Here is a 126,380-nt window from a genome sequence, read left to right as displayed (position 1 = left end):
TACCACGTTGAAAGGGAAGGACTAAAGATTATCTTTACTGGGCACATTGTACTAAAAACATCCTACGACGTGTAGCGTGAAAGGCGTACATTATAGAAACAAACAACAACCGAATAAATAGAAATGCCAAAGAATTATGTCTGCAGAGCATTGTTACAAAAACATCAACCAAGCGTAATCTAATGCAATATAATTTATTTTCACCTTTGTAAGTTTATGACACAGCAAAAAAAATATGGGGTAATAATGGACGAAATAAAAACCCAGTGGACGAATCGTCCGGAACTGATTTTTTGTAGTGGACGAATCATCTCGAGTTCCTCAGTGGACGAATTTTCAGTGGACGAATCGTCCGTGGATGAAGTGTCCAGTGGACGAATCGACTGCATCCCTTTATTTCATTGATAGATGGTTATATGTAAGTAGAGGCAGATGTTAAAATACTACCGATACAGGTGGTTCACATGAACAAATTTGTCACTGATTATAATTAAAGGGACTGTCCTGAGTTTGTTGGCTTTGTTAAAATGTTGTTGACTAATAGATATTTTGTGACTAGAATTACATATTAAATACATTTTTCCTGCATAAAATATCGGTGGCTGTATATTAAATATGTTTCTGACTGTTCTATAGTTTGTACTAGGTCAGAGTTCCTTTTATTTCCTAATATATTTAGTTTTTCGTATGTACAGAATTATTGAGAGACGAAATCCAGTTTGGGCTACATACAAACAATATGAAGGCTGGAAACACTTTGAATATACAGACACTGATATTTTAGACAAAAAACTATATTTAGTATGTAAGTAGTCCCTGTAAAGGGACAGACCCGAGTTTTTACACACTAAGACATATTTTTTACCCAGACCCTAGTTTCAACCCGTAAAAATGGACACTGAGTTTGGTCAATTTACAAACCTGTAACAAATTTGGATACAAGAAGGTGAAACGAGTGTGTGACATTGAAATACCCTTAAAAAATATACTAAAATGTGACGCCATAACCGTTATTTCTCAGATGTACGTGCGTTTTTAAAAATATGATTTCAGTGATCATAAACAGTTCTATTACTGAAAAATATGCCTTAGTGTTTAAAAACTAGGGTCTGTCCCTTTAATACATGTGCACATGTTGACTCATATCATATTGCTCATCACATTATACATGTGTAATGTTTGTAACATAACTAACTAATTTGTCCTCGGAGAGAACACATTTAGGTCCTAATATAAATAGAATTATTTGAATTAATTTACTGTAAATCATAAAATATTTGCATTCTTAAAATGTAGCGAAATCCAAACAAGTTACATATTAGCAACAAGATCGTCATAACAAACACTAAAAAAAAAAAATTTTAAGTTGTAGGATCAGCTAAAATTAGATTTTTTATGTTATGCAGCTTACAGACAACTTACATTAAGTAGAAAAATCGCAGTAATGTAAATGCCAGCTATTGTTGTTTGCTATTGCAGTATTTTGGTTTAATCAATAGCATGTACCACCATTGTGTGTTCAGTTACTCACCAACAAGTCTGCTGTATGTATCTTTTAAATTTATCGTCTTGTATGGCCTCGCTAAATTCGCTAACATCTTATGCTCACCAACAAAAGTCTGCTGTATTTATCTTTTAAATTTATCTTGTATGGCCTCGCTAACATTTTATGCTCCCCAACAAAAGTCTGCAGTATGTATCTTTTAAATTTATCGTCTTGTATGGCCTCGCTAAATTCGCTAACATTTTATGCTCACCAACATTTCCTGATTTACAGTATTTCAGAATTTTCTGCTGTTCCTTTTAAATATTAATAAACTGTAAATGCATAATTATTGAAATATGAATATTCTACACATTTATGTACAACTTTTAAACTGAGGAAACTGTTAGCTTGTACTTCCTATATGAATGATTCAGCATAATTATTAACATTCCATGTATAACAGCTTAAAACTAGTAATGTCTGTTTAGTAGGTGCATAATTTTATAAGTTAAAATATATCATTGTTGTAATAATTTATTTTTTATATATCATTTAGAAAATAAGTTTCAGATGCCTGAAAGTAAATGTATATTATTTTTATTGTTATGTAATGAGCAGAACTAGTAAATGTTTTTATCCCATCGTTTGTATTCCCTCCATAGTTGTACATGTATATGTGTTGTTCTGTTATTCAAAAAGATGTACAATAGATTTCAAATTAGCATATACATGTTGTTGTTTTTTGTAACAATATGCATAGATACCAGAATCTGATGTTAAAATGATGGAATATATTATTATATAAAATGGTGCATATGCAATTGTTAAATATATTCTAGATGTATCTTTATTTGCATGTACACATGCTGCTTTTTTATTAGTAATTCTTTAAACTCTTTTTCTGCATACATGTACATCTACTGGTATGCAGGGGTCAGAATTGACCTTGCAGACTATAATAGTAGCTGGACTTATTTTTTTTAATTATATATTTTGGCAGCCATAAAGATTTGGTAAATACACAATGTAATTCAGATGTCTTTGTTAAAATTGCAGAATGCAATGGCTTAAAAATATATAAAATGATTAGCCACAGTTCTAGCACTGTTATTTTACATTGGTTCAGATATGGGTTGTGGTTTTTTGTCATAACAAAAAGGAAATAAATTCATATACATGCGATTGAAATGTTTGGTGTGTGTATGGTGGTGGTGGAAGTGTGTTGGGTTCGTGGGTGGGTTGTTACTGGTCCCTGGAACACAGAATTTGTAGTTTTTATATATATATATATATTTTTTAATCTTAAAACCCCCAGGTATGATACCTACAGGACTGTGCGTGCAATAAATACATTTAAACTAGTCCTAATCAAAGTTCTGTGCCAGACTTAAGTATAAAAAATATCTGTATACACAGAGAACTTAATTTATGCTATCAGAAATGTGAGTATTTAAAAAAAAAAAATAATAATAATAATAGTGGCAGAGTTCAATATTTTAGTTGTTTTCATTGTACTGCAATTTGAGGCGGAATGGGAGCCACAATAACTATGGATCTGAAACGTTCTGTAAGACAATATTCACTGTAATCTCGTCAAGTCATTATCAGTCCAAACAGTATCTTCTCATCTTTTCGTCCCCCAGCGAATTGTCCGATTTGATCAAGGACTGTTGCCACTTCTGATGCAATGCAACCTCTAAGGCTGCCAGAACACTCTAGACGGAAGGCTTTTCTGGGGATAAATGATATCCTGTAAAAGCTGCATTCATATCAAAGGGTAAATCAGTGTACTATTTACTTTCTTTGTGTAGTCTGATCAGCAAAAAAACCCAACCCAAACCCTGATCAGATTTCAATCTATTATATGAGGGGTTGATCCTAAATTTATTTAAAATATTTAGCTTATAACAAATTAAAGCCACTTTTCTTCATCTTTTTCATCCTTTTTCATCCTTTTTCATGAAGCTTGTACCCATAGCACTGTAGTTTTCAAGTTAATTTTTTTCATCTTTCACACATCTTTACCAATACCTCACATGAACTACAATGTATCTAGTCTTTCAATACATTAATGTCCTGCTGGAAGTACACATCCATGCACAGCCTCAATATAAATACATATACCTGTATCCGAGACCCATGTATAACATTAATGTATTGATGAGCTTCGTTACACATCCTTAGCCTCACACCTACCCAGTTATGCTCTCAACTCGTTCATGGAATGACTTGCAATATTTGGAAGTCCCTCCCTACCACAAAAAAACCCCCAAAAAAACAAGACGCCCCAAAAAACCCAAGAACAAAACAAAAACAAAAATACAAAAAAAAACTCACATAGGAATATTTTAATTGTTTCCCCAAATTTTGGAACTCTATTAATATGTTTGCAAGGAATCACAAAGTGTGCCCAAACATAATGGACTATATTTAGCACACACAGGGAAGAGTCTCCAGTTCAATGTGTTTTGAACTGTCAATAGCTGGGTATTTCATTGAATGTATTTTCAAATTAACTTAAAATTCTTCCCCATCCTCCCAATTTTATTATTTCTGACTTTTCTTAAAACAAGTAGTAAGTGCAGATTTTTTTTTTGTGGACTTTGTGACGTATTAATCTTTTTTTAATGTACTGTTCATAATATTGTTTTTAATTTGTTAAAACTTAAAAATAAAACCATATTTTTTCCATTTGTCTTTGGCAATTTGTAGTGCTACCGGTACTTTGATAAAATTAGTAATATATTATTCATTAAATGGGCTATACCCAATAAATTTTCTCTATTTCTGATTAATGTGGTTGTTTTCTGTGAAAATCTTATTATTTGTTTGATAAAAGGCATGTTTGTTATTCAGCATCAAGAACATTGGCCCAGAACGATTTTATGGTGAGTACCAGTCCACAAACTCATCTTTTCGTCCCCAAGTAAGTTGTCCGATTTGACCAAGGACTGCTGTCACTTCTGAATACTCTTTATGGAAGGCCTTTCTAGGGATAAATCAAATATTGTATTGTATTCATATCGAAGAGTAAATCGTTGTACTGATAATTAATTTCTTTGTGTATAAGTTTGATCAGAAAAAAAAATCCTAATCGGATTTCAATCCATTATATGAGGGGTTAATCCTAATTTATTTAAAATATTTAGCTTATATCAAATTGAAGCCACTTTCCTTCATCTTTTTAGTCTTTTTCATGAAGCTTGTACCCATGATACTGTAATGCCAGTCCACAAATACTTGTAAATTTAATCAAGTATTCAGTTAACAATGTTGTGTGATGTACACAGCGGTACTAAATGCAGCCCTAGTGGTTTATAAAAGGTATCTTCTGTTTTGATTAGATCATTTGCAAAACCTGTAGGTCAGTGGGACCCACAGAGTGGGTACAACTTTTTTAAGACCAAGAAATGATATTATTTCAGTGTGGATTCTTTCCCCCTCTTTCTTTTATTAGATAAGCAAACTGGGTTTTCTCTGTTCCAACCAGTGCCCCATGATTTGTATATTAAAGGCCATGGTATGTACCATCTTGTCTGTAGGAAGTGCATATAAATTAAAAAGATCCCATGCTGCTAATGAAAAAAAATATAGCAGGATTTTCTCTAAGACTATTTGACATCCAATAGCCAATGATTAATAAATCAATGTGTTCTAGTGGTCATTGAACAAAAACTCTGTGTAACTGGAGATGTTTTATTTAACGACACTCGACACATTTTATTTATGTTATATGGTGTCAGACATATGGTTAAGGACCACACACATATTGAGAGAGGAAACCTGCTGTCGCCACTTCATGGGCTATGCTTTTGATTAGCAGCAAGGCTCTTTTATATGCACCATCCCACAGACAGGGTAGTACATAAACTGCCTTTGATATGCCAGTCGTGGTGCACTGGCTGGAACAAGAAATAGGCCAATGGGCCCACCGATGGGGATCGATCCCAGACCGACCATGCATCAAGCAACTGGGCACAATACAACACAATCTCAGTGAAGCTTGTCTTCTTGTATTTATTTATCTATAGTTGATAATATTTTTATATATACATCATGTAAACTGTAAGACACATACCACAACACATATGAAATACCATAGCCATCTATTGAAGGAGTCAACAGTTAGAAACATTAAAGGAACTAAACCAGATTTAAATTAGATTTCATAAGAAAATGACAACTTTAAGCATGAGGTACAAGAAATTAGTAAAACAGCTGAACACCTGGACAGAAAACATTCTATTTCTCACATGCAAACAAAAAACAATAAGAATGACTTGGTAACAAAGGATTTATTACTGGGCTGTCCAATGACCTGTACCTTCTTTTTTTTTTTTATTAAAGTTTTATACCAATAATATGTAACATAACCTCTTTGCCTATTTAATATTAAATCCAAATTTTTTTTAAATAGTAAGACCAAATATTTATATTAAAATAGTCTTTAAAATTTCATTTCAATTCATATTCAAATATATTACAAAAAGATGAATTGGCCCCTGACCCTGATCTATAAAGTTATGCATCTAGCCAACTGAACCTTAATCAAAATACTGTTTGATATAAACCACAAAAAATTCTGTCTTTGAAATATAATTGTTTAAAAAATATAATATACTGACTGATCCACGACTACAATGGTCAGCATGATTAAAACTGGCATGTCAACCCATCTTGGCATCATTTACCAATGCAAAATACAAAATAATTTAATAAAACTTGTGTTTTCACTACTAACAGATATGGTAAAACCATCTAGCCCGAGTACTCTGACGTTAAGAGAGCTAGATGGACATTTGGGGCCTAATTCACTAAACTCTCACAACTGCGATCTCATAGTGCAATGCTAAAAGACTTACAAAGAGGATGCTTTGTTGTCTAGCAGAGCTTAAGAGACCTTTGTGAATTAGGCCCTTGGACAGTTGATAATACTCTCTTACGAGAATTAACAACTGTCCAAAATGTCTGTCTAGCTCTCTTACCGTCAGAGTACTCGGGTTAGTAAACAATCTTGATACAAGTCTATCACAATTTTGTTTTACCGGTATACACTGTACCACTTAACACTGGAAAAGTGTCCTGCATTAAAAATGCAATTCAAACATCTTTATAGACCTACACTAACAACTGTAGATAATGAATATGGTAACAAACAAAAAAAGGCAATCGTGATAAAATTACTGGGAACAATCTATTCCACAGACTTGATAAATAATAAAAAATAATCATGATTTACTAAATCTGCAAAGTCTGAACCACATTATTAAAAACTATTAGGGTTTTTTCACTATTTGTGATTGGACAAAATGTGTGAAAAATATAATGGTAATTAAATGTAGGAGAGTAATTTATCATAGTTGTTAACAATGTGGTTCAGACTTTTAGTCATTAAGAGGTTTGCCTTCACATAGTGTAAACATAATAAAGTCTTCACAATAAATCCAAGGTATGCTGAACAATTTGAGATACCTGAAAACTAAATCCAAGAATGTCTCCATCTCAAAATTTTACTTTTTTAACACATTTATAAATTACACATTTATAGCCACGTTATAAAATAAAAATTAAAAATTAAAACAAAAACAAAAACATGCATACAGTGTAACCAATACAGTTACAAAACAAGTCACTCAATGTTTGGTTCTGAGATTTTTGGTTGTCACTCAATGTTTGGTTCGGAGATTTTTGGTTGTCACTCAATGTTTGGTTCGGAGATTTTTGGTTGTCACTCAATGTTTGGTTCTGAGATTTTTGGTTGTCACTCAATGTTTGGTTCGGAGATTTTTGGTTGTCACTCAATGTTTGGTTCGGAGATTTTTGGTTTTCAAAGACTAGAACTACATTTGTAGTTTGTTTTGGTTAATAAAGTATGATATAAAAAATGTAAACGATGATAACAATGAAGTGAGACTTCGAGGAATTAAACAAATGATGATTGACAATAGCTGCATGTGCTATTCCTTGTACTGTGGCACACTTTATTACCCATTTCGTTTAAAATATCTTGGTACATTATCAAACGTCCCACTGGAACGCCAGGTGCGATGTAATACTTTGATGTCACACGATGACATCATCGATTGGCGCACTACAAGTCTACAACCTGACAGGAACATCAGCGAAACGAGATGAGTGATATCAATTAAGATCGATTATGGGTAATAAATCAGATACTAAATTTGCTACCATTTTCTATCATTTTTTTGTCCCTTGTGAAATAACTTTCATTGTCACTAACTAAAGCTTGTGACAATTGAAAATTATTTCACTTGGCACATAAACATGATAAGAAATGGAAGCTTGTTTAATATTCTATATATTTGTCACTAGTCACCATTTCAACTGGCACACCATGTAGATGTATTATGAAAGATTATTGGCTGTTGGAATGTTTGGACCAATCCACAGCACTGAGGTTAGAGGTCAGGTTAATAAATTAAAAGAAGTTCATTTATATTTTCACCGGGATCTTACCCTGAGTTTGCTACTATTATGCTGATATTGTTTCAATTGTACTGAAACAGGCATTTCAAAGCATACAATATATATATATATATATATATATATATATATATATATATATATATATATTTCTAGCCTATAAATTTTAATCCATAATGACCTTGCATGCAAGGCTACAACAAATGATCATGGTTAATGTTTATTTATGTCATTTTACTTGAGCCAGATCGATTCTAGTTTTTGTCCAATGGTGGGTTTTTTTTGCAGAGCTAACATTTAACCCATAGAATAGCTTCAGTTTGGCTGTGTCATGTCTCACACACGGTATTTGTAGATGAAAGTTAACATTTCTTTTGTTTCATTTCATTTCAACTTATTTTCGTACTTGTATCCAATTAAGGTTTTGGTAATTCTGACATGTAATCATCAGTGGAAACCAGCTACATTTTTTCTAATGCAGCAAGGGATCTTTTATATGCACTTTCCCACAGACAGGAAAGCATATAGCACACGGCCTTTGACTAGTTGTGCAGTGGTATGTGCTTTCCTGTCTGTGGGAAAATGCATATGAAAGATCCATTTTGAAAAAATGTAGCAGGTTTCCTCTGATGACGAGTCAGAATTACCAAATGTTTGACATCTTATAGGCGATGATTAATTAATCGATGTGCTCAGAAAAATGCCCAATCAGCTGAATGGATCCACCGAGGTGGTTTGATTCTGCGATGAAAGCACCTCAAACGAGCACTCAACCGACTCAACTGAATCCCACCCTTTGTTGAATTCACGTGTATAAACCTGTACTGTCATCAGTGATAACTTAACATTCTTTGATGGCTTAAGATGGCAGTTCATAATGGTAGGGGAATAGTTCACCTCAGTGATGGGGATCATCTTTAAGGCTGTGGTCACATTTATCGGTTTCTTTTTATCCACACCCACTTCTACATTTGCAGTAGTGGGCGCAGATACCAAAACAAAAACAAAAACCCAGATAAATCTGATTATGGCTTAATGCTAGATCACACCCATTGGAAAATTACTAACAATATGGGGAGTAAAGTAAAGTAAAGTAAAGATCATTAAAAATGTGTTCAAATATTGTTGATACATGATCATGATTCCTGAGATTAAAATAAATCTTTATGTCAAGGTCTGGTCTTGAAAAAAAAAATAAAGAAGAAAAGCTTAGTGTGCCAAATTCGCCAAATGAGAATTTTAAAAACAATTGGCAAATTTTATTTTCATTTGGCAAAAGAGTTGCATGTGATAATTGATATTTTGTTAGAAAATGACTGGCTTGTTGCATGTTTTTAAGTGTAATAAACCATTTGGCGCAATATTCTATTCACCCAGAACTAGCCCTGTGTTCTATCTTACAACTTCTCCAATGCTAGAAAATATGACATATATTTGAGGCCATTCAATAATTACATAATGTTGTAAGAGAAGAAGGAAATGTTTTATTTAACAATGCACTCAACACTTTATTTACGGTTATATGGCGTCAGACATATGGTTAAGGACCACACAGATATCGAGAGAGGAAACCCACTGTCGCCACTTCATGGGCTACTCTTTTTGATTAGCAGCAAGGGATCTTTCATATGCACCATCCCATAGACAGGATAACACATACCACAGCCTTTGAAATGCTGTAAGAGGTGAAGGAGGTGTCATGGTATGCCTTAAAAAATGTAATGGGGGAGGGGTGAAGAGGAAGTTTGTCAAAGAGTGACATTTTTAAAATGAAGTCTCCTAATCATAACATAAATGTAGCCAGTCATGACCAATTTGTTCCATTACACATTACTTCATTGTTTAAATTTAGTATTTATTATTAAAGAAATAAAATACAAAATACAAACAAAAAAACAAATAATGCTGGTCAAATTAGATAATTATTATAGTAACTGTGAAAAAGGGACAGGTCGACAAAAGGAGGAAGTCTGGCATTACGAAATATATGGTCAAAAAAATGCCAGATTTTGCATTCAATAATTGTTTATGGTATTACCTTTGATTTTGTTATTATTTTTCACCCTAAAAGAACAAATCCAGTTAAAATGTTCTTAATGGATAAAATCTTATACAAAAATGTGATAAAAGTACATATCTAAATACATAGCTAAAAACAAGTAATCTTGAAAATAAAACCGGTCATATCTTTTTTTTAACCATCAAGTACAAAGCACTGGCAAGATTGTGAAAAATCCAACAGAGATCAATATTCTGAAACAATAATAAATATCTAGCAAAACAAGTCTTCAATATCAGACTTTTTCGTCAATAGTTTGGTCAAAAAGATATCTCAGAAAGTAACAATGTCAATGACCACAGGGCTAGCTCTGGCACTTGCCAATTGCGAATTTTCAAAACAATTGAAGAATTTTTTTTTAATTTGGCGAAAGAATATCAAGTATTAATTGGTATTTTGTTACAAAATAACTAGGTTTCTATAAAATTTTAAAGTTTAATAGATAATTTGGCGAAATTTTCTGCTTATCCAGAGGTAGCCCTGGACTAGCTGGTAATCACAGCTGTGAACCACGATATTAATAATATATATATATATATCGTATATCATATATATACTACTGTGCATGGTAAAAAGTTGAATAAAATCATAATTGCAAGTTGTAAAATAATAACATTTTCAGGAGACATGTGCCCAACCATTATGTTCAAAACTTTTTCCTCGATATTGCAATCGCACGTGTTGTTCATGTGCCGCATGTGTACGACTCGTAACCTGATTTGCTGATCACTGGTACAGGTGCACATGTCCTTGTTTATTTTGCAACGGAAAACAGTAGAGGACAAAACCACTGGCTAGAAAAACAACTCTGATTAATTCTAAACGGCGTTGACGTCATGCCACGCCTATCTGAATTTGAATGTCACTGCGCGGTCGGTATGCTCGAAACTGGAATGGCACATAACGAGGTCTCAAGACGTTTTGGCGTGCATCGAAACATGATACAGAATTTGTTGCAACGTTACCAACAGCAGGGCAACACCAGAGACAGACCACGTTCAGGTCACCCGCATGTGACGTCACAAGCACAGGACAACCATATTCGGGTAACACATCTTCTGAATCGATTTCGGGCGGCAACTTTGACAGCCACAACCATCCCTGGGTTGAGAGTAATCAGTGCCAGGACAGTTCGCAACCGTTTATTGGAGCACAACATCAGGCCGCGACGCCCAGCAATACGTCCTATTCTGCTACGACGTCACCGAAATGCGCGTCTAGCAATGAGTAGACAGCACTTACGATTCACCCGTCGCGACTGGTCAGGTGTTCTATTCACTGACGAGTCCAGATTCCATTTGGACGGTAGTGATGGTCGAAATCCGAGTCTACAGATGTGTTAACGAACGCTACACTGACGCTTGCGTTGTGCAGCGTGCAGGTTTCGGCGGTGGGAGCGTCATGGTGTGGGGAGGCATCACATCACACGGGAGGACGCAGTTGGTGATTGTGGCTGGAAATCTGACTGCCGTACACTACAGGGATGAGATCATAACACCGCATGTGCTCCCATTCCTTCAAGGTCAACGTGGTGCCTTCATGTTGCAGCAAGACAACGCTCACCCTCACGTCGCACATGTAGTGACCGACTTCCTGGGACAGCAGAACATCAACACACTGCCTTGGCCCACTGTTTCGCCTGACCTGTCACCCAATGAGAACCTATGGGACGAAATGGAGAGACGCCTACGTCTCCTGCCAAACCAGCCGTTGACCTTGAACCAACTGGATCGTGACCTTGTTCAGGTCTGGAACAACATCCCACGTCGTTGTCATGCCTGTGTGCATGCACACGGTGGCCATACACGGTATTGAAATTGTGAACTCACTTTCGACGCCACCCCTCTTCATGACCCCAGAGATCGGTAACGACAATGCCAGACTTTTTTTTTTCTGGATTTGGTATTGATCGTAAATAGCAAATAAATAATGTGTCAAATAATTGTGTTGATTTACTTACAAATAAGAAAATCACACCACTTTTAGTAATGCACAGGAACTTTTTTCCACTAGTATACATACATGTACAGCTATCTCATTTAAAGTACTACATGTATAATATAAAATGGGCCCATATAATATATTATTTGATACCTAAACAAACAGATGTAGACACCATTTAGCACCTAAAAAAAAAAACGATTAACAGAGGGCTGCAGTTAATTTAAAACAAAAAATCATGCACATCCAAGAAACAAATTAACTGCTTTAGCAGCAATTAGCTATGCACATTATGCTGAAAATTAGCCACATGTTTATTATATTACAATAAAAGCTAAATTTACAGACTGAACAGAAAACTGCAGAACACTATCATAATATCATAATGGTCAGTGGTGTATTAAAGGGGTCGGGCAATAATTTGGCACTCCTATCAATGACTACATGTAGTTTAATAAAACACTTTCTAACTACCAACTGTACACTGCAACTCGACCCACTGTGAGTAACTGTTACTGTGCTCCTAAAACTTGAAAGTCTAGACTCAAGCTGTTAAACATTCATTCACTCACTCATTCATTAATAAAATCTCATCCATATAAACAGCATGTAGGTAATGTTTCGAGACTGTCAAAGAGTTGAATCTGGATGTTAATATTTTATTATAAGCATGGACCAGGTCTCTGCAAAATAACTGTTTGTCAAACAAGTTATTGTTTCTATGCTACTAAAACTTGGAAACTGGCTCCTGGGTAAAATCCTTGAGGCTGTGCTTATGAATCTAGCCTCGAATCTCTAATAAAAGTAAAGTTTGTTTTATTTAACGACGCCGCTAGAGCACATTGATTTTTTATCTTATCATCGGCTATTGGACATCAAACATATGGTCATTCTGACACTGTTTTTAGAGGAAACCTGCTGTTGCCACATAGGCTACTCTTTTACGACAAGCAGCAAGGGATCTTTTATTTGCGCTTCCCACAGGCAGGATAGCACAAACCATGGCCTTTGTTGAACCAGTTATGGATCACTGGTCGGTGCAAGTGGTTTACACCTACCCATTAAGCCTTGCAAAGCACTCACTCAGGGTTTGGAGTCGGTATCTGGATTAAAAATCCCATGCCTCGACTGGGATCCGAAACCAGTACCTACCAGCTTGTAGACCGATGGCCTGCCACGACGCCACCAAGGCCGGTCGAATCTCTAATAATGTCACACACATGTAATTTGTATAACACTACCATGATATTAAAAGTTTTGGATTCTAAAAGTTTTATAAGCAATTGGCATGGTCCCATCCACTCAACACACCAGGGAACATTTTGTTCAATATCATGCGCCTCGATTCACAATGCAAGTTTTAGAGATCGCTACACAATTTTAAAACATTAAACAGTAGTTGCTAATCAATTTTCAATTGACTAGAAATATCGCTAAACAAGATTTTGAAAACAAACTGTTCCCTGTACTTCATATTGGCCTCTTCCACCCCATCAATATAGCTATACATCCCCTCCCTCAATACACCACTGTATACTGTGAGATGTCAGTCGTCGTCTCCCTGCATGATCATCTCCATCTCAGACTTAGTCGCGTTGAAACTCCACTCCTGTTTGAGCGACAGTGTGAACATGGAGTATGTCAGATCATCCGTGACCTCGCGGTTCACTGTCACAAAGTCGGGCAGACTGACATGCTCCTGGGCCGTGTACGTCTCCAACAACATCAACCCTTTGCACCTGCACAACGGAAGTAGAAGATTTTTTATAAGCATTGTTTGTCGTTTTTGTGTGAATTTATCGAAGAACAACAGTCACAAATTGTATAAAATTAGTGTTTGACTGTTTTACATCAATAAATTCACCAAAAAAATGACAAACAATTTTTATACTTTTTATATATTTTTACACATGACTTATTTAGGGAAAAATACATATAAATCAGTTTCCAATGACCTTTCCATGACTTGTTTTACATAATGATGTCACTTTCTGAGGTTTATCGAAGGATAACATTGTTTTTTAGTGACATCGTCCAATCAGAATAGAATAAATAGTATAATGGCAGGAAGTTTGTAATTATAAAACATTAAATGTGACTCGCTCTGGCGAAATCAGTCGCATGTCGCAGTTGTCGATTTTGCGTAATGAGGCAATTAGTGAAAAAATACACTACCTGGTGAAAATTGTGATTTTGACAGAAAACAGTACCTACATGTTTAAGTTATCATTTCAAACTACCGTCGTTTAATTTAATAATGTCTAAATACTTTTTATTACGATTTGTAGTTGGAGTTATTATTCAGAGAATCGAAACAATGGTCCGAGTTAGGCTTTTCTTTGTTCATTTTCATCACTTTGAATTGCGGTAGCCGTTTGGTGAATAGCTTCATATTTAGTATCAAATTGCGCCAAAATAATTCCTCTACACCATCCTTTCAGTGACGTGTGGGTATGACTTAGCTGTAAGCCAATAGGAATCGAAAACTGACCATACACAAACTAGTTTGTTACTAGGCAGACATTTTAGCTAAGTGATCTACGCCTTTTGATTGGTCACTGACAAGGTCACTGCGGCTTTCTGGGTAATCGAAGTAAGCTTACAGTGGTTCGTCGAAGGAAAACACAAAGGAAGAAAAAAAAAGATGGCTGCGCCTACGGTTTTTGTTCGAAGAGCAATTTTTAAATGTGAATTTATGTACCATTCCAATCAGTTATTTTACTTTGTGATGATCTTAAAGTGAGTAAAAAAAAGACGCTCTTCTTGCTAGAGCTTTCAGTGAGCTGAACAATCTATATTTAAGTGGAGCCAATTTGGTTAATGAGTGGACAAATGTAATTTTCCGATTATTCCTGGGATGTGGACGGTCACGATGATGGGGACGGAATTCGAAACCAAAATTTGTTCCTGGGTGACCCAGGATGTGACTTTAGGAAAAAAAACAAGACCAAAAAAATTAAGGAAAAAAAAAGAGAGGAAAAAAATAACCGACGAAAAAACACACAACCTTCCATGAATTTTCTCTGGAATCGGAATGTTAAAACCATTTAAACGTTATAATAATAATAGTTTCACTCTGTATATTGTGTTTGACTTATTATTTTAGAAATTTACTATCTACTGGATTTTACTGCTTAATTTATAATTTGGAGCTTATATAGCTCATAAATTTGCAAAATGATTTTCACCAAATAAAAATTTTAAAAAATTACTATGTATTAAATTATTTAATTTTATCGTATTTAACCACCCTAAACCAACACAACCATTTTATTCATATAGTTTATGATTTAATTATTTAATTATTTTAAGTATATTGTTGCTATGGTGTTTTGATACCAGTGACCAAAATCCAGGACCTTATCTTCGGCGGCCATTATCTCAAAATAATGATCTCACATATCACCGAACATTTTTTGCTCAAACTCTGTCAAAAATCAATATATTTTAATAATTTTTGCACCACATTGAAGCTCAGACTCTACCGGTTAAGAATATGCATAAAAGTCAAATTCGCCAGGGTGGGTCACAAATGCAGTTTTGCAAGTCTATTGGATGCTGCAGTGATATAAAACAAAGAGAAACTAATATGTATCGATGAAAGAGATGAATGTTGAAGCCACAGCATTTCCCTTGTTTTACCCATATATCATTTAATATTCTAATTGTCAAATATAGTACATGAACTTTAATTCCATTCCTTTATTTTCATCTTCAGATCAAGTGTTTGGTACTTAAAGTTTCTAAAATTTACTACCGATATATATTAGTGTTTCTAAATCACATGGGGCCTAATTCACAAAGGTCTCTTAGGCTCTGCTAGACAACAAAGCATCCTCTTTGCAAGTCTTTTAGCATTGCATTGCGAGATCGCAAAGTTGCAAGAGTTTAGTGAATTAGGCCCCTGATCACATTAAGTACCATTTATCTTACGAGTTGTTTCAAGATGTATTTAACAAGTGAAAGTGAGTTGGATACATTTTAAAACAATGAGTTGTAAGATAAATGGTATCCAACAGATATGAAATGTAGTGTTCTATTTCTTACATATCCTCAAAAACCAGCTTTAAAATTAATTTAAACTTTTTTGTTCAACCAAAACCTATTTATGACCTTTGTGCTTTCAGTTAAGTGTGTCACAAAGTAATCAGTTTCAGGTTAACTTATATTCCAATCAATTTTCATTGGGCTTTTTTCATTGGATGATATGGTTGCAGGCCTTGACCGTAACATTTTTCAGGGCTACCAGGTTATAAAATCCAGTAGCCCTCAGTAAAAATTGGTAGCCCCATAATTTTTATAAATAAAAAAAAAAAGATAAAAAAGCTAAATCATTTACTTTTATTTAAACATGTTGTTTTAGCTGTGTTTTTAGGTGTTTAAACATCATGATGATTGCTGAGTAACTGGATGTGCAAACAAAATCTAGTAGCCTGGCAGACTACAGGGTTTAGACATCTGGTAGCCAGAGCAACAAATGGGTAGCCAAAACACTCCGGGCGTGATGAATAGGTCAACACAAAGGAGTAGCTAATCATACAACTTTAAATGAATATCACACGTGTGTTATTAGTTTGTTATCAAAATTAACGAATGATGTTTTAATCAATGGGTGTGTAAGAAGATGAATTAAAATACAGCTATTATTATGTTGGAAATTATTTACAATATTAGACATGTAATTTAGGTGGTTATTAAGGAGATTGAACTGTATTTACTATAAACTAACTTTGGTGGGTAGGGTTCTTCATAAATATCAAGCTGGAAGTATTGGTTTTTCCACAGAAAACACCGCCGTGTTTTGTAAACTGTAGCGTGTCTGTCATCTCGCTGGGCAAGTAAAATCTGTAAGAAAAGCAAAAGGTTAAAATGTTTTGTACGATATATCACTGACATGGGATTACGAAAAATTATTAGTTAAAATTATAATGTGCATGGTATAAATTGAAGATTTTTGAAAGTTCATTTTATTTAAAAGTAGTTAATCATCATTAAAATAATTCTATGACATACACTGAAGAATTAATTGTGCGTCAATTCAATGGCAAGAATCTGAAGCTGACACAAGTGCAAGTGGCACATCTGTTAACAACAATAATTATATAGTTTGTTAATACTGTACATTTTATTTTTACCATAACTATATTATTGTTAGTTATTTTGCTGCTTTGGTAAGCCAGCCCTGGTGTCGTATACTAGTGCTATGAATTCCCAAACCTCATAATCTTTCGCTGTAATTGGCATCCTCACTTCCACAGCCTGCTTGTTAATCTCTGGCCGGCGGATTGTGTGAGTGTACGTCCATCGATCTGAAACAAAGGCACTCTCTGTCAGCATTTTAAATACAACTTAGTGTTTTCCCTAGCTTGTTTTAGCATGGCGTAGCACCATGCCTCAGTAGTCTAGTACCATCTTGCCGTAATTAGCACCACGCTGCACTGAGATTAAACAAGCCTTTTTCAATAATTAATTCAAATTTTTTATTTATAAAGCACTCAGAAAATGTATTATTAATTAATAAAATATGCCCGATGTACATTTTTGTATATACTGTTATTCATTTATTAATGCAAACACATTAATTGCATTTATTTTTAATTGAATTAAAATTTGTTTGTCTTTAATGAAAACAAAAGTGCACTGAAAATGGTGAAAATGCCCCAAAAGTGTACCATGCCGTGCCAAATTTCTAGGGAAAACATTGCAAATGACTTGTCTACAGTCATTTAAAATAGCATGGTTTTAATATAATACTGGATGTGCCTAGACATTTGGGTCTACTTGCTGCCTAAAGGCCAAAGTCTTCCAACTTCGTGGAAGAACACGATATAAACAGCTAATTCAGTGATCACAAGGAGCTGACTTTATGACAGTTAGTACTACCCTGTCTATGAGATGCTGCATGTAAAAGATCCCTTGCTGCTAATCTAAAATAGTAGTCCATGAAGTGGCGACAGCGGGTTTCTCTCTCAATATCTGTGTGGTCCATAACCATATGTCTGACGCCATATAACCGTAAATAAAATGGGTTGAGTGCGTCGTTAAATAAAACATTTCCTTCCTTATGACAGTTAGTTTGTTTTGTTTAACAACACCACTAGAGCACATTGATTTATTAATCATCGGCTATTGGATGTCAAACATTAGATAATTTTGATATATAGTCTGAGAGGAACCCCACTAGATTTTTCCATTAGTAGCAAGGGATCTTTTATATGCACCATCCCAGGCAGGATAGCACATACCACAGCCTTTGATATACCAGTTGTGGAACCAGAAATAGCCCAATGGGCCCACAGACAGGAATCGATCCCAAACCAACCACACATTAAGCAAGCACTTTACCACTGGGCTACGTCCCACCCGTCTTTTATGGGTTGAACTAGTTCTGTAAAATTGTGATGTAAACATGGTTACATACCGTTCTGACCCCGACGCCTTAGCCTGGCCTGCATCTTGCGACTGGGAGTGACGAGGTAGTCATGAACCACTTCAAACGCTTGATGTCGGGGAAAGTCCTGAATAAAACACACAAAAAACCAACTTGTAACACACTTATTATAGTCAGAATGTGAATGCTTTAATAATCTTTATACAATGAATGTATACAACTCATGAACTGTTAGTTTCATATCAGGGGTGCAGAAAGTACTCACCTGCTTGCCAAATGCGAGTAAACATTCTGATGGACCAGTTAAACAATACAACTACCAGTCTGACAGGCGATCTGGTTTTGTTAATCAAGGTTTCGGGGGTGGTGGTCTGGTGGGGGCACGCTTTTTTCGCGTTTCGTTTGACATGTGATGTTGATCACATGGTCCAGCCAAGTGTTATTAATAATGTTTTTGTCAAATTTATATTTATCATTTGAAGTGTATATTATAATATTGTTAAACAATAATATTTTGATCTATGGGCTGGCAGAGTAGTAAAAATAATGGCGGACTAGAACACTTTAGTTGGTTCTGGCCCGGAGTACTAGTGAAATATTTTCAATTTCTGCACCCCTACATATTCAGTGAAAATCCTCTAAACCGGACACCCAAGGTCCGGTTTTAAGTCCAGTTTTAAGAGGTACCCAGTTTAGAGGTTCTCTTCTGCACAAATATTTAAAAAGGGACCATGAAAAATGTCTGGTTTTGAGGGATCTCCGGTTTACAGAGTCCGTTTTGAGAGGTTTTACTGTATACCATTATATAAAACACCAGAGACACTACAATCATCAAACAACACATAAAAATAAAAGCATTAAGTTTGACATGGCAGTCATTAGATACATATAAAAAGAAATTAATAATGCCAGAGCTTGAACGTAAGAATTTGTTACTTACAGCAATTTTGAAATGTTTTTGCCACAGGTACAGTGCTTACATGAGAATTTAGAGGCTGCCTATGGTAATTACAAGACAGTAATATTTGCAACAAATATCAAAACCAAAAATAAAATCCCTTCAACTAAATGGCAATAATTTTTACCCGGTGGCAAAACCTGCCATCGATAAAACCCCTGACCTAGCGCCATTAATCACAACAATAGCATTTTCCATCAGTGTATTCATTAAGTTCAAGCCCTGAATGCCAGCCAACCTATATACAGCCCAAAGCTCGAAAGTAACCCGAAGACAAAAACAGAACCAGTATGTTCATGCTGATATGTACATTGTTCATACTTGGCACAGAGATACACCACAGTATGATGTATTTAAATATATAAAAAAACAAATAAATGTAATAAATTTTATTTTAAGAAAAATTTAATTTTTCATCTTCAGGCCATACATTACGAAATTGGTATTCACCGTCCGAATAAGGAAAAGTAAATTAAGTGACTGAATATGTCATACAATCATGGGATTTGGCATCATCAATTGAGGTATTCAACACTGATATTGGTACAGTTTCAAATAAAGTTACAACAATTACTATATATAAATTATCTATGATTTGTTGGGTCATGAAATATAATAGCATCTGTTCATGAATAATAATATAACTTGTATTGTTTTTACCTTTTCACATATGCCCGTGACGAGGAATTTCCTCTTTTTGCTGTTCGCTGCAAGTCGATCTCCTGGATCAATACCCAGTCTGTTACAAACAGCCTGAAAACATGTCACAAACAGCCTGAAAACAAACACTCCGATAGAAGTAACATCTGCAGGAAATAGGATAGGAAATGTTTTATTTAATGACACACTCAACACATTTTATTTATGGTTATATGGCATCAGACATATGGTTAAGGACCACACAGATATTGAGGGAGGAAACTCGCTTTCGCCACTTTATGGGCAACAAGGGATCTTTTAAATACACCATCCCACAGACAGGATAACACATACCATGGCCTTTAATATACCAGTCATGGTGCACTGGCTAGAGCAACAAATAGCCCAATGGGTCCACCGATGGGGATCAATCCCAGACTGACCGCGCATCAAGCAAACACTTTACCACTGAGCTACATGTACGTCCCACCCCTAACATCTGCAGGAAGCAACAATCATCTAACAATATTTATTTCTGTTCATATTTGAATTGCCAAAATATAGTACTGTATTATAGAGAAGGCCTAGTAAGTTGTGTCACTTGTGCCTAATCCATTTGTTCTTCAAAAAGCAATAAAATATGTTTCAATCAATCATCTAACAAAGTAACCATTAACATTTCTCGTCATAAACGGCCTGCGTTAACAGCTGCAACTGTGTTCAGTGTTTCTGCCGGAAAGAAACTTTTGGGTATGGCACTATGGAATTGAAAGCAACCACAGTCAACAGGGGGCATGACAGGCCTCCCCCAGAAAGAAAATGGGTTAAGTTTAGAGTTAAGGTTAAAGGGACATTCCCGAGTTTGCTACATAGTAAGATGTTTCCGACTAATAAAATATTCTACGATTACACTTACATATTAAATTTATTTTCTTGTTTAGAATATCAGTGTCTGTATAGTCAATGTGTTTCTGGTCGTCTTAATATTTGTAAGAAGCCCAAACTGGATTTTGTCTTCAAATAATTTTGTATGAACGAAAAAATCTTTTGTAGGAAATAAAATGAAATTTAACCTAGTACAAATATTAGAACGATCAGAAACACTTTTAATATACAGCCACTAATATTTTATGCAGAAAAATATATTTGATATGTAACTGCAGTCGTCAAAAAGTCTCTGTTAGTCGATAACATCTTAAAAATTGCAGCAAACTCAGGAATGTCCCTTTAAGAAAATTATACAATAATAATAAGAATAACTAATTTTTTCAAAAGGTTAACTTAAAAAAACCAAAAAAACATTTAGGTATGGCACCATACCCATTTTACCCTCTGGCAGAAACCCTGTTGTTGCAATATCAGGGTTCACCCTGTCCATTTCAAATTGACCAATATTGTCTCGTGCTGTTATTTTTACCCTTGGTCGGTCAAGAGATTGAGTATACCTACTACTCCCACCAACAAAGAAGCAAGCGATGTTTTATATGAATTCTGCCACAGACAGGACAGTACATACCCTGCCTTTAGGCTACTCCTACCAAAACAGCAGCAATGAATCTTTTACAGTGAAACCGGAACAAGCTGGGGACCTAATATAAATCCGATTTAGACAGGATCCAGTGTTGACAGTCACATTTGAGAATTAAAAAAATTTGGAACCATAAAACTTGGCTGGTTTGACAGGATTCTGGTTTGTTCAAGGTCCGGTTCAGACAGTTTTTACTTTGTATACACACTTCGCCATAACACGACCATGACCTTTGATGTACCAGTCTTGGATCACTGGTTGGAACAGGGGGAAAAAAACACTGATGGGGAGGGGGGTCAGTCCTGTGACTCATCGCACCTTATGGGAGCACTCTACCACTGACCTACAGCATGCCCCAAGATTGGATGATCAGCATCAATACAATAATTCTAAAATGTTCAATTAATCAGTTTAAAACACTGTGAAGAGTCACACATCCTTGAAAAACCCGATAACATATTAACATAAAATATATATATATTTTATATAGTTAATACTTACTGAAATCATTCTCGTTAGCTTTGTTTCAAAGTCCACAGAATTGTCAATGACGTCGAAGTATGGATGACCTACCCAGGACTGAAAATAACCAAATATGTAGCATTCTTCATTGTATTGTAACAAACAGCTAAGTTTAACATTAAAGATGGGACACAGTGTCATAACAAGACAAAAACTACAATCACATTGCAAATAAGTTTATGTTCAAAGCTCAAATTAGCCAGTAGCTAATTTTTATACAAAATGGCTACACAATTTGGACTTTAGCTAATAAAATATTCCTCAAATTAAACACATTTTAATGATTTTCAAGGGAATACCGGTACTCTACATTTCTGAAAATTGGCTAAACCAAAATGTGTTCCAGTGTGAGCCCTACGTGTTGTTTAGAAAATAGCATTCTCTTCGGTGCCTTGTCATATTAATGTATAATGAACATTATCTTCTGTACTGTAATTATTGTTTTTGTTTTGATATTAAACAGTCAAAGTAGTTATAATAATACATATTTTTAAAATGTAAAAGGCCACATTTTAGACTTTAGGTATGGTGTTATAGTCACAATGAAATGGAGAGAATGGGAAGCTAACTTTCAGCATGTTTTCAGAAGGATACTTAAAACATTGAGACAAAAAACACATTATTCTCAATCAAGGTCAATATTGAAAATAAAACCATTCACTTTAATTCGGTAGATCTGTTACAATTAACGTAACTCACTATTGTGCCAACTTATTTTGTCCTTTCCCCCCCAAAAAAAATAATTCATAAATGATAAGCATATAATACTAAAATGGAGGGTTGGATAAAATTAAACCAAATTCTGTTGCATAATTGAGAATAAAAATCAACCAATTTCATCTAAACAAAAACGACACTTTCTTCTGTTGTGTTCTTAAATTCACCGACTGCACTAATCCACAAATTACACAAAAATTAAATCATTATTAAAAAAAGTGATTTAAACAATATTTTTTAAGGGGTGCCTGTCAAAATGGTGTGTGCGATTTTGAGGACAGTCCGGGAGTCCAAGGCTCACAAAAGTCATATAGGACACTCTAGCTTGGTACAAATTACACTGATTCTTCGAAATGACAGTGTCAACAAATATTTTAAAATCCTGGGAAACCAGTCTTGAACCGTGATCTTCTCCATGGTTTCATGCAAAACATTTAGTGTGTCTTCTGTTTACTGGAGACGCACGGCAAGGCATGCTCGGCTGGTGGCGGTCTCTAAAGATTTGCAAACAGGGAGTCCTTATGACACTTAAATTTTTAAAACCAAAATCGCACAATGAAATGACCTGTCTATCAATTTGAGCCTGTCAAAAATTAAACTGATTTCACTATATCATACACACTAGTAATAAAGACACAAAGTGTATACTGAAGGGACTGAACCTATTATATATACTGCTAATAAAAAAGTTTGTTTTGTTTCATGACACGATTAGGAAACAGTGATTTAAACATTTCGTAATTTGACAGTTTTAGAAATGAAGGAAGGAAATGTTTTATTTATGGTTATATGGCGTCGGACATATGGTTAAGGACCACACAGATATTGAGGAGGAAACCCGATGTCACCACTTCATGGGCTACTCTTTTCGATTAGCAGCAAGGGATCTTTTATATGCACCATCCCACAGACCGGATAGCACATACCCTTTGATATACCAGTCGTGGTGCACTAGCTGGAATGAGAAATAGTGGCTCCATACTACAGTGAAACCTCTCAAAACCGGACCCTCTGTAAACCGGAATTCCCTCAAAACCGGATGTTTTTCATGGTCCCTTTTTAAATATCTGTTCAGAAAAGAACCTCTTAAAACAGGACTTTTTTTAACTTGGTCCCTAGGGTGTCCGGTTTAGAGGGGTTTCACTGTAGTAATAAAGACAGTAACAATGTGTTGAACCTATCATATATACTATAACAAAGTGTCTACTGAAGGGAGTTGAACTCGCATACATTGGCCGTTATGGTGTCGAGTTCGCGTGCCACGTCCAGCCCCTCGTGTCTCGTCTTGTGTCCGGCCACAGAGTAGAACGCCTCAGCACCCTTGGCCGCCGACACCATGTGGATGATCTGGTTGTAGCGGTTGTCGCGCATGTCCACTTCGTGCCAGTTGTTCTTCTTCTTCATCTCCTCCCAGTCCTCCGGGGACAGATCTAGTAAAGATGTTTGTTTTGTTTAATGATACCACTAGAGCACAATGAGTTATTAATCATCGGCTACTTGATGTCCTCCGGGGGCAGATCTGGTAAAGATGTTTGTTTTGTTTAATGATACCACTAGAGCACATTTAGTTAATAATCATCGGCTATTGGATGTTCTCCGGGGACAGATGTGGTAAAGATGTTTGTTTTGTTTAATGACACCACTAGAGCACATTGAGTTATTAATTATCGGCTATTGGATGTCCTCCGGGGACAGATCTGGTAAAGATGTTTGTTTTTGTTTAATGACACCACTAGAGCACATTGAGTTATTAATCATCGGCTATTGGATGTCAAACATTTGGCAATTTTGACATATTGTCTTAGAAAGAAAACCTGCTATATTCTTTTCATTAGTAGCAAGGGATCGTTTATATGTACCATCCCACAGACAGGATAGCACATACCATGGCCTTTGATATACTAGTCATGGTGCACTGGCTGGAGTGAGAAATAATCCAATGGGCCTACCGACAGGGATCGATCCTGTACAGGTGAGCACTGTACCACCGAGCTATGTCCTGTCCCAAATCTGGTAAAGACAGTTAGTTGTTAATAATCAGTACCATACAAACAATTCGGCAGAATTATAAGTCTCGCCTACCCTAAACCTTTTCGGTGCACTGTGATGAACATCCATAGGAGCAACTATAAATCAAGTTTCACTGACCTATAGGACTTATAGTTTTTGAGAAACTGATCTAGACGCAAAACTTTAACATTAAACTTTCCCAAAATATGTCATAGCACAGAGAAAGTATATTTTTGCAACATCTCTTATGACAGTTAACAGGCACTTTTTTATTACATGCATTCCAATTTTGTTTTACTGTAATTGCATTTGTTAACATTTACGGTTTCGGTTTTAAGCCGAAAAATCATCAATTATATTGATCTGATTATTTGCTGCTTCTTATTTTTAGTATTCTAAAATATATTTCACCTGCTATATCTTTTATCGTCGTTTGGTTTAGGTCTTCAAAACATGAACTTTAGTCATAAGTTCATTGAAATCTATATAAACATGTAACCCACATAATTAATTCACAAGATGTATATGATCACATATAATTAAAGAGTCAACTCTCAAAATTAGTATACAATACATATAAGTAACACAATTAATTCAAAATCTATATAAATATATTTAATTTATATATTCAATTTAAAACATGTCTTTATGTTAACTGCATATTGTGTAAATTAACATAATGAATTCAAAATCTTTGTAAACGCATGTAATTATTGTTTACTTCTACTCATACTAATGATTATTTGTGAATTTATCTTACATGCTGCACCATCCATCAATCCCCGGTCACAGATCATCAAAACATTCTGTTTACAGGTGAATGATTTGGCAAGGTCAAAATAGGAGTTTTCAATCTGCATCATCGTCTTTATGATATTTTCCTGAAATAAAAAAACTACAAAAAGTGGAACAAGTTAGAAGTTTCATCTCAAAATACACTGTCAAGATACTTTTTCAACTATTCAAAGCCTATTGTTCAACTATTAAACATTTATCTTTCAACTATTAAGTCTAGTTTTTAACTATTCATTTAAGGATTGTCTGTTATTTCTTCTACATTCATCAGAGTATGAAAAACAAAAAAAATCAGCCACAAAAGCATTCACATATAAGTTTGCAATTGATTTTGTTTGTTCATACTCCTCAGATGAACATATAAGAAATAACAGACAATCCTTATAATTAAATTTAAAACATATTTACTAATAATAATGCTAAAAGTTTGTATTTTATTTTGAATAATTTTTTGGTTCTAAAACAATAATGCTCAATAAGACCAAATGCCAATAAAAAGTGATGTCATCAGATACGACGCTCCCTGACAACATAATTTTTACATTCATCAAGTTATGAATAAACTAGTGGTGTTACTGTTGGACTAATGAGATGATGCTATTTAAGAATTGATCACAATGATTTTTGATTGCACACTGTATGAAACTGTGTAGAAGGTGATACAAAAGTGTGCACATCGTTTTTTCGGTTCATACTTCCATGAACCAAAAAATAATTCCAGTCAAATCTTATAATTAAATTTGTATGCATAATTTAATACTAAATTTCTCAATTTGTTTTGTTTAGTTTTAAATATGCCTGTAGTATTGTTTGTGTAAACTTCATTAATACTTATGTTACGTAAGAATGCAAACGTTCATTCACTATCATTTAAATCAGGTGATTTAAGCGATGCCATTACCAATAGTTTTGGCTGTGTTAATTCTGACAACTTGTTAAGTTATGTTCGAAGGAGTTGTTAAGTTATGTTCGAAGGAGTTGTTAAGTTATGTTTGAAGGATTTATGCGATTTGTATTTAGTTTATATTTCATGAATGTGAATGAAGGGAATGTGTCAAACATTTACAAGTAAGCTTCAGGCGTGAACGTTCCTACATTTCTTTGGCCACCGACAAAGACTCATTACATTAGCGATGACTTTTTTTTATCAATGCACGTCTACTCTGCTATAGCATTTTCCAGTAATTTATTGTATAAAATAGGGCACTATTACTTGGTATTTGTGTCACAATTCTATTGCGTTTTTTATCTTTCACATGTTTTCTTCAAAATATCTAAATGTGGTTGTCAGAATAATCCGGCTAGTTACAGAAAAGTAGTGCGATCGGGGGAGGTGGGTAGGCATGGCTTAAATTTTTTCCATTCATCAAGATTTCAACATAGAATATTTTATGAATTCCTTAAAATTAACATGGATTAGAAGAGCAATAAATGGACATGATTCGTTATGGTATCATCTCCTTAGATGTCACCTCCCAAACAAAAATATTTTATTTACTAATATAGGAGATAATTACCATAAACTGTGTGAGAAAAAAAGTACAAATATGTTCTGGAAACAGGTATTCAATATACTAGCATTATTCAAAAAGAAAGAAAGAAAGAAATGTTTTATTTAACGATGCACACAACACATTTTATTTACGGTTATATGACGTCAGACATATGGTTAATGACCACACAGATATTGAGAGAGGAAACCCGCTGTCGCCACTTCATGGGCTACTCTTTTCGATTAGCAGCAAGGGATCTTTTATATGCACCATCCCACAGACAGGGTGGTACATACCACGGCCTTTGACATACCAGTCGTGGTGCACTGGCTGGAATGAGAAATAGCACAATGGGCCCACCGACGGGGATCGATCCCAGACCGACCGCGCGCTTTACCACTGGGCTACGTCCCGCCCTATTCAAAAAGAAAGTGGAACTTAACGAAAATGATGTAAGTTCCGAACCACTGTTGTTCAACTCCCTAATTAAAATTGGTAACAAAACTGTTTATTACCAGAATTGGAATATAATAGGTATAACAAACGTACATGATATGATATATATGATGGATTTCGTGAATTTTATAGCTTTCATCCACCATTTACTTCATTTGAAGGGCTAAAGGCTGCAATGTTACATACATGGCCATTTTTATCCACCAAACCACTTTCAGCTGACTTTCTATTTTGGGCAAAGTATATAAATACCATAATACAAAACAAATAGGGGTCAAAACATGTATATATAACACCTATATAAAGTCTTTTTATCCACCAAAAAATATATCTAAATGGGAAAGAGAATTAAATTTTGAACAAGAATACAATTGGTGGAAAAGTATCAACAGCAATGTGTTCAGTATATCTAAGGATACCAAATTAAGATGGTTCCAATATAGAATAATCCAAAGAATTCTCCCTACAAACAAGTTTCTCTATAATATTAAAGTGATAAGCAGCCCAAATTGTAGCTTCTGTAATGCGTCTATTGAAAGGTATACGCATTTATTTTTTGATTGTGTACACGTCCAAAATTTAATTAAACAAGTCGAGCAATGGATAAAAGAATCGGCAGACATTATAGTTAGCTTCTCTCGTACCAGTTTTCTTCTTGGCCACTCAAAGAAAAATATCATAATTGACATTATTGCTCTTTTGACAAAGCAATTTATATATAGTTCAAAATTTCTGAAGAAATCACTAGATATTAAAATATAAAAAATTCATATACATTCTTATTATATATTAGAAAAAAAAATGTATTCCAATAAAATCAAATATAATGAATTTATTAAAAGATGGAGTGTATACCATAAGTTGTTTGAATAAATATCTCGACGTCATCCACCACTGACAGTATCTAAGTATTTATTACCAATAATACGTGTATAAGAAATTTTGAGTGTTTAGTACTGAGTGAGATTCAATGATGTGTTGGCAAGAGGTTTGTTGTTTTATTTTATATTAACTAATTTTGATCTGTATGTATGTATGTATAAAAAAATATATATACTGTGTGAAAATGTGACCAAAAATTAAAATAAAAAACTTCAAAGAAAAAAAGATTTCAACATAAAAAGTTAGCACCTCTCAACCAATCAGACTGCTGTAAAGTGTTTAGATGCAAAGAAAATTTAATTATATTGTAATGAATGTAATAAAAATTTAATTATTCCATTTTTAACTACGTATTTAATCCATTTTTCAACTATTCAATGTTTATTTTTCAACTATTCAAAGGTGTTTTTGTTCAACTATTCAATTCATTCTTCAAATACGGTATTTAAAATCTAATGGTCTTCACAAAAAGAGTACCGAGGTGTAGTAAAATGTCTCACATATTACTATACCAGTAACAAAATACCAGACTACTCATTTCCGGGCCCAGACTTAAGCATTTGTTACCTCCTAAGCGGATTTTTTGGCCATATGCAAACTGCACACCTACAGCACATTTAAGCCAGCCTACGGCAATTTAAAACCAAAAATGATCCCTTCAACCGATGGTAATAATTATTAGTGTAAAAAAACTGCCATTGGAAAAGTTCCTGAACTATGGTATTTTTTTTTGGAGAAAATTAATTGTTAATGGTACAAATTCTAATGTTCACATAATTCTGTTATAAAGATCCCTGATAAATAAACTAAATTCAGTTAATGTAAAATTGTATATTTAGACAAACTAGAAATACAAAATAACAAATAACTGCAAAACTTATCACAAACCTTCATTTTTTTCCAGTTCTGCAAATGTAACTCCACCACTGAAATTAATAATTGTAAGAATTCAATGGGATTATATGTATATGTATTTCACCTGCAACAATCAAACTATTCAAAGGCATCATTTTCACAATGAAAATGCACAAAACATTCAATCCATAAATTATAAATCTGTAATCCGTTTAACTTGATGAATGATAATTTTTTTTAACCCTTTAACCATAAAAAGCTTATAACCTAAAATAATTTTACATTTGTTACTTTATGACAAATTACTAACTAATGTATAATTATCAATTTATCAGATGAACTTACCTTAAATAAATCATGGCAGCCTCAGGGCATCTAAAGACCTGAAAAGTTCAAAGTTTAAGTTACAAAATTTAAAAATATATTTACATGCACTTAAAATAAAAATGAATTATCACTAATATGTTTGGGTTTTTTAAAGCCAAGGCCTTACCTCCACATATTATAATGTTCATCATTTAAAACATGGCTACAGTTTTAATTAAAATATGTGTTTTAGCTAATACATGCAATGTACATGTACATGTATATGATCAACTGCCTTTATACTTTAATGATAGAACATGTTTGTCAGCATTTTTAAAAGTACATCGTTATGTACACCGAACAATGCATTCTGAGCATCAATAGAGAAGTAATACATTTTCAATTACCTATATTAGTCATTGCATAAAGAATTTATCAAAGAATGGTTTGTCACGAGGAAGAGTTATTAACTATAGCTACATGTATCTGTTAGCTTATCATGTTACTGAGACACTTGATCTAAATAATTATTTGAAACTATTCTTCTGTATGTAAGGATGATATTATGGGCATTGTCAATATAAGTTATATAAATGTATAAGAATCTGGAATCAATTTCACAAAACGATGTAAGCGTGTACATGTTGTTTTGTATATAAAATTAAATCATTGACTGGAAAACAATTTCTGTAAATACAAACAATAGAAATAATAAATTTTAACATACAGTGAAACCCATTTAAACTGGACATCCATTTTACCAAAAATAAAATGTCCAGATTGATTGTCTGCCCCTTTCTACTAAGTGTTCTTTTAATACTCTGCCTTATATGTCTTCTTTCTTGAATGTCTCCATCAGTTGATTTTTTAATATTAATTAATATACCTTTACTTAAGGTCTCACAACACAGTTGACTTTCGGGTGAGAGTTCATTCATCATGGTCCACTATAGTTACTAATTATGATACATGTTATGGTTCAAATATTCACTTCTACAAAATAGTGAAGAATTAAAACAATATGTATGTTTAATGGTAAGCCTTCTGGCTGTATTTCGCCCATGTTATTTTGTAATATTGTGCACTTACCTTTTGGGACATAGGTATATAGCTCAAGAGACGATCGGAGTGAATCGGTTAATGAACCACCTGTTCGGTCCGGACCGGTACTACAGCCAGATGCAGTCATATAGCAAAAAACTGAGACGGAAATGTTCTCAATTTTGGAGGAAAAATAAATGCTTATATAATGTATGTTCGCAATGGTGTATGTTGTTAGTGCCAACAAGAACCTGTTCTATTGGCAATCTTCATTTGAAGTTGAGCAATTTAAGATGGGTTTCAATGGCAGATGACATCTGTGTAGCGAGACCTAAGAGTATAACTTTTGCTTGACTATATTTCTAAAACTTTTAATTTCATCACCGAGTGACAGTTCCAACACTGCAATGTTTAGCTGGATGCTAACAACTGCTCTCCTTGAACTAGTCTCAGGGGAGTGATTGAGGACCGAGAGCATTAGCTCCTCTTAAAATGGTGAGGCTTGGTGTTAAATGGCTGACTGTATACATGTAAACTCTAAGGATGTTTTGTAAAATTGACTGCTGACTTTGAACTGATAAAAACCAATATAAAATAACTGTTTATGTAAATTTATTTAAATTAATGACAAATAAGCAGTAAGCAAAATCTCTTTACCTTCCATCCTAAGTTCTCAAAAAAAGTACTCAGTCTGGCCTGACCAGTTGTCTTTCCTCCACAAGGACCTGAAATTACAAATTAATGTTAAAACCAAACAGGCGCAAATACTTCAGGACATAGTAAAATACTAGTGAAACTTTAATGCTCTGAAGAAAGTAAAATTTACTTCAGCAAATAATCTGTAACCCCATAAATGGTAATTATGGACATTTTAAGTTATTTCGAATTACATCTAGATTGTGTTACTTCACACCTGAGGCCACTTCATTTCTGTAATTTTACAATTTACATAAAATTGTTGTTTTACTGTACACTGCAAACTGCTCACTTCAGGCACGGGTGTAGGAATTTTAGCAGGGAGGGGTTTAGATTGTGGCGACCTAAGTTTATAGCGGAGTCAAGTCGTGCTCCCTCGAAAAAGAAAATTTGCTTGAACAGGGAGGTGTGTTGACCCCGAAACCCTGCCCCTGCAATCGAGCCTGCACTATGTGAGCTAGTAAATTAATTAATTTCAAGTTTAGCCTAATACTAGTAGTATACCACTATTAAACAACCAACAGGTTTTATTACTGCAAATAACTCTATTGGCTAAGTGGATTATCCAACCTAAAATCACAAAAATGTCCTATCACATAGTTCCATATAAAAGGAAATTATCATGATGACCTTATTTGACATATACCAAAAGCTCAATCAGGGCTCAGAATAGTGGTTTGCAAAAAGCAGTCCATTTTTAGACGAAGCAGGTGAAATAAAAATTCACCTGCTCAAGTTATAAAAAACAACAATGGAGGTCATTTTTCATCTTCTAAGGGGGCGAGACATAGCCCAGTGGTAAAGCACTCACTTGATGCACAGTCGATTTGAGATTCCCATCAGTGGGCCCATTGGGCTATTTCTTGCTCCAACCAGTGCACCATGACTTGTACAACAAAGGCAGTGGTATGAGCTATCCTGTCTATGGGATGGTGCATATAAAAGATCCCTTGCTGCTAATCGAAAAGAGTAGCCCATGAAGTGGTGACAGCAGGTTTCCTCTCTCAATATCTGTGTGGTCATTAACTCTATGTCCGATGCCATATAACCATATATATGTCCGATGCCACATAACCATAAATAAAATGTATTGAGTGCGTCATTAAATAAACCATTTTCTTCCTTCCTCATCTTGTTTAATTGAGAGTGAGCTCGTGGTTCTGTTATATTTTACTTTTATAATTCTCTAAAACACACCTCAGGTCCTAATTTTTGACACTGATTAGCAGCTACTGTCTAGTATTTTAAAATTTTGTGGCGATCTCTGAATCATGTGTCGCGACACAAGACTGAACAAAATGTTCTCGGTCTTAAATTACCTTGATATGTACTCTGTCCACACAGGAGTACCTGTAATGCAATACCAATTGTGATGTCACAACCTAGCAAGCTTACTCACCAGGGCCCCGTTCCACAAAGTGATCTTAGCCCTAAGATCACCTTAAGTGCATAGCTACCGTATACACTAAGGTGATCTTAGTGCTAAGATCGCTTCATGGAACGGGGCCCAGGAAGACACAAGATGGCTGCTCCAACAACGGTTCCTCCCTTCATATTTCATATGGATTTTCTGTGTTAAACTTTCCTCCACAAGTATACTTTGGTGGTGCTATTGGAGAAAATGACTAGAGAAGACCAGATATGGAACCATGGGACTAAAGGTTTCTGCTGTTCCGCAAGATGTTTGGTTCATTTCGTCAGAGTAGGTCATCAACTGCATAGTCGAGTGGTTGATGAATTTGACTATAGTACCATTGAAGGCATGGACTTGGAATCCTTGAGCTAAGTTACACTTAGATTCAATACCCCAACAGTAGTGAATGACCAGACGACTTTTTAAAACACTATTTCCAGTTAGCATATCTTAATGCATGTAACCATGGAGGGTGGGGGGGGGGGTGGGGGGGGGGGGGGTAATTAATTTTAAAATTACTTGTTTTCTATTTCCTAAACTCTTGGTATCAACCCCTGCAATTGCCCACTGCAATCAGCAATGCTGTGGAGTTTTTAATTCTCCACGGCACATTTTTGCCTTGGACTTTTTGTTTAATTGCAGGGGTTGGGTATGTGTTGGTGGTCTGCGTATGCATCTTTCCAACATTTAACTGGCCTCTGAAAACTGACTCAGTGTGAGTACAACTATTTAGTTCATGCATCACTCACATAAATCTAGTCTTGTGTTACCCATTTTTCTTACACACCCGTTGGTGAGAACACCATGCGTTATTTTTGGATACACATGGTTCTTAACAATTTTGAGACATACAACTGGCTGCTCCTAGGTGATGACCAGGTCACCAGTGTCATACAACCAATAAAAAACTACACAATGGAAATCGATTCTTAACAATTTTGAGACATACAACTGGCTGCTCCTAGGTGATGACCAGGTCACCAGTGCCATACAACCAATGAAAAAATACATGATGGAAATTCATTAGACTGTGAAGTATAGTTAACCTGACATTCATATGTCTGCGATGCATAAGTCAGCTACAAGTGCAATAGGTCGGGTTTTTTTATTGACATCCAATAGCCGATGATTAATAAATCAATGTGGTCTAGTGGTGTCTTTAAACAAAACAAACTTTAGTAAATAACTTTTAATTGAAAAAGATGTTAAAATTTGCTTAAAACCTGGTGTTTGATGATATGTAAGAAATAGAATAATACATTCATGTCTGTTCAATACCATTTATCTCACAACTCGTTGCTTAAAAAAACATATTAAACTCGCTTTCACTCATTAGATACATTTTAAAACAACTTGTTGTGAGATAAATGGTATCCACCGGCCACTCGTGTATTATTCTCTATTTCATTATTTGCACATTAAATTTAGGACATAGTTTACAATACATGGTGATGAAGTTAATGCAAAAACGATACTTTTTTTTTGCATAACCTATAATGGGTTATGCCAATACACCTGTTACAGCTTGTAATCATTATCATCACAATGATCAATTCATATAACAGTACCTGTTACTACAGCCTGCACAGGACAACTGGTAGTGCCACATATTTCATGATGCTTTGTATTAAAAAAAAAAATTATACAACATTCGATAGTTTGAGTTCGACTGATTTGCATTTATTCAACATGGCGGTTCGCCAAGACCAAACAAAGGTTGCTTGTAACATTGATAATCAAACATGCATCAAGACCACTTCTATCAAATACAAATACTGTTACGTCCTTTCTTCTTAAACATTAGTTTGCTGACATTCAAACTTGGTATGCAGTGGTATGTCTTCAACTAGAGTATATATACTCTTCAAAAGAAGAAACGCAAAACCACATTGTCGTAACATTTGGAGAATTGATTTAATTATTGAATGGTGAGTCCGATAATTACCAAATGTTGCAGGATTGTTCACAATTCACTCTAGTCCATTGTGAGTAAGTGATAGGACACACCACCAAGGTCAAGGTCATCAGGAGTCAATACCGGGTGTGGCCTCCGCGTGTGTTGACAACTGCCTGGCACCGCCTGCCCATTGAAGCAACCAGAGTACGGATGACGTCCCGGGGGATGGTGGCCCACTCGGCCTGCAAGGCTGCTGCCAGCTCGGGCAGGGTCTGGGACTGTGGTTGTCGCTGTCGGTCCAACTCATCCCATAGATGCTCAATTGGGTTCAAATCCGGTGATATCGATGGCCAAGGAAGGACATTAATGTTGTTGTTCTGTAGGAAAGCCGTTGTGAGACATGCTGTGTGAGGTCTGGCGTTGTCATGTTGGAACACTGCATTGGCGTTGGCCATAACTGGAACGATGTGTGGCCGGAGGATCTGGTCAATGTAGCCCTGTGCATTCAGGTTGCCCTGCACGTGGACCAGGTCAGTTCTGCCAGTGTGTGAGATGGCTGCCCACACCATGACACTACCCCCGCCGAATCTGTCCACTTCCTGCACGCAGTTTGCCGCATAACGTTCACCACGACGCCTATACACGCGACATCTTCCATCATGACGTCGGAGCAGAAATCGGGACTCGTCACTGAACCACACCTGTCTCCATCGCAGTTGAGGCCATTGTCGATGAATCTGGCACCACTGCAGTCGGAGTCGACGGTGTTGTGGTGTTAAGATGACACCTCAAACTGGACGTCTGGCATGAATTCCTACCTCACGTAGGCGGTTCCGTACGGTCTGGTCGGATATCCTGCGCAAACCTGGTATTGCTGCGGCTGTGGAGGTGGCAGCAGTCAATCGTTCCCGAAGGTGGCGTACCCGGATGTAGCGGTCCTGCCCGGGGGTAGTGACCCGTGGTCGACCGGATCTAGGGAGGTCACGTGTTGATCCATGTTGCTGGTAACGGTCCCACAGTCTGGAGATGGTGCTTGGGGACACATGGAATGCCCTGGCAACGGCCGTTGTGGATTCGCCTGCGTCTAGTCGGCCGATGGCATTGTTTCTCTGCGGTTCACTGAGACGTGGCATGTCCTGGATTGTCAATTGTCGGCCAGATACAGAGGCCAGGCAAGCGAACACCCTGCACTTTTATACTGTCGGTGTTCATGTTGCACGTGCAGACAACGCACGTGCAGTGGTGACATGGTTTGCACGTGGCTGCGTTTTTGCGAATATTCACATTTTGGAACTTTATTGTACAGTAGCTGCGTTTTATCGAATGTAACCGTGGGAATGTGTTTGGGACATGCAATGACCTTATATTCACAAAGCATGAACCGGTAGGAAACATAAAATCGGAGTTATAACCCATTTGTACCCTTTTGCGTTTCTTTTTTTGAAGAGTATAGTTTATATGGTTCAGCTGTTTTTCTTAAGTGTTTTCTCTTCGATGAATCTTCCTACCATTTTCTTTTGTGATCTTATAAGACTTAGTATTTGGAGAACTAGTTACTATGCCTTTTTCCACCAAGTTTCCCTTTTGGTGTTTGGTTGTAAGCATACTCTATCACCTTGTTTAAGTTCTGACAACCTTTTAGTATTCATGTTATTCTTGCTTCTGGCTCATGCACATTTTCTGGTATCTCTGGTTTCAGTTGACTTTCTTTCACTGGTATAAGTGTTCGGGTTTGTCGGTTCATAATTTGTTCTACTGGACTATAGTTGGTTGACTGTTGAGGAGTGTTTCTCAAATTCAACAGTGCCACCATTGGATCAGGTCTAGAATATTTTGCTTTCTTCATTAGCCTTTTGCAGTTTTCACAGCATTCTCAGCTTTTCCATTAGACTGAGCATATCCCGGACTTGATGTTGTGTGTTCAAACTCCCATGATTTTGAAAACTGTCTGAAACTCAGATTTGAATTGTGGACCATTGTCAGACACAACAATCTGAGGAATGCCGTGCCTAGCAAAAGTTTGTTTAAGTTTCTTGATCACAGGTTTTTGATTCTGTATTCTCATCAAGGCAATCTATTTCGAAGCTGCTGCTGTAATAGTCAACTGTGATCAGATATTCCTTGTCGGAGAAGGTAAATAAATCAACTCCAACTTTTGCCCATGGTTGATCTTACCCATGGTCGATCTGGTATGTTATGTGAAATCAAAGGATCTGTAGGTTGTTTACTTCATGTGATCTGCATGTGTTACACTTGCTTATGAAATCTTGTATTTCACATGACATTCCAAGCCAATATATGCATCTCCTGCATCTTTTCAGACAACCTTTTATTCCTATGTGACTGTGTATTATGTTCAGCATGTTGCATCTTACTCTTAGCACATGTGGAATCAAACAGCGATCACCACAAAAGATGATACCATCCTGTATTGATAGTTCATCTCCGATATGAAAGTAAGGTTTCACATTTGGTGGAATTACCATGACCCATCCAGTCAGTATGACTTGTGATAGTTGCTGCATTGTGAGATCTTCTTCTGTTGTCCTGGCTATTGCCTTTTGCTTTTCTTTGGTCACTGCCAAATAACCTGTCTGTACTGTTTGTTCAATTCTCTCTTCTGTTTTTGAACGAATTATATGAATTTCATCCTGTTCTTCGTGTTGTCTCATGCCTTTTGTGTATGCATTTGACATAGTATCAGCTATATACATGCACTTTCTCTGTTTGTACTTTATTGTCAAGTGATACTGTTGCAATCGAAGTAACATTCTTTGCTAGTCTTTCGGTGCAAGATGCAGAGCTTTCTTGTGAATGACTTCTAATGGTTTATGATCACTTTCTACAAGAATCTTGCGTCTATTATATGTATACTGGTGAAATCTTTAAATCCCAAATACGACTGCTAGCAATTACTTTTCTATTTGCACATAGTTTTGTTCAGTCTTTGTTAGTGCTCGACTAGCATATATATGCAATGGGTTGATAATTTTGGAGAAGAGTTGTTCCTAGACCTTTATTCGATGTGTCACACTGTAGGTGCTTTTTTTTCTCTTTTTTTCATTTGAATATTTTATTTTCATTTTTGGTCACATTTTCACACAGTATATATATATTTTGTTATACATACATACACAGATCAAAATTAATATACTATGAAATAAAACAACATATCTCTTGCCAACACGTCATTGAACCTCACTCAGTACTAAACACTCAATTTTTTTAATACATGTATATATATGGTAATAAATACTTAAGATATTGTCAGTGTGGATGACCTAGAGATATTTATTCAAACTTATGGTATACACTCTATCTTTTAATAAATTCATTATATTTGATTTTATTGGAATACATTTTTTTCTTTTAATATATAATAAGAATGTATATGAATTTTTAATATTTTAATATCTAGTGATTTCTTCAGAAATTTTGAACTATATATAAATTGCTTTGTCAAAAGAGCAATAATGTCCATTATGATATTGTTCTTTGAGTGGCCAAGAAGAAAACTGGTACGAGAGAAGCTAACTATAATGTCTGCCGATTCTTTTATCCATTGCTCGACTTGTTTAATTAAATTTTGGACGTGTACACAATCAAAAAATAAATGCGTATACGTTTCAATATACGCATTACAGAAGCTACAATTTTGGCTGCTTATCACTTTAATATTATAGAGAAACTTGTTTGTAGGGAGAATTCTTTGGATTATTCTATATTGGAACCATCTTAATTTGATATCCTTAGATATACTGAACACATTGCTGTTGATACTTTTCCACCAATTGTATTCTTGTTCAAAATTTAATTCTCTTTCCCATTTAGATATATTTTTTGGTGGAGAAAAAGACGACTTTATATAGGTGTTATATATATGTTTTGACCCGTTTGTTTTGTATTATGGTATTTATATACTTAGGCCAAAATAGAAAGTCAGCTGAAAGTGGTTTGGTGGATAAAAATGGCCATGTATGTAATATTGCAGCCTTTAGCCCTTCAAATGTAGTAAATGGTGGATGAAAGCCATAAAATTCACAAAATCCATCATATTTAAATAAGTTGCCATCTGGGTCATACATATCATGTACGTTTGTTATACCTATTATATTCCAATTCTGGTAATAAACAGTTTTGTTACCAATTTTAATTAGGGAGTTGAACCACAGTGGTTCAGAACTTACATCATTTTCGTTAAGTTCCACTTTCTTTTTGAATAATGCTAGTATATTGAATACTTGTTTCCAGAACATATTTGTAATTTGTAATTTTTTTCCCACACAGTTTATGGTAATCATCTCCTATATTAGTAAATTAAATATTTTTGTTTGGGAGGTAACATCTAAGGATATGATACCATAATGAATCATGTCCATTTATTGCTCTTCTAATCCATGTTAATTTTAAGGAATTCATAAAATATTCTAAGTTTACCATTTTTAAACCACCATTTTCTATATCCTGCATTAGCGAATTCCGAGAAATTCTACCTATGGAACTCTTCCAAATATATGAATAAAAGATCTTGTTGATTGTTTTTATTATGCCCTTGTCTGGATTGGGGATACTGAGAATAAGGTGAACAAGTTTAGATAGAGCCAAGGATTTGACAACGGTAATTCTACCCAGCATAGTAAGATGACGTTTAGACCAGGTATTCAGTAACTTTGAAATCTCTTCAATTTTGTCAGTATAGTTTAATTGTACAATTTGATTTAACTGGACACTAAATTTAATTCCCAAGAAGGTAAAATTCTTTTGTGACCATTTTAAGATTTTATCTTTACATAGATTATGAGTATTATTTGAATTTGATCCGATCCAAATAGCAATTGTTTTTTCAATATTTGGTTTCAATCCTGAGAATTTAGAAAATTGATCTATTAAATTTAATGTGTTCCTTAGTGAAGCTTCTGTCCCATCGAGTGTTATAGCTGTATCGTCTGCATACTGCATTATTTTATATTCTCTTTTTTCTATTACTATTCCTTTAATTGACTCCTCCTTTCTAAACAAATTTCCCATGATCTCAGCGCACAATATAAAAAGATATGGTGCTATTGGATCACCCTGTCTACACCCCCTCCGTACTGGAATTTTTTTTAGTAAAAACACCATTTTGAATTACAGTTAACATACAGTCCTTATTTAATATATTGACCCATTTTATAATGTCCTCACCATAGTTTAAAAAAAAATTAAGGTTTTGTTAATAAATCCCCAAGATACTGAATCAAAAGCTTTCTCAAAATCTACTAACAAAAGGAGTGCCGGAATATTATTTTCACTAGTGTAATGCATCAGGTCATTTTCGGCTCTGTTGGTGCTTTTTAATTGAAGTATCCAAAAACAGGTGTTGTCGTTAGGCCACATAAAAAAAAAAGTTGGTTAGCGTCCTTTTTTTTTAAAGTTTGGGGAGGGAGGGAGGTTTTTTTTTTTTTAATATACTCTTCAAAAAAAGAAACGCAAAAGGGTACAAATGGGTTATAACTCCGATTTTATGTTTCCTACCGGTTCATGCTTTGTGAATATAAGGTCATTGCATGTCCCAAACACATTCCCACGGTTACATTCGATAAAACGCAGCTACTGTACAATAAAGTTCCAAAATGTGAATATTCGCAAAAACGCAGCCACGTGCAAACCATGTCACCACTGCACGTGCGTTGTCTGCACGTGCAACATGAACACCGACAGTATAAAAGTGCAGGGTGTTCGCTTGCCTGGCCTCTGTATCTGGCCGACAGTTGACAATCCAGGACATGCCACGTCTCAGTGAACCGCAGAGAAACAATGCCATCGGCCGACTAGACGCAGGCGAATCCACAACGGCCGTTGCCAGGGCATTCCATGTGTCCCCAAGCACCATCTCCAGACTGTGGGACCGTTACCAGCAACATGGATCAACACGTGACCTCCCTAGATCCGGTCGACCACGGGTCACTACCCCGGGCAGGACCGCTACATCCGGGTACGCCACCTTCGGGAACGATTGACTACTGCCACCTCCACAGCCGCAGCAATACCAGGTTTGCGCAGGATATCCGACCAGACCGTACGGAACCGCCTACGTGAGGTAGGAATTCGTGCCAGACGTCCAGTTCGAGGTGTCATCTTAACACCACAACACCGTCGACTCCGACTGCAGTGGTGCCAGATTCATCGACAATGGCCTCAACTGCGATGGAGACAGGTGTGGTTCAGTGACGAGTCCCGATTTCTACTCCGACGTCATGATGGAAGATGTCGCGTGTATAGGCATCGTGGTGAACGTTATGCGGCAAACTGCGTGCAGGAAGTGGACAGATTCGGCGGGGGTAGTGTCATGGTGTGGGCAGCCATCTCACACATTGGCAGAACTGACCTGGTCCACGTGCAGGGCAACCTGAATGCACAGGGCTACATTGACCAGATCCTCCGGCCACACATCGTTCCAGTTATGGCCAACGCCAACGCAGTGTTCCAACATGACAACGCCAGGCCTCACACAGCACGTCTCACAACGGCTTTCCTACAGAACAACAACATTAATGTCCTTCCTTGGCCATCGATATCACAGGATTTGAACCCAATTGAGCATCTATGGGACGAGTTGGACCGACGGCTCCGACAGCGACAACCACAGCCCCAGCCCGAGCTGGCAGCAGCCTTGCAGGCCGAGTGGGCCACCATCCCCCGGGACGTCATCCGTACTCTGGTTGCTTCAATGGACAGGCGGTGCCAAGCAGTTGTCAACACACGCGGAGGCCACACCCGGTATTGACTCCAGATGACCTTGACCTTGGTGGTGTGTCCTATCACTTACTCACAATGGACTAGAGTGAATTGTGAACAATCCTGCAACATTTGGTAATTATCGGACTCACCATTCAATAATTAAATCAATTCTCCAAATGTTACGACAATGTGGTTTTGCGTTTCTTCTTTTGAAGAGTATACTTTCCATTGAGTTTTATTGATGAAATAAAGACTGCTTTCTCCTCATAATGATTTTATTTCTTCACTCTTCTCACAGATTTACAAACATTGCCCAAATCACTATGAAACAGGGTTTGAGTGATGTTTACAGTGCATTCAATTTAGTAAATCATTGCTTTAATACCTGGTCCCAGGTGGTGCCTCACCTGTAGTAGATATCCTGCTAAGTGACCCACTTCTAATCTACCTGGGACCAGGTTAGACATGATTTACTAAGTTGGATGCACTGTATTATGTCCTAGCTCGTCAGTGAAAGAGAATCCAGCATCCACAAAAACACCGAGGACGAACGGCGCCAAATTTGAATGTGAAAAGATAGTTTTTTATGATTTTTTTCAAAATAAAAAATATAAAAAGTTTCGGGTCGGGTGTGTTTCGTAGGGGCAGGTGGGGACGCTAACCAACTTTATTTTTTTATGTGGCCTTAGTGCTTTTTTTATTTCCTCAAAAGGCATTATCTTGTTCATCTGTCCATCTGTCCATTTCCAAACATCTTTATGCCTCAGCTTTCTAATAGGGGCAGGATTTAGCTCAGTCGGTTGAGTGCTTGGGCAAGACTTCCGAATGTTCCAGCATTCAGTTCATTCAGGCATAGGTTTAGGGTTAAGGTTAGTGATAGTATTAGCATGCATGCTGGAACGTTCGGAAGTCTTTCCCATAGATTATATAAAGTATTGGAATTGAATTATAAGATGATAAAAAATACATACATAAAGAAAAGAAGGTATTTTATTTAAATTTCTTCATGTTAGAAATGCTGGAACGTTCGGAAGTCTTGCCAGTGCTTGCTTGAGGTACTTGTGTAGCAAGATCAAACCACCTTGGTGGATCCATTCAGCTGATTGGGTTTTTCTCATTCCAACTAGTGCACCACAACTGGACAAAGGCCGTGGTATGTGCTTTCCTGTCTGTGGGAAAGTGCATTGCATATATCAAAGATCTCTTGCTGCATTAGGAAAAATGTAGTGGGTTTCCTCTTATGACTACGAGTCATAATTTTACCATTTCTTTGACATCCAATACCGGATTAATTAATCAATGTCGTTAAACAAAAACTTTTTTGTTTAAATTGTAAAATTACAATATTAGGTTAGCTTTTGAATTGAGACTACCTTAAACATTAAAAGGAACAGTAAATTAATGAAATAGTGGGGGTTCCCTCACATATATGATTTACGATGGTGGAAGAAATCCGAACGGTCACGGTGTCAATAATAATAATTTCGATTCCTGATTCGTCAAATAAAAAAATATTAAAAACTTAGCCTACCTCCTGTCAATACTACTCTGTAAAACTTATGTTTGCTGTCTACAAAATTATGTGCCATGGTGTTGACGAGTCTTTTCAAGGTCACTTGAACTGAACGTTTGAAGACACAGCCAAGCACGCTGCCGCCAACAACACGTTGTCCATTCATAAACATGTAAATTGTATTTTTCAACACCGGTGTACATGAAATTTGTTCCTTGTAAACTTGGGATAATTTTAAAGATTTATCTCCCCGTTTAAAGACGTCGGTGGTGGTGTCTGTGAGTGTGTGTGTGTGTGTGTGTGTGGGGGGGGGGGGTAATTAAAGAATTTGGCGGGAACCCAATTAAAATTTGAAGATATTTTTACTTGCAAATTATATATTATATCCAGTACTCACAGTATCACAATAGCCATACAAATGTGTTAAAGGCCCTTCTGATATATTGTGTCTAATAATACATTAGAAAAATAAAATGGGGTTAATCCAAATAGTTTCCACTCCGCATTCAAATTCGTTAATATTAAATGGTTATACGTGGGATCATTTATATGAAATTTCTCACAGACAGGATATCATTATGCCAAGGTTTTAGTTATACAAGTGGGCACTGGTCAGGACTGGTGAAACTAATTAGAATAGGACCATGATAATGGGTCAACCAAGGGAATTCGACCCTAGCTATATATATAACATAAACGTTACTGTACTGTAACAGTACTTATATCATTCTTACATTTGAAGGATCCATGAGTAAATCCTCTTAACGTCCAAAAATTATAAATGTTGAATACATTAAGGTACTGATGCCCGTGGGAATATGGGGCACAGTCTTTAATTAGCTTGTTGTTTTTGAAGGTTAATTACTTATAGTATGAAGTGCATAGCCAAGGAGTTAAATATTTGTTTTATTATATTTGGTTTTTCACCAGGAGAGCAAACCGTTTGGCTGGCTCGGTATAATATTCACGAATGCACCGGGTTTTACTTGTGTCAAAAGTGGGGCTCGACCAGTTTAGGTAATTTTTAAACAAGCATTTTTTTTTTTTTTTTTTTTAAATAATGAATGTCTAAACCTTTATTCAAATGAGGATTATTGTAAAGTTTGACTAGAAAAAAATTCATAAAAACTAGTATATATACGTCATATCCGTCACTGTCCTGGACGGAATCATATTTGTGCCCAAGACAGGCGTGCGATACAACAGCTTGCTCTGAATGTGCACGTTAAATAATTTTCCATTCCATTCCATATCCGTCAATTCTCGCTTGGGTGTGGATATATGGGTGTGAATAGTACGGTGGCTGATTTCCGCCAAAAAAACTTACAACGTTTTAGTACGGCGTTATAACGCCATATACAGCATTATAATGCCCTATACAGCGTTATAACGCCTTATTTTACGACATTACAACGCTCTAATTTAGGGCTTTGTAATGCCGTAAAATAAGGCGTTATAACGCTGTATAGGGCATTATAATGCTCAATCTAATTAAAATTAGCTCCACTATTACATGTGGATCTAAAGACAGCCAGTTGGAGCTCATGTCCACCAATCAAAACCTTACTTGCAGAATCATGCCAGTGATTTAAAACTAACAACACTGCGTAGTCCCCAATGTCCAGGTAACATTTCGTCTGTAAATAATAATTTAAATATTGACCAATCACACTTCGCCTTTTATAACGTTATTTGGGAGTATACAAATTCTAAAAATATCGGGCGAGTCTATTTTAGTGGCCGCAGTACAGCGAACCATACCAATACGTACGGGGTGGGTTATCAGTCTTCAATTTTACATTAAAAATTATTTATTTATTTATAAAATAAAAAAAAAACTAAATCATTCTTCAGTTTTACATTACAAATTATTTATTTTATAAAATAAAACATGTTTTAACGCATTCGTAATTCACACGAAACATGTCGTATACCCTCAGGATAATTCGGAATGTTTTCAAATTATTTTTAAATCACTGGCAGGATTCTGCAAGTAAAGTTTTGATTGGTGGACATGAGCTCCAACTGGCTGTCTTTAGATCCACATGTAATAGTGGAGTTAATTTTAATTAGATTGTATAATTCTGTATATGGCGTTATAACGCAGTACTAAAAAGTTGCAATCTTATATTATGTTTACCCACACCTTCCTACCACAAACAAATACTTTTAGTACGGCGTTTTAATGCCGTAATAGGGCATTATAACGTCGTATTACAGCGTTATAATGCCCTCTTACGGCGTTATAATGCACTATTACTGCATTATAACGCCCTATTTTACGGCATATTAACGCCATAATTTACGGCGTTAATTCGCTATAATAGTATAAGGGCATATGTAGTTAAAATAGGTCCCGTGGGAATTTCATGTTAATTTTTGGAACCAATGATATTAATAATCATTATTGTATACAGATTCAGAAAAAAATATGGTGCCATTTTTTCTAACGAGTATCAAGGTCATTCTGAGGTCACTAAAGGTCACCACTATAAATCTGTTCAAGGCGCTAATTGAAATAATGTGTCACCGTATACTGTCTTTAAAATACTGGAATGTAGTATGTTAAAAGAAAGGAAACCACTACATTAAAACATCAGTAAATATTTGTTTTATTGTTGTTAGGGGCGGATATAGAAATTTGAAAAGGGGGGGAGGGTGGGGGTGAAATATTCTAACTACTAGATGTTATATTATATTTGGTCAAATTAACCACAAATTTGCAGTTTCTGTTTTAAAAAATGGTATATGTATTTAGTGTCTGTCAAAAAGGGTCTGTTCAGTGTAACTCAGACGTAGTGGTGCACACACATTTCTGATAGTGTGTACAATGTGGGCATCGACTAAGCATAGATAGATATAGATGTGTGCAATCTTTCCACTGTAAAATAGGTAGTAGGGCATTCAGACTACTAACTGGAGATCATCCATAAAGTAATTATTTTTCAAAATCAAGTATTGTTTTATCACCCCTCCTCAGGTACATGTTTTGTACATTTGATCATTACACACACACACACACACACACACACACACACTCACCCCGCATGTTGAGGACAACGTTGATCTTTCACGCTGAAAAGTACATCGGATACAATTAGGAGCATTGATTGCATCCATCTTACACCAATAAAATAATGTATTTTGGCGTATGTACCCCTTCCCCTTGTAATGCCCAAATCCCTCCCCAAATGGGCAAATGTACGTTAATGATGGCCCTTTGCTGCATTTAAAAAAATAGTCACTAACAAGTAGTGTTTGACCTAACAGTCTGTCACAATACAGGAAATACTAGTATGTCATAAAAAGAGTATTACCCCTTGTACCCCCAGAATTTGCCTGTTTAACATACCCCACTAAATAGCTGTAGTACCCCAGTGCTCCTTTTTTAAAATGTCTATATCCGCCCCTAACCACAATAAAACAAATATTTTCTGATGTTTTAATGTAGTTTACATGGTTTTCTTTCTTTTAACATACTACATGCCAGTATTTTAAAGACAATATACGGTGACACATTATTTCAATTAGCGCCTTGAACAGATTTATAGTGGTGACCTTTAGTGACCTCAAAATGACCTTGATATTCGTTAGAAAAAATGGCACCATATTTTTTTCTGAATCTGTATACAATAATGATTATTAATATCATAGGTTCCAAAAATTAACATGAAATTCCCACGGGACCTATTTTAGCTGCATATGCCCCTACACTATTATAGCAAATTAACGCCGTAAATTATGGCGTTAATATGCCGTAAAATAGGGTGTTATAATGCAGTAATAGTGCGTTATAACGCCGTAAGGGGGCATTATAACGCTGTAATACGGCGTTATAATGCCCTATTACGGCATTAAAACGCCATACTAAAAGTGGTGATTTATTTGTTTTGGCGGAAATCAGCCACCGTAGAATAGTGTCAAAAATGAACCCAAAATCATACAATTTGGGACACATTTTGGAACGAAACACAACAATTTAACTAAAAATATTTAAAGTGAGTCCTAGCTCTTTATAATTATGACCCAACTAGTAATTTCTTTGAAACTAAAAATACCTGTATCTTTCTTTATTTTTAAACCATAGGTGGATATTTCACTAGTCTTTTAGACCGGGGCGAAATATAGCCCAGTGGTAAAGCGTTCGCTTAATGCGCGGTAGGTCTAGGATCGATCAACGTTGGTGGACCCATTGGACTATTTCTTGTTCCAGCCAGTGCTCCACAACTGGTGTAACAAAGGCCGTGGTATGTGCTATCCTGTATGTGGGATGGTGCATATAAAAGATCCCTTGCAGCTAATCGAAAAGAGTAGCCCATGAAGTGGCGACAACGGGTTTCCTCTCTCAATATCTGTGTGGTCCTTAACCATATGTCTGATGCCATATATCCGTAAATAAAATGTGTTGAGTGCGTCATTAAATAAAACATTTCCTTCCTTCGTTGTGTAGACCATGCATAGACACTAATTAATCACTGTTGACAATGTAACGCTTTTAAGCAACTATATGTACTTCCATTTAGAATCGCCCTTGTTCTGGTAGGCCAGAATCAACACCACACTGTGAACATATGGCATGAGATCAACTCACTATCTCTGTTAAACGTCTTAGGGACCAAATGGATACACCACTAGGTCTTTGGCCCGACAATCCATGTACAAGCCAATTAATATTCGATCTGGGATGTTAAGCTACATAACTTGAAAGGCATTTCAGAATATATACAACTCCAAAGTTACCAGCTTTTATTATAAACAGTACTGCACTAAAACCACATTGGTGTGTTCAGAAGAGACAAGCCTGTTGTACCCAAATTAGCGTGATTCAAAGCACTGGAGTTAGGGTGGGATTTCTGAGCACATATATGACTCTTCTGTACATCATCTATGGAAACTTGACGGGTATAATGTCTATGGACTATATTTTGCAGTTTTTGGTCTTTCCGTCAGTTTGCCAAATTGGTCTTGACGCTCTTTTGCAAGACGACAAGGCCAAATCCTATCGTGCCTAGTTTATAACCGATTACCGCACATAAAATTGTGTTCAGCATATATATATGCCAAACCCCATCCTCACCAGATTTGTCATAATAATAATAATAATAATAATAATAACAACAACAACAACAGAAGGTTACAGAAATAGTAGTGCATTAATCTACCTTGTGGCCTTCTGTCTATTAAGCATTAAAAATTATTACTCTGCATAAAATTAAATAAACAATGTAATAGCAAAAGACAATATAATCATCCTTCATTAAATGCATCGAAATTATAAGGTAAATACCCATGATGCATACATCATACAATTTTTTTTACATATACAAACAAATGTTTAATTATAACAACTTGATATAATCATAAATAAATAGAATTTAAACGTACAGACTCCTGAGTAAAGAATTTACAAAACATTTTCAAGAGACAATTTTGTTATGAATTTTTTATATTGTCTTTTAAATGAAGGTAAGGATAAACTTTTTTTAAAATAAAATATGGGATTGTATTCCATGTTTCAAAACCGGAATACTATGTCAAAATTGACGTACATTAAATTCATGACCCTTACCATGTAACTATAACATAGTGAACTATGTCGCTTGGTATTAGACCTATGGATATAACATTTCACCTTTTATTTGTACGGCATTAGCTATATATATATATATATATATATATATATAAAATATTTGGTATATTTATACATGATATATCGTCTTGACACAACTAGAGCACGTCGATATATTAATCATCGGTTACTGGGTGTCAAAACATTTGATAGTTCTGACACGTCCAAGAGAAAACCTGCTACTCTTTTCCACCTAATAGTTGCAAAGAACATTTTATCCATATGCACTTTATTCGCAGAGGACGGCACATGCCAAGCCCTTTGATAGTCTAATCGTAGGATACTGGTTGAGAAAGGGGGGGGGGGGGGGGTGTCATAAAATGGTCCGCAGAGAGGGTTCAATGATCTACGACCCAAGCCTCTCTTTCTATGGACCTGAGCTAGATCCCACCCCCAATGTTTGAGGGTTTTTTGGCAGGCCAACAGAGACGTTTTAATAGCAAAATTTACATATTACATATATATATATATATATATATATATATATATATATATATATATATATATATATATATATATATATATATTGGCATAAAATATCAATGGCTGTATAAATATAATAAATGTTTCTAGTCGGATTAGGATTAGAAACAAATTAACTTAGGATTTTCGATGTATAATACATCTATTATGTCTGTTCATGATAATAGACTAATCAATAGTTTCAAAATGTTAACTTTATAGGTAGGGTCTCCACGAGTACTCGGGCACGGGCCGAGTCTATCAAGACTCGAGTCCGTTCACAGGACTCGAGTACCCGAGCAAGGAAGAACATTCCGGTTACACTATATAGAGTTATGAGACATGCAGGGGAAACAAAAAGTCGAATGTGTGGAATGCAATACAAGTGCATGATTTGACATTCATTTTCAGCGCTTGAATTAAGATGCATATGGCTAGTTTACTTTGTCCTTAGTCTAGTATATATAGTCTCATTATCATCTAGTGTTCGTGTCGGGTACTCGGGTCCGGCTCGAGTTTGATCTTCGAGTACTCGAGTTCAATATTTTGGACCAAGACCAAATTGCAGGGCTTCTAGATTATGGTAGCCCCACTCCCATGGTTAGTGATATTCAGTGCTGGGCTAGTAAATAATTACTATTGCCATGCCCAACGGCTAGTTAAGAAAAATTGAGATCAAATGTTGCAGTTAAGTCTATTTTGTTAATATGAATATCCTGACCCTCTATCTCCCTCTTTATGTGACGTATCTGTTGATTATTATTATTTAGTAAAAGTGTATTAACTTAAAGTAGGGCTGGTGAATTTTAAATCGTGGCTAGTAAATTTTTAAAATCACTGATCCCATGGCTAGTGAATTTAATAAAAATTCTAGAAGCCCTGCAAATTGCATGGGAGCACCAGCAGTCCAACCGGAGCCGGTAACAGACGGAGGGTGGTATGGTACGTGCTATGTAATTTGGAATGTCCCGTAGGATCAATCCAAAGGGAATTCAAATGGGTGCGCATTTTGATGAGGGATATCGGACCCTAAATCGTGGAGGCCCTATTTATAGGCATTTGGAAGGAGCAGTACATAACCCAGTGGTAAAGCACACGCTTGATGCACGGTCAGTCTCGGTTCGATCCCAGTCGGTGGGCACATTTGGCCATTTCTTGTTCATGCCAGTGACTGGTATTACATAGGCCGTAGTATGTGCTATTCTGTCTGTGGGATGGTGCATATAAAAGATATCTTGCTATACTAGCCTCTTTAAAAAAAAAAAAAAAAAAAAAAAAAAAAAAAAAAAAAAAAATGCACCGGGTTTCTGGGGACTGAGGACTAGCCTATATATTAATATTTACCAAATATTTCACACCCAATAACCGATGATTAAAAAAATAATAATAAACAACGTGCTCTAGAGGTTTTATTAAATAAAACTTTAACTTTATAGGCGTTTGGAATGCGCGCGCAACGACATTTGCTGATGGTCTGTTTTATTTATAGGCTAAGCGACCGAATGGAAATGTTATATGCTCGGTTCATTAGAAGTTGTGAATATCGATCGTGTTTCCCAATTCACAACTTGTGAAGACTGTTAAACAGTTCGAAATAACCCAAAAATGGTGGAATAAACACAAATCATTGGCGCAATTATAAGTTGGCTTGTATGAGATTGGAGACTGTTCACTGGGTGAAGTGGAACGATTATTCACGGGTACCAAATAAACCACCAATACTAAGTTGCGCTGAGAGATAGACTGTTTCCACTCTGGGTGTTATTAAAGTGCTCTTAAGCGTTATCTTGCGCATCAAATACAACATACCAGTCGTCCATTCCACGAGAAAGTGCAGTTTTTTTCGGTTTGGGATGACAGGATTGTCGGTTTGACAAGAAACAACAAAAAGCAGACGTCGCCCGAACAATGTCTTCGAGTGGAAAAGGGAAGAGAGATAAATGTCGAATAGAAGAAGGGACAGTTGAGGTATAGACATTTTAATTAAAAACACAGCCAGGTTACTCCTGCAAAGTGTGTGCTATAAAATCTTCACAAAAATCATTTTGGTATGACTCTTGAGTCTGAGTGTTGACAATTAGACCCTGGGTCAGTAAGTGACCTTTAAGAGTAAATGACTAAATGATAAAACAAAAAACTTTGGTCAGACTCAGGCCTAGTGCATGGGGCACATTAAGTCAATACTTTTCTTAATGTGCACAGCTAGTTGCTTCCCTCTTATTTAGCAAATTTAAAATGGCACGGCAATTTTTTATGTTGTTGGAAGATTTATTTTGTTAATAATGATGCAAGTTCTTCAGTCAGGATTTAGCGAGGATGGTAAGTTGAGGGTTATAAGCGAAACGGGAACCAAATTGGACAAAACATAACCTAGTGTTGGCTGAAACAGCACCAAATATTTTAAAATGTATGGCTAAAACAGAACAAGAATCATTACAGGTTGTGAACGATAATATACCTTGGATGTGAATCCATGATGTTTTGCTCCCAGTCAGTTCGCACCCAGTTCGACCTGTTTATCCCATGTACCAGTTCTCTCTCTCTCTCTCTCTCTCTCTCTCTCTCTCTCTCTCTCTCTCTCTCTCTCTCTCTCTCTCTCTCTCTCTCTCTCTCTCTCTCTCACTCTGTGTGTGTGTGTTTCTTAGAGGGAACGGATTGTTGTCTTTCCATGATTTGGACGGATTATGAGTCGGTCCGAGCACCGATGATATAATCACCAGTTTAATAAATATATAGAGCACTTTTACATATATATAAACCATGTCATCAACATCTATTAAAACTTCCATATCTGCCAGAGATAGGATCTGTTTTAAGAATAAAGAAATAATGTGAGTAAAAAGAATTATGAGTATCTACAAACTATCACAAATAAAATGAAATAAACCTCCACCTTATTTGATTTTCAAACAATGGTTAATCAGCTACATAACCTTAATGTTGATTATGCATCTTCGGTTAGCACCTAAGAGGGCTTTGAACCACAAGGCAATTCTATATGGCCTCTTCTGGTGAGTGTTATTCTAATTGAGGGATTATCTTTGTGGGGATGAACTGGTTAAGCATGTGGGGGCGAACTGACATCCTATTTGGGGGCGAACTGGCTTGGAGGATAAATGTCTGGTACCCCTTGGATGCTCGCCTGTTTGAACGTACACAAGGATCAAGGCCCACCCTTTGCTAACCTTTCCTCCAAGGCTTTAAATTATAAATTGTTTAAGATATTAAAGTTAATATTATTTTAAAATATACTGTTTAGACCAGCCTGACTGAAAAATGGGCCGACTAATGTAATTTACTAAGTTCAATAACGGTTATTATTTTTAGGCGTCTTTTATGGCCTGGTGCAAATAAGACTCAATTTTCTTGTCTCCAGTATATTTCAGCTTCTGAAAATGACTATTAATGTGATATTGATGGTTCTTTATTGTCAATTAATTTGTATACATGTACCCAATTGATATGTGTTTCAAATTTCAGACTTGTAATCACACTAACGGAAGTGCGTGACAAGCATATTTTTATAAAAACTACAATTATATGCAAATTAAAATAACACACTTCCTTAAGTGAATATGATTTCTGCGGTACATTTTAGAAAACTGGGTAATTGTCTCCAAAACCCCCTTTTTTCCCCATTTTACTTGTTTCTGCATGAATAGAAATTAAGATAAATTAGTTATTTGTGCCTAATATGAGTAATTTCATAACAAATGTAGTGATAATGTAAATAACTATTGTAGTTTATCCTTTCTATGCTTGTCTCACACTCTACTCGTATCGTTTGGTAGCATGTAACACCTGTCCCAACCATAACGGTGGTGGTTCTTCCTTATATATTGTTGTGTAGAATACTATATAGTTGCACTATTCATCCAATTCTCTTGCACACATTTCCGTAACCCATTATTATTATTTTCTCTTACAGTGGGCTTAATTCTCAAAGACAGTTCCAGACTAAGGACCTAAAACTAGTGTCCCAACCATAACGCTTCTGTCCCAACCATAACGGCAACAATATAGATTATTTTTTAGCAATAATATCACTTTACATGTCTCTAAAAGCTACCAAATTTAATAGCAGTAGATGTTTCAAACATGTTTTTATGTCATAACATTATAATGTACACTTTTTTTTACTGAATCATAATATTGATATTGGTGTCTGAATTGTGTTGAATCACAGAAAATATTTCATTAAAAGAAATTTATTCTATATAACATTGTATAATAAGTTATTGGACATAAACAATGCAAATAATACACATATTTGCTACAAAATGTGGATTGTGAGCACTTCCTTTGAAGCTACAGTTTGTTGTTTAGTATTGTGTCCCAACCATAACAGTCCAGGGTAACGCTAAGGATGTGGGCATTTGAGTGGCAATGTATGTCTAATCATAGATTAAATGGACACTTAAGTACATAATTCAGTAACTTTGAGCTATTTTTATGTTGTCTGGGTATTTAGTTCTGTGAAAGTTTAATTGTCTTTCATTTGACATATTGGCAGGTGTTCAAAATGTTAGTTCTTAGAAATAACTCTTCTATGATCATATTTATGTGAGTTTTTAGGAAGCTAAGATTGTTTTAAATGATTATCATATGAATGTATTATGTTTTTAATGATAACAGTAATAAAATGTCTACTATTAAATGTTAATTTGTTCAAATTGCTATTGTAAAGCGTGTCCCAACCATAACGGTGAAATCCTGTTCAGAGTGAAATATTCAAGAGCTTATGTTCATGCACTTACAAGACATATCTTCTTCAAATTTTCAGGAAGTTAAGTAAGCATGTCCAGAATTATAGTTATGACATTTTTACTAATCTAAATATGTGCCTTATTTAATTATTTTTTTTCCATAACTCCAGTTTCTGAAAATACATATAATTTTTCTATGTAAAATGTCAATATTTTTTTTATTAGCAACCGTTTATAGATGTATAGATGTTTATAAAATTGCATTAGGTCCATGCCAACATATCAACACTAAAAAACGTTGAAGATAATAAATAAAACTTGTATTATTAACTGGTCAGAATATTACAATGAAATTATGAAAAGGTGTCCATTGTATTCAAAATAGATACAAATTTTCCTAGTTCTATACATCTTAGCCACAAATTTATTTTTGTCATCAAAATATGTACTATTCCCCTGTTGAAATTGCTGAAAATCAGACTATTTGTTAAAGTTGAATTTTTTGTCAAATGTCACTTTATTTGCACCAGGCCGTATATATAATTTTTCTTGTGTTTTATGAACAAACAGAATAAATAAAATGCTTTGAGGGTGCGAAATAAGCGGTATCGCATCGCAGAATGTAATTGTAATTAAATATATATATTATTATGAAAATGTGCACAGCATTCAAGCATGGACTAAATTCAGTACCGAGGCCTTTAGTTTAGAATGCAATCAAATTGTCAAAAGTGATCAGAGGTGTGATCGATTATTTTGCCCTCACTGTAGCAGGCATCGAAATAAGCATTGCCTGGTAAACACAACTATATGAATGTTAGAATTTAATTCCTGTTACTACTACTTTTAACGCGGACATTCTGAAATTGTATCTCTGCGCGTGAATATCGGTACAAGAAATAAAATCCGGAAGTAAATGAAAACATGGATTGCTGAAATTGCTTTGCAATTGCACAAGTGTGCACGAACATTGGTGCAATTTCATACAGAAAAACGAAACGTGGAAATAAATTCATCTAGTGGATGCTGCTTAAATGTGAAATGCAATTGCACAAGTGCGCACGAACATCGATGCAATTCCTTATGAGAAAATGAAACACAGAAGTCCGGAATGCATTGCCTGGTTTGTGTATGTTCGGAAACGAAACTACCATTAACGTTGAAATTTTTGTCTTACAGGCATCGAAATAAGTCGAACGGTCGTTCAGGTTACCGGGAGGTTAGCACATGTTAGAGAAGTTTCAACGTTAACGGTAGTTTCGTTTCCGAATGTAAACCAGGCAATGCATTCAGGACTTCTGCGTTTCATTATCTCGTCAGGAATTGCATCGATGTTCGCGCGCAAGTCACTCCGCGTTTAAGCAGCATCCACTAGATGAATTTATGTCCGCGTTTTGTTTTCTCGTACAAAATTGCACCGATGTTCGTGCGCACTTGTGCAATTGCAAAGCAAATTTTGGCAATCCGCGTTTAAGCAGCGCCCACTAGATAAATTTACTTCCGGATTTCATTTCTCGTACCGATGTTCGCGCGTACCGTTACAATTTCAGAACGATCGCATAGTAGTAACAGGAATTCAATTCTAACTTTCATATAGTTGTGGAAACCTATAGGTTACCAGGTTATATTTTGTGGTAACCTGTAAATGGGTTACCAGACACAATGCTTATTTCGATGCCTGTCTTACATGTGGTAAACCTCCCGGTAACCAGAACGATCGTTCTCGATTTATTTCGATGCCTGTGTGTATCCCTTCTAGATACTAAGGTTGACGACAATCACTCTTCGCACCCTTGTTTTGGCTTTGTACCCAATAAATATAACATAACTTAACACAATTTCACTTCAAATCCATATTTCTTAAATAGTACAATTTTTTTTATCAAGATTTTCTTCAAACATTCCAGTGCATAATTAGTCATGTTAAAAAAAAAAAAATTCCAATAACAATTTTGCATTGGAATTTTTCCAGCAACAGCGTTCTTAACTTTTAGACTACCAGATTAATTTTTAACAAAAACCACGTTGAGTGGGTACAAGTTTTTAATTTTCACATATATTCACTTAAATGTTTTATAAATACATAAAATAAAGTTCATATTTGAATCAGTAAGTATTATTTTTATGATTTTTAGATCAGTTAATGTTGATTAAAATTATGCAAAAAAAAAGGGGGGGGGGGGTTGAGAAGTTGTTTACTTACAGGCATTTGTGGCCAGCTATCCAGTATTTTATGTCCATTATTCCCAATAACAGTGGTCTTGGTGGCGTCGTGGTTAGGCCATCGCTGTACAGGCTTGTAGGTACTGGGTTCGGATCCCAGTCGAGGCATGGGATTTTTAATCCAGATACCGACTCCAAACCCTGAGTGAGTGTTCCGCAAGGCTCAATGGGTAGGTGTAAACCACTTGCACCGACCAGTGATCCATAACTGGTTCAACAAAGGCCATGGTTTGTGCTATCCTGCCTGTGGGAAGTGCAAATAAAAGATCCCTTGCTGCTAATCGGAAAGAGTAGCCTATGTAGTGGCGACAGCGGATTTCCTCTCAAAATCTGTGTGGTCCGTAACCATATGTCTGACGCCATATAACCGTAAATAAAATGTGTTGAGTGCGTCGTTAAATAAAACATTTTTTTCTTTTCTTTCTGACCAGAATTTAAAAAGCCAGAAAAGAACTACAATTCATATCCCAATATTTGGTGATCTCCGTTGTTGTAAAATGATCAAATTTATTATCAAATTAGCTGTCACAATTGGCTATTGATCCTTGAATATAGACTGGTGCATCCCAGAACCAAACTAAATATTTTTTAGGTCAAACTTCTGTAAGTGGATTACTGTTCATGTGGTTATACTAATCAAAATAAGCCTCGGGGCCACCTGGATTTCGACTCCAAATTCAAGATGGCCGCCAAAATCCAAAATGGCCGCAATGCAAAGTTTCTCGTCTTGCAGATGACTTACAAATGAACATTTGGTGTGTATTTAGGGGTTTTCGGGGTCAAGGAAGTCATTTATGAAGATATTAAAATTGTTGGAAGCAAACTGTAGATATTAAATGCCGATTTGCAGCTGTTAAACTGTTTAACAGCTAAAAATATATTTCACTATTGACATACTAGCAGCTAAATAATTGAAAGACACATGTACTTAGATATCAACCGTTTATTCTTTATTCAGTAGTACATTATTACTATCTAGTTGACAGAAAAAAGAAAAAGATTGTTTATAGTTAGTGTTTTGGTTTTAGCATTCAAACTAGGATCAATATGCTGTATGCAAACAATGTACTCTAATGAAGTTTTACTTTAAACTAGATCTACTAATTTGAATTAATCTTTGATACAGAGTCAAACACAATTTTAGCCCTAGAAATAAATTTCATAGTCGGAATCTAAGCATTCTGATTGGCAATCATTCTCAATGTTGGAGGTACTTGAAGTTGTGTTAGTGCTATCACTGTTTTGTAGTTCATCTTCATGTTGACCTAAGTAACCAATCGAATCATCAAGAGACTTCACAGTTTTGTGTCTTCTCTTCTTCTGACGAGTTCCAGATAGGTCTCGTGCAACTGTCTGCTTCATATCCGCCATCCGGTTTCTGTTTTGGTCGTCTGCTGGCCTTTGTCAAAGATGGGAAGGAAATTGAGGACCAGTAAACCATATCGGTCTGATGCTGTATTCTGTTTGTTGCCAGCCTCGGTCGTCTAGAGCAGGTTGGTAGATGTTCTGCTCCAAGCATTGTCTCCAAATAAAAGTTTGCAAATCACTTCTTTTGACATGCTGTACACAACTGCTTTCATCAGGAATAAGAGTATTGCTGGATTTTATCTTTTGTTTTTCATACATTCTGACACGGGTACCAGCAAATGTTTCACCTTCCCTTCCACCATACATAATTGTTTGCAAAAACTGTTTTGCTGAAGAGAGATCATTCACAGAAATATCGGAAGTTCCCAAAGTAGACAGGAGACAGCCCTTCTTCAGATTCATCATTCTTTTAAATGGTTTTACCTTTCCAATACCAAATGGAAAGGAAGTTGTGTCACAACCTGTTATACTGTGATAGGCTGGCAACAGCCGGCATAACTCATCTCCATAATAGCGATGGATAGTAGATATGTTAACATACCGTTGGTGGTCAATTTTCATCATCCAGATATTGTCAGGCTTGCTGCATGAATACGCATAGCAGAGAAGAATCAAAATATCTGTGTCTGTTGCTACAACAATGACTGGATTTACCGACTTGGAAGCTTCAAGAATCAACCTTGTATCAGCATCAGGGTGGTTGCATGAAGGCAACGTACTGCTCAACAGCTGAAGGAGTTATTAGCCATGTCTTTTCTTCTTCTGTTAGCTTAAGTGGAATATGTACACTGCTGTTTTTATAATGGTTAACTAGAAAACTTATCAACTGTGTTTTGTTTTCACCATTTCTCAAAAACTAATCCCAGTCTTTTCCTTTTGGCATACTTTGAGCAGCACTTGTGATGTAGATTCGTCTACCAGGTTTACCATGTCTAATTTGAGTCAATTGTTTTACTGTGTTCATGTTGTATGAATCAAAGATGATTCCTACACCCAGTGCATCTACGGTATCCAGTGGCATACAAAATTTCAGAAGAGCATTTGCATAGTCTCCCCAAGTGTCTTTGGGTGGCACAGATATTATAGCGGCCATACCATCAATTAACCAATCACATTTCTTTAATGGTTTATTGTAGACAGAATCTGATTCTTCTATCAAATAATTTCTCAGTGCAGCTTTGGACCCCTGCCTTAAGTCATTCTCTGGTGTTGCCAAAGCCAGTGGGATAGATGTCAGTGGATAGGAATGTGCTTCCTCTGGGGAAGTTGTTTTTCCAACTAAAATTCCGAATGCTTGTCTGTCTTCTTTCAGAATGTTGACAACGCTTGAAGCTTTCTTCACTTTCTCCATTCCAGTCTTTAAGTTCTTTGTAGCAGCCTTCTCCAATATCTGTTGAAGACAATAGTCCTGCAATTACTTTAGGTTCAATTTCGGCTCCAGATTTCATGTGACGGGCAGCACCATCCATAAATGGGTCAAAATACTGTTTCAGCTGAAGAACAAGACTATTAATCCAGTGTTCGTGTTCCCTTTGAGCACTAAGCGTAGTTTCTCTGTGAACTGATGATGTCATGACATCAAGTTTTGCTTTCAGTTTAGTTCGTATTGTGGCCATTAAATGGCTGGTCTTAATGAAGGTATCTGTTGCTGTGTCATTGGTGCTGTAACCTCCTTGCATTGGTCCTCCTCTGACCTTTACTTCTCTGTTTATTGTTTCGGTTATCAGGTCTCCATGAATTGTAGAAAATGGTTCTCCAGATAATGATCCGCCAAAACCATTTTTTTTACCAGATCATTCCATGCCGCATTGTTACTAATTTCACACATTTCAAGATTGACATGCTGGAATGTCAAATACCTAGCATAATTCATGTGACCAAATGCAAAACATTTAGGTAGCAAAGCCTGTTCTGCTGCCAAATGTCTTTCAACGCAATTTTCTCAAACAGAGCTAATGAAACATAACATCGATGAAACATCCTTTAGGTACTCAACAACCATCTGTGATTGAGTTCCCGTTGTTTTCATTAATAACAAGCACATGTTTTTAAATTCTTTATGCTGAAGCACAGTCTGGAGTGTTTCTGCAGATGAGTGGTGTCTCAAGTTGGTCAGTAACTGGAGTAACTCAGTGTTAATGCTGTCAGAATTCGTTTGAATTCTAATTCGAAGAAGCGCATTAATTGCCTGCTTGTGAAGGCGGACACTTCTGTAATAGTGACAACCTTCTATTGCTTGATCTACAGAACAATCGGCGATAACTCCTGCATCCACCCACCAGTCTGAATCCAAGGCAACCATATTTCTTGTACATTATTTTCAAGCACACAAGAATTGTATGGAATCCGCCAATGAGAGGAATTATCTTATCATATTTTCCACCAAACAGCCACGAAATTATCAACATCTTACTATTGATAGCTTCATCAGCATGAACAAAGATATGTCCTACTTCAAGGTCATTTGTCATTTCCATTATCATGTCCATGTACCATTTGACGACATTGTCATGTGGAGGCAATGGAACAACAGGGAGATATTCTAATTTGCACTTGGGAGTAACACTATCAGTGACGGACTTCATAAATGCTGTCCATGATCCAACCGGACCCCCTTCACAATCATCACGAGCTACAGAATCCAGCAATACCCAGGCAATGTCACGTTTCAAAGCTTCGTCAAGCAAAGGTGAGTTAAAATACTTATCTGTGAAGTTGGAAAATGCTGAAGGAGATATCTTTTTTCTTGGGATTTTATATGACCCATAGTCATTCTGTTCTTCATCTATGATATCAGAGATTATAGGTGTTGTATTCCGACTACCGTCATCATCACAGTTTGGGTTACCAACTTGAAATACAGTACCAGTGGTATGATGTGTTGTGTGAGCGCCTGTCAATGTTTGTTGTCTACCGTCTGAATTGTCAAATGTGACGTGAATACTTTTTCCTTTGGCAATGCCAGGAGGTAACATTCTTTTATGCTGCATAGTGACAGTCTTGGCCCATGTGTTATTCAGTAATCTGACATCAGTATATGATATTCCTATGCCACAATGATGAAGCAAAGAGATGGCCTCTTTGCTACCAGTTATTCGATGGAGTGTTAAACTCAGTGCTGTATTCAGGGATGGACGTTGGTGGGTAATCAACATTTCCCAGCTATGGCTTATGGCAGATATTTTCTCTGCCTGCGATATACTTGGGGTTTTGACATATAAGAATGTGTTTTTGGATCTATTGACCATGCTATTGCATTATAAATGCAGCAAAGAGGACCATTGCTATCGAGCTGGTTTAAAAATTCGTCTGGTTCTGGTGGCCATTTGTGTGGTTCTCGTGTAGATATTTTGTGTCGAATTAGAGCTGCAGATGCTTTTGTTAAGTCAGCTTCTCGCAGACCGTGTCCCTTGAGTGTAGCTACTGAATACATTAATGGATTAACGTCACTTGAATGTACAACAACACGATTGCCTACCAAGTAAAAATCTATTTGAGGACCAAATGTTTCTCTCAATTTTATTTTAAGCTGGGACGTGTGTTTAAATCCTATTGGTGATCCATCAAGGCCATGTTCTTCACTTAATTCTGCAATGTCTTTGATAAGCTCAGTCAGAAAAAAAGCTTTGTGATCCTTAATGACTCTGCGTTCAAACATCTTCATGAAATTATTTACCACTTGCTTATTCATCATATCTCTATCATTATCAAATTGTGCGGGATTATAGGAATAGACAAAACAGTTATAACAGTGTTTATGGTAATACAGATCTAGAGCAAATATGTCACAAGCACCATGAAGCAATACATTTAAACGTGTAGCAGCATCATGGTACTTGTCATCTTCGTTTAACATTTTCATTTCCATTTGGCATTTAATTTTATCAACTGCTTTATCTTCGGAACATCGGCCAAGACCACCTTTATTATACGGTTTATTATCACATATCGACACTTTATTGCAAACAAACACACCTGTTTTTTCTTGGTTGCTAACCGTGGAATTTTTTATGGCTTTTGCGTTTTCTTTTGAGAAATATCTTTAGATATATCATCTGTGGAGCTGTCAAACAGCTGGATTTTTTTATTTAGAGCTTCTTTTCTTTTAATTCAATTGCTGAATGTAATTCGGCATGTTTTATGAACAAATGCATGTTCCCTTAAGTTAGAAAGTCGAGCCTTCACTTTCCGGAACTCATTATATGGTGGTTCAGAACATAAACTTTCTTCAATACTGAACCATCTATCAGCAAGCTCCTGTAATGAGGTGGTGTCTTCTGCATTTATAGTAGTACATTTTTCAATTCCTTTGCTCCTTTCATTGCACAGTAAGCAGCTTTCTTTCTTAGCCGATCCAAGATTTAGAAATGGCTGGTGAGACATTCTGCAATGAAATATCTAGATTAGCAGTTTTGCTAAACACATTCAAGTGCCATATTACCAAATTAACTGAAAAAAACATCCAATACAATATGCTGACAATTGATGTTTAGCTTTCTGTGCATTTGTACTTCTTGACACGTCGACAGTTTGTTGTTACATATTGAAACATTAGGTGTACAATATGTAACAACAAACTGTCGACGTTAATATTAAAAATTTCTTTCTAAAACTATTAAAATACTTATAAATGACATCACTGACCCTCAAAACCCATGAAAAGACACCAAATTTACATTTATATGACAATTACAGGTCAAATCAATGTAGTATAGCAGCCATTTTGGATTTTGGTGGCCATCTTGAAGTTGAAGTCGAAATCCAGGTGGCCCCAAGGCTTATTTTGATTAGTATAACTGTATGAATATTAATCCACTTACAGAAGTTTGACCTAAAAAATATTTTGTTTGGTTCTGGGATGCACCAGTCTAATATGACCATGACGTGCTGCCATTGTTGTCAAGCAAAAATACTTGCTGAAAACCACTTTTTCAATTCAAAATTCCAAGGTATTTTCCATTGAAAAACTAAAAACTAAAGACATATAAATTCTTTCGGGCAAATGTGTGCCAAATGGCGTGAAATATGAATTGGGGAATGCACTATATACAGTATACAGTATGTTGCCTGGCGTGACGGCGGGCGACATATCTCTTCTGCAATAGTCAGAAGGTTAAAACAGAAACGTCATGCACTGTTTATTGTTAAATTGTAAACAAAAGCAAAGTGACGTCATTGGAATATTGACGTCATTCACATTTAAAATCAACTACAACAGGTATATTATTACAATGCTTCGCCAGGTTAAAATAAAAACGTCTCCTTTCCTGTTAAAATAGTTGCAAGAGCAGACAACGCAGTTTACATGTCGGTATGTTTTTATTTTTCATAATTTTAGACAATATTGAGTTTTAAAAGATGAAAGAAGTAAAAAGTACCTTTTGTCAAATATATCATATAAAAAATTACCGTTTGATATGTTATAAGGATGCAAAGAGTAACTGTCATCGACTTTAACATTGGCTAGTGTTGATAGGGATAAATCCAACTCTGCTTTAGAAAAACTCATACTAGAATTCCGACCATACTAGATTATGATGTGAACAGGTCATATTTTTAATGACATGCTTCAAGGGTTAGTTAAACTTGTTTATGATTAAGGCCATTTTTGTTTGAATTAGGAATTTGATTTTTTTTTTTTTTTTTTTAATTAATGTATTTAATTTTTTGTTATACTAATAGGTATTACTCTTTCTTGCTACTGAATTCAAATTGTTTGTATGAGTCCATTATGTTAAAAAAAAAAACTCCAGCTGACAAATATACTGTTTTATTTCACTAAATCATATTGCGCAATTGCCACCTGTGGCTCAGATGAGGTGAGCAATTAACATTGTTACAGCAAATCGTGGCAGCAGAGCGCACACATGAAAGGTGGAATTTCAGACACCAATGAATTAAGTGTCTTGTTGATTGCAGTGTAATGGTCATACCAAGATGTATTATATCTACAGAACCTCAGATACATTGTTTTCACTTCCTATTTATTGCACAAGTTTAAGTAAACAAGTGCAATAAATAGCGAAAACAACGTATGTGAGGTTCTGTATTTATTACATACCTTCTTTTACAGTATTTACAGTGCTATCTGATGTATCGGTGCACATAAGCATTCAAAGACCATTTTCTATGTGAACAATGAAATACTTTTTAAAATGTGTCACCAATGAAGCAGTGCTTATTTGAGATACACTACAAATTGTTTTATGTCTGTAGTAAATAAACATTTTAAAATTGTCCATAAATATAGACACCCCTTTGTATCCAAAACAGTTTGCATGTCTGGTGATTCAGAACAGTTGATCGGTGACCCCGCTATTTATAAACCGCCCATGACCTCACTTTGTAGCCCATAAATGCTACACTATTGTCCCAGGATTATTTTAATACTTTTTTGTTTTGTCTTGTAATATTGAAAATGAATGATCACACATGACCCATCTCGTGATCAGTTTCGGAATTGTTTTCTTAAGTAGCACAGTATTGCAGATGCCTACATGAATTTTTTTCTCGGGTAGATTGTGCACACGTGGGTCTTATTTCGCTTTTTTTTTTTTTTTTTATAACAATGTGACAATTTTGAACAGGAATGACTCAATTAAGGTGTAAAACTTTTGTTTAGTTTACATTTGTCTGTGCTTTCCTTTTCTTTTAAAATAAAAATAACAGAATTTTTTTATTATACCGTTTACTTACATTTTTAAAATGTGGGAAAGTTGTTTTTAGACTGGTTTTAACATTCTTAATATCAATACGGCTGACCTATTTCGCGTTTATTTACACGAAAGCAGGTGAATGATTTATTTTGAAATTATGATAAATCATATAATTATTGATAATTAAAAAAAAAATTATTTGTTTTTACCCTTATCAATAAATATGTTGATACTTGATTGAACATTGAAAAGTTCAATTTGTTAGAAACACTGACATGACAACTTCCTAAGCATACTTAAGCAAAATATCAAGTACGCCGAATCACCGGACATGGCTCAGCTGTATTTATACATATCTATAAAACATCCTCGCTGCTATAGTTTAAAAAAAAAAGTTTTGCCTGATAGTTACATGTATTTTGCAAAAGCCCAGGGGCGAGACGTAACCCAGTGGTACAGCGCTCACTTGCTGCGCGGTCGGTGTGGGATCGATCCCCGTCGGTGGGCTCATTGGGCTATTTCTCGTTCTAGCCAGTGCACCACGACTGGCATATCAAAAGCCATGGTATGTACTACCCTGTCTGTGGGATGGTGCATATAACAGATCCCTTGCTGCTAGTCAAAAAGAATAGCCCATGAAGTGGCGACAGCGGGTTTCCTCTCTCAATATCTGTGTGGTCTTTAACCATATGTCTGACACCATATAACTGTAAATAAAATGTATCTTTCATATGATTATATGAAAGATAACAGGCTTTGTAAATTCAGCCGTATATCACGAATACTATATGTTCCCACTAGTACAAGTGGTTTCTAAAGCACATGTAGCATGCACACAGCAGAACATGCAACTGCACGTACATACTGATTCTGTATGCAGACAGGTCAGATAATAAATCAGTGATGACACAAACATCAATACAACCTGACATTAACAACCTTCTGGGACTCTGCAGACAATAGCCTTCTGGGACTCTGCAGACAACGTTATAACTTATACATGAAATTAATGTGCATGCCATATTTTGTCTGAGGATTTTATTAGTATTTCATTACTTATTAAATGTTCATGCCATGTACCGGTAGATTATGGCTTTTGCAAAAAAAGAGAAAGAAATGTTTTATTTAACAACGCACTCAACACATTTTATTTACAGTTATATGGTGTCAGACATATGGTTAAAGACCACACAGATATTGAGAGAGGAAACCCGCTGTCGCCACTTCATGGGCTATTCTTTTTGACTAGCAGCAAGGGATCTGTTATATGCACCATCCCATAGACAGGGTAGTACATACCATGGCTTTTGATATGCCAGTCGCATGGAATTGAACTACAAACATTTACAATGCAGAAGCACCTGTGTTTAAGGAAAACAGGTTTTGTAACTTTGGCCTCTAATAGTTTGCTGTTAAACACGCTCTCTCACAGGTGGTTGACCTAATTATTGACCCAACGCGGTATTATATGACAATATATACATTTGATTTGTACCTAAAAGTACTTTATTGTACCATGTATAGGACCACCATATCACACTTATTATTGATATTTTATAAAAAATAATTGAATTATGGGTACGGTCCATAATTCTGAGAAAAATAACGGCTGTTTGGAGTGCAGAAGTGTGACGTATTATTTTGAGTCACGTGACGGGCATTCCCTGAATAACCGCAGTGTCAGATTTACCAAGCTCGTGTATCGAGAACGCTTGACCGTCTTCTGTGACGTAGGGTAAATAGAAAAACAACAACAATAAAAATAAGTTATTAAAAAATAATAAAAACATGTACTGAATGATGATAAGCTTATACATTAATTTATTTTAGTAACAGAAGCATGTTAAACGTCGACAATCCCAACTAGGCCTTTGGATCTATAGGTAAATTTATCATTAGTCGTACGTGTAAAACTCTAAACATCTGGATCATGAACACCTTCATTTTCCACCTTGTCAAATTCATTATCATGCAAAATATGCCATAACAGCTGACTTGAGATAGGAATTGTTACATTTTTAAAGAATACTCTGAACTAGACCGTGTTTATATCCGATGTGGCTATATTCACAGCAAAACTGCGGTAAATAAGTACATGTATTTGATTAATCCATATTACCGAACCTCTGGAACAGGAGGAATACATACTAAGTACTGTATGAACAGTGCATTTTCTGAACAGGGGAGGGAGTGGGGAAGTATGAATTTAGCGGACCCTTTTGTGTACGTTTTCCATAGATATATGACATAGATATATGAATAGCATCATATTGTCCCTACAGTACTAACAAAAAATTAATAATAATAAATAAATAAATAATAATAATAAATAATGATGAATAAATAAATAAAAACTATTACAAATTATCAGCTGCTGAGGTAGAGAAACTAACTACAGATAGTACACAAACTAACAACAGGGTTTGAACTTATTAATTTTTCAGAGTGCAATTTTGAGGCTGCGTACGTAAATAAAATAAAAAAAGTTAATTTTACAGCAAATAAATATGACTAAAAGGTTGTATTTAGTCACATTTCAAATGCTCAAAATTGTAAGGGGCAATAAAACTCAAAATACATTTTTTTTTAATAGGCTACTAGTAAAGCTTAGACCACTCCTGGGTCTCCCTCTAAATGTTATAAATCTAATCAAACCAATAAACTGTAAAATGCCGAGGTGTTCCAAATCTAGTTTGGTGATTACAAAAAATCAGGGTTCATTTAATTTTTTAATTTTTTTTTTAATTTCAGGGTTGCTACATAAAATTGGTGTAGGTCAGGAAATGGAAACACACATTTTGTTTTTAGGCCTTACCATAATTTACATTTTATAAAAATGTTTTCTGCAAATTTAAGATTGAGGTGTATAAAGTTTGTGGTGTTTTGTGTGTGGCTATATGTACATGCCGGAACCAAAAAGGGAAAGGATTTGGAATAACTGATAAATTGAGGGATCATCTTGACATATTGCTACACGCAGTGCCTCCTATTTAACTGTCTTGGGATATCTCGGATCAATAATCTATTAGACTAACTCGCTGAGTGAAAGTCAGGCTCTCGCTGACTGCTACATCTGTTCTAATTAAATGGCGATGTATTTGTTGTGAATAGAATGGGAAACTTGGTGAGAGCTGTGTTCTTGTTCTCTAAGTAGTGCATGCAATTTAGGTCATGATTTAAATTGGTCAAATAATATTGTTAGCACTTTGCCAAATTTTGGTAGGAAATGTTTAAACGGATTTCAATTTGATGTGCATTGCAAGACATCAAAAGGAATAAAGCCATGTTAAACACGTGTCTATGTATTTTCCATCAGTTGTATAAACTCCATAATTAACATTGTATTGGACAGGTAACTGTGCCATTGCATATAGTGATATTTAAATTTTATAATCAAATCACATTATTATAAACTGTTTTTCTGCAAAATTTCTGTGTTCTGCATTGCATACTTTTTCTGCTATTCGACTTAAAAAAAGTGGGACATTTTTGGAATTTGTTATTTTAAATCGTCCAATAAATGGTTTATGAAGTTCTGTTCATTGGGTTACAGTTTTGAAAAGGACATAATCCTGAAACTGACAGTTATGGATAGTATGTGCCAAGAACCTGTACATTACAGATCTAATTTCATAGTTAAATAATTGGTATTTGTTGAAGTAAATGCAGGCAGATTACTTTGAAATCGGGAACGTCTTCAGTGTTGCTTCAATACATGTACTTCTAACAAAGGCTTTCAGAATTTTCACATAACATTTATTATTTATTGTTATTTTCTTTTCTTTCAGAGCTTGGCTGAAGTTTTTCGATGTTTCATTTGTATGGAAAAACTGCGGGATGCCCGCCTGTGTCCTCACTGTTCAAAACTCTGCTGTTTTCCCTGTATTAGAGTAAGTACATGCAGACAGACTTGTAATCAATTGTGTGTGTGATGTGTATCAGGAATTTGTCCCATAGCAACCTCAGGTACCTATGAAAGTAATCATACATATGAGTATCCCATTGATGAAGGGGCAAGGCTTAGTCCAGTGGTAAAGTGCTCGCTTAACGTGCTGTCAGTTTGGGATCGATCCCTGTCGGTGGGCTCATGGCACTATTTCTCGCTCCAGCCAGTGCCCCACAACTGGTACATCAAGGGCCGTGGTATGTGCTATCCTGTCAATGGGATGGTGCATATAAAAGATCCCTTGCTGCAAATTGAAAAGAGTAGCCTATGAAGTGATGTCTGGGTTTCCTCCAATATTTGTGTGGTCCTTAACCATATGTTCGATGCCATATAACCATAAATAAAAGGTGTTGAGTGCATCATTAAATAAAACATTTCCTCCCTTCCTTCCCATTGTTGAAATATCTAGTGAGATCTTTAATGCATAAATAAAGGCAACAATGTGTTCCATATACCACCACCCTTAAAGCTTTGCTTAACCTGTTTGCCTATTCTTTGTGCCATCAAGTGTGTGGTTTCCTACTATTATCTTCAACACTTAACTATAAGAGCTTTGCCATTCACATTTCGCAAGGTTTTATTTTAAGACTGTGGCATTATTGAATATTCAGTATACAAATTTATTACATGTATACCTATTCAATCTTACTATAGTGATAAAGACATATTCAATGGGTTTGATAAATTTATTTTGTATCACACGTGCATTCTGGACTGGAACTTGTAAATAGGGCATTTCCTTTTTATTTTTTATTGATGTTGGTGCCTTTTTATTACTGACATGATGCCTGATTTAGAATTTACGTCACATTGTATTTGAAACATTACAGAAGATTGCTGCAGACTATGATTCTTAACGTTAAGTAAATCTGTACTAGGACGAGTGATTAACAGATTTACGAAAGTGTCATTATGATGTTAAATTGAAAACTGTTTTTGTTAAAAATTAAAAAAAGGTATGTAATAAATACAGAACTTCACATAAGCCGTCTTGTGGTATATATTCTTGCGCAAAATAAACTTGTGCAATAAATTTACCAATGAAGTTCTGTATATATATTGTTAAAATTTTATGACATTTGTGTAGTGTTGTATTTATGAGATTTTTTGTTTGGTTTGGCAGATCATTATTATTTCACTTATCTTCGTTTGGTTTTTTTAAATTTTAATTCTTATAGAGATGGCTTACAGAGCAGAGGTCACAGTGTCCACATTGCAGGTAAATATAGTTCAGCCATTCACAGCATTGTTACAAGTTCCTACAGGGCTAGCTCTGGCACTCGCCACATTCGCCAATTGCAAATTTTAAAAACAATTGGCAAATGTTTTAATTTTTTTAAATTTGGTATTAATTGATATTCTGTTACAAAATAACTAAATAAGTTTAATAGATAATTTGGCGAAATTTTCAGCTGATGCAGAGCTAGCCGTATCCTAGCTGAATAAGCCATGTCATAATTGAATGATGTCAATAAAAAGGCAATGTTTCGTGCTTCCCTTCACCCAACCTCGCCTTACAGAAAAAAGCATTCAGAATTAACATCAACATCTGTTTGGCATAAAATTTCAATGTATACAGTTAATACTCAATAGTTTGAAGCAGAGGGTGGGTGTGGTGGAAGAGGCATAATTGAGTTTTAAAATGATCTCTAGCCCTAGTTAATTCATGTCTTCAAACACAACAGAACATAAGAGTATAGGGAACATTTTGTTTTCAAATCTTGTTTAGCAATATTTCTAGTCAATTTAAAATTGATTAGCAACTACAGTTTAATGTTTTAAAATTGTGTAGCGATTTCAGAAACTTGTTGCAATACCGAACAAAATGTTTCCTGGCAATTCAAATAGTTAACAGGGTGGGATGTACCTCAGTGGTACACAGCTCACTTGATGGGCCCCATTGGGCCCCATTGGGCTATTTCTCGTTCCAGCCAGTGCTCCACAACTGGTGTAACAAAGGCCGTGGGATGGTGCATATAAAAGATCCCTTGCTTCTAATCGAAAAGAGTAGCCCATGAAGTGGCGACAGCAGGTTTCCTCTCTCAATATCTGTGTGGTCCTTAATCATATGTCCGATGCCATATAACATAAAGAAAATGTGTTGAGTGCGTCGTTAAATAAAAACATTTCCTTCCTTCAAATAGTTAACTTACTTGACAAATACATGAACATGTAAATAGCTTAAAGTGTACTATATTTTAAGTTGCTTCATGGATCACATTTTGTAACATGTCTTGTTCTTCAGTTATGTGTTACCTTAAAGAGCTGAAAATTGGCAGTCACCAGAGATGACCTTTATATCATTCCAATGCAAAAAAAATTGTTTTGTTTAACAACAACACTATAGCACATTGATTTATTAATCATCGGCTATTGGATGTCAAACATTTGGTAATTTTGACAAGTCTTAGAGAGGAAACCTGCTAGAATTTTCAAGATAGCACATACCACAGCCTTCGATATAGCAGTCGTGGTGCGCTGGCTGGAACGAGAAATAGCCATATGGGCCCATTGACAGGGATCGATCCCAGATTGACCGCACATCAAAATGTTTAAAGCCAGTAAGTTGAGAGCTAGTAATTGGTACTGCTGGCCACCATGATTTTAACTTTGATATGATTATTCATTTCTTCAGAGCACCCCTCCACTTACACGAGTTGGTGAACTGCCGCTGGGCTGAAGAAGTAACACAGCAGCTTGATACACTTCAGAATATTATGCCCAGTTCGAATTCGGACAGCTGTGATGATGAAAAGTAAGTTATAAAGGATTCTTCCTTCTTCTTCGTTCAAATTTGTAAAAATTCTCTCGTACAGATATTCTGATGTGAGTGATGAATTGGGCAGTTGTTTGCAGGTCTGCCCAGGATCCCCAGAGCTTCTGATGTAGGTCTATTCCATGCGGCTAGAAGTGGCTTCTGTCCGAGTTGTGTAGTGGACATTGTTGTAGGATATGTTCTGGTGTTTGACAATTGCCGTCATTGAGATATAAACTGCCGTGGGTAGGGAGCATCACTCACAGTACTTTTGTGCCGCTGGATAAAAATTACTGCTGTTGGTAAAACTTAAAAACAGCAAAATGAACACATCTGGTGTACATTATCTGCCAGTATTTAACATTTGTAAAGTTGAAATATGTCTACTTGCAACAAAATAACCTTTCAGTCATGTTTATTGCCTGCAAAAGTCATTGATGAGTGCTGCAATGACACGTCTTTTAGGCCTATCCACGGGTGACCACATGGTGTATAACATGCATGTAATCCCAGATGTGGTTCAGTCAAGTGTTAAAGGAGACCGGACACCAAAAGACATGTAGTGTGTAATGGATTAAGTTAGCGTCAAAGACCGCATTACTCTAACGCCCGGCTCGCTGCAAGGCACCGGTCAGCTGCGCGTCTTAGGTTTGGGGTAAAAACAGAAGTGGGCAGGATTATGCATAGATCTGAACGAAAGCGAGGCAATACGTCATCGGTGAGAGTTAACAAGCAATACCGGTACACGTGTTGTTTCTTTGGTTGTGCCTTTTAGTTGTCTTTTCTTTTTTTGTCTCCAGGTTTATCGGAAATTTAATTTACAAGATAATTAGTGTTATTATATACTTTCGACATAATTATATGATTGTTTAACTGCAACAGTAAGAGCAATGCATCCCAAGTAACGGCCAACATCATGGTTTCGATTTCCAAAAAACCGAGTTGTTTTAAAACATGGACACATTATTGTCGTCGAATGGGCTTTACACCAACTAAATACAGTAGGTTATGGTACATTTACAATGTGAAAATTAAAACAAGTATGTACTTAAGATATACATTAAATAAAGGTATTGCAATTTGTTCACATACGAATATTTAAACTTCACATTTATTTACCTATAATTACCAAATTAATTTTCACCGACAGCCCATAATGACTCCATACTAACGTCTCTTGATCCAGTTGGTTTGTTAACCTCATAACAAAACACCTTCAAAACGTGAATTATTACGTTAGTTAATGTTTATCATCAGTTCATTATATTGTCATTAAAATTAAAATGCTCACTTTGGCAGGAACAACATATGTACTCTGGCCAGAAGGAATGATGGTTAAATAATTTTAAAGCTAATGTCGATTATTAAAGCATAATAAAATTGTACTTTTCAATGCTTTCTGTATGTCATATTAAAAATACTCTACACCAAATAATTATTTTAATACCTACCCTGGGTTTCGGCTAGAGGGTGCGGAGGGTAAACTTATATGTATGTACTAAAAAATCTCAGAAATTAATGTATATATATATATATAATATTTTTTCGATAGATTATAGTAACATAATTGCTGTTTAAAATTTATAAAAGTGTATGAAATAAAATGTTCAATAAAAAAAACATTTCAAACCTATAACCACCCAATATACTCCTTTGAATATATTTAGTTTTTACAGGCCCGTAGGAACGACTGGGGTGGGGGGCACTGACGGACTGGATATAAACTCTATATCAGATTTTGGTTACAATGGCAAAAATTAATGTGATAAAGAAAAGCTCACATTTCTGTGTTTCTGTACCCGGCTGTGGACAGTTTCGGCAGACTGGTAACACACTTTCTTAATAATTAAAAATACACAGTTTAACCAAACACATTAAAATTGGAGGGTAACTAGTTAAAAGAACAAAGTTTTTTGTTAAATTATTATATCTTCCTTTGGTGAGGAGGGAACGCTTTTTGCAAATTTGCGAAATCGGCCTCTGGAATATCCACTGACGTGTCATATTTACATCTATGCTGAACAAGATTTATGATGAAATATTATTACATTTTGTGTGGTTTTCTTCTAATTAGGTCCATTTGCTTAAGTTTACATTAAAAATGTCATAAAAAAATATGTTTAAAAAAATGCTTGTATGCTAGTCTATGACCGTGTGACTTCCTCGTCTTTGTCGGCAGTTGATTCATCTGAATTTTCGTCTAAGACAACATTTCCAGGATTAGGGACAAAGTCTCTGATAAGTGGCTCAAACTGATACGGTTTGATGCCATTAGCACAAGCTGGACACAATTCTTCGTCACTCGAATCGCTAAGTTCGACCATGCTGCTTGGTAGTTTCTTCAGTTTTCCTCTCATCGATGACGTACGGGTCTAGCTCATCAATTATTGACAGTTTCCAGCAAACATCGGAGATCGGCGAAAAAAAACCCCAACCAAGACTGGCACGCTTAACTTAGTCAATAAGGGGAGCGCGGTTGTTGCGTGTGGTGGTTTATGACGGCAAACAATTCATTACACCGTATATATGGTTTGGTGTCCGGTCTCCTTTAAGAAATAAAGACAAACACTTGTCTGTTTTTCTGCCAGAAAGAAATTTTTGGGTATGACACCTAAGAATTCAATGCAACAAGGGGTATGGTAGCCTTCCCCAGAGAGGAAATGGGTTAAGTTTAAGGTTAGGGTTAAGAAAATCATATAGTAAATGATAAAAGTAATTTTGTCACAAGGTTAATTAAAAAAAGATTGCCAAAACAAATTTGGGTATGGCGTGATACCCGTTTTACCCTCTGATAGAAACCCTGCTTGTGCTATCTGTTAAAAACTTGAACTGTTTTGTTCCTGTACACTAGTATTGAAAAAAGCTATTAACTTGTGTTTGACATTTATCTTTACAAAACAGTTAGTGTCCATTAGAAAGCAGGACTAAGTGAGAAGGACATTTTCCAAATTCTGTTTTGGAGTAATAACACAACAAACTTTATTTGTTTTGTATTTATTATTACACAATATTGGTAGTAAAAGTATTGTGAGTAAATGTATAGTGTTACGTTTGTCTTCTTAGTTTTTGTTTTTGTTATTTCTTAATGGAACTTACTAATAATTATTGGCATAAGTGTAATTTTCACAATTAAATTAAATAATGCAACAATTACAAACACTCATATAATACCTGTTTTACAGTACTTTGTTAAATTTACATCATTGATGTATCTAGGACATTGCAATTTGCATCCATTGACGAGAATTTAAATTGAATAAATAAAATTGTAGCTGAATTTAGTTTATTCTTGGGGTGGGATTTAGCTCAGTCAGTTGAGAGCTCGCTTGAGGTGCTTGCATCGCAGGATCGAACCACCTCGGTGGATCAATTCAGCTGATTGGGTTTTTTCTCGTTCCAACCAGTGTACCACAACTATACAAAGGCTGTGGTATGTGCTTTCCTGTCTATGGGATGGTGCATATAAAAGATCCCTTGCTGCTAATCGAAAAGAGCAGCCCATGAAATGGCGACACTGTGTTTCTTCTTTCAATATCTTTGTGGTTCTTAACCATATGTTTGATGCTACATAACTGTAACACTAACAGGGCTTCTAGAATATGGTGGCCCAATGCCCGAGGCCAGTGGTTTTTGGATTCGGGCCAGTAAAAGTTACTTTGTGAGATCCCGATGGCAAGTGATAAAAAAAAAAAAATCTACAAGGTACAATGCTTGGAGTTGGCTCGTACGAAAACAAAAAAAACATTTCTTTCGATTTGCTATCACATGCGATATTTTACTAACAAATAGTTGGCAACCAGTAATCTTTGTCCCATTGATGACATCAGTATACCTACCGATGTAACTTTATTCAAGTTATAAAGTGTAAATACTGAAGAAAAAAAAACTTTATTGCTTGCTGCCATGTTCTTATTTGCACTGGTACCCAAAGATTTGTTACTCTAATGTTAATAGTAGTACAGTGCAAGCGTAAAATGCGAAACGGTAACCAGTCTTTTATTAGTTTTTAAAGGTTGCATGTCACCATGTATGTTGCAAAACGGTCCATGTGTAAATTATTAATTTAATTTATAAAATATCACATAAATTGCAAAAAATAAATAAATAATAAAAATAACTAATTACACAATATCATGAAATAGGTAAATATAACAAAGTACCTATATTGAAAAATTACTAATTTTGTATGGGGTTTTTTTTTTGGGGTGGGGGGGGAATGGGGGGGGGATTTTTTTTGGGGGTGGGTGTGGGGAGGATTTCCCATTCTTAAGTACATAATTATATACTCATTCATAAGTGATAGAATATTTATTTGTTTTTAATACTGTTAATTGTCGTAATATGTAACATGGATTATATATGTATGTGTATGTATATGTATATGTATATGTATATGTATGTATGTATGTATGTGTATATATATATATATATATATATATATATATATATATATATATATATTAACTTAGGTGGTTTTAGTGGAAACAATTATTTAAAATTTTTAATAAGTAACTTTACTCTAAACTGATAAAAATGGTTTCATGTTTTTCTAAACAAACAAAGTGTGCCTAATGAGCCTATGTGTTGTGCAAATTGACAAATTGATTACATATGATCTCAGTATGCAAAATGTACCAGGTACACTAAAAAGTTAATTATTTTAATTTACTGTGGGTTTTTTTGTGTTTTTTTATCAACAGTTAAAATTGGGCAAGTGAATTTTTTACCATGGCCAGTGAATTTTCAAATCCACTGGCCCAATGGCAAGTGAATTTTAAAAAAATTCTAGAACCCCTGCTGTAAATAAAATGTGTGGAGTGCGTCGTTAAATACAATATTTCCTTCCTTCATTCAATAATCTCTATTCATCACAGGTGTGATGAACATGATGAGAAGCTGGGAGTATATTGCTGGACCTGCAAGAATTGCATTTGTCATCAGTGTGCACTGTTCGGGGGCAAGGTCAGTTCTAATAATTAGTTGCCATTTTATTTACTTACTTTCCACACTTGACCCAATTCTCCATGACTGTTATATCAAAGGCCATGGTATGTACTGTCTGGGAAAGTGCATTAAAAAAAATCCCTGACTACGTTTTGGAAGGAATAGCCTGTTTCATGGCATTAGGTGTTGATTTAACCATTTACTGGACACAAAGGAGCCATGGTTTTAAATTGTTCTGTGGTCTCATTAAAGAAATAATCCTTTTCTTTTGATTAGGTACTGGCACAAAAGGTAAAATATTTTACTTTTATTTTTACTGATGCTGAAGCAGGTATCTCATTAAAAGTAATAGTTGTGTGACAGTGTAAATAATATGAAATAATACATATACTATATAAATTTAGAAATGTGGCTGGATATATTGTGTGTGTGTGTGTTATTGTGCTGTGTAGCAGTAAGTCACTTTGCTCTCTTATTTTCTTTCACTAGCCAAAATATAGACTTTTATTATCCACATAGTTCAAGATATTCAGGGAAATATAACCAGTATGACCCATGGGTGTCATAATGATTTTACATGCACAACGAATAACGTAATTTTGTGAAGCGACGTCATAACTTAATGCGGCTTCGACTTTATAAACGTTTCGGAAAATGATGTCATTTCGTCATCTCTTTTTAGTTACGTTTGAAATGTTTTGACATGGTTCAAGCTTACTATTCACAAAAATAATATTTTGGATAATATGGATAATAAAGAAATTATTACACGTGTGTGAATCGTACTTATTTTACGAAACTCGTGTCAAGATTCATGTATTAATACAATAATCCTAACACTTGTTTCGTAAAATCAGTACGACACACAAGCTCGTATAATAATCTATGTAAGTGGTAGTTAATCGACACTTGGTAAAATTATTTAATTCTGAGTTGAGAATATTCAGAACACATCTGTTAAATTCTAGACAAAAACAGCTATTCAGATTTCAAATGGAGATATTGAAGTTTGATTTTATGTTATCATTTCAGCATTCAGGCCACACATTCAAGCCGTTGGACAGTGTGTATGATGAGCATGTGAAAAAAATAACAGCTGAAATGGTTCATCTGAAAAGACGACACATTGAAATGATCAGTGTTTCACAGGAAGTGGTATGTTACTGTTCAAGCTTGTTTATAGGTCAAGATGGGATGTAGCTCAGTAGTAAAGTGCTTGCCAAAGATGTGGTGGGACAGAGGATTGATCACCTTTTACTGGGCCAGACCCAGGAAATATTGGAAGGGGTGGGAGAGGCAGACTAAAAGAAAAAGGGCACACGAATCAACTTGTGAAAAGGACAACTCATTGACCATTTTAAAGAAATATTTGAGAAAAAAAAGGCACTTGAATATATTGGTGGAGGGAATCTTCTGGCCCCCCTGAATCCACCTCTACTTTATAGAACTGTGTTTTTCTCCATTCCATGACTGGTTTCTCATAAGCCATGGTATATGCTGTCTTGCTGTTAAAAAAGATGCATTGCAGCTTTTTCAGTGATAGTTGACTGGCAGCATCAAGCTTCCTTTCTGGCCACTTGAGTGTGGAAATAGTATGCTAGAAACCAAATAATCAACGTTTAAAAGCAGGGAACATTGTGATTTTATTATTTTCATTAGCAAGGGGGCGGGAAGTAGTCCAGTGGTAAAGCGCTCGCTTGATGCATGGTTGGTGTGGGATCGATCCCTGTCGGTGGGCCCATTGGGCTATTTCTCATTCCAGCCAGTGCACCACGACTGGTATATCAAAGGCTGTGGTATCTGCTATCCTGTCTGTGGGAAAGTGCATATGAAAGATCCCATTCTGCATTAGGAAAGATGTAGCGGGTTTCCTCTGATGACTATGAGTCAGAATTATTAAATTATGTTTGACATCCAATAGCCGATGATTGATTAATCAATGTGCTCTAGTGGTGTCATTAAACAAAACAAACTTTTTTTTTTTTTTCATTAGCAATATTTATAGTCAATTCTAAACTTATGTAATGATTGCAACATGATACTGAACAAATTGTTTCCCTGAAAAGGTGTTATTGAAAAAACATTCCTGAAGTTTTCATATATGGAGGAAATTAATGTCTTGGTACATTTATGTTTACTTTGTATTTATTCTTTGGTTTTGTTTTCGTCTAGGAGCGGAACATTGAAATGGTTAGAAGTGCCAAGGATGAGCGAGTGCGAGAAATACGCAATGCAGTGGAGATGATGATAGCAAGACTCGAGTCGCAGCTGAAAGGCAAACTTCTCATGTTGATGGGTCAGTGTTGGCTTTGTTTTCAAGATGGGGCGGGATATAGCCCAGTGGTAAAGCACGCGCTTGATGCGTGGTTGATCTAGTATTGATTCCCATCAGTGAATCAATTGGGCTATTTCTTGTTCCAGCCAGTGCACCACGACTGGTATATCATAGGCCATGGTGTGTGCTATCCTGTCTGTGCATATAAAAGATTCTTTGCTACAAGACTCAATGTTAAAAATTATCAAATGTTTGATATACAATAGCTAATGATGAATTAATCAATGTGCTTTAGTGGTGTTGTTAAACAAAACAAACATAACTTTTTGTTTTCAAGATAAATGTTTTAATTATAGGCTTATCTAATGTGGTCATCACATTGGGAAACTTCTGTAGTTTAATACATGACTGTATCATTTTTAGTTCAGTTTAAGTCATGAGGTGCCATGACTAGCAGGATTGGTGGCCATTTATGGCCTCTGGTTTATGCCAATCACAACCTCATGACTTGTATATCAGAGACTGTGTTATTTACTGTCCTGTCTTTGGAAAAGTGCATACAGCAGAGCCCATTCTGCATGTTTGGTAGGAATAACCTGTGGTGTGGCAGCAGCAGGTGTTTTCTCTTTCTCAACCAAGTTTGGAAATTGCCTTATGTTAAACACTCTTTGTGCAATTTTTTGTTCTAGCCAGTGCACCACGACCAGTATATGTTATCCTGTCTTTAGGATGGTGCATATAAAAGATCCCTTGCTACTAATGAAAACATATAACGGATTTCCTCTCTAAGACTATTTGTCAAAATTACCAAATGTTTCACATCCAATAGCCGATGATTAATAAAAATCAATGTGCTCTAACTTGTGTTAAAAACCAAATAGTTGTTGTTTAACAAATATTCTTCATCTTTCTATTCAAGTTCTGTGTACAGCATGACTGTATAACATAAGTATGATTAAAACTTTATGCAATATGTGCATTTCAGGCCAGCGTAACCAAATGACCCAAGAGACGGAGTTGTTGGAGTCTATCATCCTGAAGGCCAATCAAGCGATGGTTATGAGCAGCCAGGGCGATCTGATCCTCAACAGCAGGAACATGCTGGAGCTCTTTAAACAAGTCCTACGGCGGCCCATGTGTTCTTTCGTGTCCGGTCAAGTGCCTGCCGACTTCACAAGGTTTGTCTTAGACAGTACAGGGTTGTGATGTAGCTCAGTGGTGAGATGGGTCGCGATATAGCTGTGTTCTTGAGGGGTGTGGGTTCCTTGCAATTGTATTTTACCACCCCTTGTCACGTTGTGCTGCCACCCCCTTTATTTTTCTGAACCCCACTTTAATTTTCACCCAGTGAGAACACTGCTGTTTATGGGGAACATTCATGTAAAAGATCATTTGCTACTTTACTGGTAGAAGTAGTCTAAATGGCGGCAGCAAGTTCTCTTTCTGTTGACTTAATGTTGAAGTAATTTACGTATTAAACCTTTTGGGCCAATCTTACAATGCTTGATTTTCTTAAACACGGGTGCTTAAGCATAGTAAATGTATGTAGTTATATGCGTGTCAGTCTAAAACGGGCTTTGTTCATTCGGCCCGTTCTCATTTATGTATTATACACTGTCAAGTAGTTTGAATTATTCCTGTCAGCCACTCAAAGATGGTTATTGCTCCCATTAATAATTGTGTTGCTTGCCTTATAAATGCCATTATTAAGAAATTTCATGGTACAAACCACATGAAGGATACTTTGTTTATGAGTATGTTTTACAAAAAAAAATTTGTTTCAGTGAAATCGTGCCCCAGTATGACAATAGTGAATTTGTGATGAAACACTTCAGTGTGCTTAGACAGCGAGCTGATCCGGTTTACAGTTCACCTCTCAATGTGTCTGGCCTCAGTTGGAGACTCAAAGTTTATCCGGTTTGTTGTGATACTTTATAATATGGTACCCAAAGCATACAACTTTGACAAACATATTAAATTTTCTGTCAATATGTTATGGCTGAATTGATGACTAAAAATGTATATGGTTTTTATTTTACAATGATAGCCAATTGTTATTCATTACGTTATTGTTATTGTTGTATGAATCAAATGAAACAGTTTTATAAATATTGTGTAAATACCTTTGGAACTAACCAGATTGGCAGGCCCATAGGTTTTTTTTTTCATGTCTCATCCAATGTCCCTTGACTAATATATCAAAGGTTTTGGTATGTGCTGTCTAGTCTTTTGTATAACAAACCAGACTATAACAATAACTTAAATAATTGTAATTGTTATTTTGTTTAGCACTCATTTTTCCCCTGCTAGACGTAACTTGTTGCAATTGTCATTTTATTTAATATTCAAAATACTTTAATTTGTGTGTTTCAGGATGGCAATGGAGTTGTGAGGGGAAACTATCTCTCTGTGTTTTTGGAACTCTCGGCTGGTCTTCCAGAAACTTCAAAGTAGGAAAATGTCTTGTAACTGAACTTAAATATTTAGATAAATAATGAATTAATATATTTTAAAATGATATCAGCATCTTTTAAATCTGTATGGGAATTGTAGAGTACTTACCTGAGGTGTGTTGGTCATAGGAATGATTCTTTTCAGTGGATTTCCTCCCACCCCATAGCTGCTATATGAAAGGCTGTGGTATGTGCTGTTCTGTCTATGGGAAAGTTCATATAAAGGATCTCTTGTTGCTTTTCAGTAAGAGTAGCAAAGTTTTCTCTCATTTTCTAGACCAAGTGTTGACATAACTGTATGTTAAGACAACAAAACAAAACAGTTTTTCAAGTACAGTTAGGATGTTCAAACCAGTCTATTGAAATATGATGAAATGACATTGATGAGTCGGGATAAGTGTTCATGAAAAAAGACAAAATGTTGCACGTTTTATACAGTTTAGTAATTTTAACTGCGCTATAAAATCCTCTTGTAAATGTATTTGTGGATACCTTCCTATGTTTTGGGCAATATCATATTTTGTTGACCAGAAACAGTTTCAAATTTTCTGTGCTTATTTGAGTAGTTTCCTACAAAATGAAAATGTTTCATCTTATAAAAGGCATCTTTTTAATTTAATATATATTTTGTAATCAAATACAGTGTCCAGGTTTTCATTTCATGAAGTTTTAAGAATCATGTAATAAGCACATTGTCATTAGGACTTTAATATAACATTTCAAGCTAAAATGTATTTCAGATCTGTCCACTCATAATTATTTGTGATGGCTCATACATGGTATTAAGAAAATGCTAATTTGCTTGAATTGTTTATTATTAGGTATGAATATAGAGTTGAAATGGTACATCAAGCATCTCAAGATTCAACCAAAAACATTGTCCGAGAATTTGCCTCCGACTTTGAGGTTGGTGAATGCTGGGGTTATAATCGTTTTTTCCGTCTCGATCTCCTTGCCAATGAAGGCTACCTGGACACAAAAGGTGACACCCTTGTGCTGCGTTTCCAAGTCCGTCCACCAACTTTCTACCAGAGAAGCAGAGATCAGCAATGGTAAATTAATTTATGGAAGGAAGTGTAGTATTCTATTTCCAGGGATGTGAGAGCTAAGCGGAAACGCATAAATGCGCTTTTCCATTTCGTCTAAAAAAAAATAAAAACATGATGATTAATACTGTTGACCACATAAGCTTCATTTGAATGTTTTCACGGTTTCAAGTTTATGATGTGTGCCATATATTACAAGTTATAACCAGTTTAGATTTGTTAGCATTGAATGCAATTTTTGGCAGTTCCAGGGGTTGCAAACACCAATTTTCCTTCAGGGACCCTTGAGTGACCCCTGGACCCCGGCCGCAATAAGCTTTTTTGTTCCAGCCCCTCTCACATCCCTGTATTCTTTTATATAGTGTTTGAAATAAGCACTTGTCCATTTGTCCCGACAAGTGTAAATCTATTCGGACAAGCAAAATGTGCCTCGGTGGTTGTCCAGTGGACAAGTAAAATTTTCAATGGAGCTAATTTTAAGCAATCAAAAACATCATTCTGGTGCTTGAATGAAACCATCCATTTATTTGGACATGAAAATATTGGTGGACAAGTAGATTTCTAGTACAAAATTCTGCTTATTTCTATCACTGATATATATTCTAAAAAGCAAAAGCAAAAATGACTTCCAACTAAACCTTATTTATGGCACTTTTCCTTACACATTTGACTTATTCATCATAGGATAAAACTTTGTATCAGGAGTGTTAATTTCAGTGGGTTGTTTGGCTTGGACATGTGAATCATCACTGTGGAGTAGCCAATCAGATGTTTTTAAATTGATCCCCAATGTGTTGGATATTGCAGTGGGATATAAATCTCAGTATTACATTAAATGGATGAGTAAGAAAGATTAACCTGTATAAAGCTTAATGAGGTCAGTTTATTCGTGTCAAAAATCCTCTTAACGTTGACGACAAACATTTCGCGCTCCATTATTTTGGCTTTTTACACAATAAATACGTCTTGCCATAATTTCTCTTAATATCCATATTTTGTAAATAGTACAGTTTTTATATTAAATATTTTCTTCAAAACAGATGCATCAGTAATCTTAAAAAAACAAAAACAAATTGAATAGTACTTTTGCATTGAAAGTTTTCCAGTGTTCTGAAAGTCTGTTAGTTGAAAACGTGCTACGATGGCAGCTAACTCAAGATGGTCTCTTTAAAGGTGTTATTAACTTCTTCAGGTACATCAGCCAGCTAGAAGCTTCTAATCGCCAGCAAGTGAAGCATATTGATGAACTTAAACAGGTTTGATATCCTTTATAGTATATAATATATTCCTGCACGCTCTTGCGTTAATTTCAAGATATACAGTATTTGCATATATTCACAAGCATATACTGTAGATCCTGAAATTAATGGGTCCCTAAATTAAGTGATGGTGGACAGACTGAAATACAACATGAAATTAATGGGAATGGCCTCCCTTTGAAATATTACTTTCCTAACGTGTACTTTTCGGTTAGATACAGGTGTCTTCAATGATCTCTAAACATGTCTGTGTACACATCGGTTAACCTGTGTAGCTCCAAGTGTTTTTTGTGAGATCAACTCAAAGCACATTTTTGCAACAATCACTTATGTAATGTGTATAGTTACCTAAATCTTGCTTAACATTAGCATACATGAACCACTACAAATGTATCTAAGTAAGTTGGCGAGTTGCAACCATTTAACTTGTCTGTGAATGGTGATTTTAAAGTCATAATGAAAGAATAATTCACCCAGTGGTATGCAGACAAAGTTGTAGGGAACTTGGACAGTGAAAACAATGGGTTGATTTCAGGATTAGCATTTAAACCCCATTTACGTGTGATGGATCAGCGTTGGCTTTTGATAGTAGTGTTTTATATATACATTAGAATGTTAATCTTTGTTTTATTTTAATAATGTAGGACACACAGACAACATAAATAAATATGTCATATTACTAATGCGAATTATTTTAGCATCTACAGTATAAATACTGTATCTCGCGTCTAATAAAATGAAAATAAAAATGAAAGAAGTACTCTTGACAAGTTTATAATTTATATGTTTTTGACATCTGACCCCATGCTTATAAACCTTAAAGTCTAGACTATAATAAAAGTCCAGACTTAACGTCATGGCAACGCCATTCTAATAGCATTACGTTAAAGTCTGGACTTTAAGTTTTGTAAGCATGGGCTCTGGTATCGATTCTATTTTTTTTTTAAAGTGACAAATTAAAGCTTTGTTAACAATTAATTTTTTGTTGGAAATGGAGGCAGCATTTTTCCAGTTGCTCAACAGAATTTAAAAGTAATTTGTTCTCATACATACCTGTATGATATTAGATGCTAAAAGAAAGTTTATTAAAAAATACCTGTTTATTCAAAGCTATTAATGTAAAATATATTTCTAAGTGTATAATCACCTGAATTGGCAAATACCTGGATATTTATTGGTCCTTTTTTATGGGTCGACTAATAAACGGTGCAAATAAATTAATGTTTTCAGCTCTTGAAATTAGGGACTTGACTTACAGCCAAGATTGACTTACAGGCGAAGATATACAATACATTATTTTAAGGAGACTATTTTATTTAAGTTGTTTTGGTTTTATTTTCAGAGATTGGTTTTCGAAATGTCCAGAAACAGACCAGGCAAGAAAAGTGGACATGCAGGTAATGAATAAAGTCATAATTTTTTTAAACATACAGTATAACCTCGATTTACCGCCCCCCGATTTAACGCCAACCTCTCGTATCGCCAACTTTCTTCCAAGTACCGTTTGTTTTCTTGGTTAATTCCCTCTATTTAGCGCCACCCTCGCTATCCGCCATCCGCCATCCGCCAAACATCTTTTTGAACAAAATGCATTTTAGATGTTACAGTCCCCTCGATTGTATCGCCCGTGCTCCAATTAGCTGTAATCAAGCGGCTCGACAGGAGTACATTGGCCGTAATTAAGCTCTACAGGAGTTGTTACTTTTCGTATTGTCTGTGATTGACTGTGTTACAGTTAGTTGTCAGTGCAGTGATTCCGCAGTTCAAAGAAGTAGCGGTATCAGACAAAAAACCGGTTTGATGATCACGTGACAATAAAGGATTTGATCGGGCCATTCTGGGTAAATGCGTAACATCAGTTGTTTTAGTCCTAATCAAGTATGACCCGCGTTTAATAAATAAAGAAACATCCTTTTTAACTGTTATTGTGTGTAAGCTGTATAAGCTGATGAGTTAGTTTCAAAGCTCAAAGTGAATAAAGAATTGAAAATTGAAAAGCTTTTTTAAGAGCAGGGCCTCTATGCAAGTTTCAACTCAGCATTTGGGATAAATATCATGGTACCGATCAGGCATTCTGACCCTGAACCGGAAGAAGTTCCCTCAGCGGTATGTGCGCGAGACGCGAACAAAACAGTTCTTCGGTTTATAGAAGGTAATCCACATTCAGTTGAGTCCGATGTAAATTCGATGATTTCTTTCCAAACAAGAGTGAACGAGTTAATTCTTCTGAGCACTCAGCAGAAAAATATGCTGGACTTTTTTAAAAAATAGATTGACTTTGACACTGCTATTCAAATTTACTGTACTTTTTACTGTTTCACCGTACTTGTTTACGTTTTTATATTTCCGATGTTCATTGCTGATTGACAAATTAAAATTAATGTTTAACTTGTTACCTTGTTTTTTCTGTTTTTGTTTCTTGTCGTTTTAAACAAACTGTATGACATTTAATTCATGCAGATGTATTAAATGGAAAATATGTTTGGTGGCGCATCCTTAGCACCCTCACTTTAACGCCAACTCGATATAACGCCAAAATCACGTAGGTACCACAGTAGGCGGTAAATCGAGGGTATACTGTATAACAATTTTAAGTAATGGTGTAAAATGTTCAATATTCTCAGGGCTTCTAGAATTTTTATAAAATCCACTAGCCATAGGATCAGTGATTTAAAAAATTTACTAGCCATGATTTAAAACTCGCTAGCCCTACTTTACTTAAGTTAATACAATTTTACTAAATAATAATAGTAATCAAATATCTCACCTAAAGAGGGAGATAGAGCTTAATAACACTAACATTGGGGATTGGGGTGGGGTCATGATATTCATATTTACAAAATAGACTTTACTGCAACATTTGATCTCCTTTTTTTTTTCACCAGCCGTCGGGCATGGCAATAGTAATTATTTACTAGCCCAGCATTGAATATCACTAGCCATGGTAGTGTGGCTACCATAATCTAGAAGCCCTAATAATATTCTCCATCCTGAACGTTAAGATATGGTTTCAGCGACCGTGTTACATATATTCTGAATGGGGGCTGAAACCCTAGGACCAGTCTCGGTACCTGACAACTAATATAAAAATTTCTACATTTTTTTTCCTGTATTACCCGTGCCAGTTTTTTAATGAAGCATTTGACTAAAAGGAATCATTAATAATGAAAAAATATTTGATTACTGTCTAATTGGTTATACAGTGGATTCCGCTTATTTGCATAGGCCCGGTGAATGAAAAAAATATGCCATTAAACGGCGTATGCAATAAACCATTTGGCCGGATGTAAAGTTCATATAGTCGGCTGTACCCATATAAAAGCCTATCACCAGTCTATAACGGAGGAAACGTAAACATCTTGCATTCCCAATGAGAAAACAATATATGCTATTATAATATGATTGTTCATAGTTCATTTTTATGTTAATTAATGAAATAAATGTTATATACCTGAGTGTTGTTGTTATTTTGGGGCTACAAAGTTTCGTACACGCGTAGCAACCTTGTTTGTTTCACTGCAGATTTGACCCTATTTATGAAGCTGACCCAGTACTAGACTAGCTTCGGTCAAATTAGTGTGTAAAGTGCAGTTTTTACCACACCATCGTGACAGCCATCCTCGTTGGGTTGAAGGCATCCACTTTCAATATTTTTGCAAGTTCTTTTGCCTTTTCAGTTAAAATCGGCCCAGATAACGGTATATCTTTCAAGCGGGCATTCGCAAACCACTCAGAAAGGGCCCCCTCAACATTCGCTACTTTTCCTGTTCTCTGCCGTTTTCTATCTGGATTAGCATTGCTGTGATACTGGTTACGAATTTCCTCTATCTTGGTCGAGAAATTTGCGATTGGGAACACCCAAGTTTCTTCGCGATGTCCGTTTGTGATATTTTTTTATCTAACATTTCTTCAACTTCATATTTGTTTGCAAGAGATAAATCGTTTCTTTTGCGTTTGTTTGCCATATTCGAGAGCATGAACTGTCTTGTTACCTACAGGTTAACGCGCCGAGAAGTGAAGAAATATATATCTATTCGTATCTTAATGTGTAACTATAAGCTTATTTATATACAATTTTATTCGATCATTTGATTATCAAAACATCTATTGACTGTTCTCCCAAGTAGGGCCTCAATTAATGATGTCAAGCATTATCTCGGCACGTGCTGAAGCTAAAAATAACAGTGGTACTCGAAGGCATTAATTTACTCGATTACGTTTTAAAAACCACAACAACTAACAGATCTCATGAAGGATCTCAGATGTAATACAGTAAAATGATGTTTATTTATTTACAAAACACTGGCTATGACAAATGACAGCAATCGATTGTTGTGTACTTAACCAAGCAAGCCCGGCAAGGCTGTGCAGTGAACACAGTGAGCTTTGATGTTTTGTCTGCAACACTCTGGCTAGACGGAGTCGGTGATGGAGATTGACAAATGTGACAGGTGTTATTCTAGTAACTTAAATGACTGACAATTAACAGTGTACAGTAGTAAACAACTCAAAAGATTTGGTAAGTGTTAATTCCTATCGTAGCACAATCTACGGTTTCACATGTTGGATAATATGATTTTGATCGGCTTACTTCGGCAACAAAAAAAACGTCGTGATTTTCCGTTCTCTCTCTCTCACTCACTCTCACTACCTCTCCTTTTTTTTTCTTTTTTTTCTCCACCACCTTTTATATTTGACTGAAGATTTTTGTTTTTTTCCAGTTTCTCCATGCAAATAACCGACATGTACGCTCAGAAGGTCATTCAATTAAGCGATATTATTTGTACTGTTTTAATGCTAAACGGTTCTGTGCAGCCATATACTATGCAAATAACCGATTTATGCTATAAACCGACATGCAGTTAAGTGGAATCCACTGTATATATATTTCACATTTTAGGGCATCAATATAGTTTTTATTTTTTTAAATTAAAAGACACTGCTTTGGAAGAAAAACAAATAAACATACCTGTCTTAAAGGGACACACCCTAGTTAAGGCTATTTGTTAACCATTACGGCGTTGTTTTTCGCTATTAAACCCCATTTTTCACAAATAAAATTGCACTTTACTTACATTTTATTATTTAGAATACACATTTCCATTCACCTGAAGTGCTTTTTGGTAATCCTGATGTTTGTAAAACCACAAAATGTTTTTTTTGCATTTTTTCACAAGACCTGTTGTCGAGAAAAAAACTTTAAGCAAGCGAGGTCCAATCTATTTTTAGAGTGGATATTTCCATTTCAATGTCACAGACATTGGTATATCACGTGACCGTTATCATTTTGGTTCAGTTTGTTTTCTCGTGCACGGTTTGCGCAATCAACATCCGATTTGTTGTTGTTCATTTGTGAGATTTTTCTTCACAGTTCGTGAACATTTTCAGTAACAATAAAGTTCAGACAAGTAAGTGTCTCAATACAAAACGTTACAAACCCTTAAAACCAATAGTCTTACGATATCTGGAGAGGGGATACAACCAGGACAGAACAGTTGGAACATGTCCAGGAGAGGTGAAACAAACGCACCCCAAGTCTGTGAAATTTGTCGTGACGTAGGCATTGTTGTGCTTCGAGCGACATCTACCGGTGACATCAGAATACTAACTTTCAAAATTATTTCAAGCAATTGGGACATGGGGATTCCCATGGTATTTATCGATATAAAACCTGCTTTTTCACTCCATTTGATAAAAACGTGATCTAAGTGTGTTACAGGTTTGTAGATTAACCAAATTATAATTTATTTATGTTGGATGGAACTAGGGTGTGCGGCTTTAAGAAAAGAAATTTAATATCTTCACATTATAGCATATTTTTATCTAATATCTCTTACATTGCAGAACACTGTCTGCTGCAAGGTGATATGGATGTGATAAGCACAAAGATTGCCGTACATCGCCCGAAGCCAGCTCAACCAAACAGTGCTGTAGAGATGGAGATCATACGCACCACTGCTGATGATGATGAGTCTAGTAACACAACAGACTCTAATGAGGTGAGCTACACTTGATGTGCTGTCGGTTTGGGATCGATCCCTGTCGGTGGGCCCATTGGGCTATTTCTCGTTCCAGCCAATGTACCATGACTGGTATATCAAAGATTGTGGTATGTAGCAGGTTTCTCCTCTAAGACTAAATGTCAAAATTACCAAATGTTTGACATCCAATAGCCTTTAATTAATTAATGAGTGTTCTCTAGTGGTGGTGTTAAACAAAACAAACTAATGAATGAGGTGAACTCGGCCAGTGATGATAATAGTAACCAGCAGACCAGTAAGTGGTTTTAGTAAGTGCTTTACTCAAATAAAAAACAGGTCAATTAAATAAAAACAACAAAATATGTAATTACTGTAAAGTTCATATTGGAAATTCAGGCCTTTGAAAATTGCGAGAGCAATAGTTATATTCGCGTTAACCTATTTTTTGTTTGCACATTGAATTTATGACATTATTTACATGATCATGATGGGTTACGAAAAAACTAAATAGGTTACCTGAATTTGTTTTTGTGTAACCCATAAATGGTTTACGCTAATGTTCAATTATCAGAGGCTTGAAAATACTCTTAAAGAAAATGGTGTGCCAACGGAAAAGTAACCATGTTACATCCACCACAGAACTACAAAAATTATATGATTTGGAAGAATAAAAATGTGGCCTCTTGAGACAGGTAGATGTTTAATACAGGTGGCCGCAAGAGCAGGTTTGACTGTATATCATGTTGTCACTTTCTGTGTGCCTTTCATTTAGAGTCACAGACCCAAATTTTTAAACACTAAACCATGTTTTTCACTATTATAGCCATCATCCTGGTGTTTGTAATAACATGAAATGCATTTTTATCCTGCAATCACCATTTCTACTGACAGAATATGATGATTGATAAAGCAAAGTCATATCCTGCAACTAGGAGGTTATGACGTTTTACGTCACTTGTGTGACGTCACACACATAAACTACATTACAAAATCGCTCATTTGACCACTAGGTCATCGTACAATGTAGCTAAAATAATAGAAATAGCTTTTCCCCTTAATTTTTATGGTCTGCAGGATAAAGATAATAACTAGTTAATGACGTCGGATATCTGCTTTATCCTGTTCAGGCCGAATGAGAAATTCCACTCGGTAGAACCTTGCGTAATTTCCCATTCTTACCTTCACAGGATAAATCAGATAATCAACGTCATTAACTACTTATTTTCTATGTCATAATTCTAAAAGATCATGTACGCAGAAGTAACGGTTATGGAGATGAGCTCTAGTCTGTTTTAAAGGGGATTTCCCAGTTTTAACATCACAGATTCTTGTTTCACTCTTTTGTAACTTTATCCTGATGTGTTACAGGTTTGTAGATTAACTAAACATAACCTTCTGACTACTGCAGGCGAGATATATCTCGCCCAACGTCACACATACCGATACACTGTATACCGCATAGAGTAGATTCGTTCATTCATCTTTCCTGCCATTTTGCACACGGCACTGAACGGAAATAATAACACTGATCAAGACTAATCTTGATAATGATCGTTTTAGTTGGGGTGTTTTGTGTGTGTTAGAAATACCTGGAAATGTTAAGTTGAAAACAATGGTTTTCGTCAAGTGTTTTCACTTTATAACAATAGTGGAACATAGTGTTCATTTTCAGGAATTGACAGCTGATTCTGACAGCTATTTTAATAATAAACTTAACTGTGTTACCAACAACGAAAATCACGAAATATTGGGATATGAATCGTAGTTTGTTTCCAAAAAAATATTCTGATCAGAAAAACAGTTATTGGGAATAATGGACATAAATACTGGAAATCTGGTCACAAATGCCCACAAGTAAACGCAACCTTTTGCCTAGTTTTAATCAACATTATAACTGATCTAAAATATCATAAAATTTAGAAAAACGCACAAAAATAATACTTACAGATTCAGATATGAACTTTATTTTATGTATTTATAAACAATTTAAATGAAAATATATTTGAGTAAAAATTATAAATTTGTACCCCCTAAATGTGTTTTTTGTTAAAAATGAAACCAGTAGTAAGAAGGTTAGTGTTAATTTTCACGGGTTGAAATTAGGGTCTGTGACTTTAATTTGACATATACCAGCTGATGGTACTAAAAAAGTATAAGTAGATATTATTATACGAGCTTGTGTGTCATACTGATTTTACGAAATGAGCATCAGGATTTTTGTATATATAATACATGAATCCTGACACGAGTTTCGTAAAATAGTATGACTCAAACGCGAGTGTAATAATTTCTTTATTATCCACATTATTATTGTTGTTTTCTTTATGAATAACAAGACCCATCTCAAAATGTTTCAGCCACAACTAGAAGGAAATGACGTCATATTTCAAATACAGTCTGAGCTAGGACTGGAGATGCAACATCATTTTATGACGTCGCTTCCCCAAATTAAGTCATTACACTTGTTATTACACGTGTGCTTCGTATGATTATTATTAATTCGTTTATGTTGAACCATATGGATGATAATTATAATTATTATGTTTGAATGTAGGAACTTTCTGAAAGTGACATTGAAGAGCTTGATGACATTGATGATGAGGCTGAACCAGACGGCAGCCATGAACCTGTGATAGAGGGGTTGGAATGTGAAGCCTGCCAAGAACACGCCACAGAAAAAGGCAATGATGAAAACGACATCGATGAAGAAACTATGTAGGTTTTACAAAATTATTTTTATTTGGAGAATTATCCAGACCTTTTGTTTAAACAGAGATGGGATGTAACCCAGCTGAATTTACACCTGTTACTGTGGTAATAAATAACTTTGGGTGCAACGATATGATCAAAACCATATTGCGATATCAGGCCATAGGATTTCAAATTTCATGAGGAACACTTTCGGTTCTATGCCTTGTGAACATGGGAAGGAAATATTTTATTTAACGACGCACTCAACACATTTATATATGGTTACATGGCGTCAGACATGTGGTTAAGGACCACACAGATATGCAAATATGGAGAGGAAACCCTTTTTTCGATTAGCAGCAAGGGATCTTTTATATGAACCATCACACAGACAGGATATGTGAAGATGGGAACCCATCGGAAACTGTTTTTAAAAAATAATTATATAAATATATATATATTATATTATTTTCAGAAATTTCAGTTCTGTGATTTATTGAAACGATTGTTTCCGTGAATCCGAGGGTCTGGATATGGTAAACTTGTATTGCACAACATATCCCAATATAGTTGATACTGTTTAATAATTGTTTCTCTTTTCAAATGAAAGCAGAAGGAATAAACATTATAATTAACTTTGTTTATTATTTACAGTTGACATGCTAAATCATTTAGTCTTCTTCTTGTTCTTCTTGTTTTCCTTCTTTGTCTTCTTCTTCTCTCATTGTTACCCTTTTTTCTTTTTCTTTTTTTAAAGTCCTGGACCATAAGGTGTGCATAAAAGGAAGTACTATCTTATTTTGATTTGTACCTGCATATATCAGAATAGAATGTAATGTGAGTGCCTAAGTGCGTGCGTGTATGCGTATGTATGTGTGTATGTTTGTATATATGTATGTATGTTTAAACATGTATGAATATTAATTTTAAGATAAATTGTAAGGTGGTGTATCAGGGCTTCCCAACCCTGGCACTGTCTAATGGTCTGGGGACAATAAAAAAAAAAGAAGAAAAAAAAGATTTAGTCCATATTTTACGTCAGGAAAAGGTGCATGTCTTCTGTCTTCCTGCAGCACCGAGTATACAGTGTCCATGCCTTCTCTATGGTTACAGCTGTCAATCTATATCATTAGTTGTTCATAAACCAGTAATGAAATTACATTGGTCTGGCTTAGAATTAACAAGTTGCTTCTGCCCTGATCAAAGTGTGCACCATGTGAACCTTGTGAATAGTCATTGCTTTTAGTTCTGTAATTGAGTTTGGCTAGATCAATGGACCAGAGCTAATATTTAAAACATTAAAACACATTTTCTGTAAACCTTAATGGTGTTAATTTCACATGTTGACTTCATTTTATCAGGTCTGTGGACAATGATGTAGAAAATGGACGACAGTGGGAGGAAAATGACCTTGACAGACTTGGAGCTGTAGGCAGCACAAGTCGTCTCCGGTGGTCCGAGACTGGGTGAGTTTTGAATGACTAGATTAAACTGTAGTAATCATGTCTGTTTGTCCGAGTTTGTCTTCACATCTGTTTGTCTGTCTTCACATCTGTTTGTCTGTCTGGTTTTTTTTATATCCCGGTCTGTCTGCTTAGTAATTTGTATGCTGTTTGGCTTTCAGACCCAGAAGCTGGCACGTTAAAAATTACCATGATTATAACTGTTCTGTATGAATAAAGATTGAATATTCTAAAACATACAAGTCATATGTATACTTAAAGTTTGGTTTTTATCCAACCTTTTTATATGCCTGTCCATGATGGGTCGTATTAAGGTATGGTGTTGTCCGTCCATCCGTCCGTACATATGTCTGTCTGTTAACATTTTCTTTTCCGGACCATATCTTGCATACAGATGCATACAGGACCATCAAACCTCACATGTAGGAACAACTTGGAATGGCAGTGTGTCACTTACTATTACTAGTTCACTGTGACCTACTTTTCACAGTCTACTGCACATAACAGTAAATGCTTGTCCGGACCATATCTTGCACACAGATGCATATTCGAATAAATTTAAGTTTTCTGTTAGCCGCATAATGCCAAAATATAAAAAAAGTATTATTTCACTGGTTCTACAATTTAAGCTTAATTTTTTTAGTGTCTGATGTGCCAACCTCACTAAAGTTTTATTTCTCCCATCCCTAGACATGCAAGACAGGCATATTCCATGATGTCAGCCCATGCGGAATAAATCAGTCTTGCATAACCACGTGACTTCTATTGTTTGAGCTGATATTAACATTGGGTGACGTCACGTAAACGGCAAAATAACGCAAGAAATGCTTTTTATATTTCATAAAAACAAGGAAACCTACTGACATAATGAAATTATACCATTATTTTCAGTTTATACTTTTAGTATAAACCATTTTTGGATACCATCTTTTCAATGGTTATGATTTTAAAAAAATAGAAAACTGTAGGTTTTTCACGTTTTCCCAAAATGCTTATTTTTCATCTTCTGGATAGGAGAAAAATAATCCTCCATTATGTATCCATGTGGGACAGGGCAATTCCACCCTCGGGTACATAATATGATGTCAGGGATTCTGCAAGCCTCGTCCCTGACAACAACTTACCGTATTTGACCGGGAATAAGCCCAGGGGGCCAAGACAACTCATTTGTAGCTTTGTTGGGGGTGGGCTTATTTCCAGACATGGGGCCAGTTTTGTTAAAAATTTCCAATGTTCACTAATGAGTAAAAGAACCTGGAAATTATCAATAAATAAAACAACAAAAGCGGTAATAAAATTTAATTTCAACTTCCAAAGAATATCGTTTTTTAATTTATTTTACAACGTATGAACACACATAATCCAGCACACAAAGTAAAAGTACATAATCAGATGTCAATTTCATCCTGGTCCCACCCAACAAACTCGATGTCCTCAGTGTCGTCATCCTCATCGTCGAAATGAACTCCAGATTCGATCTCTTCATGTGGTGGCACTTCCTCGATTTCCAGTCCAACATCGTCGACCAAGCGAGAACTTAGCAGATAGTTTGTGCTTCCATCCATTGGTAGCGAAATCCCACAGGACTTAAAAGCCCCCCGGATGGTTCCCTCCTCAACAGCTTCCCACGCGACACTTATCCAGTCTATAATGTTCTGTCTTGTCAGTTGTACATAATTTCCTCTGCAGTTCCGCTTTGCCAACTTGAACCACTCGCACCACTGTTGCTTTATTCTCTCTTTGAACACCTTGTTCACGTGAGTATCCATTGGCTGGACAAGTCCCGTGCAGCCTGAAAAATAAATATTGAATACTGTAAACCATTTGTTTATTGCTTCACGCAATTAATGTATCATCAAAATAATGAGACTGACCAAATAATTGCTAGTTAATTTGATTACATTTCATAACATATTTAATAGTAGATGACTAGGTAAAAACCGCTGTGAATAAATAAATAAATAAACAAATTTGAATATCAAATTACAAAATATCAAATTAAAAAAACATTTTTTACATACCTCCTGGTACTGTTACTATGTCGGTCTCGTACTCGACAAAACGATCTGTCGATGACTGGCACGTGTGTGGCTTGTATGAGTCCAATATGAGAAGTCGCCGAGTGTCGTCGTCGTCGTTTGGTCCCCAGACATGTCGGATGAAATGGTGTACTTTCACTGTTGTCATCCAACCGTTCTCCGTAGCAGTAATCAATACATTGTCTGGCACTTTCAACGTGGGTAGCACTCGTGGGCCGATAACACCATTTTTCTCCTTGAAGATGATCAAAGCTTTCCGTTTGTCCCCATTTGCACTCGCCGTCAAAGCTACTGTACACCCCTTTTTAGCACCGCCGGTGTGAGAGATTCGCACAGTCTTTGCTCCTTTGACCTCATTTGTGTATTTCGGTACAGTGTCAAATCTAACCATCGTCTGGTCCATATTCGCTATGTTGTAATCGGTGTAGTCCCATTTCTGTCTTAAAGCCCGGATTGCTGAATGAAAACCTGAAATTTTCTCCTTGTAATCACTCGGGATTTTCTGTGCGTCGTTTGTCCCCCGTCTGATTCCCACCGAATATCGCTGCTTCCACCTACGTAGCCACCAGTTTGATGCCTGGAACTTCTGTACTCTAATCTGACTGGCAACTTCTCTGGCCTTGCTTTGCAGAAAGTAGTTTGACACGCATCTACCTTCTGCCCGCTCATCCTTGAACCATTCGAAGACGGCTTGATCCATTTCGGTGTTCATTGCTTCCGCTCCACTACCAATATTCTTTCGTTCGCTATCTTTGCCTTTCGAAAACATCAGCAATTTCTCGTAATCTTTGTCCCACAGTCGAACCTGTTTTCTTGAAATGCCATATTCTCTTTCAGCCGCAGACAGATTTCGGCCATTACGTCTAAACCAGCCAACAACATCTAACTTATCTTTTACAGTATACCGTTTGCGTACGAATTGCATGTTCAGTGTATATTGGTGAAAACAGAAACTATGTGTATTTTTAAGACCCACTATATAGCATTTCTCAGTAATTACCCCAAGCGAGCTTGTTTATCAATATTACTCACCTTTTCTATTCATTTTGTTTGATGCATAATATTTTTTCTCAATTCGTTTGATGTGTGATTAGTACTAAATAAACCTAATGATATTATAAAAACACAGATGTGGCTGCATCGTTTGTGTTAAACACTTATTTCTTTTATTTTATTCATTAATGAGTCAGTGCGCCTCAACTGAGAATTCACAACAAAAACAACAGTCAATTAATTAAAATGCTTACCACACCATTCAACCAATCATGAGTTGGTTGTCAATCAAGGCAGTCTTCACGCCCTCTTCCATACCTCACAACAGTCAGTTCATGGGACGTCACAAGTAGTATTACAAATCAACCAATCAGAAAGGTTTTTGTTGTAGCTATTTTTACTGTAAGCCAGGAAGGTCGGCTTTCATCAAAGACACAAGTGAAACAGACATACTTTAGGTTTCACGAAATGGTCGCTTTGTTGATCAAAGTACAATAGCCGACTGTGAAATTGTTGACTGCATATGACTGTAGTGTGTTTGTGGCTGGGTGGGGTGGGGGGATGGTACATAGTACTAAAAGTATGCACTTTATTGGTAATATAATCGTATTTATTAAGCTATAAAAAATAAAAACAACACAAACTACAACATTGTTTTAAATCATTTTAATACTTGTTATCTTGGGACCAGTTTGTCACCCAACGATCTTTTGAACTTTCAGTGAATTTTGATAGCAAACATACTACATATTTGGGTATGGGCTTATTCAAGGATATGGGCCTAATTCTTTAGATCTGCAAAAAATGGGAGTGGGCTTATTCACAGGCATGGGCTTATTCCCGGTCAAATACGGTATGTACTCTCGGGTGGAATAGCTCTGTCCCACATGGACACACATGAAGGATTCTTTTAGTCTCTAATCTGTCATTTACTTTGATTTCGCTAAATTTTAAGATTGCTAATATTTTATGATTTACAGTGTACTAAAATATTTTGGTCGTCTTCTCAGTTTTTAATGATACTACAGTATTAATTTGTTATAAAAACTTGCAGGGATACAACTGACTCGATATTACTTCAATTTCTGGAAGACACAAACAGCAAGCTGAACACATGTTTTGCAACAACACCTGTCCACACACATTCAGAAACCTCAGGTAAGGAACAGAGCTAAGTGCAATGGAATATCTAGTTTACCTTGACACATCACTAAAAAGTCTAAAATAGTAGATTTGCTTTTTCTTGTTGACTATTCTACATTACAGATGTTCAGGTGAGTTGTTCAATCTATATGTAAGTAGCAACATTTGATGATGATGTAGATTGGTAGTAATTTTATATTTACAGAGGGTACCATATTTCCCCATGTATTATGCACACCTCCCACTTTGAACGTTTATTCCAAGAAAAAAAACATGCACCACAATATAATGCACACCGTTTTTTTAAACCACAAAATCGACGGTGAATGCAAGATGTACCGTTTTCCACCTGTCACCAAAATTAACTCAAAGCAAAAGCAGCGGTATATTCAAGAAACAAAACTTAAGTTAGGTACTTGCGTACATAGACCTACATAACACACAAAACATGGGCTAGTACTTGCGTACTTACATGTCACACATGCATAAATCAAGACAAGAGTATATACCCATACACTGTTAATGACTAATAAATAAATGAAAACAAAAATATAGTATATTACATTTGGTTCTCGTGTTTAACGTCAATGCACAAGATTTCTAATTTTATAGTAGTGTCGTATATTTCCGGTTTGAGGGAAATGGCTGAATTAAATCTCATGGAAATAAAAAATATTTATGGTCTATTTTTGTGCACTTTTTGGTGAGGTATGGATGCTTTTGTACATTTATTTTACATTTATTACAACCATCACAAGTGAAAAGCGATTTTTAAAGGTGTTTTGGCGTTTCGTTATAATGAACACCGTCAATAACCTGTAAACTACTGATTAACAATTTTTTATGGTGATCGCTGGACATTTTTAAATGATTTTTTTTTTTATATTATGTATAATGGGCACACCCATTTTTAACCTGTATTTTTTGGAGAAAAAAAGTATGCATAATACATGGGAAAATATGGTAACTCATATTAGTCCCAAAGCAGTTCAACCGGAGGGGATTATAAGTTTCTTCTCTGTCTGTCCATCCATCCATCCATCCATCAGTCTATCTGTCCCACATATAGTTTTATAAATGGGTTTTTTCTCAGTGCCTTAAGATATTGAGCTGAAATTTTGTATCTACCTTTATCATATAGTGTTACATATCATGTTTGACTTTCATGGTGATATACTCATTTTGGACAGAGTTATGGCCCTTGAACTTAGGCGATGCATGTATTGCTTCAGCAGTACTCTTAGAATGCTTGTTAAACAGGTGTTTGAATATACAGTGAAATATCTCAAAACCGGACCCCTCTGTAAACTGGAATTCCCTCAAAACCGGACATTTTTCGCGGCCCTTTTTTAAATATATGTACAGAAAAGAACCTCTCTAAACTGGATACCTCTTAACACCAGACTTTCTACTTGGTCCTGAGGGTATCCGGTTTAAAGGAGTTTCACTGAAGTATTTTAGCATTAATAATGGAAATTCTGTATTTACAGAAGGTATTATAAATTTTCTGACCTTTTTTTTTTTTAAGCTTTAAAAAACATTCAAACTAACAACCAAGAAAAGATAATTTCATGAGCAGATGGCATCCTTCACTTTGGTTGAATATTGCTGTGTTAATTATATCTTGATCAATGTTTTTACAAATTGCATATAAAACTAGAACAAAATAGACAATTTCTGTTATTTCCAAAACTTCAATTTTTGTTTTTACGTTGAATCAAACTGAAATAATTGACAAAAAAACAAAAACAGCTACACATTTAGTGAAGTCTTATGGATATGACCTGTAAAGATTCATTGACTGTCAGGGTTTCTGCCAGAATTTGTTTTTGGGTATAGCACTATGGAATTGAGTATTTACAATGTGTGTGACAAAAAGAAAATGGTTTAGGGATAAGAAAATCATACAGTAATGATAAAAAAGTCAAAAGGTAAACTGAAAAAATTTAAATCTGCCCCCCCCCCCCCCCCCCCCCCCCCCCCCCCCCAAAAAAAAACCCCACAAATGGGTATGTTGTGATCGTGGGCCCATATTTTCGAAGCAATCTTAGCCTATGAAATCGTAAAACCATCGTAAGCTATGACGTCGCTATGGAGTGTGCTGTAGTGATGTCACAACCTACGATGATTTTACGATTTTGTAGGCTAAGGTTGCTTCAAAAAATCCCTAGCCTGTATTTACAAAATCTGTTGTAGACGACGTGGCTGCCTCTCACAGTTGGCTGCACCAAATTCAAGTTGAGTGGGACTTGGGACTGGATGACAAGAAGAAGAAGGGCGGTAGTAAAGACAAGTGTTGTTACCTACCCAGCCTGCCCACCGACATGCTGGAACAGTTCAAGCAGCGCTTCGAAGAGCTGACCGCCTCCACTCACGCCGTGGCTGAATCGGCCGTCACCAGTGAGACCGAGGCTCGAGCTATGGTTCATGGAAGTTAGTCATTGTGTACCTTGTTGGTGCAGTTTCCCCAAGGGCAGTTACTATTACATTGGGGAGGGATGTAGCCCCCAGTGGTAAAGCGCTCGCTTGATGCGTGGTCGGTTTGTGATCGATCCCTGTCGGTGGGCCCGTTGGGTTATTTCTAATTCCAGCCGGTGCACCACAACTGGTATATAAAAGGTTGTGGTATGTGCTATCCTGTCTGTGGGATGGTGCATATAAAAGATCCCTTGCTACTAATGGAAAAATGTAGTGGGTTTCCTCTCTTAAGTCTATATGTTAAAGTTAACAAATGTTTGACATCGAATAGCCGATGATTAATAAATTAATGTGCTCTAGTGGTGTCGTTTACTATTACATATCGAGGACTATCCATAGCCATGGTTGTCAGAGAAACAAGTTTCAGTATTTACAAAATTATTTTAAAATCTGAATAGAAAGTAATTTTTTATTTTTTATTTTTAATTATATACTGATGGAAAGAAATAAAGGATCACACAGATAGCAACAAGAAATAATGAGTGCATAAAAAATCAATCATATTGTCAGAAGTTGACTGGGAACATATAGGCAGCACATTCAACACTACAGACATTCAATCCCACATTACCACTTGGTATGAAATACAAACATTACTACGCTAATAGTGAATTAAATTTGGTCTACAAATTGATGTGTTCCCTTATTTCTTTCCATCAGTATATAGGCCTAATATCACATCATTTCTGTTATATGACATTGTGTGTTTTCCATATAAAAAGAACTCCTTTAAAAGAATAATATATAATCCCATTGATTGGGTGTGTATGTGTGTTAGTGTAGTGTCAGTTTTAAAATTTTTAAATGTCTTATTTAAAATAACATTAATTGTGTTGATTACTGAATTTATCTAAAGACAATTATTCAACAGCACAGATCAGTGATTTTCAAAATTCAAAGTCCATGGTACACCTTAAGCTTATGTTATTTTACCATTGGACTAGTAAATAGCTATCTTGACCATGCCTGACAAAACACCAGCTGAAATGTGACTGTTTTTGTTGCCAAATCCATATGTAAAATCTAATTATCATCAATATATTACAATCTACCCTGTACCTACTGATTAATTTTATTCAAATCTAGGTTGAACAGTTAAAAATGGTTCTTTGGAGACAAATCCCACCATTTTGTTGACACTAGTACCTAAAGATGTGTTATCAGGTTGCACACTATCAGGTTGCATTGCACCAAATCATTGCCATTACTGATAATGTTAACATTTTGTAACAAAACAGGTTATAATATTGCAGATGGCAGCAAGGGTAATGAAAATGTAGTTCCAGTTCAAGATGGAGCTGCAAAATCTGACGAAGAAAACAGAACGTCCAATAATAATGAAGAACACAAAGCAGATCCAGTGTCCTCAACACGTAAGCATGTGTGGACAATTACTTTAGACAAAATATTAAGAATTAAAAAAGAAATTAAGAGACTCGACAGGGTATTCTCATTATATATAAATTTAAAAAATACATAATTGCTAGCATATCTAGTGTAATCAAAGTATGTGGTATTTTCAGATTGCATACTTTCAGAATATGAAAACTTTGCAAATTACATGTAAATTAGTCACGGTCACAGCACAATGATTATTGACATTTAAGCAAACATACTATGGTGACATTCCACGTATGCATTCATAGTTATCAAACAAAAATATTTCAATAGCAACTTACACTGAAAGCTGTCCAGCGTTCAGAAAACAAAAGAAATGTTAAGCACTAGTTTAGTTTTATGTAAGGCAGAGTTCAACAAATCCGTTTGCCTGACTCAAGGGGCTAGTGCTTTTTAACACGGGGCTAGTGACAAATGCAAACTCAGTATTTCCTCTACTGACTTGTTTGATAAATGTTATCCAGACATCGGTCATCACATAATATTAACAAATCAGAAAGTATATATTAATATTCAACTTGAACTAGCTTTCTACAAAACTCAGTAACAAGAAGTCTACATCATCAGTTACAACAATACACATTATACAGACTTTGTTTTGTTTTCACTTTCAAGTTTTATGGACAGGAAATGAGCTCAATAAAATGTGTGTTTTGATTGGTTGTACAAGTCACGTGGCAGTAAAATCTTGCACATGTAAACATTTTAAGTGTGAATCGCCAGTCAGGAAATTAATTAACAGGCTAGTATAACTGAAGTACAACCCCCGTCATGCTTACAGTTACTGTGTTTGTCTTATTTATCTATTTAAGTATTGTCTTCTATTTTAATGCCTCGCTTCCTGGCATTAGGGATATTGGCAATCACGGAAGACCATATATTTTCATGATAACAGCTCCAACCCAGCTTGACCTGTTTAATGTGTGTAGAAGTTTGGATAATGTTTCATACCTGTACAGGATAATACTTTTTTGTCATTGATCAGTTAACGAGTTAGATCTTGCCAATATATACTCTTAAAAAAAAAAGTAGGGAAACTCTAATAAGAATTTACAATTGCCAAAATTGTACGGTATGTGGGGAATGGTTATATGATAATAGTGAATTAATTGGGCAAACATTACAACCAGTAGTTTAGTATTACAGTAGGTTTTATGACCACCAAAGATCTTGAAGGATGATTGGGGTCAAAAGTGAAATTTGAAAGTTGACGTTTTTTTTATCAGTAAATTGCAAATTCAAACAATAAAAATGACTTAAAACAAAACAATAACAACTCTATGATCAACAGAATAAAAAAGATTGACAGAAATAATGTTCCACAGTGATTAATCGACCTTCCTGGAAATTGTCAAAATCGAGAATGCCACCCCACGTATGTGTACAGGTCAACTGCGTGATGCATGTGCAGACTATGGAATGTGTTTCATTGTGTTGATAAACAGACAGACCTGAATGTTCTTTACTAGGATGTCTGTGGTCAAAACGTATGTTCTAATAGTTGATATTAACATTAATATTTCATGTTCCCCTACTTTTTTTGAAGAGTATATTTATTGATATCTATCTGGCATGGGATATATTGCAATGTAGGCTGTTTGAGCAAGTGACATCTCGGTTCCTGGTGACAATTAACTACCAAATTCACTGAACACAAGACAACTCATTACTGTGTTACAGACCCTCGTATTGTGCATTTAAATCTTTTATTTGGGTGTGACTTTGTTAAATTACTTACCTACCTCAGCTGAGGGGGTGGGGAGGGGGCAAAAGCAAAAACAGGATAATGATTTAGGATCAAAATTAGACTGAAAAGAAAATGAGGCAAGACTTCTGAACGTTCAGAAGTCTTTCCAAAAATTACATAGTTACCACAGAATTCTGGTAACAAAACTGTTTGACATTGTGTATTCAAGCTATTTTCTTTGTTTTAGAAAATCTTCCAGAGCTGCTTGAACAATTGCCTTTAGAAGAAATGTCAATAGATGAAATGCCATTAAGTATCTTGTTTACCAATCCAAGCCGGTATGTGTTTAAAAAACCTTAATTATAACTCCTCTTTGAGGGTTGAGCTTATTTAAGTGGACCATTTGATTTTAGCTTCATTATGTTACGCTCATATCCACCTTTTAAAAAAAATATAATATCCAGTAATAATAACATTTCCTTTTTGCTATGTTTGTAAATGCAGGTAAGGAAATTAAATTAAGTGGAAAATATTTTTGGACAATTAAAAAAATTTGTTTCGAATTATGTTTTAAGGGTTCTAGAATAGATCTATTTCACATTCCAATTGTGCTTGCATGAATTTCTAACAATTCGTAGATGCTATCATGTTGAAGAGGAACTTTGTAGTGCTGATGGGGATTATACAGTCATTGTCCAGTTATTATTCTATCAATAGGGAACCGGAAAAAAACTAATACTAATACATGTGCAGATGTAATGTGAAATAGGTTTATTTCTCTACGATTTGTATTTTATTGGTGTTTTTTGTCTTTTTCCCTTTTTTCACTAGCCCACTGGCTTAACCAAAGTAATTATTTGGGGTTCTTGAGTCTAAAAAAAAATACTGGACTCTGGCATTGGGCGTCCATATTCTAGAAAACCTGTTTAATAAAGTAAATAACAATTTGTGATCGTGAGTGTTTGTAAAAGTAATTTAATAAATTGTTTTATTTTAGCTCTACGACAATCGGCAGCAAATCTACAGGACTTCTAAAAACAGACAGTGTGTTACCGAAAAGTAATGTTTCTACTGATTACACAGGTAAAGAAAGCATACTCCCGTCTTTAAAAATCAGCAGCTGTTCTACATTAGAACACGGTTTTATTATAATTTTGTTTGATGTGGATTCTCTTGCTTCTGGCGACATCTGTAGCTCAGTCAATAAAGCGCTCAGCTGAGGTGATTGGGTCGGAGGATTGAACCCTCCTCCTGGTGGACCCATTTTCTGATTAGTTTTTATCCCGTCCACCCATTGTCTCCCACAACTGGTATATCAAAGTCTATCCTGTGTGTGGGAAAGTATATAAATGATCCCTGACTGCTAATAAAAAAATAAATAGAGGGTTTCCTCCAAATAGTGTTACTAGTGATAGAATGTGTGGTGGCAGCATTGACCATTTACACAAAAATAAATTTATGTAACCTATTTCCTTTTGCATACAAATCAAAGGCTGTGGTATGTGCTATCCTGTGTGTGGGATGGTGCATATAAAAGATCCTTTGCTGTTAATCGAAAAGAGTAGCCCATGAAGTGGCTTTAGCAGATTTCCTCTCAATATCTGTGTGGTCCTTAACCATATGTTTGACGCCATATAACCGTATATAAAATGTGTTGAGTGTGTCGTTAAATAAAACATTTCCTTCCTTCTTCCTTTTGCATACACCTTCTTAAAACGGGTGAGATTTAGCTCAGTCGGTTGAATGCTCGCTTGAGGTGCTTGCGTCACAGGATCGAACCACACTGGTGGATCCATTCATCCGATTGGGTTTTTTCTCTCATTCCAACCAGTGCACCACAACTGAACAAAGGCCATGATATGTGTTTTCCTGTCTGTGGGAAAGTGCGTATAAAAGATACCTTGCTGCATGTAGCGGGTTTCCTCTGATGACGAGTCAAAATTACCAATGTTTGACATCCAATAGCCGATGATTAATTAATCAATGTGCTCTAGTGGTGTCATTAAACAAACCAAACTTATTATTATTACACCTTAAATTTTTTGGAGGACTTGATCAAGTGTAAGAATAACAGTATGTTAGACATCACACAATCATAGTTTTTATGTGTTGAGCTGCTGTTAAACAAATCTTCCTTGCCTTTCTTTCTCTGTTGAATCCTGTTTTTGATGATGTGTTGGAATCACTAGTCTGTTACCAGCATCTGTTATAAGTGGTATTAATTAGGGGATAACTGTGTTGTATTTAACCATTTGCAGGCGTTAATGCTGGTTTTACTACTAGCAATGCATAGCGGAGAGATGGTAAAATGGATATTTGATACATAGTTATGTCCCCATTCAACACAGCGTTAACAAAACCTGATCACAATGATCGTTTTTTAAGTCATCCACCTTATAAAATAATTATAGCATAGGCAAAATATTCACTTTTACATGTAACACAACTGTTGCTCCAAATTTAATTTTTATATTTTATTGTTCTATTAATAACAATTCCAACTATTATTACTGACCTATTTACTGAATACTCATTACAACTAGTGCTTGATAACAAAGATTCATAATTGGACATAGTTGCCAATACTTACTTCCGCATTCCTGTCAGTGTCATACACTAACACTGTGACACACGTTTATAAAAAAATTTATGTCATAAAATTTAAAGTAACACACTTCACAAAGATTCAACTGAAATTTTAAAAGTATTTATGTGCAACTAAAAAGTGTGGAGTAGTGTGTGAATATATATAAATAGGCTCTTGGGGGAATCCCCCAAATTTCCCACACATTAATGTTGGTTTTACTGCCGCAGACCCTAGTTTCAACCCGTGAAAATTAACACTAAGTTTAGTTAATCTACAAACCTGTAACACATTTGGATAAAGTTACGATTGAGTGAAATATTAGTATGTGACTTAGAAATGGTGAAATACCCTCTAAAATAACTCCATAACTGTTACTTCTCAGACACACATGCTTTTTTAAAAATGTAAGAAATGCATTTTGTGATATTAAAAACACCGGGATGACCAAAAACACTTTGAATGTACGGAAATGGATAATCTAAACAATAAAATCTAAGTAAAGTATGATTTCAATTATCAAAAACGGCTATAATAGTACAAAATATGCCTTAGTGTTTAAAAACTAGGGTATGTCCCTTTAACTCTACACACTGGCCTCGGTGGCGGCGTGGCAGGCCATCGGTCCTACAGGCTGGTAGGTACTGGGTTCGGATCCCAGTCGAGGCATGGGATTTTTAATCCAGATACCAACTCCAAACCCTGAGTGAGTGCTCCGCAAGGCTCAATGGGTAGGTGTAAACCACTTGTACCGACCAGTGATCCATAACTGGTTCAACAAAGGCCATGGTTTGTGCTATCCTGCCTGTGGGAAGCGCAAATAAAAGATCCCTTGCTGCCAATCGGAAGAGTAGCCCATGTAATGGCGACAGCGGGTTTCCTCTCAAACTCTGTGTGGTCCTGAACCATATGTCTGACGCCATATAACCGTAAATAAAATGTGTTGAGTGCATCATTAAATAAAACACTTCTTTCTTTTAACTCTACACACTTTAAAATTTATGAAACCGAGGCTAATGTTCTCAGTTCTCCTGCTGAAAAGACCCTTTGGGAAATACGACCTGTATTTAGGTTAACCAGTCATTGTCTACATTTTGTTATACTGGCCTCGGTGGCGTCGTGGCAGGCCATCGGTCTACAGGCTGGTAGGTACTGGGTTCGGATCCCAGTCGAGGCATGGGATTTTTAATCCAGATACCGACTCCAAACCCTGAGAGTGCTCCGCAAGGCTCAATGGGTAGGTGTAAACCACTTGCACCGACAGTGATCCATAACTGGTTCAACAAAGGCCATGGTTTGTGCTATCCTGCCTGTGGGAAGCGCAAATAAAAGATCCCTTGCTGCCTGTCGTAAAAAGAGTAGCCTATGTGGCGACAGCGGGTTTCCTCTAAAAACAGTGTCAGAATGACCATATGTTTGACATCCAATAGCCGATGATAAGATAAAAAATCAATGTGCTCTAGTGGCGTCGTTAAATAAAACAAACTTTACTTTTACTTTACATTTTGTTATTATAGATTTTGTTGTTGGTTTTTTAGAAATATTAATGATTTGGGATATATGTTGAAAAAATAATATATTGTGATTGATAGTTCTTATTTAACTGATGTAACCATTGTCTTAATTTTGCTGTCATAGATTTTGTTTGTTTTCTGGTTGAATCTGCTATTGATTTTTTAAAATTGAACCTGACCTATAACTAATTGCATATCCCCGGGCCCGTATTTCGGTTGACTGGAATAGGGAAATATGCAACTAGATAGCAGTCGGTTTAAGTATCACGAACAAAGAGAAAATATCCCAGTTTTCTCCATTTGGAGATATTTTGCATATTTAAATAATTTGTGACATCCAGGTAACAACATTTATTCACATTAGCATTACTGCCAAACAGCTATATAGGGTTACAAACAAATCACCACACATTTTTACATGGATTGAAACTAATTTTGAGGGTAGAATGATGAAAATCAAATCGTAAAAAAAGGCCTCAGTTTTGAACCTTTCTCAGAATATCTTTATCGTTTTGAATATTTCATCCAGCACTAGGGAGGCAATTGCCCCCCCCCCCCCCCCCCCCCCCCCCCGAGTCTCGTATGCTTATGTAAAACAGTACTGTATTAATGCACATGCATTGTAGATAAGAGATTGTATGCTTGTGTTACAGAGGAAATCAGTGGTGTCCAGGACAGCAATATGACGCTGGAAGAGTATTCATTCGATGATTTGTCTTTCGCCGATCTCCCATCTGTCTGCAGTAACCTATCCAGTGTGTCTCAGGCGTGCTTAGCCAGGTATCTTTCAAATGTTTCTATACAACAACAACATGTAACAGCATCCTAAGCCTACTTCATTTGTTTTTGAAAAGCACAAGGCAGTTTCCTGACAAACTTAAACATTTCAGTTAATACAGCTAATGGGAACCAAGTTTCAGAAGTTTGTTTTGTTTAACGACACCACTAGAGCATATTTATTAATCATCGGCTATTGGATGTTAAACATTTTGTAATTTTGACATATAGCCTTAGAGAGGAACCTTGCTACATTTGTCCATTAGTAGCAAGGGATCTTTTATATGCACTATCCCACAGACAGGATAGCACATATCATGGTGCACGGGCTGGAATGAGAAATAACCCAATGGGCCCACCAACGGGGATCAATCCCAGACCAACTGCATCAAGTGAAGCTTTGCCACTGTGCTGTGTCCCACCAAGTACCCAGCGACATAGTATGTTGCAAACTGCCTGGTAATATGTTCTATCCAGCAAAATAAGCATTTTGGAATGTTTGGTCCAATTTTGAATTGAATACTGTGGAATTTAAATTTAAAAAATTGTGAAAATGTCACGTGAAATTAAAGGCTGATGAAAAGTAGTCCCCTTCAATCGGACCCAAGACCTCGTTAGTTTCTTTTGCATTTATTTTGAAGAAGGATCCTCCACCTCAGTGTGAGCACTGTCAGAGTACTTTGACGGTATGCTACGTTTTGGTGTAGTGTGATCATCTCAAAGAAACTAGAAAAGATATATTTGGTCAAAGAAATGTGATGGAATCCTTTCTATTCCATCTAGAACTTTTATTACAAGTTCTTCGTGATACTGACTTTTATTCTAAATATTAGGTTTACTTACGTGATATTTGTATTTTTTTTGCATAGTTCTTTACACTGTGTTTTAATTCAACTGTTGAATTTTTATATTGCTGTGGTTCATCACTTACTTTTTGCATTTACCAAAGTTTGACACCCAATAGCCGATGTATTTTTCATGCTGGGGTGTCGTTTAACATCTATTCCATCTACTATATTCTGTTGCATGGGCCTAATAGTAACAGTGCTAAGTACAGACAATATGTTGTAAGATAATAAACAATACTAAGTTTTGTATGGTTTTCTTTCATAAGTGCTGGCAATGAAAGCAACAAACGTTTAAAAAATGGAAGTAAACATCGCAGTCTGTTAAAATGTGGAAATGAAAACAATCTGGGGTGGGCTTGTACAGTGACACTATACTTGTACTTCATGTAGGGTCTTCACATAAAAGGTTTTGCCTTTTGGTCAGTCACAAACTGTACTGAACGAGTATTTTAACAGTAATAAATATTGTTTAAATCAAACATGGCTAGCATTGTGCCGTCAAATTTTGTAAACAATAAACGTCAGAATAATTATTAACATCAATACTGGTACTCATTTTATTGGGAGAAATAAATGCTTATGAACTGACTCTTTTTGATTAAATTGCGAAAATTTTATCTCACGAAAATAAAGTATTTTACAGCAAATAATAGTCCATATACAATATTTTGGTTGCTATTAAATTAGTGTATATCCAGGACTTATTACCCCAGCGGTCACCATAACAGGGAAAATATTTTCCATATTTTCTCAGTGAGATATATTCTGCATTGGTCTAACGAACAATAGTATTGGACAATTTGACACTTACAAACCAATGACTTTGTCGGTACTAAATATGACGTCATCACGATTTGACAAACACAAAATGACGTCATGTAGTTTAAAGAGTTTGCCTTTACGGGTCTCTGTTTTTGTTGTTAATTAATAACAAAATGTAATTTTAATGCAATTCATTATAGATTTGGAAGCAGAATAAACTTGTGGTTTTTTTAATTATCTATGAACGTGATTAAATTACGTTATAGTAATTCTCAGAACAGTGCGTAAAGTGGTTTACATCGTTCCTATACAGGTTGGCCTTCGTGCATGTGTGTGGAAAATAAAGGCTTTTAGAGAAAAAATAGCTGGGTTAATAAATAGAATGACAAACTCAGTACCAGTTATTTTCAAATTTATGTCCCTCGTGAAATAATTTTCATTTGTCACTCGCTAAAGCTCGTGACAACTGAAAATTATTTCACTCGGGACATAAATTTGATAATAACTGGTAACTCGTTTATTATTCTCTATATATCACTTACATCAGTTTCCTTGTGAAATTAAGGTTTTACCAAAAATATAATTAATCATACTTTTACTTTGCAGAAACATAAGGGTCCTGTTGTTCAAAGCATAGTTAATAGGCTTTGTCTATTATTCTCTTTTTAAATATTTTTGCACAAATGCAAAATAAACTTTAGATTTCATTATGAAAGGATACCTTCGGTTGTTCTAAATCGCATGACCATATTCTGTTATGATTATGGACTGTCCGTGGTTTTGAAAAATTATGTTAATTGCTGGGTAAGCTAACTAATGTTTGAACAACTGGCCCTAGATCTATTTAATACAGGAATAGAATCATGATTTCTCCCATCCCTAGCCATGCAAGACAAACCCATTCCATGACGTCGGCCCATGCGGAATAAATCTGTCTTTATGGCTGTTAACTGTCCGTTGTGAGACGGATTTCCGTCGTCAGAGAAATTGTGGAAATTATTTTTTCAGTCAGGTTTTTAAAATTTTTTTTTAAATGAGAATCACTTCGGCTGTTTTCGGTTTCCGTAATGTCAACCCGATCGCTTCGGACATTTTCTTTGCCCCACTGACCCCCTTTAGGGACCCATCCCAGGGTATAAACTACTATACATTTTGGGGCCGGTGAACGGCCCCATTCCCCTAACGTAAATTCCCAATCCAATATCAAACTTTTCCCCAATTAGACCCTTCAACCCAACAGTTTCCCAATAAAGATTCCCAAAGTTGCTCTTATCGTGGACACTTGAACTCATAATTTTTTTTACAAATTTAGCTAATTGTATATATTTTTTTAAAATGACATCGAAAAAGTTTCGTTTTGGTTTTCCGATCGATTATGAACAACTGACGAACAACTCTGACCTGGATATGCAAATTAGGTGTATCCTGTTTTTATACAGTCTGTTGTATCGTAGTTTTTAGTAATAATGCCTACATTGTCTGATATAATATTTTTTTGGTAGAAGAATATAACTTTTTGTTTTAATCCATCCATTTGCGTTAACACATATTTGGGATTTACGGACGTAGAAAGTAAAAGTATTGACTTAATGTGCATCCTGCACTACCATTTGCTGTGCTATTTTAAGCAGACGATCTTATTTTGTAAAAAGGTGTGTACATATGTTTCGTACTTTTTTTCCAGATATTTTATTATTATTATTAAAAAAATTAAAATCATGTTTGGTACGGTTTTTGTAATTAAACCCCCCCTAAAAAAAAAAACGTTACTACAGTAGTAGTAAATTAAGTGAAAACCCCCCCTAATTTAAATGTGCTACTCACTCCCTTTGAAGTAATGGCCGTACCCGATGTCACACCATGTGACGAACAGCACGTGCGAGTTTGAACACTGTTACAATGTAATAGTTCTGCTGGGAGATTATTAGATTGCGTATTATAGATATTGAGACTTAATAAAATTGATCCGGTGAAAAATTAACATTTACCGACAAGCGGTATATTACTTCTTTATTATTTACGATTGAATAATGGGGTCATTCGAGAACTACTCAACATGCACTAAGGAGAGTAGGAATTATGGGATGTGTGACAAAACGTAATTGGGGGGGTGTGTGTGTTATTGTGCAACGTAATGTTAATTAATAAAGTATGCAACCAGTCATTGCCGTTTTATTTGAACATATATGTATTACTAAAGACCCCAAAGTAAAATATGACATGGTCACAAAATGTTACATGAGCGAGAGGGGTATTAAAACTGCAAGATTTTGCGTTACATATTGTTAAATGGACACAAAGATCAACAGAGGACTATTCAACGTTAGTAAATGTATTTGAATATTTGATTTGCCGTCCATTAGCTGGCGGTCAAGCCTAAATAAACAATATCAAGTAATAATGCAAACTTTAAAAAAAATGTCCGTAGCTTGTGAAAGAACACCCCAGCAAATGTCAGCCTAATAGGACTATTTTTATTAATATAGGTTCACTGCAGGACCCATCAAATTAATGTTTTTGTCCAATAAAAAAAAAAATAACAGGGTTTGGGTTGGGAGAAATACATGTTTAAAGTGGACTACAATTGTCATGTAAAACACTACCATTTTGAATGGTGATATAATCATGGCACTGACATCCGCCATCTAAACCCCCAACCAGGGCAATGCCCTGTACCTTGAAATTTCAGTCACAACATTTTACTTTTATTAACAGCCATGTGTCTTGCATGGGCTATGATGTCATTGAATTTAACATGGAGAATATTATGACGTTGGTAATATGACATCATATCAGCAGAGATACCAACCATTCCAAATTTGGCGGAATCATTACGAATTTATTAAAGCGTAGATTACGCTAAATATTGTCTTGTTCGAAATTCCAATTTTTAGAAAGAAAATTGTAATTTTGCGTATTTGGTCTCGGATCCAGAGTCAAAAATTTGTGCTGAGGTGTAGTTGCAAAATAATATTTCCTTTGATCCAATTTTGTTTATTTTCCAGGGCTGTCACTACTGATACCTCGGAAAAGCTTGATCTACCTGCTTCTGGAGCTGCTGGAGATTGTGGTACTTTGGTTCTGTCTGTCTGTCTGTCTTTCTGTCTGTCATATGCATTAAAATAAGAATATAGTTTGATAAAGTTTAAAGTTTTTGTTCAATGACACCGCTAGAGCACACTGATTTATTAATCATCGGCTATTAGATGTCAAACATTTGGTAATTTTGACATAATTTTAGAGAGGAAACCCACAACATTTTTTTATTGGTAGCAAGGGATCTTTTATATTCACTATCCCACAGACAGGATAGTAAATACCATGGCCTTTGATATACCAGTTGTTGTGCACTGGTTGGGGCGAGAAATAGCCCAGTGTGGTAAACCCATGTACCGGTTCCAATATTTTGTGTTTGGTAACCTATAGCTTACAATATCAAGTTTACAATTCCCATTATTATTACTATATATTCCCCCCAAAGTCGAGTTCATATTTATTGTACCAGGATGGTTGTTTTAAGCTTGTAACCAGCAATGATTATTGGCTGTTAGTAAGGCTTTATCCACCTGATTTTTACAAATAACTACTTGTCTTCATTTAATCGTCTGGGACTTCAAAACAAGAATTCTGACTGTCTTTCAGTTTAGTATAGATATTGCAGGGAACATGGTTTCAAAATGTTAGGTATGGTAACTTGAACTTGAAGTTGACATGTTTTTTTCAACATGCATGCATATACATTCGCCTTGTTAATGCCCAACCTCATGTTGCAAAATTTATATGAATGTATTATTTTCATATCAGATACCAACAGTATACACATGTACATGTTGCAAACATGCACCAAGGTACATTTTTGCAACAAAAAAAACCCCATGCCACAATATTAATACAGTTTAAAGTAATCAATTGTTCAGTTATGTAAATTATAATTGTGTAATCTGTGTTATCTGTGTTACCTAACTCTAATATGCTTGTACTATGGTTCTTGACTACTATGACATTCCAAATGTTTTGTTTTTTTTAATTTAAAGTTGTATAACGGACAAATAAACAGAATGACGATTCGATGGAAATATTGAGTCTTATATTGGAAATAAAGTTGCTTACATAAATTTTTAAATAGTTATGTTTATCTGGCACTCAAGTCAAGTTTTGCATAACCTATTTTTCATTATATTAAATTTAAGACATCATATAATGTAGGGGCGAGACATAGCCCAGTGGTAAAGCGCTCGCTTGATGCACGGTCCGTCTAGGATCAATTCCCATCGGTGGGCCCATTGGGATATTTCTCATTCCAAGACCGTGGTATGTGCTTTTTTGCCTGTAGGAAAGTGCATATGAAAGATCCCTTGTTGCATTAGAAAAAATGTATCGGGTTTCCTGTAATGACTACGTGTCAGAATTGCCATATGTTTGACATCCAGTAGCCGATGATTACTTAATCAATATGATCTAGTGGTGTCGTTAACAAAACAGAGTTCTTTATCTTCATATAATGTAACGGGCTGTGTAAAGTAAAGTGAGTACCTGGGACCTCATTCACAAAGGTCTCTTAGGCTCTGTAGACAACAAAGCATCCTCTTTGCGAGTATTTTAGCACTGAGAGATCGCAAAGTTGCGAGAGTTTAGGGAATTGTTTTGGTCATAACTGATAAATGGTTTACATACACTTTTAACTTTTAAGTCTCGGTGGCCTGATTTAACTGTTCAGTGTATGTTTTAGCACTGCACTGGTCCTTCAACTACTTGAAGTCCAAAGTGGACAAACAGGATCCTCTAGCCAACATAGATGACGATTCTAAACCACAAGATGCAGAAGAACGGAAACCCGCCTCACAAAAGAACAAGTCGAACGGTGCTGGAGGCCCACTGGTGGAATTCAGTTCACAGAATAACAACAGCAAAGACAAGTAAGTGTAAGGTATCCACAAGAATGTCTTGGATGACATCAGCATATTGTTTGAAAGTTGCAGTCTGGGTGGTATTTTTATTAGTTACCTATTTCGAAAAGACCAACAATAATTTTTTAATTACAGTTTGCATTTTTCAATGGTGTACACTAAATAAAATATATGAATTTATTTGGAATAGGTAGTGGTATTTGCACTTGTAAATAAACATAATACAAATTGCATGTTAACTATTATTAATGAGGGCTATAGTGTTTTGGAATTATTTACGGTTGGTTTTTTGGGGGGTTTTAAAAAAAAAAAAATTATTACTTTCTAGTATTTTGGTACAAATTTATAGAAGTAGGCCTAGTAAATTTTTTAACCATGTCTAGTGGGTTTTAATTTTTTTTTTTAGCCCTGATTGGGGTGTCATTAGACATTCATTAATGCAACCAAAACCCTCATACATTGATTGGCATAGTTTTTAAATATTTACAGTAAAGTACACTAATAACAAACATGCTTAGAATGACCTACTGCAAAGAACAAACTGATTGTAAAGTCCTGTTTTATGACCAACTTATGCTATAGTCCCTTCTGGTTCGTTATAATAGTACTTTACTGTATTTTAAAAAAAATTTCAGACCCAACTCTCCAGATGATTCCTCTGTTGTTTGAAGCCTTATAATTCGTGTAACCTCGTCATCCACGACTCGGTAACACAGACAACTCCGTCACACCAGTTGATTGACAGGGACGAACCAAGTATTTATACCGAGTGTGAAATTGTCTCCTTAGTCAGCCATGTGATTCAGCATTACTCGTTACTTGGTTCTGTTTGAACCCAGAACTTACTTGTCGGTCTTTGGAGGTAGTATCTACCTGGTCAGAGATCTTATTTACTGTACATAAGATAGTACGCATTTAAATCTTGTTTATTAACACTGGTATTTATTATTACAAGGCGGAAGGTTGCAGTGAAATCTGTTTACAAATCGTTGGTATCAGGTGTGTGTGTGTAGGGACTTAAAAAATACTGGAATCCGGTGCAGGTGTATGACTTTGCAGGGGAGGAAGGGGTACGACTTTGCAGGGGAGGAAGGGGTACGAGAGGAAGGGGTACGCCTTTGCAGGGAGGAAGGGGTACGACTTTGCAGGGGAGGAAGGGGTACGACTTTGCAGGGGAGCAAGGGGTACGACTTTGCAGGGGAGGAAGGGGTACTTGAATGTGACGGTCATCCGTTAATGTGGGGCGGGATTTAGCTCAGTCAGTTCAGTGCTCGCCTGAAGTGCTTGTGTCGCAGGATCAAACCACCTCAGTGGATTCATTCAACTGATTGAGGTTTTTCTCATTCCAACCAGCGCACCACTACTGGTCAAAGGCCATGGTATGTGCTTTCCTGTCTGGGGAAAGTGTATATAAAAGATCCCTTTTTGCTAATGGAAAAATGTAGCTGGTTTCCTCTGATGACTATGAGTCAGAATTTAAAACATTTTTACACCCCGAAGTCGATGATTAATTAATGTGCTCTAAACAAAATAAACTTTTTAACTTTCATCAATAATGCATTTATACAATGTATGTATATCAAACATAAACTCTGCTTTGAGCAGATGGGTTTAAAACCCCAAAACACACACACACACACACCCTCCACACACACCCTCCACACACACACTCCACACACACATACACCCTCCACACACACACCCCTCACACACACACACACACACACACACCCTCCACACGCACCTTGATATTTATCATTGTAAAGGGAAAGATTGCTGTAAAATCTATTTTTGAAAGCCTGTGTGTAGACCGTTGAGGCTAAAGTATCTGCAGTAGAATCAGTGTGTTTGTTTTATGTTAATATTGATAATGCTATTCCAGGTCATTTATTGTCGCACCTTAATGAACTTATAAGATGAGATAAATATGCTTTTTGGGTAGTAGCAGCAGTGTCAACGTTTGCATTTAGCTATATCTTTAAGTTTTTGCATTTAGATTGTCTTTTCACCAACTTTAGAACTGTGGTCATAGATGCACTAGTGGAAGTTCATCTCATTTCATGTTTAAAAAAAAATCAATTAAGTTTTTAATACATGTATGTTTTTTTTTATTGTTTTTTTATTTCAAGTCTCAAATAATATGGTAATGATGTTTATGTTTAAATTTCAGAAAACAGATTTTGTTTTCATATGGGAACAGTAAAGTTTATTCATATTGGTTCAACAAATATTTGTGTGGACACTTTCAGGGATATATTTTTGAAAGTGATAGAGATAATACTGTACTGGTTATTGTTTTGGGGGTTTAAAAAAAAGTTGTTTTGTCATTCCTTTTGTCTAAAATTATGTGATTTGACCAAATGTGCTGTGAATTCACTGTGATATGAACTGTAAATTATGTTACGAAAACATCTGTAAATATAAAACGACTGGAAATTTTGTAATGTTCTTGCACCTGTAATGTTTTTGTTTGTTTGTACACTAAGAATTAACACCTTTTTGTGATTCCTGATAATTGTTTCGATTTTGGGTACATTCCAATAAAAACATGTTGAGTTTCACTCATAGTCTAAACATGTTGAGATGTATTTAGACATTGTTATTAAAATTACTGTGACACCAAACATTACCATATTGAGAAACAAATTGTTTTCAAGTAAAGATAGTTCAGGCCTGGAGCTTATAAAACTTTTAGAGTCTAGACTCCAGACTCTTAATAGAGTCCGAGACACTGATGTCATGACAACACCATACAACTTGTATGCGTGTGATGTCATTAGAGATTGAGTCTGGACTCTAAAAGGTTTTATAACCACGGGACCAGATCTGAAGTGATCAGTGTATTATTGTGACCATGACTATGCATTGTCTGAAATATTTTATTTTTGAATGGTGGACTAACTGCTAATAGTAAAAACGGTTAAATACATCTATGCATACACCTTAATACAAATGTATTAATTTTGTGCTCTGTAGTTAAGTCTACATTATCTCGACTAGAATGTGTGGGTTGCATAGTTGGTTCAGATACCTTAGTTTGGATTGAATAGATCATTTAAATAATGCCCGTTTCATTTCACATTACCATTTGTTTCAATAATAAAGTATGAATGTGATGGATATGAATATATTTGTATGTATAGTGATTAAGAGTTGTTTTCACTTGGACAAGCCAAACACTGTGCATCTACACATGCATCACATGCATTCATACACGCATGCACCAGAGGCATTCATACATGCAAGCACGCACGCACATGCACACACAAAGAGAGCATTAATTTTGCACACACAAAATAATTATTGCTGCACATTGGGATATATTTTCATTGTATTACACTCACTGGTTTTCCATTATAGATGCTGGCTGTCGGTTATTTCTTTCATTCAAGTGCATCTCATTTATAGGAATACAATTGAGTTCTATCACTTTATTGGATGACTACGTTAACTATTTTGCTATTTTACTAACCTTAGGTATTTGAAAATATAAGAAAATGCCTTAAAAAGGAATCCAAACATTGTCTATTTTCTCTTCAGAGTTTTAGCTGGACTCAACAAATTTAAAATTTGGTGAATATTGTTTGAAAACTTGTATTATTATTTAGTATTATGAAAACATAAGAAACAAAATAAGTCATTAAATAGTTGGGCAAAAAGCCGCTTTTTGTATGTATTACATGTAAAACTATACACACGTGGTAGTCTTACTTCATTTTATCTATCCTTTTTTGCGTGGATGAAGATCTACATAATTTATTAATATTGTGGTTGATCGATTTCTACCCACTTTGTTCCACTCAATCTTGTTTCTAGTCTGTCCTTTTTAATTACATGTTTATTATCCATCTCCATATCACTATTTTGCATACCTTTGCACCTCATAAATTCACCAATGATGTTACAGATTGTGTTTCTTTTTATAGTTTAATTTCAGTTGATGAATGTGCAAATTTTTATTACAAATATCTATCACTAAGTAATATATTCAATATTCAATAATAATAAATAATAACTTTGTAAGTCCTGTTTTTTGTTGGTTTTTGTTGTTTTTTTGCAACTAGCAAAACACAGGGATGTGAGAGCTACATGGAAATACTAAATGCTCTTTTTCCATTCCGTCTGGAAAAAACCAAAACATGATGTTCAATACTGTTGCCGAGACAAGGTTCATTTGTATGTTTTCATGGTCTCAAGTTTGATATGTGCCTTATATTATGTTATAACCAGTTTAGATCTGTTAGCATTGAATGCAATTTTTGGCAGTTCCAGGGGTTGCAAACAACAATTTTCCTTGGACCTCAGCTGCAGTAAGCTTTTTTTGTTCCAGCCCCTCTCGCATCCCTGACAACAATGGCTGCTCCATCATATACACCAGTTTTTTGGGGTTTGTTTTTGTGTGTGTGTGTGTGTGTGGGGGGGGGGGGAGGTTGCAACTAGTAAAACAATGGCTGCACCAGTTCAAATTTCATTAACACGAACTAAAAATCCAGATGTAGGGACTATTTGGGTGATCAAGCGATTTAGCTAATAATGCTGCTATGGTAATGCTTTGTGGGCCCTTAGTGGATGAGCATTTTTATTTTGGGGAGGGTGGGGGGACAAGTTTGAACCAAATATAAGATTCAAAGGGACAACTATGGTAGAAGTCAAAAGATTTCACCATAATAGTTGATTCATCGGTTGCTATGAATGAATGAACCGGTCTCTGGCATCATGGTTAAACCATCGGACATGAGGCTGGTAGGTACAGGGTTCGCAACCCGGTACCGGCTCTCACTCTGAGCAAGTTTTAAGGACTCAATGGGTAGGTGTAAGACCACTACACACTCTTCTCTTTCACTAACAACTAACCCACTGTCCTGAACAGACAGCCCAGATAGCCGAGGTGTTTGCCCAGGACAGCATGCTTGAACCTTAATTGGATATAAGCACAAAAATAAATTGAAATGAAATTAATAAATGGCTATCTGCTTTTATGTAATTCCACCCCAATGCCATAACACTACCTCTTTCTTGGGTCAACTCTGGGTTCCTGTATTATTTGCACTTGTGATAAAAATAGTTTTTAAAAACCTGTTTTAAAAATATTTGACACTTTATGGTGCTCTTTGTCAATCGGTATGAGATGGTCATCAAATGTTTACAGGGCCCAACCTGCCCTTTGCCAAATTAGCAATTAGCCAACAGCTAATTTTTATACAAAGAGGCTACAGCATTTAATATTTGGCTAAACTAGTAACTTTTTATACACCCAATTTCGACATGTATTATGGTATGGCGTCATCTGTCCATCCACAAACATTTCGTTCCTGGGCCATATACAAGTACAACATGGGATGGCAGTGTATTGTGTACCATAACTAGGTCACTGCGACCTACTTTTGACAGGCATATATTATGTACCTCACTGGTACTCTTTGTTAATACTTTCACAGAATTGCTCCACATCTCAAAACTGGCTAAAAGAAAATTCATTCTAGTGTGAGCCCTGTGTTTGATAATGTATCTAGGGAAGATGTGTTCCATTACGTCACATTGTTGAAATGTCACTAGCAAAATTTAATGCAGCCTTATTTCATGTGCCTAAGGAAGAGGAAATATTTTTAACAACGCACTCAACAATTTTTTTTACAATTATATAGCGTCGGACATATGGTTAAGGACCACAGAGATATTGAGAGAGGAAACTCGCTGTTGCCACTTCATGGACTACTCTTTTCGATTAGCAGCAAGGGATCTTTTATATACTCTGTGAAAAAAGAAACGCATATGTGATGGGGAAAGAATGAATGAATGAATGAATGAATGTTGAATAACGACTGCCCAGCACAAAAAATACATCGGCTATTGGGTGTCAAACTATGGTAATGCAAATAAACAAAGTGATGATCAACATCAATATAAAAATTCAAGATTTAAACAAAAACACGGTGTAAAGAACTGCAAAAAAAACAAATATCACAGATAGATACTGACCTTTACTCAAAATTTAAATTTTGTGCTGTATTGGCCATTCTCAACGAGAATGTTACACCCCAATACCACGGTGAGGTTACAGCATGTGCAGGGGATAGGGAAAGAAGAAAATTGTTTGATTTTACAAAATATAATTTTTTGGTACAATGTTCCTGAAATGGGACAGCATGCCCAAATGCACCCTAAAACAAATTTAACACACGTTGTGCAACAATTGCAGGAAATCGCCATGAAATGGTTACATTTTGGCGAATGCACGTGAAACTTGGGGAAATGATTGGGGTAGTGATGGGTATTTAAAGCTGTAATGCTCGCAATGATGCCTCATTTCCATTTCGACAAGACGAGTTACAAGATGCCAAGACTAAGCCTGCCGAATCAAAACATTGCAATAGATCGCCTCCAGTTAGGTGAATCACAGTCAGCAGTTGCATGCCACATGAACGTCCATCAGAGCACCAGTTCACGTCTCTGGGACAGGTACCGCAGTTGAAGACCAGAAGACCAGCCCAGAAGTGGAAGACCTTACATAACAACTGCAGCACAAGATTGCTACATCAGGTTTCTGCACTTGCATCACTGAACTGCCACAGCAACGAACACTGCTGGACACATACCTGTTCTGAGAAGAGTGTGTACAAACCATTCGGAACAGACTTCGAGAAGCTGGTTTACGGACCAGGAGACCGTATGTTGGCCCTGTCCTGTGATGTCAACATCAACATTCACATGTTCGCTGGTGCACGAATGTAATGGGGTGGAACTTGGGGAAACTGGTGGCGAGTATGGTTCAGTGACGAGTCACGTTTCCTTCTAAAGCGACGTGATGGACGACAACGTGTTTAGAGATGCCGCAATGAACGTTTTGGCAACAACTGCATCACCCAAGTTGACAGACTTGGTGGAGGGAGTGTCATGATGTGGGGAGCCATCTCATACACTGGCAGAAGTGAACTTGTGTTCATACAAGTCAACCGGACAGCTGTATGCTACCAGGATGAAATTCTTCGCCGTCACATGCTTCCCATTTTTGATCGACAGAGAGAACTCTTTCAGCAGGACAGTGCTAGGCTGCATATGGCATGTATAACAATGGATTTCCTACAGAATGAGAACATTAATGTGCTGCCATGGCCATCAAGATTGCCAGATCTCAACCCCATTGAACATCTATTGGACGAACTGGACAGACTCGCCAGCATGACCCGGTGCCTCATACACATCTGCAACTGTCACATGCACTGCAGGAAGAATGGGCTAGGATTCCACATGCCCGGATTCAGTCTCATGACTCATTCAGTCTATGCCAAGATGTTGCGCAGTGATTGCTGCTGCTGGTGGCCACACATGGTATTGATTTCAGCGCTCTCATGTGACGCTGTTTGTTGACGAAAATGCAGTCAGTCCATAGCAAGAACATTGTCACATACTCATGTCAAATGTGACTCTGATACGATCATAAATAACAAAATTATTGAAGCGATAATTCCATGAATATTTCACCTATGCATTTCTTTTTTGACAGAGTATATGCACCATCCCACAGACAGGATAGTACATACCACGGCCTTTGTTACACCAGTTGTGGAGCACTGGCTGGAACGAGAAATAGCCCAATGGATCGATCCTGGACTGACCGCACATCAACATTTTAAGTGGAGTTGTTTGGTTTTTAACATGGTTGTTTAGACATGATCTTAAGAATGAACAAGAAAAAACCTGCCACTATATAGGACCCGTGCCAAAGAAGCGGTGAAAAGGATTTTTATGTGAACCCCCCCCCCCAACAGGACAGCACAATGTTTGATTTAACGATGCACTCAACACATTTTATTTACGGTTATATGGCGTTGGACCATACAAATATTGAGGGAGGAAACCCACTGTCATCACTTCATGGGCTACTCTTTTCGATTAGCAGCAAGGGATCTTTTATATGCACCATCCCATTGACATACCACAGCCTTTGTTACACCAGTTGTGATGCACTGGCTGGAATGAGAAATAGCCCAATGGGTCCACCGACGGGGATTGATCCTAGACTGACCGCTCATCAGGTGAACACTTCGCACTATGTGAACACATCTATACAACAATCATTCAGAGGCAAATTGTTTATTATGTGATATGAGTTGTATCGAGGGTACATGAATACATTATACAGTATTATACCATCACATAAATTAACATTAAATTTGCTTAGGGTAACAAAATAACTGGACAGATTAAAAAATAAAATACTGATATAGTTCAAGCACATTAGTTGATTCTTATTCAGTTATTTTAAAATGTTCATATTTGTTTTAACTGATCTTACAAATGATACATGTTGTTAATATCATAAATGGTAATATATATTGTATATAAATATATAAAAGGCATCAATTGTAACATAGTAAATGTGCTACAATGAATAAAAACAATGTAACCATACTGATAAGATAACGTATAACACATGAGCACTATTTTTGGATGAAAAATGCAAACAATGAGAAAATGTGACCATGAGTTTTTAAGGGCAAAAGTGAGAAATGTTTTTAAAGGGAGTAAATGTTAAAGAATATAAGCCAAATTTACGAATGGAATTTATTCCTTAGTCATATACCACTTCATTTAAAAGTTGTGAACATTTAATAATTTATAATACAGGTGTTTAATGCAGAAAAATATATAATTTTGTCTGCATGAAACACTTGCATGCATCTAAAATTAATGTGCAATAATTGATCACCTTTAATAAATTTGACCTAACATGTCGAACAACACCACAGTACATTTTAATGCTGTGTTCATTTGGTGCTTTTGAATATTCCCACGTTCCAAACTGTGAAGTGTTCGGATGATTTAGACAATCTGCATTGTCACTCCAATCTCACATCCCAACTCATAATCGCATGGATAATATTTTTGTTCTGCCATTTTTTCCTCGAGTTGTGAAGATTGAGACAAAATCCTTACCCAGTTCACAAGTTGTGTTCACAGATTATTTCGCCAAACATTCACTCTTCACAACTTGTGAATCTGAAAATATGATATTCACGACTTCTAATGAACACAGCATAAACTATGACTATTTTGGTGTCTAATATTGTTACTTCAACATTATTATTGTTAATGTTTTTTACCGATGTTATATAAGTGTTATCTTTGCTGATGCCAGATTGTTTGGTAATATGCAATTAATTAAATTGAAATTGAATAGTGAGGTTTTTGAAAACACAAAACTGATGATTCAAAATTAGAAAATTAAATGTTTTTCATATAGCATTTTCTATTTTATACGTAAAACGTTCTCTAAAAAAACTGGGAAGGGGGGGGGGGGGGGGGTATGAGTTTTAATATTCCATTTCTCTATATCTATGAAAAAATGAAATCTATTACAAGACAACACCAAACAAATTTACATGGTTTTCAACAAATTCAAACAAAATATGACAATATTCTTCAACTGAATAAAATTACAAAAAATATTGTTGCTACCAAAATATACACTGTATGTGACAAGGCACTGGAAATAAGTACATTATGGAAATATGTATGAAGTACATACCTTGTACTTTGTCAAAGATTTCCCTGAGATATGTTTAATATCAGCTACATAACAATGCCTCGGTACAGCCTAGTTAAAAATGCACACAAATCACAAAGTCTTAAGAACACTGAAAGCATCCTACACAAACAATCTTGGCTAAAACCGTGTTTCAATGCATGTACATTTCTTGATTACCATTATAATATTTTTCTACAGGTTATATTAGTCTACAGGGTATGTCACAAGCTTTTTAGAGGTTTTATTAACTTATGTCGCCCGCTTAAAAAAAAGTTTGTTTTGTTTAACAACACCACTGGAGCACATCGAATAATTAATCATCGGCTATTGGATGTCAAACATTTGGTAATTGTGACAGATTAAAAAGTTCAAACCTGGCTCATTTCCAAAATCTCATTATAAATGGTTAATCAAGTGTCTTACAATTTCAGCGTCTTTTATTTAAATACCTATATATTTAGTCACAATACCATAGTTGTTGAGGATTTCTTTCTGTTTATATGTGATGACCAAAAGCAGCTCAACACTGCAGTAAAATTCATCAGGTTACCATTAAGTTGTCTTTTGTGACCATTTGAAGTAATCTGACCAACATTAAGTACCAGCTCATAGCTTACCATCTGATATAAACCTACAAGAATTCTTTGAATACAATTATAGTGACTAAAATACAGCCTCAAGTTCAGCCAGCCATTTTCTATCACTGTGGAACTGTCGTACAGTGTAAGTAGAGATATTACCTAGTTAAAGGCATAAGGCAACAGAACGTAAATATCATTAAAACAGATTCATCAAAAGTTGTAATTTTAAAAAACTAATTATTAAGTCATGGTTTTTTTTCCATTCCAATACTGGCTCCAACCCAGAGAGTGGCTAGACTCAGTGTAGCAGTGTAAAGCCATATACACTGAGATACACCCATTTCATAGGTACAATTACAGGTAGGTCTCCAGAGTGTATGAGCCCAAATGGAGGATGATCATGTGGTGGGCACCATAGAGTTTATTTACCCCACATTCAGGTGATACTTAGATACAGGTAGCTCAACTGATGCCAAGAATGGTTCACAGCCCTACCAAGTAGTACCATACCATGAGAAAATAATGCAGCTTCACCATTCATGTCTTTATCATCATTTATAACTATATTTGTGGGCCCGGGCCTCCCCCTTATTTTTGGTCAAACAATATATATTACAGAATACACCCAAAATGCCAACTTATCCTGACCATCTGTCAAGGACCTTTAAATTTTATTTTTAAAAACAAGAACGGCTCTCTCTACTAAAAAATCCTGGATCTGTGTCTGGTGATGTCCCAACAACAAAAAATTATCTTTTTCTTAGTGTTAGATACTATATATATATTTTAAGATGCCACAAGTGAGTTTAACGACTTAGTGGGTGGCTGTAAAGCCACTACACCGACTTCTCTCTCACTAACAAGCACTAAGCCACTGTCCTGGACAGAGCCCAGATAGGTGAGGTGTGTGTCCAGGACAGCATGCTTAAACCATAACTGGATATAAGCATGGAGATAAGTATAAACAAACCGAAGAAAGCCTGTTGAAAAAGGACACCATTACACGTTTGTTGACTGAAGGTAACTTGATAAATACCAATATGGTAATGCAACATTCAGTACTCATTAGGTATGTTCAGGTTTTCAAGTGTGATGTAAGGCAAGAAATATGTTCTGAAAATTGTGATACTAGGTATTACGTTATTATGGAACAATATTTTGGATCTCAAAATAACTACAATAATTCCAATAACTAATAAACCTCAATTTACTATCACATGCAAGATAATGTAAGAATAATTATGTCACATCATCAAGATGGAATAACTAACTATACTTTTAACTACCGATATCTCAAACATGAGACTAAAACTGAAATGAATTCACAGAATTCATAAAGTGCTTGGCATAAATAAAATATTTGACATGTTATAATTCACAACTCTAGGACAAACACGAACTTCAAAAAAAAGAAAAAAAAGAAGAAGAAGTAAAAGAGATACGTGTACTTTTAGTGTAGGCAATTGATATTTCAAGAAAAAAACATCTAGGTACACTGTACATGGAACACAAAACATCTTTTTCTTTAGTCAACAGGTCTCGTTGTTCAGGTGGTAAGACTACCATTGCTAGTGGTCACTTACGATATAAAAGGTAGTATGTGACATCACATAATTATGTTAGCTGAGAGAAAGATGGATGTCACAGAACAAACATAAAATGCATTGAATTTTATATAATAATTGTACATATACTAAAACTATATTAAGGCTGCACTAGACATTTTTTATAACAAGTCCTTTTGTAGATGTTTTCCGACATTAATCTCAAGAAACTTAATCCATGAAGCTAACTATAAGGATTGATTTGAAAAACCATCTACAAAGCTGTCAATTAACCTGGGCATCATTTTACGAAGTAATTTTATCACTAAGATCACGTTAAGTGCATATGGTAGCTATGCATTTAAGGTGATCTTAGCTCTAAGATCGCTTCATAAAACGGGGCCCTTGGTCTATATTTTCAAATTTATCTTAGCTCCAAGATATTGTAAAACCGTTGGTGAGTATGACATCATTGCGGCACACGTCATAGCCCTCAGTAGTTTTACGATATTGTAGTGCTAAGATAGCATATGGGCCCTGAATACTAAAAATAAACTCATCTACTTTTAAAGTTATGACTAATGAAATATGGATGGATGGATGGACATGCCTAAATCAATATCCCCACCTATTTTAGTTCATAAAATGAATGACAATGAATTTATTAAATTGTGTTGTTTTTTCTTTGTGTTATAAAAGCAAACAAATATGAGTAGCACAATGTTTATACACCACATACATCAACAACTATTAGCACTAGTACATTTACAAAGACCATTTTTTCACATGTAAACAGTTTTGATAATCAGTAGCATAGCTGCCATATTTAAAAGTATTTTAAAACTGTTATAATATACAATCTGTTTTTAAAATCTCTAACTAGTTTTAAAATGATAAAAAGTATCAAACAAAACAAGTACATTTCCATAAGAAGTAGAAGTTTATATATAAAAAAAAAAGAAAAAAAAAAGAAAAA

General features: G+C 35.7%; 2 protein-coding genes across 2 annotated transcripts; one reads left to right on the top strand and one right to left on the bottom strand.

Annotated features, from left to right (window-relative positions):
* Positions 1-13,014: 13,014 nt before the first annotated feature.
* On the bottom strand, positions 13,015-42,935 carry LOC121368824 (TRPL translocation defect protein 14-like). The gene is made up of 12 exons (XM_041493569.1): positions 42,782-42,935; positions 31,181-31,248; positions 29,522-29,559; positions 29,210-29,247; positions 25,456-25,590; positions 23,916-24,115; positions 21,948-22,025; positions 19,940-20,032; positions 18,352-18,448; positions 17,148-17,239; positions 16,660-16,775; positions 13,015-13,669 (listed from the first exon to the last, which is right to left on the bottom strand). Exons 1-12 carry the CDS (start codon positions 42,933-42,935, stop codon positions 13,477-13,479), a joined length of 1,302 nt encoding a protein of 433 aa, XP_041349503.1. The 3' UTR covers positions 13,015-13,476.
* Positions 42,936-50,685: 7,750 nt separating this feature from the next.
* On the top strand, positions 50,686-115,113 carry LOC121369020 (E3 ubiquitin-protein ligase TRIM37-like). The gene is made up of 25 exons (XM_041493824.1): positions 50,686-50,822; positions 67,596-67,697; positions 68,932-68,972; positions 70,389-70,508; positions 75,383-75,470; positions 76,485-76,607; positions 77,625-77,748; positions 78,713-78,905; positions 79,512-79,644; positions 80,101-80,177; positions 81,002-81,232; positions 82,419-82,482; positions 83,828-83,882; positions 88,330-88,484; positions 91,021-91,181; positions 92,519-92,623; positions 96,707-96,810; positions 98,992-99,228; positions 100,527-100,646; positions 102,606-102,696; positions 103,356-103,441; positions 107,110-107,236; positions 111,849-111,913; positions 113,573-113,759; positions 114,386-115,113. Exons 1-25 carry the CDS (start codon positions 50,763-50,765, stop codon positions 114,417-114,419), a joined length of 2,883 nt encoding a protein of 960 aa, XP_041349758.1. The 5' UTR covers positions 50,686-50,762; the 3' UTR covers positions 114,420-115,113.
* The last annotated feature ends 11,267 nt before the right edge of the window (positions 115,114-126,380 follow it).

Source organism: Gigantopelta aegis, chromosome 3, assembly GCF_016097555.1.
Source record: "Gigantopelta aegis isolate Gae_Host chromosome 3, Gae_host_genome, whole genome shotgun sequence".
NCBI lineage: Eukaryota > Metazoa > Mollusca > Gastropoda > Neomphalida > Peltospiridae > Gigantopelta > Gigantopelta aegis.
The sequence above is the reverse complement of the archived record's forward strand: the minus strand, read 5'-3'. Positions and strand labels throughout refer to the sequence as shown.

Coding starts and splice junctions, on each gene's coding strand:
- LOC121368824 (XM_041493569.1), bottom strand. CDS start 42,935: ATGTTTATGAATGGACAACGTGTTGTTGGCGGCAGCGTGCTTGGCTGT. Junction 31,249..42,781: donor CAGAGTAGTATTGACAGGAG/GTAGGCTAAGTT, acceptor TTGTAATTTCAG/GTCCTTGTGGAGGAAAGACA. Junction 29,248..29,521: donor GCTGCCATGATTTATTTAAG/GTAAGTTCATCT, acceptor TATTAATTTCAG/TGGTGGAGTTACATTTGCAG.
- LOC121369020 (XM_041493824.1), top strand. CDS start 50,763: ATGTCTTCGAGTGGAAAAGGGAAGAGAGATAAATGTCGAATAGAAGAA. Junction 67,698..68,931: donor GCTGTTTTCCCTGTATTAGA/GTAAGTACATGC, acceptor TAATTCTTATAG/AGATGGCTTACAGAGCAGAG. Junction 83,883..88,329: donor CAAGAAAAGTGGACATGCAG/GTAATGAATAAA, acceptor CTTACATTGCAG/AACACTGTCTGCTGCAAGGT.